Below are 144,179 nucleotides of genomic sequence, written 5' to 3'. Positions count from 1 at the left end.
GCATCATGTGCAATCTTTAAATCTTTCATTGATTTTGTGTTTACTTTACGTAGGTATTCCTGGAGTTTCTTTTTCCATGACTTGTGTGCCGCTCGCATCTGATTTACCTGAGCACTGACATTTTTCATGTCATTCCTCGCCTCATTAATTTTCTCCTCCAATTTCTTCTCCATACCCATTAAAAATACCACCAGAATGAAGTCCTCTTCCGTTTCCTCAGTATCGTGATCGTCCGAACTCATACTTGATTTCTGCGGTGTTGTATCCGCATCATTGCGTTCTGATACCGCCCTGTCTTCTCTGTTCGGATTTCTAATAAGCACCTCTGCACCGATATGTTGTTGTACGTTCACATGTATCACACGCGATCTGAAACTGCCTGTCCCCTCATGATAAGACATATCACTTTCGTCTCCCTGATTTTATTATTGCACGACATCGTTGTTGCTAACACCATTCAACAGCAACGCCTCCCTGCGTTCAAACTGTGCCTCCACCCTTTCATTGCGCTCTTCCTCCATGACGTACGCCTTATTTTCCCGCTCACAGTCAACTTGTCTTGCCCTACTTCACCTTGTAACTCAAATTCTCTATCAACAACAAACTTTAATTATCCGTGCAACACTTGGTCAACCGTATTATCTAACTAACAAGATGCACGCAGTACAATACAATGACTTTAAAAAAAATTTGCAAAGCAGTATGTAGTCCGAGACTAAGACAATAATACACTAGATTTAGAATCTACAAGCAACCAAATACAAAGCAAATCCAATGGTAAAGACTACAAAAATAATACGACAACGTCGTTAGCACCGACGGGAAGATGGTTACCAAATGACACTGAGGCCACTGACAAAGTGCACTATAAATAAAACAAATAACCACATAAACAACACAATCAGGGAAGTATCTACAACATATCGAAGAACCATATCTTTCTTTTTGTTATTTATTTCATCATAAGTTGCCCTATTTGGCGAGGACGCTAAATGACATCGTCACAGAAGTGCCAAGGACCTAGATCCTGGCAGCCGTTCGCCAACTGCATGATTCCTACTTTCTTTTGTATCAGGACTTCCAAGAAAATGGCAAGCTAATACTAATCAGGACACAGGGAGTGGTTGCGATCTAATTGGCTCTGAGCGCTATGGGACTCAACTGCTGTGGTCATCAGTCCCCTAGAACTTAGAACTACTTAAACCTAACTAACCTAAGGACATCACACACATCCATGCCCGAGGCAGGATTCGAACCTGCGACCGTAGCAGTCGCACGGTTCCGGACTGCGCGCCTAGAATCGCGAGACCACCGCGGCCGGCTGCGATCTAAATAACAATAGATTTATTCATTCTTAACATCGCAAGACAAAAAACGGCTAAAGAAAAGTCACACAAACATTTTTATTTGACAAACGCTTTCACTGATATGGGTTCTATGGTGGACAAAGTGATCTCCTGGGGTTCGACACTTCACACTAATCAGATCACTAATAGCTTTGTCTTACTTTATGGCACAAAAGCTACGCCACAATCAAGCATCTATATTCCACTATTCCATAAAGAAAAATATGGTTCCAAAGAACAAGGTGCAGAGTAGCATGTATTGGAGGCCTACGCTGTAGCAGCGAACACTTTGCCCTCCTGGTTGTAACACCGCTTGCTTCGGACGCAAAATTAAAAATATATAATAGTACCCAAAATACAATAAAAGTCCCAAAATCGAATATCCAAGTTTCATGTACCACTGGAATAGCATCACTCGATTAATACCAAGTATACAGAAAAGAAGTCCAGTATAAAGTGACTTAATGTCTTAAAAAGGGAAAGAAAAGAAGTAGAATCAATTAGTTTCAAATTAAAATAATAGTAGATCGCAAAGTAGTGTACTTATAGATCACGAAATAGAACGAGTGAACTCAGAAAATACTCCTTGTGAGTACTCTTTGAGGAAACTGCGTAATACAGAAGAAAAAAGTTACACATTATTAATATGCTGCTAGCGCTTGCTGGATCAGGTCATATCTCAACGTGTGCTCTTGCGCGTAGGCCCTACAAGATTGTATTTTGTGCATTTTGGGAAATTTGTGCTCTGCTAGGAATCATTAAACTTGAAATAGGTAGATCAGCAACCTTGAGTATATCATTACGTAAAGCCGAGAGAGGAAAAGGTCCAAACTTGGTTGTAATGGGTCTGAGCACTATAGGACTTAACTTCTGAGGTCATCAGTCCCCTAGAACTTAGAACTACTTAAACTTAACTAACCTAAGGACATTACACACATCCATGCCCGAGGCAGGATTCCAACCTGCGACCGTAGCGGTCGCGCGGTTCCAGACTGTAGTGCCTAGAACAGCTCGGCCACCACAGCCGGCGACCCGAACTTGTCTTTATTGATTATTGTACGGAGAAGACTGAACTTTGCCCCAAAGTAATAGACTGTTAGCAATTCACCGACATAGGAAGTGAACATTGGTATTGAATTATGAGAAGGTACTGAAGTTTCGTTAAAGTTGCAAAGGAAACCTGGATCTCGTTACTTACGTAACTAATTCCACCCAGCCTAGGGAAAAGTTACTTCCTTAATACAATGATAGGACGTGAATAGTACAGAATAAACCAGCTTAACGTGGATTTACTGTGTGACATTTCTTTCAACTCATTTAATATTGTGTGTTTATGACATATTTATTTGTGCGACGACATAGATTAATAATAGAGCTCAGCATGCATAAATATTCTTTGCCACGTTAGACAGTCATTGTACCGATTCGAACTGTTAAGCTCACATAAATTGAAAATTTTATGGGAGAAACTATTGCCATACATGGACTGTAGTCATAATTAATACAAGGATAGCAAATGGTGTGTAGCTACATGTAGCTGTGCTCGTACACATCGGGGAGAACATAATTATTTGAACTGGTCGGTATCATTGATACGCACTCGGAGAGAATATAGTGACCCAGGACAGTTTTTTTTGTTTAGTGTTCTTCATATGACACACACACACACACACACACACACACACACACACACACATATTGCTAATTGGTCTGAGCACGAATATCGTCAACAGACATTTCCAATACATCTTAAGATGAGCAGTTACATGGTTGGGCGGAACATCACAATGCGTTCCGCGACTGAAGTCACGACCGGCAGCAGTCTTGTTAATGGCGCGCGCCCGAAAAATTGAACTACGCGGTCTCGTGTTCAGCTAATTCGGAACGTGGTGCCCTACGAGGCTCTGAAACCCCGGTAGATTTCAGTGTGCAGGTGGACCCGTTTGCTGGTCTACCAAACCAATTTGACGCCGTTCCACAACTATGTGTGACGCAATATGTCAAATATGGCCGACTCAAAACAAATAAGTACAGCCACACATCGTTCGTTGTGTGGGTGATGCTAGAAGCAGTATCTCTGACGGTCCAGATGGTGACTGGTACAGGCTCTAAGTGGCACACTAGCAAAGGACACAAGTCTCACCAGTTAGGTAAAGACCTGCAGTTCTTTACTAGCGAAGTCCCAGTACAAGAGTGTCCACCTCTCTTTCTCTCAGCTTACCTCGCCAGCTTGGTAGCAAAGCGCATTTACATCTTAGACTACTCCCACTTTAGCACAAGCCAATCACGAGCTGAAGCGCCGCATTCGAAGATGGGAAACTGCCTCTTGCCCTGCATACACATATTTGACCAGTGAGAGACTTTAAGGTTAATTGGGAGGAAAAGAATATCAGCTTCACGGCCTCTTTCCCATGCACTTACACTGTGTCTGTTGCCGGATGGAACCACCGCCCTCCATAAAAAGACCGTATCTCCTCTGTTGCGTCGATTTCTAACTTTCCAAAGAATGACCATAAACTAGCTAAAAGCCTTGTGTCTTCACGAATATGTTTTGTAACAGAGTTTGGACGTCTAGGCGCCAGTGACCTGACCCACAGAACTTCGCAGAAAGCTCACAGTTGTCTCATCGGCTTCCTGCCTAACAAGGGCTAATCCTCTGCTTTATTGCCAGTCCTCATTGCTCTGTCCATAGCAGCGGCGACTCTTTGGCGCTAGCCAGCCTACCCGGACCGCCGACCGACCGGCGCCATCCAACGCGTCTGCACAAAGAGACCGCGGAACTCGGTTGTCCGCAAATGTTTTCACCCAGATTCCGTAGAAAAAACGCACCCCTCGTCCCTCAGCCGACGGATGCTTTTACTGCAGTCGTTTAAATCGGCATCATATTCCTCGAATGCAGGTAAATTTTACCACTATTCTTTCTCTGAGCATACAAGCAAGGACGTTAACTACTGCCCACCATTTCATCAGGATATATGAAGTCAGATCGTATCCAGGTATAACAACCAAGAAATAAAAGATCAATTTGCCTAAGAACATTACGCCGCATAATACTGTATTAAAAGTGAGAGTGGCCTGCAGTCTCTCTCATTGTCTCTAAGTTACAAGACTGAAAGACTTACTAGTGGCCAACTCCTTCTACTCCATTGACGAATTTTTTAATAGAAACAAATGATCTATTGTATATATTCATACTATTACTATTGTTATTTCAGCTTAGAAAAATTACATGTTCCACATGCACGAGGATCTCCTCAGCACGGATCTATGGAACAAAAAACTAATCTACTCTAGTCTAATCCAGTATCTGATTTTCGAAAATCTGTCTGAACGTGATGTCATTTAGCTAGAATCTTCCCATGTCTCTTGGTCTTATCCAAGAGATTAGTGAACAGAGTATTCGCTATTCCCATCTAAAATCTATTGCAGAACTCAGTCAGTCATTATCTTCTCTTATTCCTACTGCTTAGCTCATATCCTCGCGTAACCCTTTCTTCTGTTGCTTCCTCTACAAACACGTTAAAATCCCATAAGATTATTAAGATTTTCAACTTCCTGTACGCGCTGAATTACCCATTCAGTATCGTCACATATGAGTCGTGCCGGCTCACATCGATTAATAGATCGCTAGATCGCGGTAGCGGAGCACGATATTTGGTGGTTGTCTGCGTGAGGAACTTTGACCGACACGAAGGCGGACAGTTTGCTGGCTGAATTTGAAGGAGCACTTACGATGCGTGATGCCAGTTTACCTCCGCTGTCTGGAGCTGATAGTAAATGGACCTCATCCTTCGAATTCAGTGTTTTGGGTTTGCGATGGGACTCTGGAAATTTCCCTGTGCCATGCGGACGGAGGTTTTGAGTGCTGCTTCGCTACCGAGTCATCAAATATTTTGATGAGACTCTTTTTGTGGCTTCTGTGTTTTGTTTTGTTAAAGTCGTAGTGCTGCGACTAATTTCTCCTTTCCGGGACGTCTGTTGTGCTTGCTGTTCGTGAGTGTTTGTTTCGAAACAAGTGAAGTTTACCTTAATGGAAGCAACTTTGTTTCATTACGGACGTTGGTTACAAGTGTTTGTGAAATGTGTGGAAGTTGCGCAGTCTGTTACAGAGACAGTGGTGTTAGGTTAATAAGCACTGCCTGTTTAAATTGGTCATATTTCGAGCGGCTCACCGTGGACAATGTTGGGGGCTGAATTGTGTGTTGTTCTTCTGTTTAAATGCATTAAAGTCTAACTTAGATAGAATGTCTTTTCACAGTTCACATTTTAGATGTGCATTTGCAAGACATTTTAGTAGGGTAAGGTTAATTTAATGAGTGTCTTTTCACTATAACGATTTAAGTTAAGATTTGAAAAACATGTTGGCGGGATTGATAGGTGACCCACCCTGAGATTTTCTCTAGTAAATTCTTCTAATAAGAATTTACTTTCCCTCTGTATTTGTTATGGGGATCCTGGTAAACCGTATTTGACATCTGACATTCGATCGCTTAGCTATTTGAAATAGTGGAGTTTACATTAGTAAGAGCTGCCCGATTCGTTCTTTACGGCTTGTGTCCCACTATTAAACATATTGGAAATCCCGAGTTTGAATTTTCTTCCATTTAAAAATAGTGTGTAATGACTGTTTCTACTGAATAATTGGTACAAATGACTATTATGCCAATTAATTTTAGGGGCACGTAAGCCTTACTGGATTTCTTAGTTCTGTAATAGTGCTACGTCGTTGTTTTGTTGCTTATCAACGTATTCGCTGATTGGGTAGATGCTTGTTTTTATTTATTTATGTTTGGCTCTTAAATGGTAATATAAAGAAATATGTGTAGTTCTTTGTAAAGCAGTGCACTGTTAATAGTTTACTAAAGTTACCTCTTAATCTGCTGTAGTTCACGTTGTACAGAACCTGCCCCATCCACCAGCACACCCGTAGGTGGCTGTTTCACACCACCAGGTCTGTAAGCTGCCATCAGACATAAAGGCGTTCACAGCCCTGTAAAAGAACGAACGAGAGCGAGCTTCCTCTAGAAAATGCTCGGCATACCATGCAATCCTCAACATTTGTTCAAATGGCTCTGAGCACTATGCGACTTAACATCTGCGGTCATCAGTCTCCTAGAACTTAGAACTACTTAAACCTAACTAACCTAAGGACATCACACACATCCATGCCCGAGGCAGGATTCGAACCTGCGACCCGAGCGGTCGCGCGGCTCCAGACTGAAGCGCCTAGAACCGCTCGGCCACAGAGGCCGCCTGTTACACTACTGTCGATTTCAGTTTTTTCTTGTGGTTGCAACATTCATCGCCTACTTGCGCATCTGCTCTCCAAATGCAAAAGTGTACAGGCAATGAACACTACGCAAATGTAATGTTTAGAGCCGCAATCTGTTCTGTGACTGCACGATACGTGAGCTCGGGTCGTAGCGTACTGTCTGTTGTAAAACGTCGTAGTTCGCTACACTGCGACGGTGGCGCTTCGTGTAGTCCCCTGTTCGATATGTCGGAAGAATACAACGTCTCAAATTGGGTTTCCAATTAGAAGATATGAAAACTGACCTGTCCTATCCAATTATCACGGAGGTACGCTCTCACGTGCCATTGGATATTCAACGGCCATTGAGTAGCACCTCAGATCACGTGATCTGGGGTAGCACGTCGTAAATTACGATTGTGTGCCCATTTCTATTTGGCAGATTACAGCGCCATCTGTGGCAAAAGGAGGAAAATGCTTCAGACAAAAGTATTAGATTTTGCAGTAGAATAGTAATCTGAAATAAGAAAACGGGGGTTCCCATTCAATATTTCAAAGTTTCCCCCTTCCATCCACGCATGGGTCTAGTTGTTATTGTTGGATGTCCCCCTGCGAGACAAACCAATAGTAATTATATCTTTTTATATATGATGAGTAGTTTTCGAGATATTTCAATGTCTTTTCATTTAAAATTAACTCCCTTTATAATTTTCGTATAAATATCTGAAAAATGTGTTGAACTTGAAAGGAAAGACGTTGGGAGTCAGCTGTGGCTAAGTGATTTGAGCGAAGGGAGGTTCTCGTGCTAGTATTCATCGTTATACTGTACATACAGGAGATAGGCAAAATAACTTGAACAGTGGTAGTAATGGAATGGTTGTGTTTGATGGTCAACAGTGCAGGTAAGGCGTATGTTTTGTTGGAGTGTGCGTGTTCAGTACGGACTAGACATCAGTGGAGGCTGTTTACGACCAGTGCACACTTCGTACTTGCAATAGAGACCGAGGTCGACGTACCATGAGAGATCTAGCAGAGTTCTAAAGAAGGCAGATTAAGGAGCACCGATTAGCTGCAGCATCACTAACCGAGGCAGCCAACTTATTGAATGTTTCAAGAGCAACTGTGTCAACAGTCATGACAACCTTCACAAAAAACTGAAAGACATCATTGTGTAAACGTAATAGTGGGCGTAAATCAAATCTAAATGACAGAGATCGTCGTACGCTAATTCGAATTATATTAAAGCAACACAAAACTATGGCGACTAAAGTGACTGCAGAGCTTAATCACCATCTTCCAGACTCCACATCTATCGACACCGTCTGCCGAGAACTCCATAAAGCGAATATTCACGATCGAGCTGCTATACTGAAACCAATAGTGACGACAGGCAACGAAAAGAAACGTAAAACACGGTGACAGGAGCATAAATCCTGGACGGCTGATGAGTGTAAACACGTCATATGGTCCGGTGGGTCTACGTATTCTTTATTTCCAACACTGGGCAGGGTTTACGCCTGAAAAACGCCAGAAGAAGCCAACAGTCCTGACTGCTTGATTCCAGCAGGTAAACATGGAGGTGTAAGTGTGGTGGTGTAGGCAGCCATACATGGTATTCTGCTGGTCCCATCATTACTCTCAAAGACCGTGTTTCAGCCAACTATTATGTGAGCATTTTAGATGATCGGGTGTACCCCATATTTAAATGTTCCCCAACAATAATGCTATATTTCAAGATGATAATGCACTCATTCACACAGCCAGGACAGTACAATAATTGTATAAGGAGCATTCAACTGAACTGCAGCGTCTTTCCTGGCCAGCACAGTTTCTTGTGGGCGGTATTGGAGCACAGACTCTGGAGCTGATTTCCGCCTCCCTCGTCACTATTGGAGTTAGAAGAGGTTCTGATCGAAGAGTGGCATAACATTTCACTGAACGAATCAGAAGAGTCTTTGGAAATCTATTTCAAATAGATGTGCATGCACATGTTTAAGAGAGCAGCTTTCGTAAATGAATAAAACATTAAAAACTCTTGATATCTCGGAAAATCAGGTTCTGACCGCTTAGCCTTTCAGCTTTAGGAAGTGGTAAGTGATTCAGTTCGAAGTTTTTGGCAAATAATCATGTTGTTGTTGTTGTTGTCTTCAGTCCTGAGACTGGTTTGATGCAGCTCTCCATGCTACTCTATCCTGTGCAAGCTGCTTCATGTCCCAGTACCTACTGCAACCTACATCCTTCTGAATCTGCTTAGTGTACTCATCTCTCGGTCTCCCTCTACGATTTTTACCCTCCACGCTGCCCTCCAATGCTAAATTTGTGATCCCTTGATGCCTCAAAACATGTCCTACCAACCGATCCCTTCTTCTAGTCAAGTTGTGCCACAAACGTCTCTTCTCCCCAATCCTATTCAATACCTCCTCATTAGTTACGTGATCTATCCACCTTATCTTCAGTATTCTTCTGTAGCACCACATTTCGAAAGCTTCTATTCTCTTCTTGTCCAAACTAGTTATCGTCCATGTTTCACTTCCATACATGGCTACACTCCATACAAATACTTTCAGAAACGACTTCCTGATACATAAATCTATATTCGATGTTAACAAATTTCTCTTCTTCAGAAACGCTTTCCTTGCCATTGCCAGTCTACATTTTATATCCTCTCTACTTCGACCATCGTCAGTTATTTTACTTCCTAAATAGCAAAACTCCTTTACTACTTTAAGTGTCTCATTTCCTAATCTAATTCCCTCAGCGTCACCCGATTTAATTTGACTACATTCCATTATCCTCGTTTTGCTTTTGTTAATGTCCATCTTATATCCTCCTTTCAAGACACTGTCCATTCCGTTCAACTGCTCTTCCAAGTCCTTTGCCGTCTCTGACAGAATTACAATGTCATCGGCGAACCTCAAAGTTTTTACTTCGTCTCCATGAATTTTAATACCTACTCCAAATTTTTCTTTTGTTTCCTTTACTGCTTGCTCAATATACAGATTGAATAACATCGGGGAGAGGCTACAACCCTGTCTCACTCCTTTCCCAACCACTGCTTCCCTTTCATGCCCCTCGACTCTTATGACTGCCATCTGGTTTCTGTACAAATTATAAATAGCCTTTCGCTCCCTGTATTTTACCCCTGCCACCTTTAGAATTTGAAAAAGAGTATTCCAGTCAACATTGTCAAAAGCTTTCTCTAAGTCTACAAATGCTAGAAACGTAGGTTTGCCTTTTCTTAATCTTTCTTCTAAGATAAGTCGTAAGGTCAGTATTGCCTCACGTGTTCCAACATTTCGACGGAATCCAAACTGATCCTCCCCGAGGTCTGCATCTACCAGTTTTTCCATTCGTCTGTAAAGAATTCGCGTTAGTATTTTGCAGCCGTGGCTTATTAAACTGATAGTTCGGTAATTTTCACATCTGTCAGCACCTGCTTTCTTTGGGATTGGAATTATTATATTCTTCTTGAAGTCTGAGGGTATTTCGCCTGTCTCATACATCTTGCTCACCAGCTGGTAGAGTTTTGTCATGACTGGCTCTCCCAAGGCCGTCACTAGTTCTAATGGAATGTTGTCTACTCCCGGGGCCTTATTTCGACTCAGGTCTTTCAGTGCTCTGTCAAACTCTTCGCGCAGTATCGTATCTCCCATTTCGTCTTCATCTACATCCTCTTCTATTTCCATAATATTGTCCTCAAGTACATCGCCCTTGTATAAGCCTTCTATATACTCCTTCCACCTTTCTGCCTTCTTTGCTTAGAACTGGGCTGCCATCTGAGCTCTTGATATTCATACACGTGGTTCTCTTCTCTCCAAAGGTCTCTTTAATTTTCCTGTAGGCAGTATCTATCTTACCCCTAGTGAGATAAGCTTCTATATCCTTACATTTGTCGTCTAGCCATCCCTGTTTAGCCATTTTGCACTTGCTGTCGATCTCATTTTTGAGACGTTTGTATTCCTTTTTGCCTGCTTCATTTACTGCATTTTTATATTTTCTCCTTTCATCAATTAAATTCAATATTTCTTCTGTTACCCAAGGATTTCTAGCAGCCCTCGTCTTTGTACCTACTTGATCCTCTGCTGCCTTCACTACTACATCCCTCAAAGCTACCCATTCTTCTTCTACTGTATTTCTTTCCCCTATTCCTGTCAGTTGTTCCCTTATGCTCTCTCTGAAACTCTGTACAACCTCTGGTTCTTTCAGTTTATCCAGGTCCCATCTCCTTAATTTCTCACATTTTTGCAGTTTCTTCAGTTTTAATCTACAGGTCATAACCAATAGATTGTGGTCAGAGTCCACATCTGCCCCTGGAAATGTCTTACAACTTAAAACCTGGTTCCTAAATCTCTGTCTTACCATTATATAATCTATCTGGTACCTTTTAGTATCTCCAGGGTTCTTCCACGTATACAACCTTCTTTCATGATTCTTAAACCAAGTGTTAGCTATGATTAAGTTGTGCTCTGTGCAAAATTCTACTAGGCGGCTTCCTCTTTCATTTCTTAGCCCCAATCCATATTCACCTACTATGTTTCCTTCTCTCCCTTTTCCTACACTCGAATTCCAGTCACCCATTACTATTAAATTTTCGTCTCCCTTCACTATTTGAATAATTTCTTTTATTTCATCGTACATTTCTTCAATTTCTTCATCATCTGCAGAGCTAGTTGGCATATAAACTTGTACTACTGTAGTAGGTGTGGGCTTCGTATCTATCTTGGCCACAATAATGCGTTCACTATGCTGTTTGTAGTAGCTTACCCGCATTCCTATTTTCCTATTCATTATTAAACCTACTCCTGCATTACCCCTATTTGATTTTGTGTTTATAACCCTGTAGTCACCTGACCAGAAGTCTTGTTCCTCCTGCCACCGAACCTCACTAATTCCCACTATATCTAACTTTAACCTATCCATTTCCCTTTTTAAATTTTCTAACCTACCTGCTCGATTAAGGGATCTGACATTCCACGCTCTGATCCGTAGAATGCCAGTTTTCTTTGTCCTGATAACGACATCCTCCTGAGTAGTCCCCGCCCGGAGATCCGAATGGGGGACTATTTTACCTCCGGAATATTTTACCCAACAGGATGCCATCGTCATTTAATCATACAGTAAAGCTGCATGTCCTCGGGAAAAATTACGGCTGTAGTTTCCCCTTGTTTTCAGCCGTTCGCAGTACCAGCACAGCAAGGCCGTTTTGGTTAATGTTGCAAGGCCAGATCAGTCAATCATCCAGACCGTTGCCCCTGCAACTACTGAAAAGGCTGCTGCCCCTCTTCAGGAACCACACGTTTGTCTGGCCTCTCAACAGATACCCCTCCGTTGTGGTTGCACCTACGGTACGGCCATCTGTATCGCTGAGGCACGCAAGCCTCCCCACCAACGGCAAGGTCCATGGTTCATGGGGTGGTAAAAAATAATCATCAGTTTCTTGATTTCGTTGTTTCAAGATGCTTCGTCCGCCTTCCTTTGTGGATGCTGTATGAGACTTCATGTTGCCAGTTTTAACTGTGTCCATCATTAAGAACGTGACCTGCAAGAGTGGAATATATGAAATCACTTGTAATTGTGTCAAATTCTGAGTGTACAACTCGGGCAAGGCTTATCACTCCGCTTCAAGGAACACCACTGAGGTTGCAGAATTAGAAAAGGAGACCAGCTTCACAGGGCATGTGATATGAAGACCGACATTTTCAGGCACGATATGAAGTCCTACACAAAATCCACAAAGAGAGGAAGAAGAACTATTTTGAAATAACCGTAATTAGAGAATATACAGGTTCCGCCAAAACTCAGTACTGAACGGTCAGACACAGTTCCCTTACTCACCACTAGTCAAAGATACTGCAGGTAAACCCATCCAAACTACTTTGTACACGATCCCATCCATTTGTAAGTCCGATATTTTTCCTTTCCTGTATGATCACTTACACCATAATTTTGCTTCATATCATTACAATCGTTTCACTTTCCTGTATCTGCTTTATAATATTGTACTTTTTAAGACAACATTATCTTGTTTTGTCATGGCCTTGAAAAAATCATCAAAGTTTGCTGCATTTAGTTCAGCTGAATGTTCCTCTATGAACAACAGTTAAAATTTGTGACGTAGTTCATTAAAAGAGAGTGTCTTTAATTTATTCCAGCTAAACAGCTTCTACTTGACATGTTTATCGATATAATTCTTCTTTCTTTAGTTTATGTAGAATGTTAATAACTGATATCTTTGACAGCCAGCTGAGAGACTCTCTTGGGAGGACTCTATTACACAGTCTCGCGAATTCACAGCCACAATTGCATTTACCTTTGCATATAATAATGGCCTGACAGCGGAAAATCAGTCAGTCGAGTGATAAATACTTTAAAATATTACACACGAGTTTTTATTCATAGTATTCTACCACGAACCAAAGGAACAGTCAGTTAACTCACTCAATTAAACTGCGTGAGAATACAGTATCAGTAGCGCTACTACCTATCGAATCTTAAGGTTGCCTGTCTCTCTGGACCAAAGGTAACAGATGGTTTGGAGATGTCCCGTCAGCTAAGGAGTGAGATGAGCTTTTAGCGCCTCCAAGAAGGCTTGCATGTAGGCAATCTTCGGGATGAGATCACGGAGTGAGTACATACGAGTGGGGTGCAGCCCATTGACTCTCCAAGTATCGCGAAGTATTTATTCTAAGTAATAGTGTGTCATCTCTATAAGTAAATATATTTGATAAAGATGACCAAACTTAATTTAAAAAGTAAAGGCCAACCCGTATGAGAATGTAAATAACGTGTGCATTCCTGTGGTTAAGTGAGTTTTCAGATAGATGCAGAACGCATCTTTATGGATTGATTATATGATAAATTCAGTATTATATATAAAGTGTGTGATGAATACTATAAGGTATCAAATGTTGAGAGAATTTAATAGCAAACCATAGGTCAAACAATAGAAAAGTAAACAGAATCGTGGAGACGACCGGACAACTAACCAAATGCAGCGAATGTTTGCTTGAAAGTGCCAAAATTACAAGGTGCCTATATTACTTTCCATCCTCACGAAAGTGTTTCCTTACCGGAATACCAAGAAATAATTAATAATCAACAGCAATTGTCTGGCTGGCAAATGGATGCCAGTTTCCTCCAAAAAGTGCAGCTCAAACAGGAAAATTTAAAGTATGAACTCTTAGTCGATTCATGCTCTCGAACGAAGTTCCCTTACTAGTGTACATCTACAACTTCATGGATACTCTGCAAATCACACATAAGAGACTGGTAGAGGGTTCATCCAACCACCTTCACAATAATTAAACTATTATCTCAGTCTCGAACAGCTCATGGAGAAAGCGAACACCTGTATCTTTCCGTGAGAGCTCTGAATTCCCTTACTTTATAATGGTGAGCGTTTCTCCCTACGTAGATCGGCTGTCAACAAAGTATTTTAGCCTTCATTGCTGATGTGATCAGGATAGCAATACCACTTACATGTTGACCTACAAATGTAGTATTGCATAGTGTTGCATTTTTCGTCCTTTGAAAGCTATATAGTTTAATACTTATGTAGTTCGTGAACGTTTTACCAAGATGCAGAACGCACGCCCTGAAGAAATGGTGCAATTTGATGGAACGACGTTTATCCTTTCTTTTTCTTGTTACTTCCATCTGCTTTAAAATACACTCCTGGAAATTGAAATAAGAACACCATGAATTCATTGTCCCAGGAAGGGGAAACATTATTGACACATTCCTGGGGTCAGATACATCACATGATCACACTGACAGAACCACAGGCACATAGACACAGGCAACAGAGCATGCACAATGTCGGCACTAGTACAGTGTATATCCACCTTTCGCAGCAATGCAGGCTCCTATTCTCCCATGGAGACGATCGTAGAGATGCTGGATGTAGTCCTGTGGAACGGCTTGCCATGCCATTTCCACCTGGCGACTCAGTTGGACCAGCGTTAGTGCTGGACGTGCAGGCCGCGTGAGACGACGCTTCATCCAGTACCAAAAATGCTCAATGGGGGACACATCCGGAGATCATGCTGGCCAGGGTATTTGACTTACACCTTCTAGAGCACGTTGGGTGGCACGGGATACATGCGGACGTGCATTGTCCTGTTGGAACAGCAAGTTCCCTTGCCGGTCTAGGAATGGTAGAACGATGGGTTCGATGACGGTTTGGATGTACCGTGCACTATTCAGTGTCCCCTCGACGATCACCAGAGGTGTACGGCCAGTGTAGGAGATCGCTCCCCACACCATGATGCCTGGTGTTGGCTCTGTGTGCCTTGGTCGTATGCAGTCCTGATTGTGGCGCTCACCTGCACGGCGCCAAACACGCATACGACTATCATTGGCACCAAGGCAGAAGCGACTCTCATCGCTGAAGACGACACGTCTCCATTCGTCCCTCCATTCACGCCTGTCGCGACACCACTGGAGGCGGGCTGCACGATGTTGGGGCGTGAGCGGAAGACGGCCTAACGGTGTGCGGGACCGTAGCCCAGCTTCATGGAGACGGTTGCGAATGGTCCTCGCCGATACGCCAGGAACAACAGTGTCCCTAATTTGCTGGGAAGTGGCGGTGCGGTCCCCTACGGCACTGTGTAGGATCCTACGGTCTTGGCGTGCATCCGTGCGTCGCTGCGGTCCGGTCCCAGGTCGACGGGCACGTGCACCTTCCGCCGACCACTGGCGACAACAACGATGTACTGTGGAGACCTCACGCCCCACGTGTTGAGCAATTCGGCGGTACGTCCACCCGGCCTCCCGCATGCCCACTATACGCCCTCGCTCAAAGTCCGTCAACTGCACATACGGTTCACGTCCACGCTGTCGCGGCATGTTACCTGTGTTAAAGACTGCGATGGAGCTCCGTATGCCACGACAAACTGGCTGACACTGACGGCGGCGGTGCACAAATGCTGCGCAGCTAGCGCCATTCGACGGCCAACACCGCGGTTCCTGGTGTGTCCGCTGTGCCGTGCATGTGATCATTGCTTGTACAGCCCTCTCGCAGTGTCCGGTGTCAATGTGTTCTTTTTTCCATTTCCAGGAGTGTATGAGCAGCCGAAAAATTAATTAATTGGCTAGATCACATCTGAAGTAAACTAAACTTTAAAACTATATGACGTATCTGAAAACAAGTTGATAATCTATGAACCTATTCGCTCCTTGTGTATTGTTGATTCCTATCCTTCAGTTGAACTGTTTTTTCTTAATCGACACATCCAATCCTTCTGATCTTTCTGCACTGGACACATACCTGCTGATCAACAAATTCTCTGTAGATGTCTCTGAGCCGGCTACTGTGGCTGAGCGTTTCTAGTCGCTTCAGTCTGGAACCGCGTGATCCCTACGGTCGCAGGTTCGAATCCTGCCTCGGGCATGGATGTGTGTGATGTCCTTAGGTCAGTAAGGTTTTAGTAGTTCTAAGTTCTAGGGGATTGATGACCTCAGATGTTAAGTCTCATAGTGCTCAGAGCCATTTTTTTACGTCTCTGAAAAAAATTGCGGCTGTTGAACTCAGGAAGGTAAATGTCACATCGTCGTACAGTTCTTCAAATTACCCACATCTGCGTGTAATTACCCTCTGATGGATGAAATGAAATTATCTGAAAGGTAAAAACAGAAGGGTTCAATTTTTTTTCGTGGTGGAGGTTCCAGATTGTGAAACGACTGTATGACCATCTTCCCCTAATAGTCAACCCACCACACATACGTATTGTACCATGCATCTATGACAGTAAAATTGGGGTAAATCCAGCAACAGCCCAGATACTGCTTCATCATCACTTTTCCAAAAATAAGCGAACTAACTGATAGCACAACACCACAGTAACTGCATAGTAGCTAGAGAGTGTTTTGCAGCTTAGATAATGTGATACTGACAATGGCCAGACACAAAGCATTGGGAGGCTGAAGTCTTCCAACTTCTGCCATTTCAGAAGTAAGGAGTCAAGCAGTCAAGTGACATACACACTTGTTCGTTTTAAATGAGGTGCAGAATGTGGGTGAAGCAAGTGTCGCTAGTGAGGGTAATGGAGTACAGGAAACAAGTTTTGTAACAAGTGTCAACCTTCATTGTGAGTAAATAGCTTCCTTTCCTGATAAATAGTTGTAGGTAGCATTGGCGAATGACTGTAACTGCTCCATCATTCTATAAAGTAGGTTTTCAGAAATGGGAAGTTCTAATTGTCTCGTTGATTTCTTAATACATGATTTAATAAAACACCTACAAAAACTAAATATTATTTATCTTTCGTCACTTTGCTAGTAAAAGTGTACAAAGAAAATTGTTTTTCATTCCAATGTTTAGTTGCTCGCTAAGGTTGATAATAGAGGGAGGATGGAGGGTTACTAGTACCTGTTTGAACTCAGTGAGGTTGGGTACCAATGGCATTTAGTAATGTGCCCCATAGCTCCTGTCTCATTTTCTCTCTGAAAGTTACATAAAATGAACATTCCTCATGGATGTAGTCAGCTCTACATGTTGCTCCCTTCTCTCGATTCTGTATTGATATTATTGGCAGAGACCATAATCTGTTAAATAGTGAATAAGAGCAGGCTTTATTATTACATCTACAGCCAAAAGAAAGTTTCAACTTTTAACTATTTCCTAGAATCTGTAGAACTGAAAATAAAGAACTGGATTGATTAACACTGGTATTATAGGAAGTGTTCGCGCTCCAGTATGTCAGGCGGTGACAAAATGCGTCGGTTGAGTGAACAACGGCAATGGCAGAGGGGAAAGCTCACTGTTGACATCCGTCACTATCAAGGATCCACTGAATGCTGACATGGACGGCCCCACCGATTGTGAACCTCACCCTCACGGAGGTTCGTATATCAGCAGCGGACATATTCAGGTGCACTGCTGGTGGCTCCTCCACTTTGTCCAACTCCCGCCATTGGTCGGCTGGTTCAGTGCCTCGCCAGTCAGTCAGGCCGGCCGCAACATGTCGTCGCGGCGCTGTCGTCGCACTGACAAATGAGGGCGGCGGTGCGTCTGAAGCCAGCAGGTAGATGGCGCGCGCGCTGCAGCGCGGCGCGATGGAAGGACTGCCGCTGGAGAGGGACAGGACGAGGCGAGTCCGGGCGGGAGGATTTACGACCTCCTCGTCTTTACTAATGGCGGCCGGCGCGGGCCCATGTCTCACTTACAGCGGCCGCCCGCGGGGCCGCATTTCACGTCACCCTTCGCCACGTCGCTTAAAGTGAGATTCACTGAGACTCCCGTGGCAGCAGTTTCTCTTTTTAGTCCCTGCAGCGGTAGAATGCACCTGGCGCTTCCATTGAAATGAAGGATTCGCGGGCCCTGGACCAAAAAGTCCGCAGGTCCTTAATGCAACTTTGTTTCTCTGTAACCGCTGTCGACATTATACACTAAACACCTGGAAATAAATGCTGAGGTCAGAACACTTTACATTTTGATTCCTTTCCATGTAACTGTAAAGTAATTCGAAGTTCTAAACATATCTATCATCCCACAAAATAAAACTCTGGTAAAAGAAATATATTCCCCTTCGTCTGTGTAATACATTTGGTTGCAGACTTCTTATATGGATCAGTATTTTATTAAATAACCCTTACTGGTAAAAATTCAATTCCTGCTACATTTAACGTTCTCATTCTCCAAATAAAATTATGCGACCAGCTTTTAGAGAGATGATAGAATAGAGGCTTGCATGTATGTGTTTTGTCACTTTTATTTTTAATACCATTGTAGACATTTTGAATCACTCATGCAATTCTTCTCGTCTGTCGTAGGTCACGTTCGCAGCAATGGTCTGTCAAAGAGTTCCATTTACATAATTACGAATGCTGCACATTCACATGGAAATGCCTTATGTACATGCGGAACAAGCGTCTGTAATTGATAGAATCTAGTAGCGGACAGTGATGTACTTTGAAAACATTTCGGTCTTTCGCCTCTACCCAGCTCTGTAATAGAAGTTGAATATAATTTCTTTACCCATTTTGAAATGGTAGCATTCAGTTTATGTATGATATTCTTTTTCTGTAATTACAAAAATCATTGCGGATAAATAAGGTGTTCCAAATGTAAGAACATCTTCCAAGGAGCAGTATGGTGATACATCTAGGAACAAATACTCTACTGAAATTTAAAAGCGTTGCAGTCGAGAAAATCTAGTCAGTAATGAATTTAGTCGTATGTGTGTTACATTATTACTCTACTACACAACAATCAGTACGTGGAACCAAAATAAGAAGTAGTATTAACGAATACCAGTTACAATTCAAAAATTTTTGAAATGAAGCAACTGAAAACTAACACAAATTTCCAAGACAGGGGAACCGTTAAGACATTAAAGTAACTCTGTTAATTTTCAAATTTCACGTGTTCAATGGTAGAAGGCCTTCTTCCTTTTTATGAAACAAGGTGGTGCACAGCCGATGAAGTATAGCTTAGCCATCCATACCTTATAGAGCTGGTTTTAGAAATATAAATAATTTTGACCACCATTAACTTTAATAACTGTAGAATAATGAATATCCTTCAAAGAGTTTTAATGTATTATACGGAAATTAAGCTTTTAGAACTCGTAGTAGTGACAAACACTGCAGAAAACACAACCTCAGATCTCAAAAAACACAACCACGTGTCTCATAACAACAGAAACAGTAGAAAATTAAAACTGCTTATGGTGGTCTCTGGTGCACATTCCTTCATGCGATTCTAAAATCAGTCACCAGAGTGGCACACTACCAAGGAAGATCATGTTTTCCTTGGCATACTATCTCCCATGTACAATACCATCCCCTGCTTGTAACTGGACAACTACATTCCATTTTTTATGTGGGAAAATTGGAGCATACATTAAACAGAAATGTTTAAAGTTTTGTTGCATTTAGAGGATAATACAGACGTCCTTGTTTAATGCTGGTGTACTGTTCTTGGCCATAGAAGACTTCCACAGTTTCGTATTCGGTAAAAAGTTTGGCAAAAGCGGGGAAGCAAATCGTTTGGAGCCTCATGTAATAATGCAGACGGCTAGGTATCTATGAAATAAATTTGAAAGTCTTTTCTTTGGTGGTGAAAGCAAGTGAAAAACTTGTTTAGTTTCCTCCTTCGTCCAATTGTAATCTTCGTATGGGACCCTTGTAAATTTTAGTAATGAGACTTTTCTTGAAGAAATGTAACCATATCTTACCTTATAGGTATGTGATTATAAACATCTACTGTTACTAGCAGTGTAGCAAATGGAAATCTCAGTCAATTTTGTATTTACAATTTAATATTATGAACATGAATACCTCCATTCTATTACTAACACTATGATTAGCAATTTTTATTTTATCCGACTGACTTAAACCACTTTGAAGACCCCAATTTTATTTTTATTTGTGTATAAGCATGTTCCACCCCAACCGAGTATTCGTCAGTTGATGTTTATTTCTTTTTAAAATGTAATGGTAGAAAATATGTAAATCTGTAATCTGTCGCATCTGTTTATGTAACATCTCATTTTTTCTTGCCTTGTATTATATTTTATACTAAATAAATTACGTTATTACTCAGGAATACTTAACCTATATATCTGTAGGGAATAGGCTCCGATCGTAACTTCGAAACAACTGTAAACTGAAATACTGACATACTGTAACATGGGATATTTCTATACATAAACAAGAACCATGATTTGACTTGCATCTTACTAAGCTGATGATAGCCACACAGAAGTTGAAATCTAGATCTGCGATAAACAGATTATTAGCGACCGATCTCTGTAAATTTTCTCAACTTTAAATAAACGCAGTCACAAAGCACATTTGTTCCGTATGCGAACGAACGCGATAAAGATTAGAAGAGGTAAAAGAAACGATAGACTTGATATATCAGTGGTATTAACAGTTTTCTCTTGCTTTAGTGATGTTGTACATATGGCAAACAATTGTATGCGGCAAATAAACAATCAAAATTGACTAAATAAATAGAAGAATAATGGGAGAAGAGTGTGGAGCACACAGTTACGATATTGCGATGGCTCTATTGTTAAGAAGAATGAGGAAGACGGCACTTCTGTTCCTTCTCTAAATCCTCGAATGAGCGAAAAAATGGCCGTGTACCGCAAGTCTCCAGACAAACGGATGGTTCCAAGTGATTGGGAAAGAGCGCAGGTAGTTCCAGTTTTCAAGAAGGGTCGTCGAGCAGATGCGTAAAACTATAGGCCTGTATCTCTGACAGCGATCTGTTGTAGAATCTTATAACATGTTTTTTGCTCGCGTATCATGTCATTTGTGGCAACCCAGAATCTACTATATAGGAACGAACATGGATTCCGGAAACAGCGATCGTGTGAGACCCAACTCGCTTTATTTGTTCTTGAGACCCAGAAAATATTAGATACAGGCTCTCAGGTAGATGCCATTTTCCTTGACTTCCGGAAGGCGTTCGATACAGTCCCGCATTGTCGCCTGTTAAACAAAGTTAGAGCCTACGGAATATCAGACCAGGTGTGTGGCTGGATTGAAGAGTTTTTAGCAAACAGAACACAGCATGTTGTTCTCAATGGGGAGACGTCTACAGACGTTAAAGTAACCTCTGGTGTACCACAGGGGAGTGTTATGGGACCATTGCTTTTCACAATATGTATAAAAGACCTTTTCGCGGATGATGCTGTAGTATACAGAGAAGTTACAGCATTAGAAAACTGCAGAAAAATGCAGGAAGATCTGCATCGGATAGGCACTTGGTGCAGGGAACGGCAACTGACCCTTAACATAGACAAATGTAATGTATTGCGCATACATAGAAAGAAGGATCCTTTATTGTATGATTATATGATAGCGGAAAAAACACTGGGAGCAGTTACTTCTGTAAAATATCTGGGAGCATCCGTACGGAACGATTTGAAGTGGAATGATCGTATAAAATTAATTGTTGGTAAGACGGATGTCAGGCTGAGATTCATTGGAAGTGTCGTTAGAAAATGCAGTCCATCAACAAAGGAGGTGGCTTACGAAACACTCGTTCCACCTATACTTGAGTATTACTCATCAGTGTGGTATCCGTACCAGATCGGGTTGACAGAGAAGATAGAGAAGATCCAAAGAAGAGCGTCGCGTTTCGTCACAGGGTTATTTGGTAAGCGTGATAGCGTTGCGGAGATGTTTAGCAAACTCAAGTGGCAGACTCTGCAAGAGAGGAGCTCTGCATCGCGGTGTAGCTTGCTGTCCAGGTTTCGAGAGGGTGCGTTTCAGGATGAGGTACTGAATATATTGCTTCCCCCTACTTATACTTCCCGAGGAGATCACGAATGTAAAATTAGAGAGATTCGAGCGGGCACGGAGGCTTTCCGGCAGTCGTTCTTCCCGCGAACCATACGCTACTTGAACAGGAGGGGGAGGTAACGACAGTGGCACATAAAGTTCCCTCCACCACACACCGTTGGGTGGCTTGCGGAGTATAAATGTAGATGTAGATGGAGAATGATGCACAGGCACCGCGACAGCTACATCCGTTGAGAAATTTATGAAATGTATTTAAATTTGCCAGTAGGAACAATCATCAGCCGTAGAAGGAAATAACGACAATGAACGTTTGTACGGCACTAGTATCCGATCCCGGATACCGCGCTTTACGCGAGCGCTCACCTTAAGCGATTTGTCTATCAGTGCATGACACAGGGCCGGACACAGACTTCCATATGACATTCCTGCGTCACAAGCTCTACTTGTACACACATTATGTAACTTCCGTACAGGAGCTGCCTGATATCGGCGAAGAAATACGATATTGCAATGCCTTTGTTGTTAAGAAGAACGAAGGAGTGTTCCTTTGGACATACGCGCAACACAACCACTGCAATGCTCTGTTTATCTGCCGACACCAGGCAGCGACTTTCAGTTAAAATGTTCTCTCCTGTACGGGAATTACATAATGTCGAGTAAGAGTGGAGTTTGGCTCAGTCCGTGAGTCGTGCACGGATAGCAAAAGCAGTTAAGGCGCTGCCGGCGTAAACCAGGAAATCCTGGTTCGGATCCCGATCCGCCACAAATCTCCATTGCTGTCATTCCCTTATACTGGTGATAGTGGCTCGTATATGCAATTGCGAATACATTCCAGGTGGAAGAGATAGTGCTGGAAAAATTGGAGAGATCTGGTGCTTAATGGATAATTAGGGAGAGGAGATATTGAGCTACATTTGGTCGTTCGGTATTTAATGAGGACCTTGTGCCAGATGTTTATTGATTTCTAGGGCTTCCAGAAGAATAAGTTTTTGGCTAAGCAGGGGGTATGTGACTGTGGGTCGTAGCAGTGGATCTGTCTCAGTACATACTCTGCGAATTTGGAGTCGTTAATCTCACCCTCCTGCGGTGTCCATGTTCAGGGAATGTAGTCGCTATATCTCTGCCTGACTGACCAAAATAAAACTGATCACAGTCAGGACAAGTAATTTCATACACACTTCTATTGACTAGTAGTACACTGTCCAGTCACATTTGTATCACCAACTCTCAAAGGCCTGAACAACCAGCTTTAGCAGCGAGGACTAAAGCGAGACGTGCAGGAAGAGAGTCAGTAAAGTTCTGGGAGGTAGAGCCATGTCGAACACCCTAGGTTTCTCGGTTGAGAATCCATGCCTCAAACAGTCCGAGAGAGGTGGTCTCACAGATTCTCGGCTTAAATCCGTGGAGTTTGGTGGTCAGGGGTATACGATAAACTTTTCGAACAACCCACGTACAGTGCGAGCAGTGTGACACGTTGCATTGGCTTGCTGGTAGATGCCAACAGGCCGAGGAAAAACCAAATGCATGTAGAGGTGGACATGGTCCCTGGGGATCCACTGTGCCTTCGAGAATGACGAGATCATCCAAGGAATTCCACAAAACATTCCTCGGACCATAATGCTTGCAGGGAGTCTGCTTTCTGTCGTTTCACACCGTACACGTCAGCGGTCGTCTATCCGATGAAGCATAAAACGTAACTCATCTGAAAAGGTCATCTTTCGCCATTCAAGGGATGTCCAGTTACGGTGTTGGCGCGCAAAATCCAGCCTCCGTCACCGATGAACTTCACTCAGCAAGGCTGCATGAACCAGTTGCCAGATGTAGACGCACATGCTCAGGAATGTTCGCTGAACGATCTTTCAGAATTCACTGATGATAGTTTTTTCGGTTATTTGCTCAACAGTTGCACGTCTCGTTTCCTGTACACATCTTCCCAGGCGTCATTCACTCATGTCTTTTATGGCCCGTGGTGCACCACAGTTGTCTCAGCGGCGCCCTTTTTCCCATGCAAGGTATAGTTTAACACTGTGGCACATGAACAGGCTGCAAACTTAGCATTTTCGTAAATAATACCAACCTCGACCGGAAAGCCAATGGTCATAAATCGTTGTTTCCGCATTACGACAACGACAGCACTGTTTTCCACGGCCTCCACTCTACCGTTCACTGTTAGCGCTGCCATCTGCCGTCTGTGAGTGGCTAACATACGTTGATGTAGAACATAGGCGGTGGTCACATTGACGTGACTTTTACGTGTAAATGTGTTTGATACTAAATACGAGGGCTATTCGGGAAGTAAAGAACGATAGGTCGTGAAATGGAAACCACAGTGAAAGTCAAAACTGTTCTATCTGTAAACTTAGCTACACCTTTCAGCTACTTCTCTACACAGTCGCTGCTGAGACTTAGACATCTATCGAAGCGTTGTACAAACTCTTCAATTCCCTCGTTACAGAAGAAAGCCGCCAGTGCTTTTCGACAATTTTCTACACTGGTCTACAGCTCATTGTCTGTGTCAGAATATTGTCTTCATAGCCAGCGGTTCATTTGAGCGGCTCAGGAGTAGCCAATTACGGGCTATATTGTGGGTGATCAAACACTACCCATCGGAAAAGCTGCAGGAGCATCTTCATTGCCCCTGCAGAGTGCTGCCGAGAATTGTCGTGTAGAATGAACCGCATGACAATTATGTTATGTGGATTGCATAACTTCAGGCGAAATCTTTCGCCAGGCCCTGATACTTGGTGGGAGACGCTAATTTCTGCCATATTTACATTCACACTGTGAGCTCAGAACTGAAAGGAGTGACATGATGCGATCGACAGGTGTACTAGACACAATGCCCAACGCATCTGTGCGAAACTTCATCAGATTTTCACTGTATTTTCCTTCTGTATTTGCCTTTTTGCGACCGATCGTTCGTTACTTTCCGAGTAACCCTTGTATAAACTGGGCTTTGGTGTTTCTCACTGCACTTTTCATTTCTAATCAACAAACATAAGAAGCAAACAGCGAATGATGACCACTCATTTTATGTCATACATTAATGGCTTAGAGGACAGTTTTAGTAGGTTACTGAGGCTCTCTGCAAATGATACTGTGATCTGAGAGAAATTTAAGTCTGGTAAAAATTCTAGTAACGACCAGTTACCAAGGTACCTCACAGGATTTGTGAGATGCAACTGCTTAATTTATTTGATTGTGTTAATGCGTACAGAGATATGAGGAGGACTGACGACACATGCTCATAAAGCATAAAACAAGCTGCGATTCAAATAAAGGATTCTGGAAAACCACTGTTGATCTACAGAAGATACTCCACGCAAAATACTTCCGTGGTCCATTCTTAAATGACGCTCAAGGGTACTAGACCTATATTCTAGTTCTGAGTTCTATCTTAAGGTATTTGTGTACATCAATCTCTTATCAGCGAAACACTTCCAGACTGGTTAAAAATATGCTGAAGTTAAGCCTCTTTACAAGAAGGGGGATAAAGAGATAGCATAAAATATCCACCAGTTTCACTTTTGCTGGCCTTCTCAGAAATATTTGAAAAAATTGTGTTCAAGCGTCTCCTTAAGCATCTGACTGCAAATAATATATTGTTCTATCCACAGTTTGGATTTTTAAGGGTTCTGATATAGAGAAAGCTATTTACATCTACAGTCAGAATGTACTTAATTCGTTAGATAATAAATTAGAGGTTACTGGCATTTTCTGTGACCTGTCAAAAGCCCTTGACTGTGTAAACCACATAATTTTCTTAAGTAAATTAGAATATTATGGTGTCACCGGCAATGCCGTGAAATGATTTAAGTGTTATATATCTAACAGAAAACAAAGTGTGTCATTGTGAAATACCTGTGTAGTACGCAGTCAGTCTTCATCTGGCTAGGAATTAATTACATGTGGCGTTGATCAAGGTTCCATCTTAGGTCCATTGTTTCTTCTTGTTACATTTCCAAATGCTAAGTTTGTTTTGATTGCAGACGATACAAACATTGCAATAAGCAGCAAGTCAAGTACAGATTTAGAAATAGGTGCTAATCAAATTTTCACTGACATTAATAAATGGTTTAAATCTAATTCACTGTCATTAAACTTTGAGGAGATCCACTATATGCAGTTCAGAAACTTGTAAGAAATTTCCTTCCAGCATGTGTATAACATATGAAGACATACAGATCGAAGAGATTGACAGTGTTAAATTTCTGTGGATTACAACTCGATAATAAATTCAGTTGGGAAGGGCATACCACAGAATTGCTTAAACGCCTAAACAACTCTGTATTTGCAGTGTTAATGATTTCAGATGTAGGGGATATAACTATTAAAAATATTGCATACTTTGCTTACTTTCATTACAATACATTACTTGTGTCTTATGAGATCATATTCTGGGGCAACTCATCAAACCGAGCAAACGTTTTTAGGGTGCAAACGTGTGTGATAGGAATCATTTGTGGTGTAAATTCAAAAACATTATGTACAAACCTGTTCAAGGAACTTTGTGCTCTAACCCATGCTTCTCAGTATATTTATTCCTTAATAAAATTTGTTGCAAGTAATACAAAAAGGAATTTTAGAAAGACCAATTTACAGGTTTATTGAACCACCGGAAAAATATATTTGTTTCATTCCACCAGAAGTCGACAGCTACAGCCGTTTCGTAGGAGGTCTTCTTACATCTGCAAACTTTCTTCGTGCATATAGGAGAAAATATATCCCAGGGTGGAATGAGAGTGTGAACACCTACATGAACAGTTTAACAGAAGTAGAGACAGTGACATTGCAGATGCACTTCTTCATAACCAAGATAGTGAAAGTAAAGTACGCTGATGTCAGACGATAGAATACTTTATTCTTAAACATTTAAATGGAAGTCGTTGTCCTTGCTCCGTAAATTGAGTGGCTCCTTTAATAAATGTGATCAGATGCGTGTTATTTCACCCGGTCATATTGTTAACCATGTAGTTAAAACGTCCAGATCGTCCAGAAGTAAACAGCACACCGCCAGGATAAAAAAATTAAACAATCTAAAAGGTCAGCCTTTCAAAATTGTGCTCCCCATTCATACTAGATGAAATAGATGTAGCTTTAGCTGGGATCTGATAATACAGATACAGAATTCTTATCCCATCTTCCGCAAAAATGCCAAACACTAGCTGACTCTTTTCTTCTCTGTTATTTAGAAGATAGATTTAGAAGATAGGAACTAAAATCACAAAAATTGTGGAAATCTTGAAATCTACCATATCGTCGGCCCTCTCCCAGGAGTTTCGGCCAATTTCACTGTTTAGTTGCACGTATAAGCTCCTGGGAAAAATTAGTGGGTGTGATACTGAACACATTCCAATAACACAAGCGATATTTAGACCTCACCGAAGCAGCAACGACCATAAACTAGCTCTGATGTCTTTCATCGCTCATACGGCAGCATATGATACCGTCTGGAGGGTTCAAAATGGTTCAAATGGCTCTGAGCACTATGGGACTTAACATCTGTGGTCATCAGTCCCCTAGAACTTAGAACTACCTAAACCTAACTAACCTAAGGACAACACACACATCCATGCCCGAGGCAGGATTCGAACCTGCGACCGTAGCAGTCGCGCGGTTCCAGACTGAGCGCCTAGAACCGCTAGACCACCGCGGCCGGCGTCTGGAGGGAAGGGATGATGTAAACAGTACTGAAAACAGCTAAATGCCGAAAAACAGCATCTCCTACTAAAAAAAATGATAAGTAATCGATACCTTCAGGCGAAAAAAGAAGCTGAATAATAATAATAAACATAATGACCTCTCATGAAGCTCAGTTCTCGCAACTCTCAATATCATCCTTTATCTTTCTGACCTTCCAAAAAAAATCTTCAAGGAAATTTTGCTATACGGACTATACTGCAATGCCTCGTCGGTCTAAAGGGCTTGATCAGTCAGGGGTAACACTAATTCAAGACTTAGTGGCCCTCAACTCATATACAGGGTGGTCCATTGATCGTGACCGCGCCAAATATCTCACGAAAAAAGCGTCAAACGAAAAAACTACAAAGAACGAAACTTGTGTAGCTTGAAGGTGGAAACCATATGGCGCTACGGTTGGCCCGTTAGATGGCGCTGCCATAGGTCAAACGGATATCAACTGCATTTTTTAAATAGGGACCCCCATTTTTATTACATATTCGTGTAGTAAAGAAATATGAATATTTTAGTTAGAGCACTTTTTTCGCTTTGTGATAGATGGCGCTGTAATAGTCACAAACATATGACTCACAATTTTAGACGAACAGTTAGTAACAGGTAGGTATTTTAAATTAAAATACAGAACGTAGGTACGTTTGAACATTTTATTTCGGTTGTTCCAATTTGATACATGTAACTTCGTGAACTTATCATTTCAGAGAACGCATGCTGTTACAGCGTAATTACCTGTAAATACCACATTACTGCAATAAATGCCCAAAAAGATGTCCGATAACTTCAATGCATTTGGCAATACATGTAACGACATTCTTCTCAACAGCGACTAGTTCGCCCTCCGTAATGTTCTCACATGCATTGTCAATGCGCAGATGTATGCTGTCAGGCGTTGTCGGTGGATCACGATAGCAAATATCCTTCAACTTACCCCACAGAAGGAAATCCGGGGACGTCGGATCCGGTGAACGTGCGGGCAAGTGCTTCGACGACCAATCCACCTGTCATGAAATATGCTATTCAATACCACTTCAACCGCACGCGAACTATGTGCCGAACATCCATCGCCATTCTGTCATGCAGTGAAACATCCTGTAGTAACATCTGTAGAACATTACGTAAGAAATCAGCAAACGTTGCACCATTTAGATTGCCATCGATAAAATGAGGCCAATTTTCCTTCGTCCCATAGTGCCATACGATACATTAACCCGCCAAGGTCACTGATGTTGCACTTGTCGCAGCCATCGTGTATTTTCCGTTGCCCAATAGTGCATATTATGCCGATTTACTTTACGGCTGTTGGTGAATGACGCTTCGTCGATAAATAGAACGCGTGCAAAAATTCTGTCATCGTTCCTTAACCTCTCTTGTGGCCAATGGCAGAACTGTACACGACATTCAAAGTCGTCGCCATGCAATTCTGGTGCATAGAAATATGGTACCGGTGCAATCGATGTTCATGTAGCATTCTCAGCACCAATGTTTTTGAGGTTCCCATTTTCGCGCAATTTGTCTGCTATTGATGTGCGGATTAGCCGCAACTGCAGCTGAAACACCTATCTGGGCATCATCATTTGTTGGAGGTCGTGGTTGGCGTTTCACATGTGGCTGAATACTTCCTGTTTCCTTAAATAACATAACTATCCGGCGAACGGTCCGGACACTTGGGTGATGCCGTCCAGGATACCGAACAGCATACATAGCACACGCCCGTTGGGCATTTTGATCACAATAGCCGTACATCAACACGATATCGACCTTTTACGCAATTGGTAAACCGTCCATTTGAACACGGATAATGTATCACGAAGCAAATACCGTCCGCACTGGCGGTGCGTTACGTGATACTACGTACTTATACGTTTGTGACTATTACAGCGCCATCTATCACAAAACGAAAACAGTGGTCCAACTAAAACATTCAGATTTGTTTGCGTACTACACGAATATGTAATAAAAAATGGGGGTTCCTATTTAAGGAAAACGCATTTGATATCCGTTTGACCTATGGGAGTGCCATATAGCGGGCCAACCATACCGCCATCTGGTTTCCCCCTTCAAGCTAGATGAGTTTCGTTCTTGGTAGTTTTTACATTTGAACCTTATTTCGTGAGATATTTGGCCCGGTCACTATCAATGGACCACCCTGTATAAAAAATTAGAGACAGTAGTCCAGTATCAGTAAAAGCGTGGTTAATGTGCGTTTCACATTAACAAGAAACAACCTGACCCTGAGCTCAAGGTGCAGTTTGATGCCAATATTCTCCTTCATAACTCCTGCTACTGATTTCCCCCCTGTTAAGCAATATCCACCCACTACATGTTCGTAGAACTGAGCCTCTACTTAGAGATTACCACGATATTCGAGATAATAAATAACTACCCATCTTCGAAGTAATAGGCTTCGTTCGAGACATCTGCCACTAACGTAAGCCAAAGAGCGTAAGAAATCTCTGGAACAATAACTATCAGCACATCGTAAATTACAGTGAACGGGAATGGCTCAAGAAATATGACTGTGATACTGTTGGTATGGAACTGGACAGGAAACTGATTCAAATTTAGTAGGATCCGCACTGGAAGTAGTTGGTGGTCGTACTCTATAAATGGAATAGAGTGGAGTCTCCGAGTTGTGATTGTGGTGCACTGAAGGAAACTACCAGATGTACAGTATAAGAGGAGACTGCGTACTACGGTGTTATAAGGGCACGTGAAGTGATTTTATGAATTCTAGTGCCATAGTGGCGCAGTGGTGTAGAAACCTAGATATTAACATTTAGTCGATTTATTTTTGTATTATGAAGTGACTTTCATTACAGATTATAAATGTACTGCATGTCTGTACCATATGAATACGAAGATGATTACTCGATAAAAATGTAGATTATGTTGTTCGTTAGGTACCAAAATATTTTTAACGATGTCAGTTGTGATGCAATTCTCTTCAGACAATATTTATTAATTTTCTACAAGATGGGGATTCGCTAGTTGTATTTCTTTCTATCACGAAGGTCGTCTATAGTACGGGATACCGCTCCAGGTAGATCAATAGAGTTCTAAGAGAACTTGCTTGTAGATATGACATTTTTGTACATCTGTACAGGGCATAGTTCAAAAATAGTGACAGTCACGTCAGTATGCTGTTTTCTTTAATGTACCAGTTGTTTACATTCATCCCAACAGCATCAGTCTGCCTCATTTTTGAGTTTCCTTGGACAGCCAACACATAACTTCCGCCTAAGGTACTCAGTGTTCAACACGGTACCATATTCTCGAGAGTCTTATGCTGAGATCTAACGCAATCAGACGAACAATAAGAGATGAAACTGAGTCTGATATCGATAAAACTGTAAACGTAATGGGTTTCACGAGTAAACTGATTTACTGTACAGGTCGGAAGTAAGAATCGTATTTAATTTTTCGACCCAGAGTTAATGAGGCAAGAGAAATTGCATTTCTTTAATATCTTTAGAAACCGAACAGAAACAGTATTTGTGATTCCTAAACAATCATTGACCCCGCGAATTTATGAAAAAGCTGCCTTTGGAAGATTAGTGCAGAGAGCCATTAGTGAGCCAATGAGTGCAGCGGACAGTCTGCATGAGTTCAACATTATTAAGCACTAGCTGCAGTACCCTGCGTTGCCCGGGGTGTTTAACACCTGCCACACGAAGTGGCTGGCCCCTAGCTTTGTTGATACTAACAGAGAATGTAAGCCGATGGGAAACTGCAATCACTTTAAATCGAAAGCCATATTTACTCGTAAATCACCGGGTATCAACGGAATGCGAGGAATGAATACGTCTTCACGTGAGGCATACCACAAAATGACGGCGGCCTCTGTTACGTTCAGCAATGGATTCTTCAAAGACAGCTTCATTCCGTTGGTGATGTAATAAGGGCAACTTATCAACAAATAAGAGTTTGCAATAACCTTACTGTCTAATTCTCGCTTTCGCTCGTCCCGCGGTCTAGTGGCGTTTTTTCGTGTCCTAACACGGGATGGAGGGAAGACGGCGGCTTACAGGTCAGTCTGCAATTTCCGAGCTGCAAGCAGCAGTTGCAGAAAGACAAACTTCCGGTGAAAGCAGACTGATTGCAGTAGCACCAAGCACTGTCACGAGCAGATTTTAACACTCGATTGAATGCACGTAGCAGGGGACTCAAGGATACTTTTTTTTTTGCGACCAGGCTAGCTACTACGCTGAAGGCTAATTCTAGACATTAGAAGAAGCAAATGGTGCTACTGCTTTCACAACAGATATCAGTGTCTGAGGGCATGGACGAGCAGTAACAGAAGCAGCGAACCCTAGCAGCACTTTAAGTATACATTTTGAGAGCAACACTCCAACTGAGAGAGAAAGACGTGTCGGAACTTACCGTGGCTGGTGACGAGTAACCCTGAGTTGGAGTCTCCACGATATGACAGAACTTCCTCTCAATACAAAAACGTGCGTTTGTAAAGGATTGTGGCACACTATAGTTTTACCATCAATCCAACGACACTTTATAGGCCTCAGCCAGCTCTACGAGTGGCTCTGCAACTCCAGGGCGCTTCTGGCCAACCACATTTAGATTACTTCCCTCACCCTACTTGGTAGGTAGTGATGTATCTGGACTGTAAGGTAACAAACTCCAAGTTTGGTAGCAACAGCGTTCCCCTGAAAGCTATACGTCACTGCTCTTCCTCTTATGGCCAGCAAAAACAGTGTTTTACGTCACCTGGCGCCGCCCAGGGGACTTTCGTCAGTCTAATTGGGGACCGCTGCTGTAGCATTATAACCAATGTGTACCCTCTAACGTTGCGGTTGTCAGGGGTAAGTATCAAGTGCTCGCTCTGCTAAAATGTGTCTTCTACTGTGACAGCTTACAACAGCGTCTAGGAGGTGGACGGAATTAGTAGTTAATTTTCTAAGGTGATATTTCTTCTCTAGGACAACTGCCCAGAGAGTCTGCAATTCGCAGTCTTCTAGCGTTATATGCAATTCATAGGGCTCTAGTGTTACAGATGACCTAATGTAACTTAGAATCTACCACAGTCAGGAAGAACATTTTCGAGAAGAGCACACAGACGCTTTCATATTGGTCAATTACTGTAAATCTGTAGTAACCAAGTCCATATACGAGACAGATCACCCGCTAAAAGCGATTGGAGAGGCTTTAGATGTAGTACACATAGCGAAGAAAGGAAGAAATCATGATCTACTTGAAGAACTTGAACTATCCATTCACCGAGGAGCAGTTGATAATGTACTTAATACACAAACGTGATAGATTAACACATTCTTCGTTGGCGTTTGTACATCCTTTTTTAGTTCAGTAATGATACGATATATGTTAGCAGTTTGAATAGACAACTATTGGCATGCTGTTCCTTCCATTCCCGAGATACATCTCAGGAATTCAGGGAAACAGCTTATGGCGCACTGCAGTCAGCTGGAGCTGTTTACTCGTTTACCTCCTCTCGCTTGGGTGAATATAATGTCTCGGTTGGGAATGTTGTCGTAAGGTCATTTTATCGTCTGAGGAGCACTGAGATAACTGGTGGTAATATGAAGAAGAAAAACGGGTAATCAGGTGCTGCTGATTTTGATGTCTGAATAACTTTAGTTTCTTGTTTTATGTCATGGCTGTTTCGTTCTTTCTTAAGTACGTTTGTAGGAAGGGTTCAACACATACAGCCTGATAATAGGAACTCGACTCCCGAAAAGCGTATCTGTGTATAACATTCCACACATTTGTGTATTGCATGATAAATAACGATAGCGGTTATCATCACAGAGGTGCCTCCAATCCTTAAAATGGATGTCAACCGTATCAGAGGCTTTAATATAAAACACGACGTTCACCGTTCGCTAGGCGTCGGTAACATTCATAATTTATGGGACAGCAAGATGGACCCTCCGACCACAGTCCGCAGTTACAGGTAAGGATTTTACGACCTACAAGCCAGATAACATGCTGCAGTGTTCCACTGTTGCTTCTTAGTGGTCGTATTTTTCTCCGTCTCACTTGTTTCTACACCATAGTTGTCATGGCGTTACGGCGTTACTCGGCCGGCAGCTGAGAAGAGCTCGCTGCCGAGAGCTGCGGTTGTCCGCCAGCAGCGGAAGAGGGCCTCGTGGTGGATGACGCGAGGCAGTTCGGCGCTTGGCAAACAGGTGCCCACTCTGATTCCGGTCGACGTCCAAGAGGGAATAAACGAGCGCGGTACGCTGATGTGAGGTGAACGTGGAATGCCTGATGTTGCTGAATTCTAGTGCCTGGTGGTTTCTACGAAGGAAAAGAATGCCAGATATTTGATTGGTATTCTGGATATTCATTGATATTATCCACTTTATTTATTATTTTTAAATTATTGCAACTATTTCAAATCTGATGCTAGTAGTAACGTATTCCATCTGTTTCTCCCCTTTGCGTAAGGCAAGGTTGTCGAAAGAAAATACACTACTGGCCGTTAAAATTGCTACAACAAGAAGAAATGCAGACTATAAACGAGTATTCATTGGACAAATATATTATACTAGAATTGAAATGTGATTACATTTTCACGGAATTTGGGTGCATAGATCCTGAGAAATCAGTACCTAGAAAAACCTCCTCCGGCCGTAATAACGACCTTAATTTGCCTAGGCATTGAGTCAAACAGAGCTTGGCTGGCGTGTACAGGTACAGCTGGCCATGCAGCTTCAACACGATACCACAGTTCATCAAGAGTAGTGACTGGCGTATTGCGGCGAGCCAGTTGCTCGGCGACCATTGACCAGACGTTTTCAATTGGTGAGAGATCTGGAGAATGTGCTGGCCAGGGCAGCAGTCGAACATTTTCTGTATCCAGAAAGGCCCGTACAGAACGTGCAACACGCGGTCGTACATTATCCTGCTGAAATGTAGGGTTTCGCAGGGATAGAATGAAGGGTAGAGCCACGGGTCGTAACACTTCTGAAATGTAACGTCCACTGTTCAAAGCGCCGTCAATGCGAACAAGAGGTGACCGACACGTGTAACCATTGGCGCCCCATACCATCACACTGTGTGATACGCCAGTATGGCGATGACGAATACACGCTTCGAATGTGCGTTCACCGCGATGTCGCCAAACACGGATGCGACCATCATGATGCTATAAACAGTACCTGGATTCATCCGAAAAAAAGACGTTTTGCAATTCGTGCACCCCGGTTCGTCGTTGAGTACACCATCGCAGGCGCTCATGTCTGTGATGCAGCGTCAGGGGTAACCGCAGCCATGGTCTCCGAGCTGATAGTCCATGCTGCTGCAAACGTCGTCGAACTGTTCTTGCAGATGGTTGTTGTCTTGCAAACGTCCCAATCTGTTGACTCAGGGATCGAGACGTGGCTGCAAGATCCGTTACAGCCATGCGGGTAAGATGCCTGTAATCTGGACTGATAGTGATATAAGGCCGTTGGGATCCACTACGGCGTTCCGTAGTACCCTCCTGAACCCACCGATTCCATATTCTGCTAACAGTCATTGGATATCGACCAGCGCGAGTAGCAATGTCGCGATACGATAAACCACAATCGCGATAGGCTACAATGCGACCTTTATCAAAGTCAGAAATGTGATGGTACGCATTTCTCCTGCTTACACGAGGCATCACAACAACGTTTAATCAGGCAACGCCGGTCAACTGCTGTTTGTGCATGAGAAATCGATTGGAAACTTTCCTCACGTCAGCACGTTGTAGGTGTCGCGCACCGGCGTCTTGTGTGAATGCTCTGAAGAGCTAATCATTTGCATATCACAGCATCTTCTTCCTGTCAGTTAAATTTCACGTCTGTAGCACATCATCTTCATGGTGTAGCAATTTTAATGGCCAGTAGTGTAAATAAAAATTGTGAGAGCCTGTATTCTCTTTTCAACCCACCATCATCCGCACCTACTGCAACCCTGTCCTTGCTACAGTACATTTCAAAAAAATTTGTTAGTTTCTAAGTGACTAAACTGCTGAGGTCATCGTTCACTAGACTCATACACGACTTGAACTAACGTAAACAAACTTATGCTAAGAAAAACACGCACACCCATGCCCGAGGGAGGACTCGAATCTCCGGCGGGAGGGGCCGCGCAATCCGTGACATAGCCTCAAACCGAGCGGCCACTCCCCGCTACGTTCTTTTCTAAACATAAGAATATACTCATTGACAAACGTTTTCTGTGCTGCTGTCTTTGTTAACTTGTAAAATATCTCAACAAACCAGATACAATAGGACTGTGCCTGATAAACCACTACGTTATTCAAACTCATTTTGGTTGATGGAACCTTTACTTTTTCCTGTCTTAAGTGCATGTAAATCGATCATGGGTAATAGACTCCCTGACAAAGAAAAAGTGAAGCGCCCAGAAGGGGAAGAGGAACGAAATAAAACTTCGCGGATTGTGAGGGCAGGTGATGCTGTTTCAATGAATAAAGTACCCAAACAAATTTTGCAAAGAACTTGGAGGTATGAGCCCAGGTATCAGTGGCACCTTCCATCTCCTCTGTCCTGGATGAGTGAGTGCACTGCTTCGCTAGAGAATGATGTCATAAGGCCACTATATCCTCTGCTGAAGCAACCTGGCTCACAGCTGCTGGACACGTCCTTGATGTTTTGTACACTGACTCTCGAACGGAGTTGACATACCAGATGGCACTGCGCGAGTTGTAAGGCAGGAAACCCGGTCGCACGCCTCCTTGTTTTTCTCACCTATATTTTTAATTGTAATATTGAAGGAAGTCTGTATCAAAGCAGCTCATGATTTCAAGATTCATAATTACAGATACTGGACATACAACTTTGGACAGTATGATTCGTTTGCCTCTCTAACGTGGTGACAGCTTACTCTCGTAAGTCTCTAGTGTGTGGGAAGCACAGAGCTTGGTGGATTTGCAAGGGAGACGGGACAGGGAGAAAAATGCAACTCCAAATATGCAGGTCTTTGCGGAGAGCTCGATCTGGGCTGTGTGCGGGTGTGTGCAATGGGAATCTGGCGCCGAGGTTGCGAGGAGCTGTGACTGTGACCAGCTCAGCTTTATAACGGCGGGGAAGAGCCGCGTTCGGCTGTTTCTTGGAAACGCCTTTGCAAATAGTCATTGACTGCTTTTGCAAAGAACACCATGAGCGTAAATAATAGGCCTAGCCTCGTAATTCTTTTGATTGAAATTCCCAGCACCTCTGTAGGCTGGGGGAAAACAGTAGAAGGCCCGTTCGTAGAGGAGTCAGTGATGTCAAAAGGCCGGTAGTGAATCTCTTAATTTCCTTATTTAGAAATGGGATGGATTCCTAATGTTTGCTGGATTTGTTGGGAGACGCGTAGTTCTGACGGGATTTTTCTGCAACAGAGGATTCCACGTAATTGGAACTGCGGTCTCTATTGGTGGACTAACGTGCATTGGCAGGTATCTGTAAGGGCTCGCAAATGCGCGGGGTGAAGGGAGATTCGTCTTATGGAATTCTTAGAGAGAGGTTGAGCTTCGCACTGTGGAGTTCAGTAGTTAGACGATCTGGATTGTACTTTAACGCTGTTTCTTGTCGGAATACACTCCGGTTTTGAATATCGGTTTGATACGAGTTCCGGAATCCACTCCTGCTCAGAATTCCATCCTCAACTGCGCCGCGGTTTCTTGCGGCAGAGCCAGCAGCACTTCATCGGTGCTATTTCAGCACGTGGTGAACATAATTGACAGCACCGAAAATTAGGGAATCCATGAGTCCTTTATTAGGTTTTATATCATAAACGGACTTCTGTCTGTAAACCACAGTAGCTTTGTTGAGTGTGTCTGGTCTGTCTATAACTCACAGACGTCCAGTCACTGTAATTTATCATTACATTTAGAGAAGCTGCTCTAAATATAGCAGGACTGGAAGTGAGTCAGGACTTCGTTGCAAGGACCTAAGTATTTAGCTGTGGGATAACTCTGAGGGCCAGTGAACACACGGTCGTTATGTATTTCAACACTGTTTGCTCATTATTTAGATTTATATTGATTTAGGTACAATATGAATATCGAATTTCTATGTGAATAAATTAATGTCTAATTAGACAGTGATTTATTTAGCACCTATCACTAACATTGGAGCATAATCTGTTACATACTGCTTATGAGAGTGGTGGCTTTGGGTGCCTTCAGACAGCGTTGCTGGGTTTTATTGTATACATTGATTAGAGGACTTTGATTGAAAAGATGTGGGAGGCTTTAATGTAAATTTCTGGGCCAGACAGTGAACCACACACATATACGGTATACTGCATAACTTGACGAAACCTTGCAAGGATTCTGTGTCCTTTTCAGTCTATTGGTGCTTAGTCAGAATACCAAAAATAATTAATTAAAATTTTATTTCTTTGTTTTCGTCTTTATTTTCACATTCATGATTGGATATTAGACAGAAAATACTACAACGTGATACTCTGTAAATTGCTGGCACGAACTAATTCAATTCTAATATTTTTCTCCTAAGTTATTGTGAATGGTTGTGTGTATTTTGTTCCACATATGAGGTTTCTCTGTGTTGGAAACAGCGTTGTGTAGAATTTGGGATGGTATTACATTATAATGAGAGTGCATACGTTTAATTAGAATGATTAATGCCATCAGTGGTCACATAGTGTGTCTAATTTTTCGGGTATCTATGTTTAATAGTAATTAATGTTAAGATGGAGTACAGCCCATAACATATCAAGCCAGGTTAATGATGAGTCATTTAGCATAGTGGAAGAGGAGAAAGAAGTTAAAGTCTGTGAGACAGGAGTGATTCTGGTGACTCATTACGTGGAACTGTGGAATGTATGAAGAGCGATCAAGAGATCTACGATTATGTTAGCCGACAGACAGACAGTGAGGACAACAGAGCACATGAGGCACTAGTGAACACACCGGAAAGGTCACACCACAACATACTGAGCAGTTTGTAATAGTGGGAAACCGGCGAGAAGCAAAGGTTACTCAGAGAAGCTCTTTTGAAGCTTCACCTAAGGACCATGTCAATGAAAACGGTCAATTTGATCTACTTGAATTGTTGAAGGGAATGAGAAAGGACAGAAAGCTACTGGAGAGAAGGATGGATAAATTAAGAGAAGTGGAAAGGGAGATGAATGGAGATCGGTTTATGTGGGAAGAGACAAAAAGATGGGCAACCTGCCGTTGGAAACTACTACGGATGGAAATACTGTCGCCCAAGAAGCATAACAATTAGGAAAAGAAGCATGGGAAGCGAGCAAACGATCGAATGAGACCAGTTGTGAGGCGATTTTGAGAATAGGAACACGTATCAAAGAAGCGGAAACACGGGAGGAAAGAACCACAAAATATACCAGTAGGAAGCTGTAAGAGCCTATGAATCAGTTGGCGGTCAAAAATCAGAAGAATATTGAAAGTAAAATGTGGAAGCCTCGTCACGAGTCCAGATGTTACGAAAATCACACCACTGCCATAAACGGAAGTTCGGACGCTATTTTCTATCAAAAATAGTCAGGAGAGAATAGAAAGCCGCAATGAAGAGAGTGGGCCACGCCAGGATTTGACGTTGGCTCCAAAAATTATTCATATGTGTGTGAAATCCTATGGACTTAACTGCTAAGGTCATCAGTCCCTAAGCTTACACACTACTTAACCTAAATCATCCTGAGGACAAACACACACACCCATGCCCGAAGGAAAACTCGAACCTCCACCGGGACCACCCGCACAGTCCATGACTGCAGTGCCTAGACCGCATGGCTATTCCCGCGCGGCTGACGTTGGCTCCGGCGAGTCCGAGAATTGCTGGGAAATAGGATAAACCCAAGGTGTCAGTGAATTCAGTTTTGACTTCGGAGTCAGTGGGAGCCAGCAAGAAGTGCGTAGCCGCGAAAGCAAGTGGAGACTCGAAACAAATGTCAAAAAGAGCATGACAATCGTAGGGCACTTTGATCAAAAACACATTCTCCAAGTCACAAAATTCCTAAACTATAAAGATGAAGACAGTATTGTATATCTAAAGACTTGGACCGCAATTTGACACCTTTTTACGACTGAAGTGGCACTTAGAGGTAATGGTGATGGATAAGATGCGTGGGATTGCTAGTACGTATTGGACTTACAAAGAATTGAAGAGCGCTATCATGGCAAGGCCCACAACGGGAATAGAAAAGACATGATTAGTACTAATTATTATGAAGGGTCCAGAAATAAATTCCCAGTTAAATTTCTTGTAGCGGTGCTCAAGGTCAATCAGTAGTTGGACAAACCGTATTCGAGTGGTAAAATCGTTAGACACTGCTACACAAAGCTTCCATGAAGCTATTAACAACTGTTAGCCTTAAGGAGCATAGTAGATCTGAATAGTTTCCAGAATCAGTTGCACAAGTTGTAAAACACATTTAATGCACAGCACAACTGAGAAGACTGGCAGGATCACGAAAATAATTTTGGAGGTGCATGTCGGCAGAATGTGAATAATAATCACCACAGAAGTGGTCATGGTGGCCATGGATATCATTCCATGGGTGAATCGACAGGAAATGATGCTTAACGGAATCATGCGTCACTGGAAGGTGACTGGAGTGAGAGACGAAACAATTTCGGTTCACATAATCGTGGCTGGAATAACTAGAGAGCACAAAACAGCGGATATAACAACCATTCGGGTAAGCACAACGAATGTCACTATGGAGAAAACAAAGAAGGTGAGAGAAACGGAGATAATGAAGGTGGTGGTGGTGGTGGTTAGTGTTTAACGTCCTGTCGACAACGAGGTCATTAGAGACAGAGCGCAAGCTCGGGTTAGGGAAGGATTAGGAAGGAAATCGGCCGTGCCCTTTCAAAGGAACCATCCTGGCATTTGCCTGAAATGATTTAGGGAAATCACGGAAAACCTAAATCAGGATGGCTGGAGACGGCATTAAACCGTCGTCCTCCCGAATACGAGTCCAGTGCGCTAACCACTGTGCCACCTCGCTCGTTAGACAATGAAGGGACCAGTGACATCAGAGAACCAGTTCACATAGCGGATCGCAAGAGAGTCCAAGTTACTGACTGCAGGATAATGCAGAGGACACTAATGATACATCCACAACACCAATTGGGAGCAGCTTCCTTAAAGTAATAGAGGACCATGATGTTACTGAAAGGTTAGAAGACAACACTAAGGATTCAAAGGATTGCATATGCCATTATTTATGAATTAGTGGTCATGGTGGCAATGGATAAGTACGAATTCCACAATACTTTCTAAAATCTACTCCATGCCAGCATGACGTTAACTCTTCTTCCTTCAGTTCTGTTCCTCTCTGCTCTACACAGGCGCCTCTTGTGATTCTCTGCTTCTCTAAGAATAGGTTTATGTGGTAGATATGGTGAACAGCAACAGATTTCTTTGACTGTAATCTGTTACTAATGAACCCGACAATCTTTCGTAATTGCTAAATGTGTATGGGAATTGGATATACGAGCCGGCCGCTGTGGTCGAGCGGTTCTAGGCCCTTCAGTCCGGAACCGCAGATTCGAATCCTGTCTCGGGCTAGGATGTATGTGATGTCCTTAGGTTAGTTAGGTTTAAGTAGTTCTAACTCTAGGGGACTGATGACCGCAGATGTTAAGTCCCATAGTGGTTAGAACCATTTGAAACATTTTTGATTTGTATACACGTCCTAATATCCTTCTCTCCCTTCTTTCTATCCCCCTTCTCCTCTCCCCTACCTCTGTCCATCACTATCCCCCAGCTCCCTCTATATCTCTTACCCCACAATCTCTCTATCCATCTCTCTCATCTCTCTACCCATATCCTCCTTCCCCTTCTTTATATCAATTTCCTCCCCTGTTCTTTGTCCACCTCTTCCTTCTCCTCCTCTCTCCGACCTTCTTTTTTGTTACTGCAAACAAACCTTGATTGGGAACAGAGGTCAAAATGAATTAATAAAACGCTTCGAATCATTAATACACGGGGTGTGAGAGAAACTTACCCAACTGCTGTATTTGTGAGGATAGTAGCTTTAATGATAGTATTTCTCATGGTTTTAATCTACAATCCGGTAGGATTATAAGATTAGCTACAATCACAGCTTCCCTGTTTTCTGTTAAAAATGACTGCGAAAAAGAGAACACCTGAGTATGTTTCTTCTCGTGGCTTAATGCAAAGTGTTTGTTGTATGACACGTCTATATCTCCAGTGGCTTAGGCTGTGCGCTGTCTGTCTGTCAAGCAGTAGACAAGGGATTCATCCAACCTAATCTTTCCTTGAATTTGTGGAAAAGGAATCAAAACAATCTCAATAAGATCACTGATTCACTGAAATCGTGAATTTACTGAAATCGGAATTAATTTTTCCGGAGTCGTAACGGATCGCGCTTGGGAACTCCTTATTCGATTTTCCTCCAAATGCCGTCCACGTTCTTCGTCAGCATTATAGATTCGACGACCATGTAGTTGGCCTTCGTTCCACGAACGCCCACCGATGTTTCGACGTATCACTGGTGGCATTTTTTCCAACGAAGTAAACCACTAACTTAATCAATTAAATGTTTAGAACACACCAAATTACCACGAACTAACATCAGTTCAATTTTTGTAGCACACCAAAGATATGATCAACACTGGTGACAAATAAAGTATCGCTTTCAATTGTTTGCTTTTTAGCCAGTTATCGGTATTCAAGGCGAGCTATGTAGTTGTTATGTAAATGTGCGACAGCAGAACTGCCAGACTGAACGTAACAGTTTTTTTTTTTTGGTTATGAAAACATGCAGAACTACCAATCACCGTCACATTTCTTTCACTGAGATTGTCATACAAAAATACCATCAAGATTTCCGACTTTTCCGGTATGTTCTTCAAATATTTTCTTTCATACAGACCTTGTCCTGATAATTACGGACGCAACAAAAGAAAAAAAAAGCAGCCAAGCCGAATCGGTTGAGCCGTTCTCGGGTGATGATCTTTCATACATGTGGCAACTGATTTTTATTTGTATAGATTGTGAACAGGGCGAATGATGAACAGATGAGAAGAAAATGTACCACAGGATGAGGAAGATGAATCAAAATACGCAAAAGCATCTAAGGTAAGTCAACTAATAATGGACTCCTGTGACGATGGATGGAAGTACATTGTCCAAATGCTAATTAAGTGGAGGAACACATCCTTAGTTAGTTTGGAATTCTGTATAAGGAAGTTTGATGTATAGACTTTGTTGGAGGATGCAGGATGCGTGTGTGTGTGTGTGTGTGTGTGTGTGTGTGTGTGTGTGTGTGAGAGAGAGAGAGAGAGAGAGAGAGAAAGAGAGAGAGAGAGAGAGAGAGAGAGAGAGTGTAGTTTCTTCGTTCATTGGAGAATGGCAGTGAATCTAGAGGTAATTCAGAAAATGAATGGCAAAATAGAAAACGAATGACCAAAGACATATAAAAGTGTAGAAGCAGATAACATGGTTCGAACAAAGTACATTGTCCAAATGCTAATTAAGTGGAGGAACACATCCTTAGTTAGTTTGGAATTCTGTATAAGGAAGTTTGATGTATAGACTTTGTTGGAGGATGCAGGATGCGTGTGTGTGTGTGTGTGTGTGTGTGTGTGTGTGTGTGTGTGTGTGTGTGTGTGTGAGAGAGAGAGAGAGAGAGAGAGAGAGAGAGAGAGAGAGAGAAGAGAGAGAGAGAGAGAGAGAGTGTAGTTTCTTCGTTCATTGGAGAATGGCAGTGAATCTAGAGGTAATTCAGAAAATGAATGGCAAAATAGAAAACGAGTGACCAAAGACATATAAAAGTGTAGAAGCAGATAACATGGTTCGAACAAAGAGAAGGGATGGTGAACGGTAACCTTCTTAGAAGGGATGGTGAACGGTAACCTTCTTCTGGGTGGGATGACAAGTTGTAAAACTAGTAGAGTACTTGCATGATATAATAAATGTCAGTCATTAATTTTGCATGTCAGAGGTAAGACATTGGATGCTGGTATCTTCGGTGTACTAAGACATTAACGCAACAGGAAGAGCTGTTAATCCATTTTGTTTACAGATTTTGTTTTCTTCACATGACACATTTACGCTATTTTAGGTTTGGAGAACATGTCCTGATACAATATTACTCTTTCGTTGAAATACAAATAAGTGAATTCTGATTTCATGTATGTTAATTTTATAAAGAAATAATTCGTTAATTAATAAGACAACGTCTTGGAGACATCTTTCGTTGAAATATAAAAGGGTGAATTTCGGTATCATATTTTTCAATGTCATGAAGCAATGCTTTTTTTTTTAAAAATGGCAATACGGATATCATTTGTAAAGGTAATTTAGTGCCTTCAAAATGATTCCATTTGTAAAACAATGTTAACCAGTATACTGTAATTAGCTATTAATTATCTGCGTACTAAGCCTGGTATAAGGATTGTGTAGAACCACACAAAGTCGAGGAACAATGTCGCGCTGCGTCCTAGCGTCAATAGCTGTCAACGTGGGAGAAGCTGACGCAAGGAGAGAGCAGGCAGGAATCAGGACCATGTTGCTCAAGTAAGTTGCTAACGAAGTAAGCACCACAGCTGAAGGTGTGGCAGCGGTGATGGTCGCAGTTCGCCTCGCAACTTTCGCTGCAGCACACCATCGATGGATCCTGCGTGGCGTGAGGCAGGGACCCAATAGGCTGTCCCTAAAAGTGAAGGCTTACTGCCTACATGTGGCGCATGGGAACTAAGGCTATAGCAGTCGCTGACGCCAAACTGAGAGGGCGACGCCTGGGCGATCCTGATTGACTGAGCGAAGGTTGCAGGACAGGTTTGGCAGTCATCTTTGGCAGAGCATCTCTTCACCACTCCTTCACCATTTAACGTTTCTACTGCTGGAGACGATGTTCTAAGGGCCATGCTGTACCACACACAGCATTGTGCTACTCATGATGTATCATCAACAATTTTGCTTCTGTGGGAGAAATTCCGTGCTATCTGCCTACATGTTCGGGAAAGATTAGCTCACTACTTTTTATAGAACCCATGATCAGTATGGAGGGACAAGTCTCGCTACTCCATGGCCAGTACCAACTCAGTTAGGAAGACCATCAAAACAGTGCACTAACCAAGGACAACTGGTTTGATGATGACTACCAGCCAGTCACCTGCACATGAACATTGAAGTACAATCTTCTCTCGATCTGAGAAATATTAGCAACGTAGAAACTATCATTCTGGAGAAGGTAACTACTATGCTGTCGAGCAGTTGAGAGTAGTGGAGTCACAACAACCACTCTGTTCACCGCCACGCTGTAAATGTTCTCAATATGGTCACATTCAGACCGAAACTTCTAAACATTGCAAACAAGTATTTTATTGCGTTCAAGACTGTTTGTAATCTATTTTTAACGATTTTTAACCAGACCACTATTTTTCTCCACAGGAAATGTTTCCAAACGTTTTGCTGGTAGCAGATTCTCTACTAAATAACCGGGGCCATCTGCAGCATAAAATTTACCACAGAAAGGGCATGTACCGTAACGTAGCAAGCCAGTTTGCATTCCTTTCTCTTTTTCTCATCAATATTTTAAATTAAAGAATTAAAAGAGGTATATAGAAAATAAAGATTCAAGTTAAAGATACTGGACATACTACTTTACGATGCATGATTCCTTTTCCTCTCTAAGCTGGTGACGACTAGCTTACTCTTGTGAGTCCCTGATGGGTGGGACACGCAGAGCACGGCGAATCTATGAGGGAGACTGGACAGGCCGATGAATGCAGTCATGATAACGATATAAATCGATATCTTCAACGACGATTGTGTGGCCGACCCGCAACATAGATTGCTGGAGGAACTGAAAATCATCCTTATGGCGCGTGACAGGAAAATTGGGGTAATATTAAACAAAAATTATAAATGCAAATGGTAAAATAGAAATCAGCACAGAAGCTCAGAAACCAAAGAAGTACACATGGGTTTGGCGACTGTTATGGTAACGATACAAGTCGATGAGCCATAGCACAGCCTTGTGGAAGAAACGAAACTCATCCTTAACACGGGGCGGCGTCTGACGGAAAAATGGACATGACGTTAAGCAAAAATTATAAATGCAAACTATGTACTGAAAAGAAAAAAAACATATTACAAAAGGCTACATGATAATATTTCTGTATGTTATTATAACGCCTTCGTTTTAGTACTCTCTTTAACTTTGTTATTCCTACCCTTCCAAGGCTCACATTCTCAAGATCACTTTAAGTAAAGTCGAAAGTTTTCATGATAAATACACATCATTTCAATCTAGACTGTTGTATTAACTAAATTTTGCGTATGTGGGTATCATTTTGGCTATGGAAGTACCCCAGTATCAAACAGACATAATGTGGTCGAGCATTGTTCTGTTGAAAAATGGCATCACGATACTGTCACATCAGAGTTAGCACAAGAGGACACAGAACGTCCGTGACGTAGCGTCGTGCTTCCAGAGTTCTCTGTCACTGCCAGTCGCGTCCTGAAGCCATAGCAATGGCTCCCCACACCATGAAGCCAAGGGTAACACCGCCGTGCCTCTATAAATCATTGGAAGAATGAGACCTCTCATTCGGACTCGCCGACTACTCATGGTAGTGCAGTACCTGAGTTCAAGTACGCGACGCAAGCAGTCCAGTCACCACAGTTTGTGTTATGTTAACGACAACCTGTCGTGGACAGTAATTTCTTAGTCAGCCTGCTGCGAGTCTCCAACCAATGGGGCGCAAGGGGTCCATTATTTGGTGTCGGATAGCAGGTACGGATGTGAAGGTATTGCGATGTGTTTGGTGCACAACGCAGAGATCGTACTGTGTCGATGTCAGATGTGGACGACCTTGACCACGAGTGTGCCTACACTCACATACCCTTGCAGTCCAATCACTGTATATCCGAATGTCAATATAGCCCCATTCGAAAAACCGTCCAAGCGGATATCCGCAATGAGGCTCTTTTCAAACGCTATCAAGTTAAAGATAACGCTGTCTCACACGTGTGCGCGGCGTCTCCATGTCCTTCCCAGTTATCATTCAAATTCTGACGCTGTTCATGGCCTTTATATACAATACCAGACCCAGTAATAACACTAAACACGATTTACGCTAGTGAACTCTGGTGGTCGCTCTACATTTTAAAGAGAATTGTAACCGTAATAAATTACGTATCCGTCGGGCAGGAAGTTACTTTGACATCTGACGATTGTTGTTGTGGTCTTCAGTCCTGAGACTGGTTTGATGCAGCTCTCCATGCTACTCTATCCTGTACAAGCTTCTTCATCTCCCAGTGCCTACTGCAACCTACATCCTTCTGAATCTGCTTAGTGTATTCATATCTTGGTCTCCCTCTACGATTTCTACCCTCCACGCTGCCCTCAAATGCTGAACTTGTAATCCCCTGATGCCTCAGGATATGTCCTACCAACCGGTTCCCTCTTCTTATCAAGTTGTGGCACAAACTCTTCTTCTCCCCAATTCTATTCAATACCTCTTCATTAGTTATGTGATCTACCCATCTAATATTCAGCATTCTTTTGTAGCACCACATTTCGAAAGCTTCTATTCTCTTCTTGTCTAAAACTATTTATTGTCCACGTATAACTTCCATACATGGCTACACTCCATACAAATACTTTCAGAAACGACTTCCTGACATTTAAATCTATACTCGATATTAATAAATTTCTCTTGCTCAGAAACGCCTTCCTTGCCATTGCCAGACTACATTTTATGTCCTCTATACTTCAACCATCATCAGTTATTTTGCTCCCCAAATAGCAAAACTCCTTTACTACTTTAAGTGTCTCATTTCCTAATCTAATTCCCTGAGCATCACCCGACTTAATTCGATTACATTCCATTATCTTCGTTTTGCTTTTGTTGATGTTCATCTTATATCCTCCTTTCAAGACACTGTCCATTCCCTTCAGCTGCTCTTCCAAGTCCTTTGGTGTCTGTGACAGAATTACAATGTCATCGGCGAAACTTAAAGTTTTTATTTCTTCTCCATGGATTTTAATACCTACTCCGAATTTTTCTTCTGTTTCCTTTTCTGCTTGCTTAATATACAGATTGAATAACATCGGAGACAGGCTCACTCCCTTCCCAAACACTGCTTCCCTTTCGTGCCCCTCGACTCCTATAACTGCCATCTGGTTTCTGTACAAATTGTAAATAGCCTTTCGCTCCCTGTATTTTACCCCTGCCACCTTTAGAATTTGAAAGAGAGTATTCCAGTCAACATTGTCAAAAGCTTTCTCTAAGCGTACAAATGCTAGAACGTAGGTTTGCCTTTCGTTAATCTTTCTTCTAAGATAAGTCGTAAGGTCAGTATTGCCTCACGTCTTCCAACATTTCTACGGAATCCAAACTGAATTACGCTAGTGAACTCTGGTGATCGCTCTTCGTTTTACAGAGAATTGTAACCGTAATGAATTACGTACCCATCGGGTACGAAGTTACTTTGGCGTCTGACGATATTCTAGATGGTTAATTTTTTTCTGGCAGTATTTCTTCCAATTTTTGGTAACATTTCTGGGAAACAACTGCCTTGTAAACTAAATGAAATCGTTGAAAAACAAGTCTACATGGTGATGGTTATTTTATTAAAATGACTAGTTTAGGTCTAGTCTTAAGCTGTCTTCAGATCAGCACCGTCAAGTTGACGATGTCTACAATAGTCAGTAGATTTCCGTCGTTGAAATTTCTTCTCTCTGCAATGACTGAGGTCTACTGACTGTTCTAGAAATCATCAAGTTCAGCTGATGGTTCTGATTTGAAGATGGCCTAAGACTATGCCGAAACCGATCATTTTAATAAAACAACCACAGCTATCGAGATTGTTTCTTCTCTGATTATATATATTCCAGTCATCGATTAAAATTCCATTTTCATTTCCTACGGCTGTACTTGTTATAGGAGCGGGGATGGACGGAGTACCGTATTGATCCGTTATTAACTGTTAACCCATTCCAAATCATACAAAATTGCAAACTTATCTCTAACCCGCGAGACACAGTTTCAGTTCGGAAATTAATATATGAATATTGTAGCACGTTAGCAACCAATACATGAAAAATAATTAATGTAATATCATATAATGAGGAGTGATTTTGTTATATTTGAGCAGAACACAGCGCAGTTCTCATTATCTGACATATGTCACACAACTAATACTCAGGACCGCGCAGGCCACGACTCGACATAGGTCGAGTATTCTATTTACGTCGCATTAATGAGCTTCCAGCACAAAGCAGCCAGCAGGGAACAATGCCAATTACGGCGATTTGCTGTAAATCTTTAATGAACAGCAACTGGTGCGTGCAATTTATTTCCGTTTAACAATCACTGAATCAGCAAACAGATTACTACACAGTCGGAATTCACGCTCTGAATTTCCGCGGTGTAGTTCGTTGCGATGTTCGTAACGGTGTCAGGTGGCGGCGTATTGTGTGGACGGCGTCGCTGTGAGGTGCGGGCGCTTGTTCCGGCTAGCAGGTGTCTGGTGGCGAGTCGTCGAGGAAGCCTCTGAAGACGCCGCTAGCGGTCCCTCATCTGCCTCAGCAACGCGTAGAACGTGTAGGAGGCGTTTATCAGCTGTAACACAGACACATTAATTATTCGCAGCACCTGCACACCTGCGACATGTCGCTACTAATCGCTAAGTACAGTCCTCATAGGAGACGCGTTATGCTCTACGATCTTTCAGAGAGTTATTCGTTCAGTATCCACTTATACACCCAAATGTCAAAATACTGTGCTTCAATTGCATCACCATAACAAATCCTGAGCCACGCTCTGTGATTTTGTTATATTTGAGCATAACACAGCGAAATTGAGTTATTGTGATCGCTTCTCAGTTTTGGCTATTGGTTACTTGATACCAGTGTCTGAGTTTAATTTGTACACCACTGAAGATGATCACTATGTGATCGAAAATCGATTCTGATATCAACAAAACATCAATATTACGGCCAACGCTGATATTCCTTTTAATCCTGAGTTATCATTGTAACAGTTCACTAACTCTTTGTTAGTAACATTTTTTACTTGTAATTGTCTTTTCTGTTCTTAAATGGAACTACATTTTATGCTAATTGAAAGGGCTGTAGAAGACCTCTTCTGCGACGTGTGTGAAAACATATCAAATATTAAGAAAAAAGATGCACTGTAGACCACCGTCTGGTCGTATACAGAAGGGGCCGCATATAGGTCGCGCTATAGTAGATCCCTAAAAGCAATGACAAAATGCCTGATTTCAAAATATGCCCATAGGGTAGAAATTCGTCGGCCCGTGTGTTTAACTTAAATGTATAGGTCTATGGCTGTCGTAATTGATGTTGTTGCTTAGGTTAGTGGATGACTTAATGATGAGCTAGACACGAAACTAGTCATCAAATAATAAACAAAATGACTACTGTAACTTGGGTGGTTCCTTGCAGTTTACTGCGCAATTTGCTAAAAACGTTTAATTGAGGTTTTAAAGCTTATCATGGCACTTCAAGTGCTTATCCTTGCATTGTTTAATGTGCATCACACTTACATGTTAGGCAAAACAAACGGAAAATACAAAGACATGGTAGTTAATACACAATTTTATTTACTCTCCAAAACAAAACAATGTTCCACACGAAACTAAGGTACGTACGAGCCTGTGTAAGAGAACAACAGTGCTGATTTCTGTCACGTCCTTCACAGCGTATGTTCGTAATGGCCTCCCAGCTCTGATGGTTATGACAGATTCATGGATGCGCCGTCTTAGAGTAGTTTCATTATAGATGATGTCTCCCTAGACGAGCTCATTGATGTAGCCGAGAAATAAAAGTCTAGTGGATTTTAATCGGGGGATCTGCACGGTCATCACATATGGTTTCCCCTGCAAACCCATGTGTTGGGAAACTGACAATCTTAATACCTTCAAAACACTTTTGTCATTGTTTTCCATACATTCCTTCCTCGCCGTTTATGCGAAGAATTTCCTTATTGCATATTTGATGAGTATTTTCTACATTCTTGTGAAGCAGCACATCTCAGATGCTACGATTCTCTTCTGCTCCGGTTTACCCATAGTCCATGTTTTGCTACCATACAATTCTGTGCTCCAAATACACATTATCAGAAATTTCCTTCTCAAATTAAAGCCTATGTTCGATACCAGGAGACCCCTCTCGGTCACTAATACCAATTTTGCCACTGCTAATCTACTTTTTGTGTACTTTTTACTTCGTCGGTTATGGATAACCTTGCTGCCTAAGTAGCAGAATTCTTTCAAAATGGTTCAAATGGCTCTGAGCACTATGGGACTTAGCATCTGAGGTCATCACTCCCCTAAACTTAGAACCGCTTAAACCTAACTAACCTAAGGACATCACACACTTCCATGCCCGAGAGAGGAGTCGAAGCAGCGACCATAGCGGTCGCGAGGTTCCAGACTGAAGCGCCTAGAACCGCTCGGCCACACCGGCCGGCTGCAGAATTCTTTAATCTCATCTATTTCGCGAATATCAATCTTGATATTAAGTCTCTCGCTGTTCTCATTTCTGCTACCTCGCATTGCTTTCATCTATCTTCGATTTTTTTTTCAATCCACATTCTATAAGCATTAGACTGTTCATTGCATTCAGCATATCCTATAATTCTTCTTCACTTTCACTCAGGATAGCAATGTCATCAGCGAATCGTAACATTGATATTCTTTCGCTTTGAATTTTAATTCCGCTCATGGATCTCTCTTTCATTCCCATCATTGCTTCTTTGGTACGTAGTTTGACAGTAGGTGCGAAAGACTACGTCGTTGTCGTACATTTTTAATCCTAACACTTCCTCCTTGGTCTTCCACTCTTATTATTCAGTCTTGTATGTGGCTCATATTTTATATTACCCGTCACTCCTTATAGCTTACCCCTATTTTAATCAGAATTTCGAATATTTCACATCATTTTCCACGTCGACAAAATCAATGAACGTGTCTTGATTTTTCTTCAGTCTTGCTTCCACTATCAATCGTAACGTCAGAGCTATCTCTCTGGTGTCTTTATCTTTCTTAAAGTCAAATTGATCGTAATCTAACAGATGATCAGTTTTCTGTTTCATTCTTCTGTATATCGCCAGGAAATCTCTTACTGACCATGACGGAATGTAGCTGAAATCTACCGGGTCTCCCGGCCTTTTCCAAGTATAGGTCCTCCTGTTGTGATTATTCAACAGTGTATTCGCTATTACTACCAAACATTTATTGCAAAACAATACGTGAGCCTAAAACACGTTCCAAACTTCGGCAACTGATAGATGTAAGAGATGTAAGCTTACGCTCTTGCGCGTCTGTTCGACGATCCGTCTTGAAAACAACGATGAATTGTGCTTGTTTGTAATCTGCAGGAACTCTTTGCTCCTGGAGAGACCGATTGTATACTGCTGCTAGAAGAGAGACAATTTCTTTCGCATACTTCGCCTAGAATCGTATTGCTGCCCCGACTGTTCTAGCGGTCTTCTCTAGGATTTCCGGTGAACTTCTATCAAAAATGGCTTTGAGCACAATGATTTTCTTTCAAATTTCTGTGATTTTCCATTTTAGAGATGTCCATTCCTCATGTACTGAACTGCCTAATGAGCTATTTCTTATTGCAGTGTCTACAGACTCAGAGAAATTGATGCGTGTCTCTTCATTCCTTAGTACTTCCTATCCCACTTCTTTGTGTATTGATTCTTCCTCACTAATCTCTTAAACTTCAGCCTGCTCTTGATCACTACTAACTTGTAATCTGTGTGGGTACGCCTTACAATCCAGCATCTGACTTTGATATCTCTTACTGACCATGACTGTGGTCTTGACTGTGGTCATTAGTCCCCTTGAACTTAAATCTACTTAACCCTAACTAACCTAAGGACATCACACACATCCATGGCAGGATTCGAACCTGCGACCGTAGCGGTCACGCGGTTCCAGACTGAAGCGCCTTTTCAATTAGTGCAGGGCTTAACTTCAATCACCTAGATGAATGTATAGGCATGTAGTCGTCGTGACGGATGGTGTTGATTAGATTAGTCGAAGATTTGATAATGAGTTTAGACTCACAACTAGAACGGTCCTCTGCGGTTTATTGCATAATTTGGTATTCCATGCAGCTGCCGACGTCATGTCTTCCAGAATTTTGGAAACCTAAAATCTGCAAATATACGTTTTTACACTTCCACACACAGTTTTGCCCTTGTTTGTGGTAATGGATGCCACAGATAACATAAATAATGACTGATAAGTGATTGTTATTTCACAATAATCATATGCGTACGACAAATGATGCTTGCCAGCGTACGTACAAACCCTGACAGATTACTCCATTTGCTACTGACCTCCACATTCGTTATTGGAAGGCGTGTCACACCGTTTTACACGTCTCAATGTCATCTTCCCTGATCTCGGGAAAAGTAAACATTAATATCTTGTTTGTACCATGTGTGCGTAGATGTATTACCCAAACTCAAAACATATGACTTGTAAAGGCTATAATTGATAGTTTACAAACAAAATAAGTATTGATATAATGTTGTTTAGTACTACATCCTCAAATTTTGTATTTATCACTTCACTATGCCACTCGCCGCCCCCCCCCCCCCCCCCCCCCATGAACGATGGACCTTGTCGTTGGTGGGGAGGCTTGCCTCAGCGATACAGATAGCCTTACCGTAGGTACAAGCATAACGGAGGGGTATCTGTTGAGAGGCCAGACAAACGTGTGTTTCCTGAAGAGGGGCAGCAGCCTTTTCAGTAGTCGCAAGGGCACCAGTCTGGATGATTGACTGATCTGGCCTTGTAACAATAACCAAAACGGCCTTGCTGTGCTGGTTCTGCGAACGGCTGAAATCAAGGGGAAACTACGGCCGTAATTTTTCCCGAGGGCATGCAGCTTTACTGTGTGATTAAATGATGATGGTGTCCTCTTGGGTAAAATATTCCGGAAGTAAAATAGTCCCCCATTCGGATCTCCGGGCAGCGAATACTCAGGGGGATGTCATTATCAGTAGAAAGAAAACTGGCGTTCTACGGATCGGAGCGTGGAATGTCAGATCCCTTAATCGGGCAGGTAGGTTAGAAAATTTAAAAAGGGAAATGGATAGGTTAAACTTAGATATAGTGGGAATTAGTTAAGTTCGGTGGCAGGAGGAACAAGACTTCTGTTCAGGTGACTACAGGGTTGTAAACACAAAATCAAATAGGAGTAATGCAGGAGTAGGTTTAATAATGAATAGGAAAATAGGAATGCGTGTAAGCTACTACAAACAGCATAGTGAACGCATTATTGTGGCCAAGATAGATACGAAGTCCACACGTACTACAGTAGTACAAGTTTATGTGCCGACTAGCTCTGCAGATGACGAGGAAATTGAAGAAATGTATGATGAAATACAAGAAATTATTCAGATAGTGAAGGGAGACGAAAATTTAATAGTAATGGGTGACTGGAATTCGAGTGTAGGAAAAGGGAGAGAAGGAAACGTAGTAGGTGAATATTGATTGTGGCTAAGAAATGAAAGAGGAAGCCGCCTGGTAGAATTTTGAACAGAGCACAACTTAATCATAGCTAACACTTGGTTTCAGAATCATGAAAGGAGGTTGTATACATGGAGATACTAAAAGGTATCAGATAGATTATATAATGGTAAGACAGAGATTTAGGAACCAGGTTTTAAGTTGTAAGACATTTCCAGGGGCAGATGTGGACTCTGACCGCAATCTATTGGTTATGAACTGTAGATTAAAACTGAAGAAAAAGGTGGGAATTTAAGGAGATGGGACCTGGATAAACTGAAAGAACCAGAGGTTGTACAGAGTTTCAGGGAGAGCATAAGGGAACAATTGACAGGAATAGGGGAAAGAAATACAGTAGAAGAAGAATGGGTAGCTCTGAGGGATGAAGTAGTGAAGGCAGCAGACGATCAAGTAGGTAAAAAGACGAGGGCTAATAGAAATCTTTGGGTAACAAAATAAATATTCAATTTCATTGATGAAAGGAGAAAATATAAAAATGCAGTAAATGAAGCAGGCAAAAAGGAATACAGACGTCTCAAAAATGAGATCGACAGGAAGTGCGAAATGGCTAAGCAGGGATGGCTAGAGGACAAATGTAAGGATGTAGAGGCTTATCTCACTAGGGGTAAGATAGATACTGCCTACAGGAAAATTAAAGAGACCTTTGGAGAAAAGGGGACCACTTGTATGAATTTCAAGAGCTCAGATGGGAACCCAGTTCTAAACAAAGAAGGGAAAGCATAAAGGTGGAAGGAGTATATAGAGGGTCTATACAAGGGCGATGTACTAGAGGACAATATTATGGAAATGGAAGAGGATGTCGATGAAGACGAAATGGTACGATACTGCGTGAAGAGTTTGACAAAGCACTGAAAGACCTGAGTCGAAACAAGGCCCCCGGAGTAGACAACATTCCATTAGAACTACTGACGGCCTTGGGGGAGCCAGTCATGACAAAACTCTACCAGCTGGTGAGCAAGATGTATGAGACATGCGAAATACCCTCAGACTTCAAGAAGAATATAATAATTCCAATCCCAAAGAAAGCAGGTGTTGACAGATGTGAAAATTACCGAACTATCAGTTTAATAAGCCACAGCTGCAAAATACTAACACGAATTCTTTACAGACGAATGGAAAAACTAGTAGAAGCCGACATCGGATAAGATCAGTTTGGATTCCGTAGAAATACTGGAACACGTGAGGCAATACTGACCTTACGACTTATCCTAGAAGAAAGATTAAGGAAAGGCAAACCTAAGTTTCTAGCATTTTTAGACTTAGAGAAAGTTTTTCACAATGTTGACTGGAACACTCTCTTTCACATTCTGAAGGTGTCAGGGTAAAATACAGGGAGCGAAAGGCTATTTACAATTTGTACAGAAAGCAGATGGCAGTCATAAGAGTCGAGGGGCACGAAAGGGAAGCAGTGGTTGGGAAGGGAGTAAGACAGGGTTGCAGCCTCTCCCCGATGTTATTCAATCTGTATATTGAGCAAGCAGTAAAGGAAACAAAAGAAAAATTCGGAGTAGGTATTAAAATCCATGGAGAAGAAATAAAATCTTTAAGTTTCGCCGATGACATTGTAATTCTGTCAGAGACACCAAAGGACTTGAAAGAGCAGCTGAAGGGAATGGACAGTGTCTTGAAAGGAGGATATAAGATGAACATCAACAAAAGCAAAACGAGAATAATGGAATGTAGTCGAATTAAGTCGGGTGATGCTGAGGGAATTAGATTAGGAAATGAGACACTTAAAGTAGTAAAGGAGTTTTGCTATTCAGGAAGTAAAATAACTGATGATGGTCGAAGTAGAGAGGATATAAAATGTAGTCTGTCAATGGCAAGGAAAGCGTTTCTGAAGAAGAGAAATTTGTTAACATCGAGTATAGAGTTAAGTGTCAGGAAGTCATTTCTGAAAGTATTTGTATGGAGTGTAGCCATGTATGGAGGCGAAATATGGACGGTAAATATTTTGGACAAGAAGAGAATAGAAGCTTTCGAAATGTGGTGCTACAGAAGAACGCTGAAGATTAGATGGGTAGATCACATAAGTAATGAGGATGTCTTGAATAGGATTGGGGAGAAGATAAGTTTCTGGCACAACTTGACCAGAAGAAGGGATCGGTTGGTAGGACATGTTTTGAGGCATCAAGGGATCAGAAATTTAGCATTGGAGGGCAGCGTGGAGGGTAAAAATCGTAGAGGGAGACCAAGAGATGAATACACTAAGCAGATTCAGAAGGATGTAGGTTGCAGTAGGTACTGGGAGATGAAGAAGCTTGCACAGGATAGAGTACCATGGAGAGCTGCATCAAACCAGTCTCAGGACTGAGGACAACAACAACAACAACATGTCACTATGGCTCCATTATATTAGGAAATATTTTTTATAAAACTGGTACGCCTCGTTATATTTAAAGCGAATAATCTTGACATGTATGTCAGTAATGTTTTTCTTCATGGCCTATTTTATTGTTTTAATCTGTAGACATCGAATAGTCGTAATTGTGTTTTGCTGCAGAACTGAAGATGATCATTGTTGACTGAAACTGGCGGTCTGAAGACCTACAATATTTGTGATAATAGAAGTGAAATAAAGAAATTAATTCTACAAACAGAAGATTTGCACTTACATCATGAATATTGTAATTATATGCCCAAAGTTACTTTTACGTCTGAAAATTCTGTCCATTGAGAATGACACGATACTAGCAGACCTCTATGGGCCAGAAATGTACTTTTTGCCATTGCTAGTCTACTTTTTATGTCCTTCGTCCTTCGTCCATCATTGGTTATTTTGCTGCCTAGATAGCAGAATTCCGTAACTTCATACACTTCGTGACCATCAAGCCTGATGTTAAATCTCTCGCTGTACTCATTTCTGCTACTTGTCATTATTTTCTTCTTTCTTCGATTTACTCTCAATCCATACTCTGCACTCACTAGACTGATCACTCCATTCAGCATATCATGTAATTATTCTTCACTGCCACTCAGGACAGCAATGTCTTTAGCAAATAGTGTCATTAATATCCTTCCACCTTTCACTATAAGAATATGTGGGCCGGCCACATGCTGCTGCTGAAGTTTCGTTGGGAAGCCGTTACAAATCCTCGACTCAATCCCGATCTTTTCCCATTTGATTTCTACAACTTTGGAGTCCGGAAGAAAGATTGGTGGCGGTCGTTTTAGTACAATCATGGTTCTGTAAGCAAGCACAAACATGTTTCCATGAAGGCATTGGACGCCTTCTTTCACAGTGGGATAAATGTATTAACAGTTATGACGATTACTTTTCAAATAATAAACAGTCCGTCTTCTTTTTTTCCTTCAATTTGACAGCTTTTTCTGCCTCAGTGATCTTGTCGTGAACAGGTGCATCTCGTTTCTTAAATTTGGGTTTCAGCATGAAATAGTACAGATATATTCTACACGAGATAGATTTTACACATGATATTAGGAGTCCCCTTGGATAAAAGTTTGCATGGCTTGCTTAGAGAATAAGTATCAAGCCAGTTTTCTTCTTCTTCTTAATCGTTATCTTCTTTAATATCTTCTTATTGTTCATACACTTTTGCAGTCATGTTACGAAGACAATTTTGCTATCATTTTCTGAGTCCCTCCAATCATTTTGGATGAAATGGAGTGAGGAAAGTTCGTTAAAAATGTTCTGAACAGTAACAGAATAGATAGTGAATAGAGCAGCATTAAAAGTATGCTTGTTTGTTTCTTATTGTAATTTTTATGTATCGGTTAATTACACAGGTGGTGTTCCTGCGTAACGACAAATGCCGGCACGAAGATGAAGATCTCAAGAGCAGAGAAGGCTGTGAGGCGACATCAGCCAATAGTTCGCACCACGATACGAGCGGCCTCTGGCCGAAAAGAATATAAGCGCCGCTTCTGGCAGACTCGGCCGGAGAGTAGAAGACCGACACTACAAGAAACCACGGACTAGAAGAGAACACTAGAGCCGTCGTACTAACTGTTATACTGAGGCTTGTGCCTTTTAATAATAATAATTGCTTGTACGGACATTCTATATAGCGAATGACATTGATTATTGGTGTGTGGCCAATTGCTTGCGACCCAAAGTTAAGTATTCTCAATCTACTGTATTTTAATAAAAACTATTACTGCGATTTGCTTGAATTGCTGTTTAGCTGTCCGAGAAAGCACCGTATAAGAGACGAGTGGGCAGGACACCACAGGTAGAGCTATAATCATCATAATGCCATGAACAACTGATTTGTTTATTTTTATTGTGCAGTCTACTAAGCTTTCATTCCAAGCCACTAACATCACAGTATTGGAAAATAAACTATCGAGGACTATTTTAGAATGTTCTGGAAAAACCGGGGAAAGCTAATGAATTTATATCCATTGAGTAATTGTCTATAATGCAACTGAGTAATGTAAATTCCATTATGACGATTTTGAATAAATAACCATATATGTAAACCATACATAAAAAATTACTTCCTGCTATTAAAGTTGCAACACTGAATGCGTATATAACAAAAGTCAGATTTTCATAAAGTTGTTATTTCCTTACATGTACAAATTATTAGCGTATTCGAGCACCTGCATTAGGTGGTGGCAGTCTACCTTCTGTACATGGGGAAAGATTGCGCAGCGCGTTTCTCATACGGACATCGCATTTGGATCCTGTTTGTTTCTGAGAAGATAGTGTTATGCTTTGTATAAGAGACGATGAAAAATATTTAATATGAGGGCGTTGATGCAGCGTATATGCAACGTACCTCGCCTCCGATGTGTAGGCAAGGGATATATGAGGCATTTGTTTCTTTCCAACGCGCGTGCGGAAAATGCGGAAACGTAAACTATGGCGACGCTATTACCAAACGTTTCGAAAAAGGACCATCGTGTTGTTATTCTCTCCGTGGCGGACGGAGGACAAACACCTCTAGACGTCCATCGGAGAATGTAGAGTGGGTGTGGGACAGCACGTCTGGCGGGGACCACCGTTATGGAATGGAATGGTGCGTCAAGTTCCAGGCTGGTGACCGATGCGACACAAGATGACGTTGGATCTGGGAGGCCAGTCTCATCCAAGTGTGAGATACTCGAGTCCTATAGTCCTCTCCCCAAGCGATTATCACGCCTTCGGTCCCTTAAAACAGGCCTCGAGAGGTAGACGATTCCGGTCGGACGAGAATGCGCAGCAGGCTGTGACGGGCTTCTCCAAGCAGCAGAACACGTTGTTTTACCAAACGGGTATCTTCACCTGCTGCGTCGTTGTGCTGATTGTCTCAATGCTCAGTGTCGTTTTGCCTGACTCATATAACGTTTCCGGACTGTACGGCCTTCGATCAGAAACTTTTGAAGGAGAAACATCTGCCAGTAATTAACATAATTCGTCAGCACAATACCGTGACTTATCGAGACTGTTGCTTATTGTTCTGTTACTTCGCTAATCACGTTGTTCGGGATCCCACGACTGTCATGTGAATATGAATTCCTAGCGTTCGGGAGATCCATAGCGTAACTCGCGTGGGAACAACTGCCTCACATTACTAGCATCCGAGAGAACAGACATACTGTTCACTCGCCTATGCACGATCGTACAGCCACGTCGCACAGGAAATGGATTTCTAATACTTACGGTAATGTAACCGGGTGACGTCGTTGACAACCGCCTATATTTCGACAGGAGCACATCCTACCATTTTCAAGCCCTAACTGCAGCAAGTAGGCGCTGCGCAAGCGAATGTTATAACCTCAGTTTTCAGAAGAAATCTGGAAAGGTAACATTCTCAGACACTATAAACACTAGCGCCATCACAGACAAAAGATGATCGAAGTCAGAAGTTACCGATTTTGAAATTAGTAATCAACAGATGGGGAAGCACTAATTGTGTCCTTCTGTTTTCTGACAAGGGAGAGATCATGATTCCATGCAAAACTTAAACAAAAACCACAATCTCTATGAATAAGGTTACTCGCTAATCTAATTTCAACAGCTTCCTTAATAACGCTATAAAGTAGCTGGAAGCGCATGCCACAAGCTCTGTGTTGCTATATTCCAGTGGATAAACGGTGCCAAGACAATATTCTGCAATAGCCAATCTACTCGGCGGTTGTAAGCGAGAGGGCCGCTTATGCCAAGTATACCGGTCCTCCACGGTCCTGATGACGTGCTGAAACTGCAAGAATACTGTAGACACCCGCCTGACTCTAACAAAGATCATCTTTTACGGAATCTAAAAGGGCCCTCATCTTAAACGGTGGTCGAAAAACACGCTTCAAATCATATTTCCGCCAAATACGAGCAATCTCGTTTGAAATACTCCCTGTGTAAGGCAAAAGGCTGTATATCATCTCGGTATTATTATTTGCCCCGTGCACAGTTGGCCGACAGAACAACGCACATGTGGTCTGTCTTTCACTATAACCATTCTGACGGAAGGTGACAAACTCTCAGGGTCCATGATGACGTCGGCCCTGTGAACCAAATTTCGAAGTACTTGTTCGCTTTGAGCCGAATGGTGACAACTTCAGCCTGCAGAGCATTTCACAAAGTACCAACAACATTCCTCCCGACCAACACATTAGGTAAGGGAAGATACCTCAAACGTGAAGCAAATAGTATGATTAAGGAAGCTGTTGAAATAAAATTAGTAACTAACCTTATAAATAGGGATGGTGGTTTTTGTTTAAATTCTGCGAGGAATCCTGCTCTCTCTCTCTCTTTTCAAAACAAAAATAAATAAATAAATAAAATAGCCAGAGGGACACAGTTAATGTTACCTCACCCGTTAATTATTAATTTCACAACCGATAACTTCTGACGTCGATCATCTTTGGCGCTAGTGTTTCTAGTGCCCGTTGAGTGTTGTCTTCCCAGAGTTCCCCTGAAAACCGAGATTTTAAATTCCGTTGCACAGCGCCTGTTTGCTGCAGTTTTGTCTTGAAAATGGTAGACTGTGCTGCTGTTGAAACATGGACGGTCGTTGACGGCGTAAGAAAGCAGAATTCCCGTAAGTTCTTTGAACATTGTATACTGTAGGAGAAACTCTGGTCTCGGGAATTGAACTTATTTCCACACGGATAGTACGAGGACATTTGGAGTATCGCGGAAGCTCAGCACGGTGTTCTTATCGCTATTTCCCTTGACGTAACGGCAGAGACAGGCGAGCCGACAGTGGTGCATCCATTGTTAACTCTACGTACGGGAGCGGCACCATGTCGTCTGTATAGAAGAATCCCGATTCTGCGAACAGCATCAGATTGGACGTGCAGGTGTGTGGAGGCTTCGAGAAGCACCAACGTTAGCCGACTGCATTCCTCATCGATATGTGGGCCATTGGGCACACAACACAGTCACCTCGGTATTGCATAACCAGTAATTCAGACAGCAGGTGCTACATTCGTGAGATGTCAAGGAAAAAGGCTGTGAATATTCGAGATTTACGTGGTTTTATCTTCCAACACAAATACAAAGGACCCCACAATTCCGCTGCTGCTTGCCCTACCTGGATACAGAGGATGTTCGATAATTGCCACAGCAAGCACGTTTTCCAGATCCGTTTATCTCTAATCCACTGACACCATCTGCTGAAGGGTGGCGCGCCACCACTCAGCAGATACTGAGACTGCTGAACTCTAGCTCACAGTTGAAGCAGCAGTGTATTTGCCTGGAAAGGGCAAGGCATTTTTTGCAGCGAGAGGTGGCAGTCGTGTATAACGAATTTCGTACCGTCTATACACACAAATCCTCTAGAAATTTAATCAAGTACCGTTCCTACAGTCTTATATAGCAACATCAGTAACGTCAGTGTGGAGCAGTATAGGGGCTATAATACAGTGAAGGAAAAAAATATCATAACACCAAGAAGGACTTGTGCGACATAAGCGGAAGTTTGTAGGCCTGTTTCTAGATCTGAAAGATGATGTCTGCTCATATTTGGGGCAGTCGCATAAGAATGGCTTTAGTGGTGTCCCTGTCAAGATGCAAATCAGGTTTGCTTTCAGCACTCGCTGTAACGGTCGTGAGCGTTAGTTACGTCTAAGATTACACCTAGTGAGTTGATCGTAGTCACAAAGTCCCTTAAGGAGACAAACACGGCAAAATCAACACGTCACTGAGTTCGAATGAGTTCGCGTAGTAGGGCTACGAGCATACTGCGACACTGCAGATAGACTTGACAGGAATGTAGCTACTGGACATGATTGCTAGTAGCGGTGGTCATGAGACTGTGGTCTCAAGAAACTGGGCTCCGGATGACCAAGTGACACTACGAGAGGGAAGACCATCGCCTTCAGCATATGCCTCCGTCGCATCGTACTGCATCTTCAACAGCAATGTGAGCAGCAGTTGGCACCACAGTGACACAACCAACTGTTACAAATCGATTACTTCAAGGACAACTCGAGAGCCAGACGCCCTGTGGCGTGCTCTTCACTGACCCAAAACAACTGATATTTCAGTAATGTCAGGCGAGAGCTCATTGGAGTGCAGGGTGGAGGTATGTGTGTTTTTGAAGAAAGTTGGTTCCATGCCGGTACCAGTGATGCAGGTGTTTTGGTTATGAGGAGGCAAGTTCAGGGCCTACAACCCACCTGTGCTAGACACAATGAACCCACACTCTCAGGCATAGTCGGGGGTGCCATTCCCTATGACAGCAGGTGTACTCTCGGTTATCACACGCACGCTGCCTGCAAATCTGTACGTCAGTATGGTGATGCGGTCTGTTGTGCTGCTTTTCATGGATAGGGGGTGTTCTCCAATACGCTAATACTCGACACATACAGCTGTTGTAACCCAACTTGCTGTACAGAGTGTCTGAGTCGTGCACGGCTCGCGTTTATCCCTTTTATTGTTTGTCATCTTCTATTACGGTACTGCTGTTCGTTTCCTTATTCAATTTACTGTCATCACTAACTTCCGGCCTTACTTGCTCATGAGCGGCAGCGGCAGAGCGTATCGATAAGTGCACTGTCGTACCATCTCTGGAGCGACCGATAGTATTTCCGGGCCGTTGTGTGTCTGGGAGTCAGTTGGAGACGGACCAGCAGTGCAGCCGGGACGCTGGAGCAGTGAAGTCGTGGGACGGTTCGCCGCTGAGGCGCCGACAGCCTGTGCTCGCCGACCGCTGGCGACACACATGAACTGTCCGAACGAGGGAGATTGGAGCGGGACGACGGTTGGTTGGTCATTCGGTTGGTCGTCTCATCGGCCGACGTATATCTGGTCCTTTCACCGCTTACGGGTCTGGGAAGTTGGTCGGTTGGTATGGAGCACCGAGGAAGTCTCCGTGGCGCGTGTCTGGCCGTGTCCTGGCGGCGTCCACGTGCAGTGGGAGTGTAAGGGCAGTTCCCATTGCTACGAGGTCCGTGACTCACCAGTCGCGGACACGAAAGATATTTTATCCTATCCCCTGGTCCGTTGACTGTCTATCGGTTGGGATCTTGTTGGGTCGTCAATAGTTGACCCGACTGCCTGTCTCACCTAAGCGAGCGTTAGTGTTTCAATTCCAGGCCGACCTCCGAACATCTGAAAGTTCTTTGTTGTACTGTCCCCCTTTTTAAAATCTGTTCCTGGTTTTTTGGACTTACATTGGTTCTATCCGATTTTTTAAAAATCAGAGTTCTTATGCTGTCAAGGCCTTCAACTTAAATTAAAAAACTGTTTCACGTAAGGCCTTCATCATTTACAAAAATTAATGTTTTGGAGTTTTAAGTGTTAGGCCATTAGCCGATTTGAATTTAACTCGTTTACTTCAGCCTAGCTAAAGAACTGTTTTAAGATAAGACTTGCCTTTTAAACTTCTGATTATGCTTGCGTTTTAAGTTATTGGCCTTCAGTTGTATTAAAATTAAAGTGGCTTTCAGCCGGTAATTAAATCCCAAGGATTAAAGCGGTGTGCTTGAAAAAAATTGATATGTCGTTTGATCAAACAATAAAGTTGTATGTTCGAGTGTAACAGACAGCCCCTTATTTTGGCCACTTTCCACAATGTATACTATCTGTCCTGTCCTGTCCTGTCCTGTCCTGAGGGATTAGCAGGGCATATCACTGGCGAATCATCGTCGACATATTGCCTTGGCCTCATCGAACACCAAGTCTGTCACCAATTGAGCACATATGGATCATTATCGGACGACAACTCCAGTGTTGTCCACAATGAGCATGAACCGTCCATGTGCTGACCGAGTGCAACAGGCACGGAACTGACATCTGACTAACTGTCATCCGGTACCTGTACAACACAATGCACGCATTATTCCATGCCTGCATTCAACATACTGACGGTTACACTCGTTTTTAATGTACCAGTAAATAACATTTATAATGGCGTACCTCACTCTTACATTACCCCGTTATCATTCGATGTTAATCATTTAAACATAGTACCCAGACAAAAGTATTTCAGAAACTTCATTAATCTACGTTATATATTTTGTGGTTTTACGATTTTTTCGAGTTAGTGTATTTTCGATATCCTGTTTATTTTTTGATACTCTTGGGTTCCTCCCATGAACCATGGACCATGCCGTTGGTGGGGAGGCTTGCGTGCCTCAGCGATACATATAGCTGAGCCGTAGGTGCAACTGCAACGGAGGGGTGTTGGTCCACGCCATTAGTGGGGAGGCTTACGTGCCTCAGCAATACATATAGCCGTGCCGTAGGTGCAACCGCAACGGAGGGGTGTCTGTTGAGAGGCCAGACAAACGTGTGGTTCCTGAAGAGGGGCAGCAGCCTTTTCAGTAATTGCAGAGCAGCAGTCTGGATAATAGACTGATCTGGCCTGGTAACACTAACCAAAACGGCCTTGCTGTGCTGGTACTGCAAACGGCTGAAAGCAAGGGGAAAGTACAGCCGTAATTTTTCCCCTGGGCATGCAGATTACTGCATGGTTAAATTATGATGGAGTCCTCTTGGGTAAAATATTCCGGAGGTAAAATAGTCCCCCATTCGAATCTCCGGGCGGGGACTACTCAAGAGAATGTCCTTATCAGGAGAAAGAAAACTGACGTTCTACGGATCGGAGCGTGGAATGTCAGATCCCTTAAGGGGGGAGGCGGTTAGAAAATATAAAAAGGGAAATGGATAGGTTAAGGTAGATATAGCGGGGTTTAGTGAAGTTCGGTGGCAGGAGGAACATGACTTCTGGTCAGGTGAATACAAGGTTATAAATACAAAATAAAATAGGGATAATGCAGGAGTGGGTTTAATAATGAATAGGAAAATAGGAATGTGGGTAAGCTACTACAAACAGTATAGTGCACGCATTATTGTGGCCAAGATAGATACGAGGCCCACGCCTACCACAGTAGTACAAGTTTATATGCCAACTAGCTCTGCAGATGACAAAGAAATTGAAGAAATGTATGATGAAATAAAAGAAATTATTCAGATAGTGAAGGGTGACGAAAATTTAATAGTCATGGGTGACTGGAATTCGGTAGCAGGAAAAGTAGAGAAGGAAACGTAATAGGCGAATATGGAATGTGAGGAAGAAATGAAAGAGGAAGCTTCCTGGTAGATTTTTACACAGAGCATAACTTAATCATAGTTAACACTTGGTTCAAGAATCATAAAAGCAGGTTGTATACATGGAAGAAGCTTGGAGATTCTGGAAGGTCTCGAATAGATTATATAATGATAAGACAGAGATTTAGGAACCAGGTGTTAAATTGTAAGACATTTCCAGGGGCAGATGTGGTCTCTGACCACAATCTATTGTTTATGAACTGTAGATAAATACTGAAGAAACTGCAAAAAGGTGGGAATTTAAGAAGGTGGGACCTGGATAAACTGGAAGAAGCGGAGGTTGTAGAGAGCTTCAGGAAGATCATTAGGGAAAAATTGATAAGAATGGAGGAAAGAAATACAGTAGAAGAAGAATGGGTGGCTTTGAGAGATGAAATAGTGAAGTTAGCACAGGATCAAGTAGGTTAAAAGACCTGGGCTAATAGAAACGTCTCAAAAACGGGATGGACAGGAAGTGCAAAATGGCTAAGCAGGGATGGCTAGAGGGCAACTGTAAGGATGTAGAGGTGCATATCACTAGGGGTAAGATAGATACTGCCTACAGGAAAATTAAAGAGACCTTTGGAGGAAACAGAACCAGTTGCAAGAATATCAAGAGCTCAGATGGAAACCCAGTTCTAAGCAAAGAAGGGAAAGCAGAAAGCTGGAAGGAGTATACAGAGGGTCTATACGAGGGCGATGTTTTTGAGTACAATATTTTAGAAATGGAAGAGAATGTAGATGAAGATGAAATAGGAGATATGATACTGCGTGAAGAGTTTGACAGAGCAAAGTCGAAACAAGGTCCCGGGAGTAGACAACATTCCATTAGAACTACTGACAGCCTTGGGAGAGCCAGGTCTAACAAAACTCTACCATCTGGTGAGCAAGATGTGTGAGACAGGCGAAATACCCTCAAACTTCAAGAATAATATAATAAATCCAATCCCAAAGAAAGCAAAGAAAACACGCCATCCAAGCTCTGTTCGACTCAGTGACCAGGCGTATCAAGGCCGTTATTACGGCCAGAGGTGGTTGTTCTGAGATGTGAAAATTACCGAACTCAGTTTAATAAGCCACGGCTACAAAATACTAACACGAATTCTTTAGAGACGAATGGAAAAACTGGTAGAAGCCGACCTCGGGGAGGATCAGTTTGGATTCCGTAGAAATATTGAAACGCGCGAAGCAATACTGACCCTACGACGTATCTTAGAAAACAGATTAAGGAAAGGCAAACCTACGTTTCTAGCATTTGTATACTTAGAGAAAGCTTTTGATAATGTTGACTGGAATACTCTCTTTAAAATTCTGAAGGTGGCAGGGGAAAATACAGGTAGCGAAAGGATATTTACAATATGTACAGAAACCAGATGACAGTTATAAAAGTCGAGGGGCATGAAAGGGAAGCAGTGGTTGGGAAGGGAGTAAGACAAGGTTTTAGCCTCTCCCCGATGTTATTCAGCCTTTATATTGATCAAGCAGTAAAGGAAACAACAGAAAAATTTAGAGTAGGAATGCAAATCCATGGAGAAGAAATTGAACTTTGGGGTTCGCCGATGACAATGTAATTCTGTCAGAGACAACAAATGACCTGGAAGAGCTGTTGAACGGAATGGACAGTGTCTTGAACGAAGGATACTTGATTAACGTTAACAAAAGAAAAACGAGGATAATGGTCTGTAGTCGAATTAAATCGGGTGTTGCTGCGGGCATTAGGTTGGGTAATGAGACGCTTAAAGTAGTAAATGCGTTTTGCTATTTGGGGAGCAAAATAACTGATGATGGTCGAAGTAGAGAAGATGTAAAACGCAGACTGGCAATGGCAAGGAAAACGTTTCTGTGGTTGCCCTTAACGCTGCATCGCAGACAGGAGCGCCTGCGATGGTGTACTCAACGACGAACCTGGGTGCAAGAATGGCAAAACGTCATTTTTTCGAATGAATATAGGTTCTGTTTACAGCATCATGATGGTCGCATCCCTGCCTGGCGCCATCGCGGTGAACGTACTTTGGGAGCATGTATTCGTCATCGCCATACTGGCGTATCACCCGTCGTGATGGTATGGGGTGCCATTGGTTACACGTCTCGGTCACCTCTGTCTCGCATTGACGTCACTTTGAATAGTGGAAGTTACATTTCACATGTGTTACGACCCGTGGCCCTACTCTTCATTCGATCCCTACCAAACCCTACATTTCAGCAGGATAATGCACGACCGCATGTTTCAGGTCCTGTACGGACCTTTCTGGATACCGAAAATGTTCGATTGTTGCCCTGGCCAGCACATTCTGCAGATCTCTCACGAACTGAAAACTTCTGGTCAATGGTGGCCGAGGAACTGGCTCGTCACAATACGCCTGTCACTACTCTTGATGAGCTGTAGTATCGTGTTGAAGCTGCATGGGCAGCTGTACCTCTACACGCCATCCAAGCTCTGTTCGACTCAGTGACCAGGCGTATCAAGGCCGTTATTACGGCCAGAGGTGGTTGTTCTGAGTACTGATTTCTCAGGATCTATGCACCCAAATTTCGTGAAAATGTAATCACATGTCAGTTCTAGTGTAATATATTTGTCCAATGAATATCCGTTTATCATCTGCATTTCTTCTTGGTGTATCAATTTTAAAGGCCAGCAGTATATTTGCCATGTTTAAAATTTGGCATGCCGTAGTTTAGTGTCACTGGCTTCTGAAGAAGGCCCAATAATTTTGGCTGAAACCTGGGTAAAGTTTGGTTTCTATTTGCAACTGAGGCTGACGTGTTTCATTTTAAATTATCACATTGCTGACGGGGCTGCACAGTGTTAAAAATTCTTAGAAAGGTAAGACTTTATATCATTCTAATATTAGAAGCGTCTAACAATCATTTAAGTTCTTTTACTTATTTGTAAAAATTAGTACGTACAATTTATAATATAATTAACTGTAGATATTAAAAATGATAAGAAATAACTCATTAAAGTGCTGAACACGATCTGCAGGGTTCAGATTAAGTTTTAAAAAGAATGAAATAAAGAATAAATAGTTAGGAATCTTGTTCATACAGAGATCAGTATTTCAGAACAAATTTCTATATTTCGCGACTATGACCCCAAACTTGTAAGTCCTCAGAGTACCGGTTTCGGTGAGCAGAGATCACCTTCAGTTTTGCAGAAACAAACATGGTAAAAACAAAAATACAAATTGTGGATTGTCTACAGCTTAAAATCACAAAATAGGTTGTAATGAAAAGTATTACTGACATACATGTGAGAGTTATGCGCTTTAAATATGAATAAGATGACGAAGCAGACCGGTTATTAAAACATGTCCTAATATAATGGAGCTATGGTAGCATAGTCAAATGATAAACACAAAATCATCAAATATACATAAAATATGGCATATGTAACAGTCATCTTGCTAACAGTGGTACTGTCGGAAAAAAGACATAAAATGTTTTTGTCGGTATCTGGCCAGCTGTCGCTAGTGTAGACGTACACATTCTTTGATTATATAGTGTATGATAGAAAATAAAAAGAAGAATACAATCAGTAAAGTCTTCAGTGGGCTTACCCTGAGCATAAGCCATTACAGTACTAAAATGCAGTAAATTAAAACAAGACAAAAGTTGGATTGTTAAAAAGGAATCAAATAATGGAAATTCTAGGATGGAAAGTATTGTTAAAAAGGAAATAGTTAAGGGACAATAATTCTGATAAGCTCTTGTGGCGAATTTTAGATGAAAAGTTAATGACCTAAATAAGAAAAGCTTACTAAATACGCAAAATAATATAAATAATTGTGAAGCAAATAACGAAAGAAATCAAATGAATAAAAATAGACTGTCGTATATAACCAGCACCCTCTAAAGGCGTTACCGCCAGAATGTCGTATAGGCGAGATGTGGTTAGAGGACCGTATCTGCCAGAGGACACCTCGTACCTTGTGATACACCGTTCCAAGAAACGAATAATAAGACACCGTACCAGACCATTAACAAAATTATCTAGTTATCGATATATATTATACAACCAGAGATCGGGACAAGAAAACACGAGAATTATACACTCAACGTAAGAAAATAACGAAATATCTAAAGCACTCTATACTAGGTAAAGACATAGACAAAATACATAGAAGAGAGATGCTCAGTGCCTGTGGAACGAAGCAAAGTAGGCGTCAGGTACCAACTCGTTCATCCCATTGAGCACATTTGTTGGTGCCTCTTTTTCCGTTTTTTAAATGTCAAGGTCTTCGAACAAATTTTCACTCTGTGGAGAATACACATGTTATTGTTAATGCTGCCTATAGAATGACCAGTTTTTTGACAAATACAATCCCTAGACAGTTTTGTACGTGCCCGTGAATGCCTTTTAAACCATACGCCAGGAAAGCTGACAGTTAGGCATTATAATATTTATCACAGTTATTACAATCAATTCTGTACGATCCAAAGCCATCAGTTTTTCATATGCCCTTTTCAGTTTATGTTTTACTTGCAGTATTAGGGTATTGTCAACTTGAAAGCCACATCTACCATTATGTTTTCCGAAACATTTTTGTATTTTATGTCACATTTAGCTGCGAAATTTCATAGGAATGGTTTTCCCTCGTTGTTTTTAAGTTCTATTTTCTGGGTGGTGTTTTCAGCTGTAGTTAATCCACTCCTTGTAGTTCTGTTTTTCCCACGTTTTTATGCAGATCCGAAGATGGCCATTGCTGGCCGAAAACGGTAGTCTCAGGACAAACAAGTTTGTGGTCATAGACATAAAATAAAGGAATTTATTCATCACTTTCTGATCCACTGTTCCACTCGCGACCATGTAGCAGATTGTGAAATCAATATTTCAGTTTTAAAAATAACATATTGTGACTATAAGCAAACATGTTTGTTAGGTAAATGTTATACAACAAAAAGAAGACAATAACCAACTAAATTTTATTTATTCGAATACATAACTTTTCCCAAACAGCTTTAAAATAAAAGTTTCACCTGATTTTCTCTGCTAGTTGATACGACTACATGTGATACTACTCAGGCTACTTACAGTATCATCGGCCCATTGTTTTCATTATAATCTATCTTAACAGTTACGTCCCGTGGTCGCAAGTTGAAAGTTCCATTGGGACCAAACTGATGAGGTTATCGTTCCCTACCTTTACACATTACTTAATCTAACTTAAACTAACTTACGCTAAGGACAACACACACACCCATGACCGAGGAAGGACTAGCACCTCCGACAGGGGGATCAGCGCGAATCGCGGCAAGGCGCCTCAGAACGCACGGCTACCCCGCGCGGCTGTACATTTTGCAAGTAGAGGCAAGGGAGCAGATGCAGCCGTGCAAGTTACGCTTTACTTTGGTGAGTGGGTACCGTCAATAATGTGCAGGCGCAGGAGTGAAGCAGGCACATGGGACAGCCGCGCACATGTCCGTGGTTCTCTCCGCTTATTTGTTTCTTTGACTGTAACTGATACTTGAAGGAATGTTTCTGACACTCGTTTCCGTTAGCACCATGTCTCATTCGGTTACTGAGAAATAAGTAGCACTTGTTCAAGATTATGGTTCCTTTCCTTTAATTCTGCTCATTATAAAGACAAAATTAAGAGGAATGATTGTCTACAGTTCCTGACAAAAAAGTGTAATAGGTAAAGAACGAAGTCCAATGTATGATAGACAGCGTAGTTCACTCGGTAGCTTTGGAGAGTTGTACATGCGTAGTCAATGGAACACTTGTTAGAATGTTGCTACGGTTTTCCTTTTTTATCTTAATTTCATTTTTTCGGTCAGTTTGAATGCCTACATCATATGAACATAAAATTCATCAAATATAAGCAAATTAACGTATATATAATGTTATTTTATGAAAAATGCACATATTCTTGTTTCTACTTATTTATAGCATGCAAAATTCCAGACTTCATTGCAAAGACAGATTTTTAATTATCGAAATTTTACAAAGGATTGTTAATAAATTTATGATTTTTTAAAAAAATTTAAACAATCTTTATTAACAATCTTTCAAACAATACCGGTAATTAAAAATTTATATTTGTAAGTAAAACGAATTGTCCTTGTGATACGTAATTAGAAACCAGGACACGTGCCTTTTTCATAAAAATCATGACTAAATATGTATTGATCTGCATTTGTTTTATAAATTTTATATAGTACGATACACGTACTCGAATTGAACGAAAAAAATACAGCAGTGAAAAAAATCTGTAGTTATTTCTGATGTGATATAGATGAAAGTTTCGCGTGTTAGCGACGTTTCCAAATACTCTCCTCTTTGTTTGCTATCATTTACTAAAAACTCATTTAGATGCCTTGAACTGTTTACGAAATGTGATTTCTTACATGCATCAAATGGAAACTCGTAGCGACCCCTATTTTTCGTTCCGAAATACTGTCATTTCGTGTAATGACGTACGTAATCCCTAGATATCGCAACAATTACGTCCATTAACGGAAATATAGTTCTTGAAACTGATATATATGGCTATCTATAATAGAAGAATCAAAATTTTTCATCAAGTAGTTTGCGTAACACCGTTTGAGAAAGATTGTAGTGTAGCTGACGTGCGCCCGTCTTCGTTTTGCCAGAGTAGCGCGTCAACACGGGCAAAGTATCTCGTTGTGAGTGCGATGAATGAAGCGCACAGGCTGAGAAAGAGGCATGCGCCTACACGCGTGCCTCTACTTAGAATGGGGGCAAGCAGCCACACGGGACTAGCCGCAAGCCACACGTGTGTACCGCGCCTCACTGCTAGCCTTCCCTACAGCAACGTTGGTTGCACGGGTCAGCCTGCTCGCCAGGCGGAGTGAATGCACTTTCAACTCAAGCGGCTCCTGTAGTGATAGGCAGCATAACGGGAACGAAGTGTACAAACCACTATGTAAGTTGCACTTCGTGATTTAATGGGCAGCTGCACATGCAGCTCTAGTTACTCTCAACTGATCTGTGGAGGAATATCGATCTGTTCCCCGAAGGAACGGCCTCTGTCGGTGACGAGTCCGACATGGGATCAGCAGTCCAGTGACAACACGTCACGACACAGCAGTGTTGAAACCGGGAAGAAAACAGCAGTGTTGACCCATTTAGACTTACACGGTAGCATCGACAGCTTGATCTCGTATTTTAAGGACGAAAAGATGTGCACTTGCAACGTATCAATCCCAGCAACCGATCCCGGGAGAAAATTTGGGTCTTAATTCTGATAGTCTCAGTTGCGACGGGCTGTATTAATAGCTTTTAAACTTTGTCATCGCTAGTTTTTGATCACTCTCTCCGTCTAACTGCTCCTGCCTTATGCACGAGCGCGAAGTACCGTACAATCGAGGATTATGTTCATACTGTCGGGGAACGGACAACGACTAATTAGGTATCTGCAGGAGCGGTACGGAATGACTACCAACCGAAACCAGAGCTCCTGAAAGGCGTGACATGAAAGCATCGTTACTCGTGGTTATTCGACTAACTTCTCTACAAGGCAAACAAAAGCCTATGGAGTTTTCTTTGTGTTATTATTTATGCATATCAGTTTTGTTGCAGCAGTCACAGTCACAAGTGAATACGTGCTACATCTAGAGCAGCATAGTGGAATATCGTTCGACGCTACTTTACTTGAGGATGACGTCATGATAACGAGGCTTTCCTTTCACCACATTCATTTTCGTGGACTATCTTCATTATTACGACAAGGCACGAATGTAACAAGGATAAAGAAGGTTATGATGAATTATGGTGTGAGGATGAAGTATCGTCGGATACCATTAAGTCCTTGTCCGTAACAGAGGAGTATATGAAATGAGTTTCCGCCTTTGAAAGAAATGGAATGAGGGAAAATCTTTTTGAGGGCCGTCAAGAGGAACTTTAAATTCACTGAATCACTGAGGAGAAGATACTGTAATTTCTTTATTGACGACACCACCAGGTAGATACTGTCAGCCAATGGACGTATGTGGCTTCCGCATATTCAAGGGTTCTGTCCGCACGTGTAACAACTCGGCACAGCTTATGGGCGACGTACCAACATTCTTCAAATGCAGTCTCTTCTTTACTGGCAGTTGTGTGTACCAGTATTTCCGCCATCGTACATCACGCTTAGTATCGAAACGGTTCCGCCAGTTTTCGACTAGATATGTTAGAGAATGCTGTGAAGTACTGTTCTGTCATAGGTAACGTGCTTTGGCGACAGAGTCCAAGTGTGAGCTTTCTAATCCGCAGCTGTTGCCAGGGGTCCCTTTACCATGATCATTTTTATGTGACGATTCACAAATGCAGAGCAAATCAATGGAACAAATGCGAGTGTTATCAAAGATGTTGCGTATCACTGTTTAATTAATAACATCGCTGTCGTGAAACGTTTTCTTTGCATTAAACAAGTTGAACTGTAAGAGTTAAATATATCTGTAGGAGTTGCGCTGTTGTTCAAAGTGATTGGCATGCTTGAATTGTAAATCGAAAATTAGTTCCTTGGTTTAACAATAATTCTTTACATTCATTTGTTTTTATGACAAACTCCCCTCCCCACGACTTCAAAATCCCGTGAATATGAGGGGACCACTGCGCATTATTTCTCACTGTGGCGTCAGGTGGCTGCAGTGGGACGGAGTGGGGGACCAAAAACCGGTACCTGGAAAGGTCAAATTCTGTACATTCAGAAAGCTATAACTACGTGTTATCAGAATTTTGACTCAAATTTTATAAAATGCTGGGACTGATATCTAGCAAGAGTGCCCTTTCTCTTTAAAATATGAGGTACAGCTGATGATGTTTCCTTGTTAGCCTCTGAACCAGTCTGGCACAGGCTATTGCTGTTTGTACGGCCATCACATGAGAGTTCATTATTTGTGTTAATGGATAAATGAGTGTTTGAACACAGACATTTGCAGCTCTTTCAATAGTTGCACTTTTGTGCATGCATTTCGGATACTTTTTGTTGGTATAAACACAGACACAATAGCGGCATCTCTTCAGCTGTTGTCGACGTACGGAAGTGGCAGAAAACCACATATGATGATGCCGAAATGAAGTTACAACAACGTCACTTTCCACAATAAACGAAGACAGACGTTCTTGCTGAAATGCTCACGTTGGTCTCTTGATATTGCTGTGGTGTCTCATATAAGGAAACCACTTGTCTGACGCTATGGATATTAAGATATCTTGTAAGTTTGAGGCAATAGCTCCTGAACGAATAAAGTCATCTGCAAATAAGTTTGTAAGTCAGTGCAATTAAAAGATATGGCCATTTTTCCCACACAGTTGTTGCTCATCGGAGACTGTTGATGTGCTGTTTACATACAACTCTCAGATCGTTAATTCTATTAGCATTTTCTTTTACGCAAGACCCTTCATTGCAGCCCAAATAGTCCACGCCAAAGTGCCAGAATGCAGAAACGTAAGAAAAAAACTTGATAAGTACGGAGGGGAGGCGGAAAGTGCAATGGTAGCACACACTGTTCGCGAAAGGTACTTTTCTGCGTTATAGTCGACTTCTGGTACACAGTCTGCATTGTTGTGAATAATTAGCTAGCTTATGGTTCCCGTGCATTTGGCAGATACGAAAGTACAAGATACTTACCGAGACAAAGGTGAGCCTGTTGACAGGGTAGAGTTTGCCGGCGGTCAGCAGCAGCGGTCGCTGCGCCCTGCACATCACGATCCGCAGGGCTCTGGTAAAGCGCTGACTTGCGCCTACCCAGCCACTGCTGTAGGCCGCCCGCGAAACATACAGGCCCTGCGGGAGGTGTAAAAATGCAGGCGAATCGAAACATGCCAGCTCCACACTGTACTATTGTGTCTTCTCCTTCTCTGTTTCGTTTATGCACATATTTTGCAAGGCACACATAGTATTTTCAGGCCGTTTCTTACAACAAGCTATTTATTTTCTTTAAAACTGGTATTACAATGCGCACAGAAAATAAGGTTGCATATAATGAAAATAATAATTTCTGACGATCGTATTATCTCCACTCGGACTGGCAAAGAAATCAAGTATGTCAAAGAGAAGCTACATAAGAGAGCCTTCAAATTTTATACGACAATCTTCATATAACGGAAAAATTACATCATAATATCAGCAATAACTCATTACAAAAGAAATATGTGATTGATTTATAGTTATGTGTCCTCCTTTAAGCATGTCGGAGAAATCAGAGTATCATCTGTACCACTCAAAAAATCTTACACATTAACACTGAATCTATAGAATAAACGAGTGATATCAGTAGAGCCAAACTTCGGCATTACAGTACAGCAGCTTTGCTTCAAGCGTTATAGGCCCCGAGAAAATCTGTAGGACGCCACTCAAAAATTAGTTAAGTCCGAAAGAAAGAGCTAAAAATCATCAGAAAAGTTCATACTGCTATCAGTTTAAGTGGCATATGGATTAAAATAAGAACTACAGACTTATGTAGAGCAACAAGCAACTTGACTGATGGAGTATGTTGAAGAACATTGATTGTTTATTGTTATATCTGCAAACTGGACAACACTAGATGAACTAAAAACCTACTTATTATAATAAATTCAAAACAGGTAAAAATTACTTGGATAGAAGAAATTAAGCGGCATTTGAGAGAAATTAAAGCCGCAAAAGTTATCTAAGAGAATACAAAGCTATTTGGATCCTAGCCACCGATTACAAATTTTCAGAGAAAGGTAAAAATACCACTGAAACCAGTGGACAGGGGAAGGAAGCTGTCAGACCTACCCAACAAGTTCAAACGCGCGCTATAATTGGGCATAATGAGGAAAGCATAATAACAATAATAATGAGATCTAAAAGCATTTATATAGCATTTGTAGACTTCAAAAAAGGATTCGATTCATTTGACAGGGACACATTATTCAATAACTTAAAAGAGTTTGGACCTGACAACAAATCAGTGGCAATCATTAAAGACACACTGGCAAATACAAAATGGAAAAAAAAATTTTTTTAGGTGTAACTTCCAAGGCTTTTGAGATCAAAGCTGGCGTAAGTCAGGGAGATGGACTGTCTCCACTGTTGTTCAATTGTTTGCTAGAAAAATTAATCAGGGACTGGAGAAAATAACAGAAGAAGAACGAATTAGAAGAATCACAACTGGAAGAAAAGTGGATTGTCTGGCTTTTGCAGATGATCTGGCAATCTTTTCTGAATTTATAATAGATGCAACAATGCAGTTAAACCTCCTACAAGACATAGCTTCAAAAGCCGAACTACATATATCTTTTTTTAAAAAAACAAATAGTGTGCGTAGAATATGTGAAGGAGGCACCAAAGTATATGGAAACTGTTTATAGCAAAATGAAAAAGGCTACAAAATTTAAAAAGCTAGGTGAAATAATACAACCAAATGCTTTAGACAAAGAAGCTAACATAGCAAGGGCAAGAAAAATGGAGGTGGCTTTTCAACCAACAAAAAACCTGTATAACAAGAAATCTACTTCCATAAAAGAAACCTTCGACACTACAGCACGGTTAGAATGCCTCTGTGCATCAGAATGCCTTTCGTTAAATACAGCCAAACAGTCAGATGAAATAGTAAAGAATGAAAGAAAAACAATCAGGAGATTAGTGGGACCAAAATACGAGAATGGTAAATGGAAATTATGAAGTAATAAAGAAGTTTATGAAAAAAATATAATGAACACCAGACATGATGAGGAAGAGTTGCATTCTATGGACATCTAAAAAGGGTGTATGAAAACAGGCTAACAAAAAGAATTATTTGCGAGAAACTCCAAAACATCAATGACGTGGATAAAATAAGTTAAAGTATATCTGAGTGAAATGAAAATAATAGAGGAATAAATAGGAGAAAGAGAAAGGTTCAGAGCAAAAGTAAAATGTTTCAAGGGCTTCCAGGAGAAAACAAAGAAAGAAACAGGTGCAGTATAGACAGAAGGAGGAAGAGAAAAATATAGGGAATGAAAGAAAGAAGAAAAGAAAGAATATATAAGTTTTTTCATGTTGTCCTTAGTAGACCAAACTAATAAATAATAATAATAATAAGTTACAAACACCTCTATAAAATTTATACGTTTATAGAAAGTTTTTCATAACATTCACTGGAAAATGCCATTTCAAATTTTCAACCTATCTTGGATTAATTATAAGAATCAGAGGATTATCTGAAAATTGCACAGGATACAGACTTCTGCCATAAAAGTTGAAGTATGATGAGGCAACAGTACTAACTGAGAACAGACGAGGACAGGGTCGTGACTGATTCGCTCTGTTATAGGAAACCAAGAAGGATTTTGGGAAAGAATAGGAATTCAGGGAGAAAAAAAGATGATTTGTAACTCACTTTGAAATTCTCTCAGAGTCGGCAAAGGATTTGGTAGATCAGTTGAATCGAAAGAACAATGTACTGAAGACAAATTATAAGGAGAACATAAAAAATAATAAGGAATCATAATCAGCTGATGTCAGCTTGTGCAGGGAAATTAGATTTGGAAATAAGTCGTCGAAAGTAGTAGACGAGTTTTCCCATTTGAGCAGCATGATAACTGACGACGGCAGACCTAAGGAGGACGTTAAATGCAGGCTGGCAATAACAAGAGTAGCAGGGAAATAGCGTAACATCGAATATCAATTTAACTGTTGCAAAACAATTCTGTAAGTATTAAAGCATAGAATAACACAGGAGCGAAACGTAAGCAATTAAATCACCAGCAACAATAGAAAAGAAGCTTTTGATATGGGGTGTTACAGACGGTGGCTGACGATTAGATGGGTATATCGGACAATGATATAAATAAACTGAATCACATCTGTGATGAAAAAGGATTATGACACAGCTTGACAAAGAGAAGGGATACGTTGACAGAATGCTTCTTGGGGATTGACACAGGGTTGAGTATGGTAACAAAGGTTGGATGAATATTGGTTTCTGTAGGTTTGAAGAGATAAAAAGGCTCACACACGACAGACTAGGATGGAGAACTCCACGAAATTAATCTTCAACCACTGACGAACGAATTAGAATAGTTGACGTTAATCATTAACATTGTGATAAATATATTTTTCAGAATATAACATTTATGTCTAATGTACGTAATGATACGCAGAATAGTATGGTGAAAGTACCGAAGGTATCTAATTTCGGATAGAACATCCACGAAAGAGAAAATCTTAATTGATAGATATCAGAAGAAATAATAAAGAATAGACGAGAGGGAAGAAAATATAAAAAACACAAGTCTGACAGAAACTGAGGGAGTATGACAGGAATACTGATTCGCTTTCGGACAGAAGAAGACATTTGGGATCGCCGAAAAGGAAGCAACCCGAATGATAACAGGGAAAGCTTTAGTCTACTCTTTAGATCAGCATGGTTTCTGCATAAAATGTAGGTTACTATAATTTGTTCCTCAGACGCATGCCTCAAATGGAAAAGGAGCAAAACGTAGAGATTTAGTTATGCATACGTAGAGCCAAGGTAACCAAAGTATCAAATCCTTTATTGCGTGTATGGAATGATAATAAGTGTGCTTGGGTATTTCAGTGACTAAAACACCGAGGAAATGAAGAGACTATCAAAGGATCATGTAGATTACCTGGTTATGACCGAGGTTTACGTTCAAGCTTACAAATGCGTCTCAGGCAACTTCGAATTATCAGGATGTTTCTCAAATCGTTCTGGGTTGAAATTACTGCTGGTAACGCGTCGTGCTGTGCCGTAAACAATGATTTCCCAATACCAAATAGTTTTGATCCTACACCGAGCTGCTCAGGCATTCTAGTTGAAGATTGAAATTTAAACTTGAAAAATAAAAAATACATTCCACTTAGAAATAGAGTATCCGTAGTCGAGAAGTGTTATCTAAGGCTGTTATCATTCGAAACACTTAGCACTGAGTAGATGACGTACATCATGTATTGTCAAAAGGTGCAGCAGATACACGAACCGTTCTTCAGGAGATTTTCAGATGCATCACCGACATAATATTTATTCAAGATACTAGACGAGCTTTCATTACCAGTCTTAGGACTGGTCCAGTGTGGCCCGTCACGATTTCCTCTTCTGCGCAAATCCCTTTATCTCAAAGAAACAGTTCCCCCAACACCTGCTATCCTCTATTCTATATATTCTCTGTGTTTTCCTTCAGTTTTCGACCGTCGCAGCTCACTGTAATACCGTGTAAGTTACTACCAGGTGGCTTAAAACACTGCAAATCATACAGTCTCTTTTTCTGGTTAGCGTTTACCACATATTGCAGATAACGACCTCATTTCTTACCTTTTCCAATCTCCTTCTGAAACAGAACATCTGCAAACCGACTTTCTTTTTGCGCTATTCTTGCCAGATTCGTTTCCGTACAACGCTATCCTCTAGACGTACCATCTCTGGAATTTCTTTTGTAAGTTACGACCTGTACTTAACAATAATAAGACTTTTTAGTGCTTGTACAAAGAAAAACAACAAGCAGTTTGTAGCTAAAGGGATACAAGTAATTTGTGCAACTCTTACAAATACTATACTGTCAGAGGAACAGTTTTTTTCTCTTGATGCTCAAGAGTGCAGGGGCCATGTGAAAGTGTAACAGACTCGTACCATACCAAACCTATATCGTTTTAAGCTTTGTACATCTCGAGCAAAATGTCTGTAACAGAAATAAGTTTTTATCCTTTTTTCAGTTTTGAAAATATATTTTAACACTAAGCTAACTGAAGTTTTTCCCGTCAGTTATGAATTGCAAACTTACTTCTGCTGCATCGCCTAAATTACACAGGAAAATACTGGCACAATGCGCTGGGTTTCAAATTAGAGATCCGTACGGTTTAGTAGTGTGATATTGAAACATGTCTCATTATTGCATTATTATAGCTCTTCATATGTTCCTACTTTAATAGTGGGCAGGTGCAAACGTTCTCCTATGTCCATCTCCAACTTCGCTCTAATTTCGTCTATGACTAGCTACGATTAGTAAGACAATCTTACCTCCTCCATTATCTCGTGTCCGCACCAGCAGTAGATGAAAATCTGGAACGCAGGTGTCGGCAGGTACATTGTACATTTCAGCACACCATTTCCTTCAGCATTCTGAAAAGACATCTACAATAAGTTTTACGATAAACTTACTAACTATCGGACTATATCTCATTTAGACGAGTAAATGCTGCCCACGTAGACATTCAACAAAGAAATAAGTTGCTTGATCGACTTCGAAACAACATGCTGATGAACAGCAAACAAAAAAAGTAGCAATTTCAAATCTTGGAAAGAAAAATATGTTAAATGCGATCAGTGGTGTTTCTGTCGTACATTCAAACCGAGTCTAATTACTGCAACTAATGTTTGTTTACATACATTTAACTTTGCATGAGTGACTCAAACAATTAGTTATCACCTAAAAGACATCACGCTATCATCGTGTAATACCACCTGTAGCTTCAGTATAGGTAAAATCTACAAGATATTTTGGGTATTCTCGTCCAGCTAAAGCCACCCATTGATATTAGACGTCCTATACATAATATCTTACAAAATCGTTGATTGCTACGCACTGTTTTAAAAGGCCCCAAACTTTTACTATGAGATTTGCATCGCGCGATATAGTGGGTTATTCTAAACGCGGTAGAGAATCATACAAACAACGTAAACGCCCAGTCCTGTGAACACTGATACTGTCGGTCTGATAATGGCGAAGGTCTTCTGCCCTCATCCCTCTGCTCCAGGTGGCGCGAAACATTCTTTATATCGTTACACAAAGTAATCTTAACCGAATTACGGTCGCTAAAGGAAACATAAGCTAAATTTTTTGTCGATGGTTATAGAAATACTAGATATAATTCGGCAGACGAATGCATTAGTTTTTAGTCAAGCTAAACACAAGTCGATTCTCTAAATCAAAAGCCTTCTCCAACTATTAGCTGTACAACCAAACACATTGCTGCCACCAAACGATAACGGACATGCTTAAGCAAATATATAAGAAATTAACCTCGAAACTCATGGCTGCCAAAACCTCTTCCACCTGTTCCCCATACCTAGCGATATGTCTGCCTGGGCTCTAGACTTCTCAGTGGTTGCTCATTAGCATATATAAATCTGTAGTCTGGAGGACATTCAATTTGAGGTAATGTTTTAGTGAAGTGCTGTGGTAACAAGGTGACTGTCTTCCACCCCCGTAAAGCGTTCCCATTTACACCTTATGAGTGGTGGAATTCTCATGAACCCAACAAAGCTCGGTTTAACTGAATTCATCCCGCCTGATAAATATAAGCCGACCCCATGCCCGTATGCACACAGTATGCAAATCGCGTAACGGGCCCTGGAAATGCCTAGTGAGCTCCCACTGATGAGGAATAATACGCTAAATACACGTAAAAGTACTCCCCAAACCTAAATGAAAGTAGCATATGTTATTGCTAAGAAAAGCCAATACCTGTTGGCTCAAAATTGTATGCTACAAATAATTTACTTCGTAGTGAATGAATGTATGTCTTTTCCTTCTTGAAACTGTCTTAGATTTATGAAGTTTTTCTTTGGGTTTACGGACAACTCATACAAATAGGTCATATAAATAATCTTATAAAATGATTTTTTTTCAACAAAGAAGAAAACACAGAAGAGAAATGCGGGAAAGTAAATGGCATCTATCCTCTCTTCTGTGATAAGCTTCAACAAAATATGCATTGTTCAAGGTCTCTGTTATTTTTTGCTTGGTTGAAAAAATATGGGGGGCGGCAAATTTGGGATTCACGCCGGGTGGTAGATATCCACGCTATGCCACTGTTGTCATGTCATTCCCAGACAACCAACATTATTATCTAGCATGGTATAAAAATTCAATCTCTAATCATCTATGGTACTTCCAACGTTTGGAATTGGTGACATAGTCCAATATATCTCTCCAGACCCGAGCAAATGTGTCTTATTTGTGAGTATTCTAAAATATAACGCCAAAAATTCCTGCCACGTGGTCTTCGAGGTGTGTACTTACCTACTAGTTCAAGTAATAGCTGCATGTACAGCGCGCTTCCGTTATGATGTTAGAAACTGTCAGGTATCTTGAAGCGGGGTAAACATATCAATTTGAGGTAAGGAGCCAACGGAAGTGGCCGAGCAGTTCTAGGCGCTTCAGTCGGGAACCGCGAGTCTGCTACGGTCGCAGGTTCGAATCCTGCCTCGGACATGCATGTGTGTGATGTCCTTAGGTTAGTTAGGTTTAAGTAGTTTTAAGTTCTAGGGGACTGATGACCTCAGCAGTTAAGTCCCACAGTGCTCAGAGCCATTTGAACCACTTTGAGGTATGGAACCCAGGTCTGTAAACGATCGAGTCGAACGTTATAAGCGAAAATCGTTCCGACAGCTCTGACAGTGGACTACAAGAACCGTTGCTATTGTTACCAAGATTGTAGGGTAGGAAACTGTCAGAAGTAGAACAGACCAAAGAAAGAAAAAAATGAGCATTCAACAAGGGCTCTAATGTCCATTCCTTATGTCCTATGAGCACTTGTTCGTCCCTCTTACTGAAAAAGTGCTCTTACATCTTAAGGTTTGCATTTTGGAGCTGACATTCACATTTGTTTTCCTTGTTTTGGTCGATAATACCACCTCTAACAGTTGCATACTCCACATTCTTGGCAACAGCAGTGGCGATACATGTATTCCACTGCTATGAGGGCCGGGATTCCTTACCTCAGACCAACACATTTATCCTTCTACATCATCCTTGAGAGCTTGTAACACCGTATATTAAAGGTTCAGCATCAAAATAAAATACTTAAATTAAACACCACCCCTGCTGGCCTAAATTTTGCGCTAAGCCAATTACGGCACAGCAACACTATCCACAAAACAGATCCACCTCACCAACAAGAAATGCCCACGTAAACGGTAATTCAGTTTCTGACATACTAATAAAAATTTCTAAAACTGAATTTGGAAAGGCACATAAACAACATCTGTATCTATTTGGAAACTCACCCTCAATATGCGCGTAACTTTGACATACATGAACTCAACAAATCCCTCAGTTTTCTGTAGATTAAAAAAACTGCTGTATTTCATGGGATGTATTTAGAATTCGCTAAAACTATAGGTTCTCACACGAAACAATTTCTCCTATGATTCTTCAATGAAATAATTAAAACCGGAAAACCACCTAAGATGTTTAAAAAAGCTGAAGTATCGCAGTCTTAAAATCACACGAAGAAGGAACTGATTCTTGAAGTTTTCCCACAGTGCTGAATATTCTATGAGGTTTCGGGTTTGCAGCCGGATCATGTTGACTTCTTGGTACAGTATTTCGGCTGGAAAGAACTCAAAGTGAACAAACTGCAATCCAGAAATCTCACAGAATAAAGAAGGAACAGACGTTGCTGATCGCTTAATCGGCTCTCCACTTAGCATGACTTAAATATAATTAGAGAGGCTGACTCTCGCACGCATCCAAGAAGTCAGTGGCCAAATAATCCCAGGCGAACAAAGTGGTTTTAGAAAAAATCGGAGTTACTGCGATCACGTGCTAACGCTTTTTGGTTGAAAGTGAATTTCAGAAAAGATGGAATTTGGTTGCAGATTTCGTGGATCTGATACCAACTTACGGAACAGTATGGAGAGAAGGCTTGACATTCAAGTTTGTTGGTGTTATTCTACCTCGGAAGTTATCAACAAGATGCTTTCTTATCTACATTTTTCAGTTTTTTGAATGCAAAAGTTAGCAGATGGAGAAACCTGCCCTAGGGAACAGTTCTGGCTCTCATTAAATTTTATTCGTGTATCTCCACGACATGCCAGCTACTAACACTGAAGTGTTAGAACTAAGTTGTAAAGCATTGTAAGTACTCTTTGAAATGACTGCACAGCACTGAATAACTGTTTTTGTAGGTGAGACTCCAACTAAACCCAAATAAAACAGATGTCACACTGATTCATATCCATAATAAAGGGACACATTGAAGTTGAAAGTATTACTTGACGGAGTGTACGTTTGCCAAAACTGTCGTTAAAGGAGTGCTGAGTGCTGCTGACAAGGGATTTCAAATTGATTCCGTCTTTCTGGTTTTCCAGGAGGCTTTTGACACTGTGCCACACAAGCAGCTTGTAGTGAAGTTGCGAGCTTTTGGAATATCGTCTCAGTTCTGTAACTGGATTCGTGATTTCCTGTCAGAGATGTCACAGTTCGTAGTAACTGATGCAAAGTGATCTAGTGAAACAGGATTTTTGGCGTTCACCGCGGTGGTGTTCCCTATCTATATAATCCATTTAGGAGACAATCTGAGCGCCATGTTAGGTTGTTTGCCGATGGTGCTTGCGTTCATCGCCTTGTAAAGCCACAAATTGCAAAAGATTTACAAAATATATCTGTATGTTGTGAAAATTGGCAATTGACCCTAAATAATGAAAACTGTGAGAACATCGACATGAGTGCTAAAAGGAATCCATAAAACTTAGGTTACGCGATAAATGAGTCAAATTACAAAATTCAGCTGAACACCTAGAAATTACAATTGGAAAGAACTTAAATTGGGAAGAACACACTGAAAATGTTTTCGGAAAGGAAAAACAAAGACTGCGTTTTATTGCCAGGACACTCAAAAAATATAACAGATCTGCTAAGAAGACTGGCTACACTACGCTTTTCCGTTCGTTTTTAGAATAGTGCTGCGCGGTGTGGAATCCTCACCAAATTGGATTAACGGTGTACATGGAGAAAATTCAGAGAAGGACAGCACGTTTTGCAATTTCGCGAAATAGGGGAGAGAGTGTCACTGACATGATACAGGTTGTGGGGTGGACATCATTGAAACAAAGACATTTTCATGGCGGGGAAACTTCTCACGAAATTTTAAGCATCAACTTTCTCCCCCGAAAGCGAAAACATTTAGTTGATGCTGACCTACATAGGGAGAAACGATGATTATAATAAAATAAGGGATTCAGAGCTCTTACGGAAAGAAATAGGTGTTCGTTTTTTCCTCGCGCTGATAGAGATTGGATAATAGAGAATTATTGTGGAAGTGTTTCGATGAACCCTCTGCCAGGCAGTTATTGTAATTTCCGAAGTATCCATGTAGATGTAAATGTAGATGCAGATGTAGGAATATAGCAGTCTCCTCCGGTCCAGCTCAGTAATTTAAAAGGCACTGCACAGAAAAAAAACTTGGCTCAAGAGTAAATCTAATCCGCAGAATAGATGGGAACAAGTAGGAAGCAAATATACATACACTGCACAATGTCGTATTTGTGTACTCATCTGCTGAGCATTGTGATCCCCCACGGGAAAACATCACACTTACCGTTAAAATAGATCTCGTCTTAATGAGGGCAATTATGAACATTAATGGTACTGACATATCTACACTAAACCGGTGGCTTCATGTTCTGTCCACAATTGCTCCTTCCGATCTCATAATAAAACTGGCATGGTGCAAATTCTTAAGAAGAAAGTGTGGAATGAGAACTAATTTCTAATTAGTGTTTCCTGAATCCATCGGCAATACACCTGATAGCAAGTAAGCCACCTTGGGTTCATCCACGGCTCACATCTACGGCTCGAAGTGACAGAGAGATGGAAATAAATAAACGTCCACCTCAAACGGCGTACCTAATTCAAAACCCACAGAGTAAAGTTGCAGTGATTGATATATCAGGTCACGAAAGGTTGAGGTTTAACCGTATCCGAAAAGGTCAAGCGATATTTGGCCACGTCTTGAAGCGTTGGGATTTTTGTGACGTTGCTGCGTGTGAATAAACAGCAAGATATATTGTGCAGAACAGCCCGCACCATGCTTTCAGGGGATGTCTGGAAGACACAAACGGAGTGACACCGAGAGGATTGAAATTATTGTAAAATTGATCATTAACTAGTTAATTCACTTTTATGTATCTAGTATGTTATCTAACGTCATATGGTACTAAGTAATATAAAGTAAAATAAAGCCATATAACTGCAGCGTATTAAGACGTTTGTAATACAATATGACGGATTTGTCATGCAGTATCAGCCTTGAACATACATACAATGATATAGGATTTGAATCGAATGATAAATGTAAAACGACGTAGTTTAGTAATTAAAAGACTATATAAGAAGTAACACGTTTTCTGAAAACTGTCTTGAGAAGCTAGCTCGGCAGCCCACACGCAATGGAAATATCTTGGACCTTGTAGCTACGAATAGGCCAGACCTTATCGACAGTGCCAGTACAGAAACGAGGATTAGTGATCATGATGTCGTTGTAGCAACTATGGTTACGAAAGTTCATAAATCAGTCGAGAAGGATCGGAGAGTGTTTGTTCTAGAAATAGCAGATACGCAGTTGTCAGCATGTCATTTAGACAGTGAACTGATATCATTTAGTTCCAGTAAGATGAACGTAGAGGAATTATGGGCTAAGTTTAAGTAGATTGTAAATCGTTGTCTGGAAAGTTACGTGCCTAGTAAGCGGATAAGGGATGTAAAAGAACCACCATGGTTTAACAAAGCAGAGGCTGTTGCACTAACGGTACAAAAGACAACGCACAAAGAACGACAAGAACAGGTTAGTGGGGCTTCGTGCGCCTGTGAAAATATCTATGCGCGAAGCATTAAAAAAATACCACCGTCATATCTTAGCAGAAGATGTGGGAGAGAATCGGAGAAAATTCTGGTTGTATGTAAAATCGCTAAGTCTCTTGTTGTCCAGTCTGACGTGGCAGTTGAAGATGACAAGACGAAAGCGGAAGTCTTAAATTTCACGTTCAAGAAATCGTTCACAAAGGAGAGTCGTGCATACATACCGTCATTTGATCATCAGACAGACCCCCGTAGGGACGACATACTAATAAGCATTCCTGGTGCAGAGAAACAGCCGAAAGCTTTTAAAGCAAACAAATCACCAGGTCCGGATGGAAGCCTAATTCTGTTTTACACAATTTACGGCATTGACCCCTCATATAGCTTGTATTTATCGTAAATCTCCCGCCCAGCACAAATTTCCAAGCGACTGGAAAAAAGGACAGGTGACTTTTTGAAGGGTAAAAGAACGGATACACAAAATTACAGACCAATATTCTGAAGATTGAGAAGCTGAAATCCACGAAGCAGCTTGATTTTAGAAAGCATCACTTGTGCGAAACTCAGTTCGTCCTTTTCTCACTTGGTATACTGAGAACTAAGGATGAAGGGTAACTGACAGATTCCATATTTCTAGATTTTCTGAAAATACTTGGTGTCTCATTGCACGCTGTTAACGAAGGTACGAGCATCTGGAATAATTTTAGAGCTATGTGAGTGGTTTGAAGGCTTCTTAAATAATAGAATACAGTATGCTGTCCAAGGTGGCGAGTGTTCAGCAGAAACAAGGGTATCGTCAGCAGTGCCCCAGGAAAGTGTGATAGTACCGATGTTGTTCTCTATATACATAAATGATTTGGCGGACAGGGTGGGCAGCCGTCTGCGGTTGTTTGCTGTCGATGTCATTGTGTATAATAAGATGTCGAAGTTAGTGAGTGCAGGAAGGTACAAGACCACTTACACAAAATTCATAGTTGGTGTGATGAATAGCAACTAGCCCTAAATGTGGAAAATAGCAAATTAATATGGATGACTAGGAATATCAAACCTCCGATGTACGGATACAGTATTACTAGTTTCCTGTTTGACACAGTCAAGGCGTATACAAATCAGGACGTAACGTTGCAAAGAGATATGAGATGAAACGAGCATTTGGAAACTATAGTGGGGAAGACGAATGGTCGATTTCGGTTTAGTGGGAGAATTTTAGGAGAGCGTGGTTCATTACTGGTGGATTCGATCAACACGTAAGCGTTACGGAGATGCTTCGGGAACTCAACCCTGGAGGGAAGGCGACGTTCATTTTGAGGAACACTATTTTAAAAATTTAGAGAACGGGAATTTGAAGCTGACGGCCGAACGATTCTACGGCCGACAGAACACAGGCTCATACAAAGGCGTATAGATAGACGTTTTTCCCTCACCCTATTTGCCATTAGAACAGGGAAGCGAATGACAAGCAGTGGTACAGCATACCGTCTGTCTCGCACCGTAAAGTGGCCATCGGCGTATCTATGTAATTGTAGATGTAAAGAAAATGAAACAAACCTCATACAGACACATAACTGCCTGCAATATGCTTTCAACGATTGCACTTTCGGTTCTCTTACACACGTTCATTCTTGCTAACAACGCGAAAACTAATGGTCATTCGGCACTGGCACGTTTTCTGTGGTTGGATACTCGATTACAGTATGCTGTTTCTCAAGCACGGACAGAGTTGCAGCACACACTGCCATGTTACATACTATTATTCGGAATCTTCTAGCGACACAGCGTTGCAGCTTGATTCAGAGGGCGGAAAAGTCGGCCGAGTATATACATGGAAGAAATACTTCATCCGATATTAAGAACAGAATAAAAAATTCAGAGGCATTACTTTTCAGCGCACCTTCATAATGAGGTCCGTTACACAGCGAAAGATTACGACAGAATGTATACTATAGGCTATTGCTTATATGTATTAAACTGAACAAGTCAACAGTCGATACTTGAATATTTATTTACTACGTCTGTCTGTTGATTATGTGGCACAGTTTAACTGTCTCATGTAAGTTCACTTCAGGCACTTTCCAAATTTCTTTCGAAAGTGAAATGACTACTTTGCTTTCCTTCTAGGTCTAACTGTTGTGCAATTTTTCATCACTTTTATCTTTGCTAGTTTAATATAAATTAAATCCTGTTTTGGTATCACAGTTTTCCACTAATGTCTTTTCCCCAATGTGTTGTAAGAATTGTCAGATGTACCCTCACAGCACATATATGATCCACGTCTTTTTAAACAGATCTTTATAAAGAAGCTCATCACAGTTTCTATACTTATTGATCATTCCTGAAGACTGAAATGGGGTCCATAGTTAGTTTTTTTATGTAAAATCAGCTCACAGCTAACATCTGGATACGCACGGAATCATGAAGTCTTCAAACACTTGCTGTTATATGGTCACCATATGACTCTAAACGTATGAAATGCTGAGCATATTCGTTTTCTGAAAGCTCTCCGAGTTGCTACCAGTGAAAAATAAAAACTTTTGTAACGTATTATGTTCCTTACTATTGTAAAAGGAGTTTACTTTCTATTAAATAGCTTCATAAAGCAACAACAGAGATAAAATTAATTACAGGATGCAGGTTACACAATTCGTGACAGATCTTCTTACAATATAACCACCAGTTTCCCGAGAAGCCTATCAGCAACCTGTGTTAGTTTGTACTTTATGGGAGTTTCTCTTGACCAGGACAGCAGCCGTACCCCAGGTCACCATTGCATTCCCGGATGATTAGTGAGTGTTTATGGTGTTGAAATATGAAAGAACACAGTCGTATGTGGAATGGCGTGTTGCCAGCATACGAAAATATCTCGGAGTGCGCATTCCCAATAATTCTACGATACGAAAATTAGAAAAGAGTTTTCTAACAACTGGCGTAGCCTTTTCTATGGGCTCATATAACTGTGGTTAGTATCTCTCGGATCCGTGTAGACTAAAGCCTTTACTCATTAACACATTAAAGGCTTCAATTTTTTCGTCATTATTGACTTACTATGATCTACGCGTTCCTCCTCCACAGGTATGTATAGGATGAAAGTAGATGCTAGCAAGGCAACCTATTACCATTAATTGGGCATAACTGTATGGAAATAAAGATACTAAAATATTCAGCAGTGGAAAGATTCGCATGACATTTACTTGGGTAAAGCAATAGTTGAGAAAACTGGAGGAGATAGTAATGACAACAATATCCCTTAAGATACTGGATGTGGTATACGCAGTGTCCAGTCACAGTGATATGACTGCCGCCCTTCCCCCCCTCGTATACAGGGTACCCGTAGCTGTCTTCTGGAAATCGTACAGGCGATATGTGACTGGAAGCTGATAGCGCTTTTGCTGCATACTCTCACTTTTTTTATATTTTACTCTGTTTTTCATGTGTGCTACTCTCTTCGTTTCATTTGATTCCTTACTTAATAGTGTTGGAGTCATGGCAGCGTTATCACTGACTGTGCACTGTGATGGGAAAGCCTTACAAAGGTGGCCTGGAAGAGCGCCACGCACGCCGCGACGACGCTGCAGAGGAACTGGATGAACGCCACGGGGCCCATCACCGTCTCCAGGAACAGCACCAGCCTGCGGACAGTACGTGCAGGTCCATGATGAGTCCCGTTGTGACAGGTTATTCTCTTTGCATTAACCTAATAAATAGTAGTGAGTGTGGCTGAGAAGCCACCAAGACGTTTCTTTATGTATAATGTAACGAAAGGTACTTATTGCCGACAATATTATGACAAAATACAGAAGACAAATGCGTGTATGGAAGTAGGTGTACAAACTAATCAAACAACTTGTGTGCTGTTATTTACTTCTGTCCAGTTTAAAAGTAATTATTACATCCTAAACGATATGATTTTGTAAATTACTTATACCAATAACAAGGACAGGGAAAAATAGTATTAACGGCCTAGTATGAAAACAATCCCTACGGAGATGATTTTTGCATGGGCAGTACACCGATGTGGTCATCGATTTACCATTTGTACCACAATGTTGTTGTTGTCCTCAGTCCTGAGACTGGTTTGATGCAGCTCTCCATGGTACTCTATCCTGTGCAAGCTTCTTCATCTCCCAGTACCTACTGCAACCTATATCCTTCTGAATCTGCTTAGTGTCATCTCTCGGTCTCCCTCTACGATTTTTACCCTCCACGCTGCCCTCCAATGCTAAATTTCTGATCCCTTGATGCCTCAGGACATGTCCTACCAACCGATCCCTTACTCTAGTCAAGTTGTGCCACAAACTTCTCCCCAATCCTATTCAATACCTCCTCAATAGTTACGTGATCTATCCACCTTATCTTCAGTATTCTTCTGTAGCACCACATTTCGAAAGCTTCTATTCTCTTCTTGTCCAAACTAGTTATCGTCCATGTTTCACTTCCATACATGGCTACACTCCAAACAAATACTTTCAGAAACGACTTCCTGATACATAAATCTGTATTCGATGTTAACAAATTTCTCTTCTTCAGAAACGCTTTCCTTGCCATTGCCAGTCTTCATTTTATATCCTCTCTACTTCGACCATCATCAGTTATTTTACTTCCTAAATAGCAAAACTCCTTCACTACTTTAAATGTCTCATTTTCTAATCTAATTCCCTCAGCATCACCCGATTTAATTTGACTACATTCCATTATCCTCGTTTTGCTTTTGTTGATGTTCATCTTATATCCTCCTTTCAAGACACTGTCCATTCCGTTCAACTGCTCTTCCAAGTCCTTTCCCATCTCTGACAGAATTACAATGTCATCGGTGAACCTCAAAGTTTTTACTTCTTCTCCTGAATTTTAATACCTACTCCAAATTTTTCTTTTGTTTCCTTTACTGCTTGCTCAATATAAAGATTGAATAACATCGGGGAGAGGCTACAACCCTGTCTCACTCCTTTCCCAACCACTGCTTCCCTTTCATGCCCCTCGACTCTTATGACTGCCATCTGGTTTCTGAACAAATTGTAAATAGCCTTTCGCTCCCTGTATTTTACCCCTGCCACCTTTAGAATTTGAAAAAGAGTATTCCAGTCAACATTGTCAAAAGCTTTCTCTAAGTCTACAAATGCTAGAAACGTAGGTTTGCCTTTTCTTAATCTTTCTTCTAAGATAAGTCGTAAGGTCAGTATTGCCTCACGTATTCCAACATTTCGACGGAATCCAAACTGATCCTCCCCGAGGTCCGCATCTACCAGTTTTTCCATTCGTCTGTAAAGAATTCGCGTTAGTATTTTGCAGCTGTGACTTATTAAACTGATAGTTCGGTAATTTTCACATCTGTCAGCACCTGCTTTCTTTGGGATTGGAATTATTATATTCTTACAGAAGTCTGAGGGTATTTCGCCTGTCTCATACATCTTGCTCACCACACTGGTAGAGTTTTGTCATGACTGGCTCCCCCAAGGCCGTCAGTAGTTCTAATGGAATGTTGTCTACTTCGGGGGCCTTGTTTCGACTCAGGTCTTTCAGTGTTCTGTCAAACACTTCACGCAGTATCTTATCTCCCATTTCGTCTTCATCTACATCCTCTTCCATTTCCATAATATTGTCCTCAAGTACATCGCTCTTGTATAAACCTTCTATATACTCCTTCCACCTTTCTGCCTTCCCTTCTTTGCTTAGAACTGGGTTGCCATCTGAGCTCTTGATATTCATACATGTGGTTCTCTTCTCTCCAAAGGTCTCTTTAATTTTCCTGTAGTCAGTATCTATCTTACCCCTAGTGAGATAAGTTTCTACATCCTTACATTTGTCATCTAGCCATCCCTGCTTAGCCATTTTGCACTTGCTGTTGATCTCATTTTTGAGACGTTTGTATTCCTTTTCGCCTGCTTCGTTTACTGCATTCTTATATTTTCTCCTTTCATCAGTTGAATTCAATATTTCTTCTGTTACCCAATGATTTCTAGCAGCCCTCGTCTTTTTACCTACTTTATCCTCTGCTGCCTTCACTACTTCATCCATCAGAGCTACCCATTCTTCTTCTACTGTATTTCTTTCCCCTATTCCTGTCAATTGTTCTCTTATGCTCTCCCTGAAACCCTGTACAACCTTTGGTTCTTTAAGTTTATCCAGGTCCCATCTTCTTAATTTCCCACATTTTTGCAATTTCTTCAGTTTTAATCTACAGTTCATAACCAATAGATTGTGGTCAGAGTCCACATCTGCCCCTGGAAATGTCTTACAACTTAAAACCTGGTTCCTCAATCTCTGTCTTACCATTATATAATCTATCTGATACCTTTTAGTATCTCCAGGGTTCTTCCATGTATACAACCTTCTTTCATGATTCTTAAACCAAGTGTTAGCTATGATTAAGTTGTGCTCTGTGCAAAATTCTACTAGGCGGCTTCCTCTTTCGTTTCTTAGACCCAATCCATATTCACCTACTATGTTTCCTTCTCTCCCTTTTCCTACACTCTAATTCCAGTCATCCATTACTGTTAAATTTTCGTCTCCCTTCACTATCTGAATAATTTCTTTTATTTCATCGTACATTTCTTCAATTTCTTCGTCATCTATAGAGCTAGTTGGCATATAAACTTGTACTACTGTAGTAGGTGTGGGCTTCGTATCTATCTTGGCCACAATAATGCGTTCACTATGCTGTTTGTAGTAGCTTACCCGCGTTCCTATTTTCCTATTCATTATTAAACCTACTCCTGCATTACCCCTATTTGATTTTGTGTCTATAACCCTGTAGTCACCTGAACAGAAGTCTTGTCCCTCCTGCCACCGAACTTCACTAATTCCCACCATATCTAACTTTAACTTATCCATTTCCCTTTTTAAATTTTCTAACCTACCTGCCTGATAAGGGATCTGACATTCCACGCTCCGATCCGTAGGACGCCAGTTTTCTTTCTCCTGATAACGACATCCTCTTGAGTAGTCCCCGCCCGGAGATCCGAATGGGGGACTATTTTACCTCCGGAATATTTTACCCAAGAGGACGTCATCATCATTTAATCATATAGTAAAGCTGCATGTCCTCGGGAAAAATTACGGCTGTAGTTTCCCCTTGCTTTCAGCCGTTCGCAGTACCAGCACAGCAAGGCCGTTTTGGTTAATGTTGCAAGGCCAGATCAGTCAATCATCCAGACTGTTGCCCCTGAAACTACTGAAAAGGCTTCTGCCCCTCTTCAGGAACCACACGTTTGTCTGGCCTCTCAACAGATACCCCTCCGTTGTGGTTGCACCTACGGTACGGCCATCTGTATCGCTGAGGCACGCAAGCCTCGCCACCAACGGCAAGGTCCGTGGTTCATAGGGGGGTGTACCACAAGTTGCAAAGAATTTTTGTGTATAGCTAGAACTGTTTCGGCCCACGTGAACACTGTAATGCTTACCGCCTTTTTTTAATGTTAGATACTTCTAATCACAGCGAATTGCTTAAATCTTGGTAGGAACAGTCGCAGATATACAAATGAGAAAGTTACTGGCTACACTGTCACAATTTTTAAAGAATTCAGTGTGAAACTTGTCCTAATTGCACTAGTGAAAATTAATATCACAGTTACCAACAGAATTAGGAAAATGTGAGACCTATACCGCTTTTGAAAACATTGCAAGAGCGAGATCATTCACCATTATGGTTGTAGTACTTGGGTCACGTACGTAGTTTATAATAATATTATAGTTACACTTCGTGTGTGTGACAGTGCGTGTTTGTGTGTGTGTGTGTGTGTGTGTGTGTGTGTGTGTGTGTGTGTGTGTGTGTGTGTGTGTATGTGTGTGTGTGTGTGTGTGTGTGTGTGTGTGTTGTTCTGCTGCGTCATGACGGCTTCTCTCTGTTGTTCGGGTTAATGCATTGAATTCTTTGCTACGGAATAACTGTAGAATGGTTTTGATACCAGCGTCGGCACTATCTGTTTTATAATTCAGCTTCGAAAGACGGCAGTTTCCACAGACATTTGTGTTTGGGGCTTGCGATAGACCAAGGTGTACGGGTTTCCGCAACACGCTATTTCTGTTACACAATCCTTAGATTAATGTGTACCATTGCGATAATGACGAAGGAATCCTTTTACTATCATGTTCATTTATAACTTCATGTAACTGTGTAGTGCCTAACACCTACGACACGAGTGTTTCGTTTATGAAAACACTGACACTGTTCAATAACGTGAGGTAATGCATCAGATAGTATTCATTTTTCCGTGATAGCTTGAAAGTTTATAGGAGGTACCATGCGCCGGAAATGATAATTATAAATTATACGGAAAACTGAAGACAACTATTACTCCTAATGAGAAAATCCTTGCCCATTATTTGTGATTACATATGGCAGGAACAACTTGAAGATAACGTTCGTAAAAAGGTTTGATGTTCGTCAACCTAGTGTCTAACACGTCGGTGGAAAGAAGTGTTTGAGTAAAACCAGAACTATTGATTTACTTTTGTAATATCCTCTATGGCAGGAAGCCTTTCGCTTAGTTAAACTTAGTATCAGAAACATAAGATCGCGACTTCCCCGTTGAAATGATGTCAATTCTGTGATTTTTCTGCTTTTACTTGAGGGATTCCAGCGAGTTATGAGGTGACAGATTAACATAGTAATCCAAAGGCGTATCTTTCCTTCTAGTGGAGCACAATAGCTCTTACGACTGCAGTGTCTCCAACAAAACGGTTATAAATGCCATACATTGATTTAATGGGCTTTAGGATGCAATAACTCTCCAATACAGCCTAAAGAAGTATCAAACTCTGAAAGAACCGTTTGGATCGATAAAAAAAATATGGAATTTCTTGACTAACTGAAACTGTCTGAAGGGAAGTATTTAACTGAAACAATTCCAAGGAAGCAATATCTTAGAAGAACGTAAGTGTATCGATTCTAAGAGGTATTCTGGTTCTTTTAGATACCCAATGTGACCATCGTTCAAATGGCTCTGAGCAGTATGGGATTTGACTGCTGAGGTCATCAGTCCCCCTAAAACTTAGAACTACTTAAACCTAACAAACCTAAGGACATCACACATTCTTGTCCGAGGCAGTATTCGAACCTGCGACCGTATCGGTCGCGCGGTTCGAGACTGTAGCGCCTAGAACCGCTCGGCCACTCCGGCCGGCAATGTGACCATGCACTAATTCTTTTAGATACCCAATGTCACCATGAACTATTTTAAATTCTAGTTATTCTATTTTGTTCGACAACTGTATTCAGGCTCTTATTCGTACCGCAAAATCTCCTGGTGATTTTTTATACAGTTCCGCAGCTGCAAGTACAAATCGTTCTCTTCCTCATATGTAATTATCTGCCTAACAGGTGCTGTATCTCCCTGGAGGGTATTCCAGTACGGCGGTTGCTCTTCATAACGAGTCGTCTGTTTTCCGAGTCTGGACAGACGGTGGCTCAGTATCTTCAGCTGGGCGGCGGCGTGGAGCATGGCAGTGGCGAAGAACACGTCTAGGCCGACGCTGATGAAATTCCAGTAGAAGATGGCGTGACACTGCACAAAATAGGCTGCCGAGTATCCGATCAGATCGTCGGAGCGGAGACCCTTCAACTGGGAGAAGGGCAGCTTCCTGTCATTGGGGTCGGTCGCAACCCCAGTGATAACGGGCATCAAGAACCAGGTGGGTGCCAGGACGTTGAGGTATCCGAGGGAGCCGCAGGTGAAGAGGATGGCCTGGCGGTGGTAAGAGCAGAAGATGGCGGACACGGCGTCGTCCCGCTCGCAGTTGCCCCTCTGCAGGTCGATGACCTCTTGCAGGTCGCGCACCAGGCGACTGTAGGTGTCCGCGTTGGCGAAGAAGTGCAGCATCTTGAGGACGCCGCCGACGAGGGTCATGGTGACCATCATGGTGAGCGTGATCTCGTAGATGTCGCCCTCCGAGTTGTAGATGTGGTACAGCGTCATGTCGATGGCGACCACCTGGCTGAGGAAGGCGACGGCCGTGTAGGCGGTGAACAGGCGCGCCCAGCCCGTCTGCCGCTCTGGCGGCCACAGGCCCGACCAGCGCAGGATGCTGATGTTGGTCGCCAGCACGTTCGCTGGCGGCATCTTCCTGTTCGTCTGCGCCATAACAGCACCCACTCTCTGCTGTAAGAAGGAAAACAAGATGGTCATGCAGCAACATGGCTATCGATTTGGAGCTTGGGTACATACAAGCCATATTTACACCACCGGCCATTAAAATTGCTACACCACGAAGATGATGCGTTACAGACACGAAATTTAATCGACAGGAAGAAGATGCTGTGATATGCAAACGATTAGCTTTTCAGAGTATTCACACAAGGTTGGCACCGGTGACGACACCTACAACGTGCTGACGTGAGGAAAGTTTACAACCGATTTCTCATACACAAACAGCAGTTGGCCGGCGTTGTCTGGTGAACCGTTGTGATGCCTCGTATAAGGAGGAGTAATGCGTACCATCACGTTTCGGTCTTTGATAAAAGTCGGATAGTAGCCTATCGTGATTACGGTTTATCGCATCTCGTCATTGCTGCTCGCGTTGGTCAAGGTCCAATGACTGTTAGCAGAATATGGAATCGGTGGGATCAGGAGGGTAATACGGAACGCCGTACTGGATCCCAACGGCCTCGTATCACTAGCAGTCGAGATGACACGCGTCTTATCCGCATGGCTGCAAAGGATCGTGCAGCCACGCTCGATCCATGAGTCAACAGATGGGGACGTTTGAAAGACAATAACCATCTGCACGAACAGTTCGACGACGTTTGCCGCAGCATGGACTATCAGCTCGGAGACCACGGCTGCGGTTAACATTGACGCTGCATTACAGACAGGAGAGCCTGCGATGGTATACTCAACGACGAACCTGGGTGCACGAATAACAAAATGTCATTTTTTGGGATGAATTCAGGTTCTACATACTGCATCATGATGGTCGCAGCCGTGTTTGGCGACATTGCTGTGAACGCACATTGGAAGCGTGTATTCGTCATCGCCATACTGGCGTATCACCTGGCCTGAAGGTACGGGGTGCCATTGCTTACTCTTCTCGGTCACTTCTTGTTCGCATTGACGGCACTTTGAACAGTGGACGTTACATTTTAGATGTATGTCATTGATTACACGTCTGGGTCACCTCGTGTTCGTATTGACGACACTTTGAATAGTGGACGTTTCACTTCAGATGTGTTACGACCCGTGGCTCTACCCTTCATTCGATCCCTCCGAAACCCTACGTTTCAGCAGGATAATGCACGACCGCATGTTGCAGGTCCTGTACGGGCCTTTCTGGATACACTAAATGTTCGATTGGTGCCCTGGCCAGCACATTCTCCAGATCTCTCACCAACTGAAAACTCCTGGCCACGATGACTGAGCAACTGACTCGTCACAATACGCCAGTCACTACTCTTGATGAACTGTGGTATCGTTTTGAAGCTGCATGGGCAGCTGTACCTGTACACGCCATCAAAGCTCTGTTTGACTTTTGCCCAGGCGTATCAAAGCCGTTATTACGACCAGAGGTGGTTGTTCTGGGTACTGATTTCTCAGGATCTATGCACCCAAATTGTACACAGACAAGTCGAGTTAAAAACTGAAAATGAGGAACATCAACGGTTCAAACGCAAACATTTTACACTGGTTTTGACCGTACTCAGTTACATCTATTACACAGGGTGGTCAGAAACAGTCTGAAAAACTTGTAAGGGTGTTGCAGCGTAGGTCATGATGAGATATTACTGTTAAGGAAAAGAAATCGGTATGTTGTGCCAGATATGACAGTCCTGTTCAGCTTACTACAAGCACTCCAAGCAGACACAACGCAAGAATTCAAAAATTTCTGCTAAATTTTGTGAAAATATATCAACTATTGCTCTTCTGTACATTATTTCCCTTCCCAGTGTACATTCAAGAACTAAGAGTCCCGGTTGAAAGATTAATAAATAACTAGATTCGTTATAAACGGGGCTCCGTTCTCACAGTATGTAGATAAATCCAATTTGTTGACAGTAGTAAATGAAAAATTAACGTCAACTACTTAACGTGTATATTAAAAAATAGCAATACTGAAGCATACATGTATTCGCTCATTCATTAATGCAGTTTTCACAAGTATTTTTGGTCAGACAGTTGTTTCAGATAATTTGCACTTTGATACCTTGCACGATGTTGAAGGATCTGCAGCATGACAAAACCTACAGCAAGCGATGTATGGACAGGAGTCTACTACTACTACTACTACAAAAAAAACAATCGTTAGGCTGAGACAGTTAAATTAATTCTGGAGAGGAATTTTAGAATATTGCACATTTCTTTTAAACAGCAACATTAGCATGGAACACGCCACCATATTTACTGTGATTACAAATAACAATAGTTATTTTGAGACAGTTAAATTAGTGCCAGAGGTGTATCACAGAATGTTACGCATTTGTTTTAGACAGTAACAATCGGACGGCAAGCATCACTATCTCTGTTATGTTGAAGAGCCGAGGAAACTGGTACACTAACCTAATATCGTGTAGGGCCTCCGCGACCATGCAGAAGTACCGCAAAACGACGTGGTATGGACTCGACTAATTTTTAAAGTGGTGCTGGAGGGAATTGACACCAATAATACTGCAGGGCTGTCCAGAAATCCGTAAGAGTAAGAAGGAAGGGTGGATATCTCTTCTGAACAGCATTTGGAAAGACATCCCAGATATGCCCAGTAACGTTCATGTCTTGGGAGATTAGTGGCCAGCGGAAGTGTTAAGCTCAGAAGAGTTTTCCTGGTGTCACTCTGTAGCTATTCTGGACGTGTGGAGTGTCGCAATGTCCTGTCAGAGTCATATCTAAACGTATCAGGGGCCCCATATCACTCCAACTGCACAAGCCCCACACCATTAAAGAGCCTCCGCCAGCTTGAACAGTCCACTGCTGACATTCAGGGTCCATGGGTTTATGAGGTTGTTTCCACACCCGTACCCGTCCATCCGCTCGATACAATTTGAAACGAGACTCCTCTGACCAGTCAACATGTTCCCAGTTATCAACAGTCCAATGTCGGTGTTGACGGGCCCAGTCGAGGCGTAAAGCTTTGTGTCGTGCAGTCATAAAGGGTACACGAGCAGGCCTTAGGCTGCGAAAACAAATATCGGTGATGTTTCGTGGAAAGGTTTCGCACAAAGACATTTGTTGAGGTTTCAGCATTGAAATCTGCACGAATTTGCAGAAGGTTTGCACTTCTGTCACGTTGAACGATCCTCTTCAGTCGTCGTTGGTCCCGTTCTTGCAGGATCTTCTTCCGGCCGCTGTGATGTCGGCGATTTGACGTTTTACCGGATTCCTGATATTCACGGTACACTCGTGAAATGGTTCAAAAAATGGTTCAAATGGCTCTGAGCACTATGGGACTTAACATCTGTGGTCATCAGTCCCCTAGAACTTAGAACTACTTAAACGTAACTGACCTAAGGACATCACACACATCCATGCCCGAGGCAGGATTCGAGCCTGCGACCGTAGCAATCGCGCGGTTCCGGACTGAGCGCCTAGAACCGCTAGACCACCGCGGCCGGCGTGAAACGGTCGTACAGGAAAAACCCCACTTCATCGCTACCTTGGAGATGCTGTGTTCACCGCGCGGGATTAGCCGAGCGGTCTGAAGCGCTGCAGTCATGGACTGTGCGGCTGATCCCGGCGGAGGTTCGAGTCCTCCCTCGCGCATGGGTGTGTGTGTTTGTCCTTAGGATAATTTAGGTTAAGTAGTGTGTAAGCTTAGGAAATTAGGGAATGATAACCTTAGCAATTAAGTCCCATAAGATTAAAAAAAGAAAAAGAAAAAAAAAGAAGAAGATGCTGTGTTCCATTGCTCGTGCGCCGACTGTAGAACCACGCCTATACCAATTTCTTTTGTGCTTCAATGAATAACAACATCCGAAATGGGGACAGGGTGCATGTATACACATAAAGGAGGTACTAATACAATGACAGTGACTAACCTGCGAGTAAGGAACACCAGCGTCAATTTCAGTTGCTGTTATACTGTAGTTATTTAACAGTTAGTCGCCAGTATCTTCTCGTCTGAGCTGGTAGAGTTCTGAATGGCTCTGCTGATCGTACGTGGGACACTACGCCACAATATCGACGAATCTCTCTTACAATGCTCTCCAGACAAAGGCATTGTCATTGGTCGCATTCATGTAGAATGAGATCCTTCGGTAACATAAATCATGTAGTAATACCCCCTACATTAAAAACTGCAGCAACTGGTTCGCTTCTGTCGCTGAGCAAACATATTACTTCACTCAAAGCGTTTTAGGGTCCTGACAAGTCGAGGCTGAAAGCCAGGATTCTAGGTGAAAATTTAAACAGTATTTTTGTGGATGAAGGTAATTCTCTTTGGGTAGAGATGCCAGAATGTATTCTCCCTCAGTCGCCATCATGACGAGAACTGTAATTAGAGTGATCTGTTACGAAATCGATTCAGTGTTTCGTAAATGAGATACAAGTTGTGGCCTTCCATTAATGATAAATTCCGTCCAGGGGCAGTGTGCGACAGTTGTAAAGGCGAAATGACAGCTCTATTTCGCTTGTCACTAAATAATTCGAGCTCCAGTCCGGTTACATCGTCTAACGTAATGAAGTTCCGTCTGCTCCCATCTACTTATGCACCGACTTTATCAGCGGAGCGTAAAATCGGAGGTAATTGTTTTTTATTTAACCCAAATAATATGTTTTGTTCTAAGTTTTGAATTTTACAGAGCAGGTGAAAAGTCTTTGTCTCGCTATTGCTTGCTCACATCGCTTCTTTCCCCTAATTTACTAACTGATTTCACTTACTGGTGATGCTTCAATTAATTTTGATGTCCAATGACAATAATTTCGCTCTGTATTGCACTTGCGCATCGAGCTGGGAGCAGTCTACATAAAACACTATATCGCCTCAAGATGACTACAAGTTACGCTGCGAAATATTGTGTTAGTTAAACGACTGCACCAGGCTGGTTCGCCACAAAGTCTTAAGATCACACAACAACTATTTCCCCATAACTTTTTTCTTTTATCTCTTTTATAATCTACTCTCAGCCACCATAAAAACAAACATATAAAAATGGAAAGCGACTGAATGCACAACGACTATTGCGGACACAATTATCTTTTTATGGGGAAATATAGGTGAAAGTATTTAATCTCACGCTAGATTAAACAAAGAATGCACGTGAAACTCAATCGATGCCATACGTCACTTAACATTTATCATCCCTCCACAGTTTCACCGCGCGTAATCAGAAACTTTAAAACTAGTACTATCCTGTGCAGAGTCAACCATTTAATTTTCCTTTCAGCTCTGCATTTAACTGCATTCTATGTTAATCGATATCGTAGTTGCATAATATAACATTTACCCCTAGAATTATTCTTTTAAACGTAATAAGAAATTGTCCCAACGTTTTACGGACAGATCTTTTCAAAACCCTTCCAGAATAATATGCATCATAGAATTAATCTTAAATCTTAGCTCATACTTTGCATGTAACTAGATGTTTTATTCTAACAGGCAATTAAAATTTTAAAGATATCTGATGACATCCAAGCAGGAAACTTTGTGCGAACAATAATTACAAGTAACCAACACATATTACGCTAGAAATCTACCCAAAACACTGCAAGTATTACATTTAAACGATCGTTCGCTATTTCCCCTCAAACGCTAAGAACGGACCAATTTATTCCTCTCTCTTACAAATAAAGAAATTAATTATGTTTTACCGACCTCCGTCCACCAAGAGTTGTGTTGCCAATATGTACTCGCCTCATTCATTACAGTTTGCCTCACTGTTATCACATACATCTTAAGTTCACAAAATTATCCCTTACCCGAAACAGAAATTACTCCCCAACTTCTTAAAAACTACACATGAAAATACCCTTCCTTACACACAGTTCTGTTCCACGTTACGTTCTCATTCACATCTCTGTCAACGTTGCCTCTTACAACGTTTATCTTACCAGTGATACCATCTTTTGAACCTCACTTTTTTTCTTCTTTTTCACTTGCTCTAATTCGAGCACTCGTCCCTCTTTCACCAACTTACTCTTACGTCTGTCTACAGGTAAAATTTGTGACTACTGCTGGGACACTATATTTTGTTTCGAGAGATACACACTTTCTTTCTTCATTAGCCTCAGTCACTTAACTTACAGGATTAACATTTTTAATTTCACATCTAAAAATTGCTCCCTCAAAATATCATTTATAACATCCCTTCCATTCTCCTACGTATTTATGATACACGTTACAACATCAAACCAACTCCCAATTTCGTTACCACCATCAAACAATTAATTAAACACTTCCTCCGCCCAGTTTCGCCTATACTACCTTTAAGACCTATTGCTACTTTATATTTCTGCTCACCATTTGCAATCAAAATAGAATATTTATTTTATAGCTCACTGTATTATTCTGTGCTAACATCATCTCCTAAACCAATATTTTCCCCATTACCCAATTCTACATTCTCCTGATTCACCTGCAGATCTTCAGTAGGCTTCAAATCACACTCAAAATCCATCGTTTTATCATCTTCGTAAGCACAAAATATGCTGCACCCTTCCTCTGAAGTAACGGTATAAGTAGGTGCAAAACTCTGTAAGTAGGCTGTTTAGGTTTTTTTATTGGTAACGCCGCCGCCACGTAGCGCTCTGTATAAAAATCACTGGCTGTGCCGTGTGCAGTCTGTGGCTGGTTTGCATTGTTGTCTGCCAAAAGATTCAAACTACGGAAGGCACTAACTACTGATAGGTATAGTTAGCAAATGAAAGATTTTAATAGAGAACAAAAGTGTATTTACCTTAATAGTCAAAATATATATGGTAGTTCATGACATCCAGTCTTACAAATTACAAAACTCCGCCATCTCTCTCCCCACGTCCACCACTGCTGGCGGCTCACCTCCAACTGTGCAACGCTACGCGCTGTTAGCATCCAGCTGCCGCTGCCCAACACTACAATGACGAGTATTACAACAATGCCAACCAGCCACCGACTGCACACGGTACAGCCAGTGATCTTCATACAGAGCGCTACGTGGCGGTGGCGTTACCAATAAAAAAACTTAAACAGCCTACTTACATAGCCCCCATGCTCCCCACAAAAATTTTTTACAAATTGTTATGGGCAGTGGCCAATACAGATTTGAAAAATTTTTTCATAATTACAATAACAAAGAAATGAAATGCACACACTTATTGATACAATGTTGGTCAAAAGCTAAAATTTTCTCACAGTCCATATAGACAGTCCTGATCATTCATCACAGTAAAAATGCAGCGTTTTTTTTCAAAGTCTGAGCAATAAACGAAATTGCACTTGGAAGTAGTGAATTTCTAAGCAGTCTTGAAGAAGTAGTGTTGTCCTTCCAACGAAAGGCAGTGCTGAGTCTTGACACGCAGACGGGTAATGGGCCACAGCAGAGTCAGTCGACGTTGAAGACTATCGGTAGGTAGCTCATCACAGAGCAGACCCACTGTAGTCCTGGTAGAGATTACGGTATTGGTGGGCCACCAGAGGTGCAGACCCATTGCAGTCCTTGTAGAAATAATGGTATCGGTGGGTCGTCAAAGGTGTAGACCCACTGCAGTCCTTGTAGAGATGGCCAGCAGCCATCTGTTTGACTGTGCAGGCGCTCAATCACCATTGAAGAGTCTTGCGGATAACATAGCAAGTCCATAACCACCACTTGTGCACTCAGAAAAATTGTTTTTGAAATGTCCTTAGAACCAGCAATGCTGTTATCCAGTCCCTTACTGAGTTATTAACACACGTGCAAACACTATCAGTCCCGACTTCTCACATATTGTCCACATACTATGACCAACAGAAACGTGTGCAGTGAAATGTAATTTACAAGTTACTTCATTTGATGAACTGGTGTCAATTACAATTTTATAACATAAGAATGCAATAACAAACGCACAAAATATATCATTAAAGAACATAATAGTACAGATAACATTTGTAGTAATACAGGCTTTACAAAAGAATCGAAATAACAAATACATCAGTGTTACAAAAATTATGACATAAGTACATACATAAAAGATCAGAATAACTTTTGAAACATCAACTTCACACATGAGCATTAGAACAAAACAGAATAAATAATGTGTAAACATCTTTACAAGGTACATAACATGTTATTAATGCAAATTATATTTGAGGATAACAGTATTCCTCATCATAGTTAATGTAGCTTAGTATTAGAAAAATTCTGCAATATAAGCCTTATCAGATAAACATATAAAGACAGGAAGAACATAAATACACAAGGGTACACAAACACATAGTGGGATAACACAAGGAAAGGGCAGGGTTTGTTTTACTGCAGTATTTTGCAAAGAAAACTTTCTTTACTTCTCGGAGATCTCCCTTGGTTCTTCATTATTTCCAAAAAGTCCTATCTATACCTGCTTTCTGTACTTTTCTCATATAACCTCTCAGTGCATTTCTTCAAATCCATCGCTACTCATTCTCTTATATAGGCTACCCCCTCTTAAGCTAACTTAAATCTACTGAGCTCAGATGCTTAACTAAGGGACGAGGCAATGTAGCAGCACAAAACAATTAATACAAACAGCAATGAAAAAAAAGGTGCAGGTAAGCAAAGCAAGCAGCAATAAATGTAATAACTTATATCTAAACATGACAAAACCACAAGCAGAAAAAATAGTACACTGAAGACAACAACACAGATAAGGGAAATGTATATTCACATCTTAATGTCTATGTAATTAAAATGGTGCACCACTACTTATTCAATGAAATAAATTAGCAAGTACTTGAAAAGTAAATTTTGTATGAAGTTCCTGTTACTAGTCCCTTCTTATTGTTCTTTCCTTTCCAAGTGCTCCTTTTGTTTTTGAAGAATGTATATCATAAAATTATTATTTAACAGATCTGTTGACAGAAAGTTTTCACATTAGCAAATGCATTTACTTTGGTGGCCCACCAATAGTAATCTCTACCAGGACTACAGTGGGTCTGCTCTGTGATGACCGACCTACCGATAGACTTCAATGTCGACTGACTCTGTTGTGGTCCATTACCTGCCTGCATGTCAAGAGTCAGCACTGTCTTTCGTTGGAAGGACAACACTACTTCTTCAAGACTGCATGGAAATCCACTACTTCCATGTGCATTTTCTTTTACTACTCAGACTTTGAGAAAAACACTGCAATTTTACTTTGATGAATGATCAGTACTGTCTTTATGGACTGTGAGAAAATTTTAGCTTTTGACCAACATTGTATCGATAAGTGTGTGCATTTCATTTCTTTGTCATTGTAATTATGAAAAAAAATTTCAAATCTGTATTGGCCACTGCCCAAAACAATTTATAAATTTTTTTGTGGGGAGCATGGGGGCTATGTAAGTAGGCTGTTTAGGTTTTTTTTATTGGTAACGCGGCCGCCACGTAGCGCTCTGTATAAAAATTACTGGCTGTGCCGTGTGCAGTCTGTGGCTGGTTTGCATTGTTGTCTGCCATGGTAGTGTTGGGCAGCGGCAGCTGGATGCTAACAGCGCGTAGCGTTGCGCAGTTGGACGTGAGCCGCCAGCAGTGGTGGACGTGGGGAGAGAGATGGCGGAATTTTGAAATTTGTAAGACTGGATGTCATGAACTACCATATATATTATGACTATTAAGGTAAATACATTGTTTGTTCTCTATTAAAATCTTTCATTTGCTAACTATATCTATCAGTAGTTAGTGCCTTCCGTAGTTTGAATCTTTTATTTAGCTGGCAGTAGTGGCGCTCGCTGTATTGCAGTAGTTCGAGTAACCAAGATTTTTCTGAGGTAAGTTATATGTGAAACGTATAGGTTAATGCTAGTCAGGGCCATTCTTTCGTAGGGATTTTTGGAAGTCAGATTGAGTTGCGCTAAAAATATTGTGTGTCAGTTTAAGCACAGTCATGTATAAATTGTTCTAAGGGGACGTTTCTACTCCTACAATTAACCAAACATCTTAAAACTTCGCCTGCCGTACACAAAACCTCTTGTATTTCCGCCGAATCACTACAGTCTTTGTCACAATTAATTCCATTCACCTCCGACGATATTTCATAAGATTCATTACTTAAAACATCCATTTCGCCAGTCGATACGCAACAGAAATCACCACCAACAACTCTCTCAATCTCTGCCAATACACCATACAAACTGCCGCTATTGCATCGCTCCACATTAAAACTCACAGTGCACTAGAATTCCGCCAAAGTTGACGGACCGTTAATCCTTTACATTTTCTCTACTCTCAGATTTCTCTGACACTTTTTATTCAGATTTACCATACAACACCTTACGTCCCTATTCAACCTTCCACATCCACTCGTAATTCATCTTTTCATCAAGAGGCAACAGTTCACTTCCATCAACAGAAATAAATGCACACATTCCTTCCTCCAAGATATCTAAATCAGTAGCTTCATCTTTCACAACTTCAGCACCTCAAACATTATCTTTGTTTCCTTTTAACAATAAATCATCCATTTCCACCGACACATTATAAAACTCACCAGTTCGCGAAACTATTGCTACGCCGCCTGCACAGTTACCTCCACATAGTTACGTCGATGCACCATAAAATTGATCTCCAACAGACGACACCACAGCTTCGCCATCTTCACAGATAGCTTCATCTACCTCCGCAGATAAAATATCGTCTACATTACTCTCATGTACATTAGTGTAATTGTTGCTACTGACTAGTGCCTCATTAGAATTCGTCTTACAGTCCACGTCCACCAAATTTAGGCCCACTTTAGTCTGTATGCTGATCATAAAACTTACCATCAAACACCCATCCGTTTCGTAAAACCATATTTCCAGCCCCATATCCTCATTACCGAATTTCTCAACACAATTTTATCATATATATTGTTAGTCCCGTAGCTGAGTGGTCAAACGTCAATCCTAAGGGCCCGGGTTCGATTCCCGGCTGGATCGGAGATTTTCTCCGCCTCGAGACTGTTGTGTTGTCCTAATCTTCATCATTTCATCCCCATCGACGCCCAAGTCGCCGAGGTGGCGTCAAATCGAAAGACTTGCACCCGACGAACGGTCTACCCGACGAGAAACCCTAGTCTCACGACATATTATTGATCATATTTATTGCGCCCACTTTCTGATTTCGCTGCTGGAAACTATTCCCCACCTTGCTTTGATTTTTACAACTTCCTTATCCAACTTTTGTAGCTCCTTTGCCGAATTTTGGACACAAACAGTGTTTTTAAGATATCGTGTCTCAATTAACGAGGGTTTATTTAACCATTTCCGAACCTAAGATCCAGCATTGTCTTCCATTCAGGCGTTACATTTCGTGGAGACACTGAACCTCAGATCCACATTCCTCTTTTATTTCCGTTGTGAGAGTTCCCAGCTCCACACGTCTTTTGAAAATTTTCATTAACATTAACGTTATTTCGGTGATTAATGTAATTCTCATTCTGGTACCCATTTCCCAGTCTACTGATCCCATTATGTGGCTCGTATTTCAAATCCTGGTCACGTTTCTCAGTAAAATCTAAGAACTTGTCAATCGAGTCTGTCAAACTTTGGACAAGAACCCACTGTAAAAATTCCGATAATCGTATGTTGACCGTCGTAACCTAAGTAAACACTCCCAGAGAATGATTTATAAGCGTCAAATTAGCTAGTTCAAGCACACAAAAAACCCACGTCAACCCATTTCCGTGTTTGAAACATGGTACAATTAGGAACTCGCTCTGAAGTAGCATTTGTCTCGATTCACTGCATAATTTGTTCAGGAAACAATTCTAAACTACTTTATAGTTAACACTTAATAAAATATTTCGGGCGATTATGCCGTGGTCGAATGGGCTACACCTTAAAACCCGACGTTTCGTCCCCATCTGCGGAGATGATTTTCAGGGGGGATCGTAGCTTTTTTGAATGTCCGATTCACACCTTGCCTCCCTACTGACTACTGCAATATTCCGATTCCGTGAGCTTCCTCGCAGTGATGCGACGTCACACGTTTTGAATAGGCGAGCGCAAAGGGCCATTGTAGTCCGCCGTCGTCCGCTGTTGCTATCACCCCATGGTGGACGACTGATACATATCGTCTTCAGCACCAGACCCCAAATGTTATTCAATTTCACGTCCTATTCCTTCCTGTTAAGATTCCTGCTGTGCAGTATTCAGCTGGACTGTACTGGTACACACATTACCTCGTCGAAAGGCGACATATTAAGGAAAGTAAAAGTGAGTCCTGGTTAACAGCAGCGTTACGTTTGGTAAATAATGGCGAAGAGAAGGCGTAAAGGGTGTACTGCATGTCGTCGCATGATCGTTGCTGCCTTTGATGTACCACAGCCCGTAAGTAGATACTTCGACACAAGTGAAAATTTGAAGAGCCTAAATCAGTATCTCCCACCCCTGTTCACCGCCAGCTGCCATTGACCGTGCTGTAGTGGGGTGTCTTGGGTTCCACAGCGATACAGTACGCCGTACCGTAGAAGCAAACACAATGGAGTGGTATCTGGAGAGAGGCCAAATAACACGTGGTTACTGAAGATGGGCCTTTTCATGAGTTGCAGGTTTAACTGTCTGGATTACTGACTGATCTGGCCGTGTAACACCAACCAACATGACAATGCTGTGCTGGGACAGTGAACGACTGAAAGCAAGGGGCAACTGTAGCCATTACTTTTCACAGCGACATGCAACTCTAATGAATGATTAAATGATTATATAATCATCTTGGATAAAATATACTGCAGATAATGAACTGTAAATTAAAACTAAAGAAATTGCAACAAGGTAGGAAATTAAGGAGATAGGACACGGCTAAGCTGAAAGAACCACAGGCTGTTGAGAGTTTCAAAGGAAGCATTAAGCAACATTGACTGAAACAGAGGAAAAGAATACAGTAGCGGACGAATGGTCAGCTTTGAAAGATGAGATAGTTAAGGCAGCAGAGAAACAAGACAAGACCAGCTAGATATATTTGTAAGAGCCAGCCATGACTAAACTACCCCACCTGACGTGCAAGATATATGATTCAGGAGAAATACCCCCAAACTCCAAGAAGAATCTAATAATTCTAATTCTAAAGAACGCTCATGATGAGTGAATATTAATAAATAATTAGTGATTCAAAAATACTGAAATATATTATGTACTGTAGAATGGAAAAAATGACATGAGCCAATCTCTGGGAAGATCACTGTGGTTTCCAGAGGAAAGAAGAAACTCGTGAGACAATATCGGCCCTACGAATTACCATGGCAGACAGGCTAATGAAAAGCACACCTATTTCATCGCATTTGAGTATTAAAGGATAACTTTTAATCATGATGACTGTAATACACTTTAAGAAATTCTGAAGATAGCAGGGGTAACATACAGGGAGCAAAAGGTTACATACAGCTTGTACAGAAAGCAGATGGCAGTTATAGGAGTCCCAGGGTATGAAACTAAGGCAGTGGCTGAGAAGTGAGCGAGACAGTAATGTAGCCTATCTCCAGTGTTAATCAAACTGTAAGCTTAGCATGCAGCAAAGGAAGCCAAAGAAATATATGGGAATGAAGTAAAACGTTGGAGATTTGTCGACGACAATGTAATTCTGTCAGAGACAGTGAAAGATTTTGCAGGAGCAGATGAAGGTAATGCTCAATGTCTTGAAGAGATAATATAAGATGAACATTAACAAAAGTAAAACATGGGTAGTGAAATGTAATCGAATAAAATTAGGCGATGCTAAGGGAAATGGATTAGGAAAGGTGAAGCTAAATGTAGTAGAGCAGTTTTGCTACTTCGGCAGTAAAATAGCTGATGATGGTCGAAGTACAGAGCACATAAAATCTACACCACCAATTGCAATAAAAGCTATAAAAGTGATTCGCTTGGAAAATGATATGTATCTTTCTACATTATCAGTTATGACACTAACCTTCTCTTTCTCCAAGCTGAATACATCCAAGTGCGTAACAAGAAAGTGAGCATCATACCCATTCAAATTATGAAAGAAGATGGGTATACATTAGATGACAGGGGCTTCTAGATTTTAAATCCAATAGAAGCCCATAAATACGACATTCAGCTGCCCGCTTCTAAAATACATCATTCTCCTGTGAGTTAGTCACTGTAATGTGTTTGCTACAAAGAGCATAAGTACCCCTTCCAATTTTGTTGAGATCAGAAAGTACCCCTCTCGTAAAGTGATACGTGTCGTTCCTTGACAGTGACTTAAGAGGCATTAGAATAACCTTCACAGTGCACAACAGGCACTAGTAGGCACACAAAGTCGCTAGCCAGGAGTGACCTTCAAAAGAAGAATTCATCCTTCTCAACTAGTTTCTGGACATTAACAAATACTTTTTAAGAGCAAATATTGCAGGAGAGGCATGAAACCAGACCCCTCTCCAAACATTAACTGAAACTAGAACACGGGTACACGTCGATATAGAGTCCACAGCTCAGTGCCTTACCAGACCCTCTTCCCTTTATATTGGAAAAATGCTTCAATATAATGCTCTCGGTAAAATTTCTACACCACTCTGCAATTGGCATGCCCCACAGTATTACACCATCTTTCCCCTAGATTTTATTATGGTTTCCTCTACAGCATCATTACTGCCTTCTTTCTTCAGTCCGGAACCGCCCTGCTGCTACGTCGCTGGTTCGAATGCTGCCTCGGGGATGGATGTGCGCGATGTCCTTAGGTTAGTTAGGTTTAAGTAGTTCTAAGTCTAGGGGAATAATGACCTTAGATGTTAAGTCCCATAGTGCTTAGAGCCATTTGAACCATTTGAACTGCATTCTTTGGAAGGGCTGGAGTGCTTCAGCATGCAATAAAGAACTGCTTTGCACCTTATGGTGGGATAACACTCGGTGTTGATTTCATGTAGCACCCTTACCAATACTGCTCAGCACTCACAAAGGAAGACAGCCATATCATGATATCCCCTACTGGTGTCACGAACGAGGAACTGCAAGATCCTATCTCTGAAAGCACTGGCAACCACAGAGTGGTTTAATGTGGCTACATGTTTTACATAGTACTGGATAACAATGCAGGCCGTGAGGCTGCTACAGCTAGGTTGGGGACAGTAGCCAGTTGGATCTGAACGAGTTGATGATGGTGACATAGACGTCAATGGCCACATCAACGACGTGTCCAGCAGCGGTCCTGTTCTTGATCACAGAAGTTGAGGGGCAGAAAGATCACTTCTGGACATATCTTGGTAATGTGGAAATACCTGAGTGTCAAGTAATTCTGGGATGCACACACATCACAAAGGTCTATGAGTATTACGTAAAATTATACACACATATATGCAAGTATATATAGACAGATACTCACTTAAAAATTCAACATTACCTGTCTGCACGCATACTCACAAAATCTTACATTCTGAGAGCCTCGACAGAGGTGTAATGGGTGGAGATGATAGAGGCAGTATTTCATATAGGTTTAGCAGTCGTAGAAACCATTCAACAGCCCAGATCTCATGAATGGTTCAAATGGCTCTAAGCACTAAGGGACTTAACATCTGAGATCATCAGCCCCCTAGACTTAGAACTACTTAAACCTAATTAACCTAAGGACATCACACACATCCATGCCCGAGGCATCATTCAAACTTGCGACCGTAGCAGCAGCGTGGTTCCGGACTGAAGCGCCTAGAACAGCTCGGTCACAGCGGCCGGTATTGCATAAATATTTCTTTATTTCAGACAACTGGTTTCGACAAACTTGGTTGTCATCTTCAGGTCTTAAACAAAGACAAATTTATGCGATCTATGCTGCTAAATATCTTTAGGAAGTAAAACAGACACCGCCTTCAGCCTTCTCAAAACGTGAAAATTCAGTCATAGAAAGTCTGCAACATCATCATTATCATCACCATATAATTGACTTTCTAGAACACACAAACAGGGATGTTTGCTAAGTATACAATAACAGCACTGTCCATTTCATACATACATGTAGGATGCATAAACCCATCATTGAGAAAGTGTGCCTAACGTAATAATACCGGGACATATGCCTACATGTCATCCGTCTGATTCTGTGAGTGATGATGGTGAATTATGATCCGTGGATTCTGAAAAAGAAGATTCCACCAAAATAGAGAAATAAAAAAATTCAGACATTCACGCATGCGCATATGTATGGAGAGAAATGTCAGTTACCAAGGTAAATTACATTAGATCCCCTACTCAACAAAAAAGTATCAATGAAACCTAAATACAACATAACCATCAATAAGTAAAGAAAAAATTGACTCTCTCTCTCTCTCTCTCTCTCTCTCTCTCTCTCTCTCTCTCTCTCACACACACACACACACACACACACACACACACACACACACACATACGCACACACACACAACACACACACACACAACACACACACACACAAAACACACTCATCACTCACACTAAACAAGTGCTACTTGCGTGCAGTACGCTTTATGTTAACTCTACATATAATGTATCACTGAGAAGGGATAATAGCATCATAGAAGTGGGGACTTGCTCTGTCACTTGCTCTATCAACGTTAGCATGTGCATATACTTTCATGGTTGATGCTGATCAGACTCAAATCAGTAGGAAATGTTCAGTGCTGATCATGTATAAGCAATGTTCATGATGGCACGATGTGGCCGTATCCACTTCCACACTCACATGTACTCACAGAAATTATTTTGCCATGATCTGGTAAGTTGCTGCTTCCAGAAATGAAAATCACATTCTTTCTGAGTGTGCCACTAATCTTGGTGCGACAAAGTGCTGTGATACAAACGTACGACCGTGCAGGAAGGATTCTGGTAAAAATACAGTGATGTCAAGATATTTTTCTATTGCGGGCAAACGAGTTACTGATCATGGTGTATGCAGGTGCTGTCACACGATCGTAGGACGAGGACGGAGATATTGAGTAGCAGACAGGAACAAAAAAAATTTCACATTTAAGCTTACGGCCAATGTCCTTTTTCAACAACAGACACACATACGCGCTCAAACATACTCTCACGCAAACGAAACTCACGCACACGACTGCAGTTCCAAAGACAGACTCTGCAAGGCAACAGCGATCCTGAGAAATACACTGTCAAGCAGGTCTGTTCTGCAGGTTATTCTTCTTATCAGCCAAGGCTACTGCAGGCACAACCACACCATATGTGCAGGAAACATGGAAGGTAGAAAAAAAAGTTTACCTTGTGGGCAAGAGGTGCTTTCAGGTGACTGTTGGACGGCTGGCATTTCACCTTATACGAAGAGGCTCGCAAGAGTCCCTGGATGCAAGTAGCGGTCGACAACTGGTACTTATATAATCGTATAAAAGAAGTGTCCGAAGTTATTTCTCCTATTCTTCATGAGGAGTACAAACAGAGTATGTTAAATACTTACTAAATTCTGTAAGTGTGGAGTTTGAAAATATGAAGTAAATAGATACAAAGTCTTCCCTTTAAAAAAATAAAAATTTTATTTATTGGTAGACCACATCAGTAATAGTTTTACATTTCGGGCTGCAATTGCAAACTCATGTTGTCCATATATTTAACTTCGCTGCTTGAAGGTGCAACAGCATTGTGTTTCCAGATTCTGAATGGATGCTACACTCCTGGAAATTGAAATAAGAACACCGTGAATTCATTGTCCCAGGAAGGGGAAACTTTATTGACACATTCCTGGGGTCAGATACATCACATGATCACACTGACAGAACCACAGGCACATAGACACAGGCAACAGAGCATGCACAATGTCGGCACTAGTACAGTGTATATCCACTTTTCGCAGCAATGCAGGCTGCTTTTCTCCCATGGACACGATCGTAGAGATGCGGGATATAGTTCTGTGGAACGGCTTGCCATGGCATTTCCACCTGGCGCCTCAGTTGGACCAGCGTTCGTGCTGGACGTGCAGACCGCGTGAGACGACGCTTCATCCAGTCCCAAACATGCTCAATGGGGGACAGATCCGGAGATCTTGCTGGCCAAGGTAGTTGACTTACACCTTCTAGAGCACGTTGGGTGGCACGGGATACATGCGGACGTGCATTGTCCTGTTGGAACAGCAAGTTCCCTTGCCGGTCTAGGAATGGTAGAACGATGGGTTCGATGACGGTTTGGATATACCGTGCACTATTCAGTGTCCCCTCGACGATCACCAGAGGTGTACGGCCAGTGTAGGAGATCGCTCCCCACACCATGATGCCGGGTGTTGGCCCTGTGTGCCTTGGTCGTATGAAGTCGTGATTGTGGCGCTCACCTGCACGGCGCCAAACACGCATACGACCATCATTGGCACCAAGGCAGAAGCGACTCTCATCGCTGAAGACGACACGTCTCCATTCGTCCCTCCATTCACGCCTGTCGCGACACCACTGGAGGCGGGCTGCACGATGTTGGGGCGTGAGCGGAAGACGGCCTAACAGTGTCCGGGACCGTAGCCCAGCTTCATGGAGACGGTTGCGAATGGTCCTCGCCGATACCCCAGGAGCAACAGTGTTCCTAATTTGCTGGGAAGTGGCGGTGCGGTCCCCTACGGCACTGCGTAGGGTCCTACGGTCATGGCGTGCATCCGTGCGTCGCTGCGGTCCGGTCCCAGGTCGACGGGCACGTGCACCTTCCGCCGACCACTGGCGACAACATCGATGTACTGTGGAGACCTTACGCCCCACGTGTTGAGCAATTCGGCGGTACGTCCACCCGGCCTCCGGTATGCCCACTATACGCCCTCGCTCAAAGTCCGTCAACTGCACATACGGTTCATGTCCACGCTGTCGCGGCATGCTACCAGTGTTAAAGACTGCGATGGAGCTCCGTATGCCACGGCAAACTGGCTGACACTGACGGCGGCGGTGCACAAATGCTACGCAGCTAGTGTCATTCGACGGCCAAGACCGCGGTTCCTTGTGTGTCCGCTGTGCCGTGCGTGTGATCATTGCTTGTACAGCCCTCTCGCAGTGTCCGGAGCAAGTATGGTGGGTCTGACACACCGGTGTCAATGTGTTCTTTTTTCCATTTCCAGGAGTGTATTTTATAAAGTGCTTGAGACCAGGAGATATTCTCACAACCTTTAAACTATTCTGTCTCTATGATTATAAGTTAGGAGTGATGACATCATATTTTCTTACACCACTCCATCAGCGTGCCAGCTTTTCATTTGGTAAAATGATGTCAACCACACCGCCATTTTGTGAGTTTTAACACACAACACCACAGTGTGGGTAGAGAGACAATTCTGGAATACCTCATCAATACTTATTCAACCTCAGAGAAGTGAAGAATACAACATCCTAAACACAAATCGTCCAAACTCATCGCAAAACCCTTCTAATTCTCCGATGATGTTCACACTTTGAGGCATCATTTTAAAATGTTCCACATGTTGCATAATACCTCTGAATTCATAGTACATTTCACAACTCCTGTTAGGGGAGAGTAGTTTTGCAAGATGGTCATGTAGAAATAATGTATATGCTACAGTGCCTGCAGTAGAGTTGTGTGATGATTCAAATTCAGTACTTACGTACACATTTCCAGTCTCACGACGAAGAAATCCAAGAAAAATATTGCTTTGTCTTTCAACATTTCCCTGTCAAACTGGATTTTATGATTTATACTATTTAAATAACAAAATAATTCCTCTAAAGCTTTTCTGCCATATGACCAAGACACAAATGTGTCATCCATGTATCGATATCATTTACATGGTTTCTTATTATCTTTTTCCAGAGCTAATTGTTCGAATTTTACCATGTAAAAATTGGCGATCGAAGGACTTGTAAGGTGGTGTGGTCTCCTGTCCTTCATTTCTTGCATATTCCGTCTTCACGATCGTACTCTGCACATCAAGCCTCTTCATTCGAGCCCAAACTCTATAAGGTAGAGTCAATTTTGTATGAATTCATGTAAGAGATATGCAAATCTAATAAGTAAGTCGCAAGTGCACACCGAGATTGAAAAAGTCGACGCTGGCGTACACAACATGACAGCCACAGGAATTTTCGTTCTACAGAGGAAACCAGCCCACTGGGAAGACCGTCCCTTCAGAGGGTTGGGTCAATAACATACCTACTTCGGCCAAAGTGACTGCCCAAATAGAAGGCAGCTTTTGCGGGAGTGAAGTGACAGTGACCCCCGTGTTCAACTTAAAGCGAATTCCGCTACATTGTGTGGGAGCGCCCAGAAGACGCATTTGTTCACAGACCAACTGCATAGTTATGGAATTCTCACAGGAAGACAGTATACGCGTAACGCAGATGCTGCAAATTTGCGCATTGATTGACTCATTCTCCCATTTAAAAGAGGAACGCTGATTGGTGGAATATTTCTGATGCAAAGAGTCAGTGGAGCAAGGGAAGGCAGAGAATGATATAACCTTGCAACTTTTCCAGGAAAAGGGGCCATTCTGTTGTCGCTCTTGGAGCAGAAACACATAACGAGAGCAAGTGCACTCGTACATGTACACAAAGAACGAGGAACAAAGTCTCTCCTCAGTACTTCACTGAGAGAGCAACTTTGTCGTTAGCAAATTGGAAAGACACTCTACGAGGTGCATTCAGGTTCTAAGGCCTCCGATTTTTTTTCTCCGGACTGGAAAGAGATAGAAACATGCGCATTGTTTTAAAATGAGGCCGCGTTCATTGTCAATACGTCCCAGAGATGGCAGCACCATACGGCAGGTGGAATTTTACAGCCAGCGACGAGAATGAGAACTGTTTTAAATACTTAAAATGGCGACGTTTTCCTTACTTGAACAGTGTGCAATCATTCGTTTTCTGAATTTGCGTTGTGAGAAACCAATTGAAATTCATCGACAGTTGAAGGAGACATGTTGTGATGGAGTTGTGGATGTGTCGAAAGTGCGTTGGTGGGTGCGACAGTTTAATGAAGGCAGAACATTGTGTGACAACAAATCGAAACAACCTCGGGCTCGCACAAGCCCGTCTGACGACATGATCGAGAAAGTGGAGAGAACTGTTTTGGGGGATCGCCGAATGACTGTTGAACAGATCGCCTCGAGAGTTGGCATTTCTGTGGGTTCTGTGCACACAGTCCTGCATGACGACCTGAAAATGCGACAAGTGTCATCCATGTGGGTGCCACGAATGCTGACGGACGACCACATGGCTGCCCGTGTGGCATGTTGCCAAGCAATGTTGACGCGCTACAACAGCATGCATGGGACTTTCTTTTCGTCGGTTGTGTCAATGGATGAGACGTGGATGCCATTTTTCAATCTAGAAACAAAGCTCCAGTCAGCTCAAAGGAAGTACACAGATTCACCGCCACCAAAAAAATTTCGGGTAACCGCCAGTGCTGAAAAAATGATGGTGTCCATGTTCTGGGACAGCGAGGGCGTAATCCTTACCCATTGCGTTCCAAAGGGCACTACGGTAACAGGTGCATCCTACGAAAATGTTTTGAAGAACAAATTCCTTCCTGCACTGCAACAAAAACGTCCGGGAAGGGCTGTGCGTGTGCTGTTTCACCAAGACAACGCACCCATCGAGCTAACGTTACGCAACAGTTTCTTCGTGATAACAAGTTTGAAGTGGTTCCTCATGTTCCCTACTCACCTCACCTGGCTCCTAGTGACTTTTGGCTTTTTCCAACAATGAAAGACACTTTCTGTGGCCGCACATTCACCAGCAGTGCTGCTATTGCCTCAGCGATTTTCCAGTGGTCGAAACAGACTCCTAAAGAAGCCTTCGCCTCTGCCATGGAATCATGGCGTCAGCGTTGTGAAAAATGTGTACGTCTGCAGGGCGATTAAGGCGAGAAGTAACGCCAGTTTCATCGATTTCGGCTGAGTAGTTAATTATTAAAAAAATCGGAGGCCTTATAACTTGAATGCATCTCGTATATTGAGTCGCTCGCGATTAAGCATTGTTCACTGTGTTAGCCGTCACACTTATTACGCGGTGTGAACACGGACAGAGTACTAGGTAAATGCCTGTGAGCGAGTATTAAGTGACATTGCGGTGGACTGGTTATCTGGCCAGTGTATCACGCCAATAGTTAGACTAGGGGCGTATAGGAGTCCTTGACTTCATCAAGACGTAGGGAGATTCTCGAAGGTCAATCCAGATAGAAAGAGATAATTGTGTTATTTGTCAGCAGCAAGCAACACATGCAGCAGTCGTTGCAGCTCACGGTATTGTACACTACAGCGTATGCGAGCCCCATCCATAACATTACATTTCTTACACGACAGCCTTGGCTGTACCTATAAAAGTTATTCAAGTTGTGTAGGAGCGGTTCTCAGCCATTCTACCGAGTAAATAACATTTTCAAAGAAAAGAGAGAAAAGAACCATTCCATACTTTGTAAAATAATAGCATTCCTATCCATAAGAGGCAATCTACTGTTCCGAAAATAACCTGGCAATTTATTTTTTTATATATAAGAAAAAGTTTCAATTCATTTCTCAGAATTTTTCGTAATAAATAACATTTTTCATTCATTTAATATTTTTCTTACACTACCTAGCAATACTCCTGTACCCAAGTATCACACTAGTTACGTATGAATATACAGAATATTTTTGTGTCTTTTCCTTACAGCGGACGACTCCAGAAGATATTTGTTGCTGAATGTTTTTCTAGCAGTTCTTGTTGGTACATTAGGAGCGTCTGTCTGACTTCTGTAGTAGCGTGAGGTGGAAATTGTTTCTTGCAGGAGCCAAAGCGTACTTGTTGGATCAATCCAATGTGCAACTTGACAGAATAAATCCCACACACTCACAGACTCAATGGGTTCCCCATGTCCACACCCTCAGCCTGCTCATGAAACTCATCCTCCTATTGGAACTGACTAGAGGAGAGACAGTGTCTGGGAGAGCAGTAAAATCTGCTGGGAAAACATCCGCTATGTAAACCATTACTTTGTTAAGCAGAATCATCGTAAATAAAGACGCTGTGTCAAAACTGACAAGAATATCCTTAGCCGTACAACCCGGAAGAATTCTCGGCAGCAGCCATCAGAAATTGGGGTGAAAGACTTCAGACATAAGACGTCATCCTTTACTGCCAATGCCCGTGAAATAGAGGGCTGTTCAAACGGTTCAAATGGCTCTGAGCACTATGGGACTTAACATCTGAGGTCATCAGTCCCCTAGAACATAGAACTACCTAAACCTAACTAACCTAAGGACATCACACACATCCATACCCGAGGCAGGATTCTAACCTGCGACCGGAGCGGTCACGCTGTTCCAGACTGTAGCGCCTAGAATCGCACGGCCACTCCGGCCGGAATAGACGGCGGAGTGGCACACTGAGGTTCAAGGACACTTTTGCTCTTGGTGTGGTCAATTTCCCGTTAAGAAAAGAAGAATCAGCAATGATCAGTGGCAGCAGGATGCAGACGGCATTGGAAACCACAGCATCAGTGACACAGAATATGTTTCAACAGAATTTGAGGGTTGTGATAGAAGAAGTGTCATGATGATCTGCCCATTGACCAAATATTCCAGGATGGCCCCCCTGTTCGGATCTCTGGGAAGGGACTGTCAAGAGAGGCGACCTTGAGATAAAGAATGAATAAGCAAAGAAAGGATAACGTTTCACGATTTGGGGTGTGGGATGTCAGAAATTTGAACATGATAATGAAGCTAGATAACCTGAAAACAGATAAGTTCAGGCTCATTCTAAATATAATGGGCTCCAGTGAAGTGAGGGTGGAAAGAAGACAAGGATCTCTGGTCAGACGAGTATAGGGTAACATCAACAGCAGAAGGAAATGGTACAATGGGAGAAGGGGAGATGAGTGGGAAGATAGGGCAGTGAGTGGTTTATTGTGAGCAATTCAGTGATCTACATCTACATCTGTACTCTGCAAACACCGTGGGCTGCATGGCAGAGGGTACATCCCATTGTACCAGTTATTAGAGTTACATTCCGTTCCATTCACGGATGTAGCTCGGGAAGAATCATTATTTGAATGCCTCTGTGCGTGCAGTAATTACTCTAATCTTATTCTCACGATCACTATGTGAGCGATGCATAGGGGAGTAATCATTTAAAGCCGGTTCTTGAAACTTTGTTAATAGATTTTATCGTGATAGTTTACGTTTGTCTTTAACTGTCTGCCATTCCAGTTCCTTCACTGTCTCTGTGGCACTCTCCCATGGATAAAACAAACCTGTGACCATTCGTGCTGCTCTTCTCTGTATACATTCAAAATCCCCTGTTAGTCCTATCTGGTATGGATCCCACACACTTGAACAGTATTCTAGGATGGGTCGTACGAGTGATGTGTAAGCAATACCTTTTGTAGTCTGATTGCACTTTCCTAGTATTCTATAAATAAACAGAAGTCTACAACCGGGTTCACCAACAACAGAACTTATGTGGCTTCAAATGGCTCTGAGCACTATGGGACTTAACATCTATGGTCATCAGTCCCCTAGAACTTAGAACTACTTAAACCTAAGTAACCTAAGGACGTCACACAACACCCAGCCATCACGAGGCAGAGAAAATCCCTGACCCCGCCGGGAATCGAACCCGGGAACCCGGGCGTTGGAAGCGAGAACGCTACCGCACGACCACGAGATGCGGGCACTTATGTGATCATTCCATTTCATATCCCTACAAACTGTTACACCCAGGTATTTTTATGAGTTGTCCGATTCTAACAGTGACTCAGTGATATCGTTGTTACAGGATGCTGCGCTACTTCGTTTTGTGAAGTGCAAAATTTTACATTTCTGAACATTTAGAGCAAGTTACCAATCTCTCCTCCATGTTGAAATCTTATCAAGATCTGACTGAATACTTATGCAGCTTCTGCCAGACAGTATTTCATTATAGACAATTTCATCATCTGGAAAAAGCTGATTTTATTATCAATATTGTCTTCAAGGTCATTAAAATACAACATGAAGAGCAAGGGCTCCAACAAATTTCACTGGGGCTAACTGAAGGTAATACTACATCTGACAATGTCTCTCCATCCAAGATAAAATGATGTGTCATCCCTACAGAAAAGTCCTCAATTCAGTCACAAATTTCACTTGATACCCCAGATGATTGTACTTTTGACAAAAACGTAGGTGCAGTATTGAGGTTGGAAAGCTAGAAACACTGCATCTACCTGATTGCCTTGATCCAAAGCTTTTAGGATGTGAGAAAAGTGCGAGTGGGGTTTCACATGAACGATGTTTTCGGAAACCATGGTGGCTGGCATCGACTAGGTCAATCTCTTCAAGATACCTCATTATGCTGCAGCTCAGAATATGTTCTAAGGTTCTACAACAAATCGATGTGGAAGACATTTGACAGTAGTTTTGTGGATCACTTTACTACCCTTCTTGAAGACAGGAGTGACCTGTGCCTTTTTCCAAGAACTGGGGACGGTGTTTTGTTCCTAGGATCTAGGACACATTGCAGTGAGAAAAGGGCCTAACTTAGCCGCAAATTCAGTATAGAATCTGACTGAGATTTCATCGGAGGCCTGAAACTTTGTTCAATTTTAACGACTTCCGCTGTTTCTTAACACCACTGACAATGATATTTATTTTGGGGCAATTCTCCTGGGTTTCCCTTTGTACCGGAGTTTTCTAAAACTGTGTTAAGAATTTCAGCTTTTGCTTTGCTGCCCTCAATTTCAGTTCCTGTCTGTTTCATCAGGGACTTGACGCTAACTTTGGTGCCTCTACCTTCGTTTACATACGACCAGAATTTCTTTGGATTTTGTGGAATGTCATTTGGCAATATTCTGCTCTGGTAGTCATTGAAGGCATCACGAATTGCTCTCTTGACAGCCAAACGCGTTTCATTTAGCTATCTATAGCTCTACGCTTTGTTTTAAACGTATTTTACAGTAATCTCTGTTTCTTTAGATGTTTATTTACAGTGACTGTATACCGGGGACGTTTCTTCGTATTATGAACTGTTCTACTGGATATATAACTACCCAGTGTGTGGTCAACTTTTCTTTTGAACTTGTATTGTTCTCAGCACAATTTCACTAGCAACAATAGTTCAAGTATACATGTAGACACAACAAGCAGAAGATGAAGAGAGTGAAAGTAAATGAGGATACAGAAAGGGTAATTTAGTACATAAAGAGAGATGAAAGTCTGTTAGTCGTGGAGGATTGAAATATAGTTTTCTGGAAAGGAGTAGAAGAAATGATTGTGGGACAATATGGTCTTAGTAGTAGGAACAAGAGAGGATAAGGATTTATTAAGTTCTGTCACAAATTTTAGCTAGATGAAAGGATAATCTGTCCACCATAGGAAGAGGTATACTTCAAAAATACAGGAGGTATCGGAAGATTTGTTAGAGTGTATCATGGTCTGTAGAGAGTCTGAAACTAGATATTGGATTGTAACGTGAAGAGAGGAGCAGATATACACTCAGATTACAATTTTGTAATGGTGAAGAGTAGGGTGAAGCTTAAGATGTCAGAAATAACCAGTGCACGAAGAAAAGGAATATGCGTTCACTAAGGAAAATAGAGATAAGCGGAAGTTCCCTGAGGCTATGGATACTCTGATAATGAAATGACCGGCAGGCAGTTCAGCTGAAGAGGAACTGACATCTCTAAAAATGGCAGTCACAGAAGTTCGAAAGAAAAAAGGCAAAAAGAAGAGAATTGCTGAGAAATTGTGGAAACAGAAGAATACTTCACTTGATCAACGAAAGAAGGAAGTACAAAATGTTCGGGGAAAATCACGAATATAGAGGTAAAAGTAACTCTGAATTAAATAAATAGGCAGTGTAGGACAGACTCAGCATACATAAAAGTTAAAACAACATTCGGTGAAATTAAAAGCTATATTAGTAACACTAAGAATACAGTGAAAATTCCACTGGTAAATGCAGCGAAGAGAATAGATGGGTAGAAAGAGCACACTGAAGACTTCAATTAGAGAGAGGACTTGCCTGATGACGTGATAGGAGACGGAGTAGGTGTCAGCAGGGAAGAAATGTGGGATCCAATATTACAATCAGAATGTGATAGAGTTTTGGACGACTTGAGATCAAATAAGGTAGAGGGGACAGGTAACATTCCATCAGAATAACTGGGGGAAGTGGAGGAAAACTAAAGCTGTTTCACTGTCTAAGAAAGAAGACAGAAGTAATATAACTAAGTACAGGGGAACACTTTTCTGATGTCCTTAGGTTCGTTAGGTTTAAGTAGTTCTAAGTTCTAGGGGACTCATGACCTCAGATGTTAAGTCCCATAGTGCTCAGAGCCATTTGAACCATGTGAACCACTTTTCTGAATGCTTCTAATGAAATCTACAGCAAAGTAATTGATGAAAGGCTTCGAAACATCACTGATTCAATTTTATGATAACAAGTAGATTTTCGTAAAGTTGGTCTTGTGGCGAAAATGTTTCCACTCTGAACAAAAATTTTACAAAAATGCAAGAATTTAATTTGGTGACACACATAGCATTTAACGATTTTCGGAAGGCATTTGACGGTGTCCACAAAAAATAGCAAAACGTCAATAATGGTATGGCAAAGTTTATACAAAAACACATAAAGAAGAATAGATACTGGCAAGGTGCTGACACCAAAAAGAAAATAAACCAGGGAGTAAGGCATGGCTGTTGTATGTCAACAACATTGTTCAATGTCCACATCGAAGACATTGTCAGAGGAAGGATGATGAACCGATTATCTCAAGCAATAAGAACTGAGTGAGGTAAATTTCTAAATACAATCCTTTGCCCGACGATCAGGTAATCATATCTACATGTATATCTACATCGTACTCCGCAAGCAATGTAATGGTGGGTGGCGAAGGGTACTTTTTGTAGCACAATCTGATACCTCAAACCCTGTTCCACTCGCGTGGAAAGAATGACTGAAGGTAAGCCATACAGGAGACTGAAGAGAAATTGCAGATAGTGGTACACAGATTAGACAATATTGGGCTTCAATCACAATCTAAAAATATCAACAATAAACAAATTTAATAGCGTACCCTATAAGGAATAAGTTAGTCATCATTAACATAATAACAGGACAGGTATCCCATTTCCAGTATCTCATATGTGACATAACCTCTGAAGAAGAGAAAGATATAAACAACAAAACTAACAGCTTTCAACTGATATGTGAGAGGATAAGATCATTGAAGAGTAGAACTAGAAGAGAAACCCAAATGAAATTTAAGAAAGTCGTGGCACTGCCCGCAGTATTAAGTGGAGAAAAAGTTTGTCATTAACATCAAAAGACCTAAGTCAACTTGAAACATCAGAAATAAATTTTTATTAGATCATTGAAAAACTACACAAGACAAGATATGATAAGAAATGAAGTAATAAGAAATGATCTAGGGGTACAGCCACTAAATGAAAAGGTAATCAAACGGAAGCGCGCATTGAATAGAGCATGTATTGTGTGTGATAATTCCTCGACAAGCAATGGAACACATCCTATTGGATTGTGGATAAGCCTAGGAAGAGGTGGTGAGCCCGAGACACGATATAAGGCTGAGGCCGAAGCAGGTTATAAAGTCTAATGCTGGATTGGCAGCAGATACAGAACATTGGGGAAATCGTCAACAGAACAATTACCCGTGAAGGAATGTAGGTTGTATGAGACTGCCAATATACCATCAGACTTTCGGGAAAACATCATCCACACAATTCCGAAGATACAAGGAGCCGACAAGTGCTAGGATTATCACACAGTCAACTTCATAGCTCACGCATCTAAACTGATGACAAGACAGAAGAATGGAAAAGAAAACTGAGGATCTGTTAAAAGACGACGAATTTTTCCTTAGAAAAAGAAAAGGCACCGGAGAGGGAATTCTGACTTTGCAGCTGATAATTAAGGCAAGACTGAAGAAAAATCAAGGCACATTCATATGACTTGTCGACCTAGAAAAAGTGTTCTGATAAAGGAAAACGGAGCAAGATATTCGAAATTCTGAGAAATATAGGGATAAGGTATCGGGAACGATGGGTAAAATACAATACCTACAAAACCCAAGAGGTAACAATAAGAGTGGGAAACCAAGAACTAAGAACTCGGATTAAAAATGGTGTAAGACAGTTATAGTCTTTCGCACCTAGTGTTCAGTCAACACACCGATGAAGTAATAACGGTAATAAATGAAAGGTTCAAAAGTGCGGTTGAAAATCAAGGTGAAAGGATGTCAGTGATAAGATAGGCTGCTGACATAGCTGTCTTCTGTGAAGGCGAAGACAAATCACAGGGTGCATTGAACGGAATGAGCAGTCTAATGAATACAGAATACTGTTTGAGTACAGATTATGGAGTGAGCTTAAATAGAAGGATGACGAAAGTAATAAGAAGCAGCAGAACTGATAATTGCGTGAAATTTAACATCAGAATTGAAATGACGATGTAGATAAGTTTAAGGAATTCTGCTACCTAGTCAGTAAGTAACTCATGACAGACGGTGCAAGAAGATCATAAAAATTAGATTAGAACTGGTAAATTGGACATTCCTAGCCAAGAAAAGTCTACCTACACTCCTGGAAATTGAAATAAGAACACCGTGAATTCATTGTCCCAGGAAGGGGAAACTTTATTGACACATTCCTGGGGTCAGATACATCACATGATCACACTGACAGAACCACAGGCACATAGACACAGGCAACAGAGCATGCACAATGTCGGCACTAGTACAGTGTATATCCACCTTTCGCAGCAATGCAGGCTGCTATTCTCCCATGGAGACGATCGTAGAGATGCTGGATGTAGTCCTGTGGAACGGCTTGCCATGCCATTTCCACCTGGCGCCTCAGTTGGACCAGCGTTCGTGCTGGACGTGCAGACCGCGTGAGACGACGCTTCATCCAGTCCCAAACATGCTCAATGGGGGACAGATCCGGAGATCTTGCTGGCCAGGGTAGTTGACTTACACCTTCTAGAGCACGTTGGGTGGCACGGGATACATGCGAACGTGCATTGTTCTGTTGGAACAGCAAGTTACCTTGCCGGTCTAGGAATGGTAGAACGATGGGTTCGATGACGGTTTGGATGTACCGTGCACTATTCAGTGTCCCCTCGACGATCACCAGAGGTGTACGGCCAGTGTAGGAGATCGCTCCCCACACCCTGATGCCGGGTGTTGGCCCTGTGTGCCTCGGTCGTATGCAGTCCTGATTGTGGCGCTCACCTGCACGGCGCCAAACACGCATACGACCATCATTGGCACCAAGGCAGAAGCGACTCTCATCGCTGAAGACGACACGTCTCCATTCGTCCCTCCATTCACGCCTGTCGCGACACCACTGGAGGCGGGCTGCACGATGTTGGGGCGTGAGCGGAAGACGGCCTAACGGTGTGCGGGACCGTAGCCCAGCTTCATGGAGACGGTTGCGAATGGTTCTCGCCGATACCCCAGGAGCAACAGTGTCCCTAATTTGCTGGGAAGTGGCGGTGCGGTCCCCTACGGCACTGCGTAGGATCCTACGGTCTTGGCGTGCATCCGTGCGTCGCTGCGGTCCAGTCCCAGGTCGACGGGCACGTGCACCTTCCGCTGACCACTGGCGACAACATCGATGTACTGTGGAGACCTCACGCCCCACGTGTTGAGCATTTCTGCGGTACGTCCACCCGGCCTCCCGCATGCCCACTATACGCCCTCGCTCAAAGTCCGTCCACTGTACATACGGTTCACGTCCACGCTCTCGCGGCGTGCTACCAGTGTTAAAGACTGCGATGGAGCTCCGTATCCCACGGCAAACTGGCTGACACTGACGGCGGCGGTGCACAAATGCTGCGCAGCTAGCGCCATTCGACGGCCAAGACCGCGGTTCCTGGTGTGTCCGCTGTGCCGTGCGTGTGATCATTGCTTGTACAGCCTTCTCGCAGTGTCCGGAGCAAGTATGGTGGGTCTGACACACCGGTGTCAATGTGTTCTTTTTTCCATTTCCAGGAGTGTAGTATCAAACATAGGCCTTAATCTGCGGAAAATATTTATGATTATGTACATAAGGAGCACATTAATTGTATGCTAGCGAAACATGGGGATTAAAAAAGCGGAACAGAAGAGAATTGCAGCATTTAAGATATAGCTCTACAGAAGATTGTTGAAAATTAGGTGGAGTGATAAGGAAAGAAATGAGAATGTTCTCCAGTGACTCGTCGCGGAAAGGGATATATGAAAACACTACCATGAAGATGAAACAGTGAGCCATGGTGGCTCGTTTCGATTAGGTCAATCGCTGTTTGCATATCTTTGGTTTCCTGCCGCATCGTTTGGCTAGGTGGTGCTCCGGGGGAAGGAGGAAAGTTAAGGGAGAGAGATTTGGCGTAGCGGGAGTCAGGCAAATGCACCAACCTTGGCTGGAACTTTTAAGAGAAAGTGTGCACTGTTGGATGCGCTTCGCGTCGGTGGAGCGCTACTGGATGTATGCTCTGGCAGTATTTCGTAGCGGTCACTATCCTGGTGGTTATCCCGTATTTGGGTTGCACAATGACCTACGGGCAGAACTGAGTTTTGGTGCCTCCCGTTTCTCCACTATAGCCATATTAGTTCAGAATGAATTCTGGAATTGAAGGTAATACCGTTCCGAACTCTGGATTCAAGTATTGTAATTGCTTCCTTCTGCATTGGTATTGCGAGTGTTGCAGACAGCTGGCTTGAGATTGTATTTTAAAGGACAGCCTTCACCTGCTTTAGCTCTGGCTGTGTGGAATGTGACGTTTAAGTACGCATGTGAGCAGTTTGTTTTTAATTCACGCATTTATTGATATTGAAAACTGATGGAAATCTTGGTTTATTCTAGTATTGCCCCCACGCGGACTGCTGACTTTAAGCTGCAGTTACATCACTGGACGGTATATATGACCTGCTGTTTACTCATGGGCTCACTGCTGGAACTGTGGTAAACGGTAAACTACTGACGCCTAATTTGTCTTAACTTACGGAATTTTATGTGTTGCGTACTGCACAGCATTGCAGGCCTTTAGGCCTAGCTAATATTTTACTGCAAATTAGATATTTAAGATTTCTGTAAATTTCCTGTGCTGTATAGTCAGCACATTAATTGCATTTTACCGTTTTTGTAAGCTTTTTCATGTTATTGAGGTTTCAAGGTTGTAAGGGCCCGGTATTTTGAACGATCGTTTAAATTTGTGTCAGTCCCAAGTCCCAGTCTGCTGCAAGGATTCGCTAGACGGAAATTTAATATTCATACAGTGGTTAAAATTTGGGCTACCCTATCTGTTCATTCATTCAACAATTCTAGATTTTAAATGGGACGCTTCTGAGCACAGTAGTGGTTTATTCCATTTCGTTCCATTACTGTTCTAAGATTCACCTCCATGGTTGGTTTGAAAGTTACCGGGACTATGATTAGTTCCCATGTGCTACAATTGTTCAAAGATCTAAGCAATTTGCTTCCCCACCTTTACATTCACATGCAGGTCCGTTGCAGCTATGACCATTAAAATGGGCTTGAAATCTTTATTGAATCTTGAATATTCTCACATACCTAGAAGACGAGCCTACGATGAATCATTGAATCCTTTTATTTTCATACGCCCTGTCGAAATTTTTTGCATACAGCCCTGTGAAACTATTGAACAACAGTCTCCATAATTACTCGATTATGCATGTTTCCCAAAGCTCTGAAATGGTGAATATTATTTCGTCCATGTGAGCCATATTCCCTGTGGTAGCTGATGCTGTAAGCAGACATAATCGTTCTATGATTTCGTTAGGATAACCGTAATATATATACACTCCAGCGGTAGATTGTTCAGTCTTTTAAGCTGCGCTTCAGTGCCTTTGCTATATGCAACTGCTAACGTGGGTTTAGTTATATTCTTGTATCTGTCACACAACGACGCTTCAACTCGACCTTTTGAAGTGTTAGCCTTCCTGTGTGAGTTAGTAACATATAATACTTCACCATACAGTGACACCTCTTGCAGGAACAACTTTTCAATGTTTCAAGTTTTTGTGAAAACTAGTTCCAATAAAATAAAAGTGCTTTCTGATTCCTTATTCACAACTTGTATTCCTTTCATGTTTACACATATTGGGCGATTATCTGAAATATATCTTTTCTTCTTGTTGATATTGTATGTCCGGCATGACTCAGTAATACTGCGATGGTTAATGAACTCATTAATAGCATATACTCTCTCTTCTTCCCCTTCCTCTTTTTCTTCTAGTCTGCCTCCATCCTCACTGCATGACAGCGTTTTCAGGCTTTCATTTACTGTTTTAAACATTTCAATGAGAGACTGATGCCATTATAACTGCCCTAATTTTAACAGTAGAAATTTTCATCGAATGGTCTTCCACACTTCAATAACTTGACTCTTTGCTGCTTTATTAAGGATTTTTGACATAGCCACAACTTATATATACTCTGAGACTACTGGTGGTGTTCGGAGACAAGTGCCTTAGCTATCACCTTGTTTCTCTCTCTCTCTCTCTCTCTCTCTCTCTCTCTCTCTCTCTCTCTCTCTCTCTCTCTTTTGTTGAGTTATCAGTCTTCCGACTGGTTTGACTGGATTGATGCGGACCACCACGAATTCCTCTCCTGTGCCAACCACTTCATCTCAGAGTAGCATTTGCAACTTACTTCCTCCATTGTTTACTGGATATATTCCTAGCTCTGTCGTTCACTACAGTTTTTGCCCTCTACAGCTCCCTCGTAACATGGCAGTCATTCCCTGATGTCTTAACGGATGTCCTGTCATCTTGTTCTTGTCAGTGTTTTCCACATATTCCTTTCCTCTCCGATTCTGGGCAGTACCTCCTCACTTCTTGCCTTATAAATTCACCTAATTTTCAACATTCTGCTGTAGAACCACATCTCAAATGCTTCGAATCTCTTCTGTTTCTGCTTTCCCAAAGTCCATGTTTCACAACCATACAATGCGGTGCTCCAAACGTACATTCTCAGGAATTTCTCCCTTAAATGCAGGTCTATATTTGATACGAGTAGACTTCTCTTGGCCAGAAATACCCTGTTTGCCAGTGCTAGTCTACTTTTGAGGTCCTCCTACCTCCATCTGTCATCGGTTCTTTTGCTGCCTAGGGAGCAGAATTCCTTAACTTAATTTACTTAGGGCCATCAATCCTGATATTAAGTTTCTCGCTGTTCTCATTTGTGTTACTTCTCATTACTTTAATGTTTCTTTGGTTTACACTCAATTCATATTCGGTACTCATCAGACTGATCATTCCATTCAGCAGAACTTATAATTCTTCTTCGCTTTCACGCTGGATAGCAATGTCATGAGCGAATTGTTCCGTCTATATCCTTTTTGAAATTTAATTTCAATTCTGAACCTAGCTTTTATTTCCATCATTGTGTCTTCTATGTAGAGATTGAACTGTAGGGGCGAAAGACTGCATCCCTATCTTACATCCTTTATAATTTGAGCGCCTCTTTCTTGGTTGTCCACTATTATTATTCCCTCTTGGCTCTTGTACGTATCGTATATTACCCGTCTCTCCTTTTCTCGGAACTTTAAACATTTTGCACCTTTTTACATTGTCGAACGCTTCTTCCAGGTCGACAAATCATGTGAACGTTTCTTGACTTTTCTTTAGTGTAGCTTCCAATATCAACCACAACGTCAGAAACTTCCTGGCAGATTAATACTGTGTGCCCAACCGAGACTCGAACTCGGGACCTTTGCCTTTCGCGGGCAAGTGCTCTACCAGCTGAGCTACCGAAGCACGACTCACGTCCAGTACTCACAGCTTTACTTCTGCCAGTACCTCGTCTCCTACCTTCCAAACTTTGCAGAAGCTCTTCTGCGAACCTTGCAGAACTAGCACTCCTGAAAGAAAGGATATTGCGGAGACATGGCTTAGCCACAGCCTGGGGGATGTTTCCAGAATGAGATTTTCACTCTGCAGCGGAGTGTGCGCTGATATGAAACTTCATGGCAGATTAAAACTGTGTGCCCGACCGAGACTCGAACTCGGGACCTTTGCCTTTCGCGGGCAAGTGCTCTACCAGCTGAGCTACCGAAGCACGACTCACGACCAGTACTCACAGCTTTACTTCTGCCAGTACCTCGTCTCCTACCTTCCAAACTTTACAGAAGCTCTTCTGCGAAACTTGCAGAACTAGCACTCCTGAAAGAAAGGATATTGCGGAGACATGGCTTAGCCACAGCCTGGGGGATGTTTCCAGAATGAGATTTTCACTCTGCAGCGGAGTGTGCGCTGATATGAAACTTCCTGGCAGATTAAAACTGTGTGCCCGACCGAGACTCGAACTCGGGACCTTTGCCATTCTGGCACAATGTCAGAATTACCTGTCTGGATCCTTTACCTTTCCTTGATACATCCATGTATATGAATTTTGTTTTGACTTCTTCTATTTTCTCATTGATCTATAGTTCACATTGCTGGATTTCAGCGTTCAACCACTCCACCACCTCACCATTTCTAGCTACCACCTCAATAAGACTTCTCAGTTTCGTTAATTTACCGTTTATTTCCTCGATTTTTTTCTGTCAGTGGAAGGACATACAGGGTGTTTCCGTAAGAACGTGCAAAAATGTATCAGGACATAGAGAACGCTCCACTAAACAATTTGAGATAGGGAACCTGGGGTCGGAGAAGCCATCTTAAGGAGATATGGAAGTAACATGTTTACCGCTTTGTCTAGCGTTACCATTTCCCACCTTATTTATAACTAACATGCGTACAAGTTTACACATACTGTGGTGTTTATTTACATTTACTTTATTTCCTGATAGGAAACGGGCAGTTCGAACCTTATTACTAGGAAATATCTCCTGGTCACTGGATTGGAAGGAGAGGTCCTTTTCCTTGGTCTGCGGGGTGACCTGACCTGAAACCCCTTGATTATTTCCTATGGGAATATCTAGAGCCACTTGTGTATGAGACCCCAATCGATATGGGGCTGAAACTAGTCGCCTGAATTGTAGCTGCCCTTGATGTGATTCGAAACACACAAGGGATATTGGTCAGGGGACGCCAGAATCTTGTTCAATGATGTCCTGCTTGCATTGTGGTTGATGGTCGTAAGTTTCAGCACATTTTGTAAGGTAAACAACAAATGGCATGTTCATTGCTTCATTGATTATGTTTGCAGTTAACTGTAACTAAGTAAACTAAAAAGCACACAGCAATGTGATTTTATTCTTTTCATCTCCTTATAGTGTCTTCTCCCGTCCCAGGTTTACTATCTTGAATTGTTTAGTGGTGCATCGTCTATGTACTGTTAAATTTCTGGACGCTCTTAAGGAAACACCTTGCATGTGCTTTGCACCCTGAGAACGAGTGTGTAACAAATGTGAAAATTTGTACGTAGTTATAGTATACTGATACAGTTACAACACTGCCTTTTTAATGTAGAATCTCATCAAATTTCGTCTGGTGTTTAGGCTATCATTAATTTTTTTTATCGTGTTTATAACCAGAAAGCCATGTAGTGAGTTATACCAGCAATCCCCCATGTAGTGAGCTATTCCAGCGATAGCTGCATACTGTAACGAATTAATTGAATGACATGTCATTTTCTACATGTGGTTCGTAAATAGGCTTCTATTTCAGACTGTCATGTTTGGAAACAATAATAATTTTCACATTATGTCGGCCAACTACTTTGGGTTCCTTGAGTATGTCTGACTCAAAATATATTGACTTGAATATGACACCCAAAGTAGCAATATTACTAAATCTGATCTTAATTTTCCACAGTGGCATCACCAAATATGAATATTCTGTTTGGGTACATTTTCTCACATGGGGAAATGTGACTCATTGACACATAGTTCACATTGCTGGATTCTAGTGTTCAACTACTCCAACACCTCATCATTTCTAGGTATCACCTCAAACAAATTGTCAGTTACATTAATTTAGCGTTGATTTCTTCGATTTTGCTGTGACTATATAGACATTTGTGTGTTATTCCCTCAATGCCGTGCAAAATCTTCCGCAACAGCCGATACTTTGTCTGAAACAGGGTATTTGAGAATTTAGCCTTTTTATCAAAGCAGACTTCCTTAGGATGCGTTAACTATGTCAGAACAAGATTAGGCATGTCACAAAACAAAGGTTCAATAATTAAAACAGATAATGTAGAAGCCGACCTTGGGGAAGATCAGTTTGGCTTCCGTAGAAATGTTGGAACACGTGAGGCAATACTGACCCTACGTCTTATCTTAGAAGAAAGATTAAGGAAAGGCAAACCTACGTTCCTAGCATTTGTAGACTTAGAGAAAGCTTTTGACAATGTTGACTGGAAAACTCTCCTTCAAATTCTGAAGGTGGCAGGGGTAAAATACAGGGAGCGAAAGGCTATTTACAATTTGTACAGAAACCAGATGGCAGTTATAAGAGTCGAGGGGCATGAAAGGGAAGCAGTGGTTGGGAAGGGAGTGAGACAGGGTTGTTGTCTCTCCCCGATGTTATTCAATCTGTATATTGAGCAAGCAGTAAAGGAAACAAAAGAAGCATTTGGAGTAGGTATTAAAATCCATGGAGAAGAAATAAAAACTTTGAGGTTCGCCGATGACATCGTAATTCTGTCAGAGACAGCAAAGGACTTGGAAGAGCAGTTGAACGGAATGGATAGTGTCTTGAAAGGAGGATATAAAATGAACATCAACAAAAGCAAAACGAGTATAATGGAATGTAGTCGAATTAAGTCGGGTGATGCTGAAGGAATTAGATTAGGAAATGAGACACTTAAAGTAGTAAAGGAGTTTTGCTATTAGGGGAGCAAAATAACTGATGATGGTCGAAGTAGAGAGGATATAAAATGTAGACTGACAATGGCAAGGAAAGCGTTTCTGAAAAAGAGAAATTTGTTAACATCGAGTATAGATTTAAGTGTCAGGAAGTCATTTCTGAAAGTATTTGTATGGAGTGTAGCCATGTATGGAAGTGAAACATGGACGATAAATAGTTTGGACAAGAAGAGAATAGAAGCTTTCGAAATGTGGTGCTACAGAAGAATTCTGAAGATTAAATGGGTAGATCACATAACTGATGAGGAAGTATTGAATAGGATTGGGGAGCAGAGAAGTTTGTGGCACAACTTTACCAGAAGAAGGGATCGGTTGATAGGACATGTTCTGAGGCATCAAGGGATCACCAATTTAGTATTGGAGGGCACCGTAGAGTGTAAAAATCGTAGAGGGAGACCAAGAGATGAGTACAGTAATCAGATTCAGAAGGATGTAGGTTACAGTAGGTACTGGGAGATGAAGAAGCTTGCACAGGATAGAGCAGCATGGAGAGCTGCATCAAACCAGTCTCAGGACTGAAAACCACAACAACAACAACAATAATGTAGGACAGTAATGATCGTTTCTTCTTCTTCTGGTATTTAGCATCATCATTGTAGGACCAGTCGCTTACTGCAAGACCCTTGTCTTGTCCACACCGTCACGGAGGTAACAGTTCATTTACATTAGAATGTGGGACTCCGTACGGAAATAAATAACACACTTTTGGCACTTAAATTTCTTATTTATAAACACTTAGATGTAGCTGAATATATAAACAAAATTATATAATATTGCTGTTCTGCGCCTACGTCTGTAAAAATTTATTCATGTATTTGCAACTCCATTGATGCAGACCATGAATCGTAGACTAGAGTAATGGTTTCTTGTGATGGATGGAGAGTTTGCCGAGTTAACTCTAGCAAACTACTTCGGAAAGTCCCATAAGATCGAAGGACATATGATTGCCGCCTGAGTTAACACTCTAGCTCATACTGTATTACATGGCTGACATAAATTGAGCCGAAAGAGGGTGAACTCATTATTGTTTTCAAACAGGACAGTCCGAAGTAAAATCATATTTTCAGAGCACATGCTGAATTTGACAAGGCATTCAAGTATCCTGTAGATATATGTGAGCCGTGTAACGGCTCAGCATTTTGTTTTACCCGCGAGATTATTTTAGTTGTTTTTGCCGCAGCAATAGGGAGCGTGATCGCTGAGCGCTGTTGGCGCTAGTGCGCGAAGCAAGAGTCTTGGGAGGACGGCTCGGCCGCTATATGGCCACAGGACGGAAGCGGTGGGGAGTCAAGTGGTGCCTGCCGATTAAGGACTGCGATGAGTGTAGCTGTTTGTGAGCATATGGGGAGACGGAATGCTCGCTTGGTTAGCGTGGTTCTCCATGACCAGCTGTTGTTTGTTGGGCCTAGCATACGAGTGTAACAGGTAACTGCATTGATATGGTTCTCGTCACCTGGATAAGGCCGAAATTTTCATATACTTTTATTATATTTGATGATCATTACTTTATTATGAGTTTCGTATTTGTAGCCAACATTTTGTGATTTGAAGTGCTTCAGAGAATATCAAAAGGTTCAAATGTCTCTGAGCACTATGGTCATCAGTCCCCTAGAACTTAGAACTACGTAAACCTAACTAACTTAAGGACATCACACAGACTGAAGCGCTTAGAACCGCACGGCCACAGCAGCCGGCCAGAGAAAATCATCACGGTCCAGAGGTCTACTGTGAATAATTCTTAATTTGTTTCATAGTGTATGGCATGGTATCCACTATCATCGATCATTTTATGAAAGTTCTGGCCAAATTACTATTATACTAGACTTTGTTAAAATTTGTGCGTTTAAATCGCAAATTTCCTAATGCAACTAATATTGCTTGGGATAAACCGATATGTTTCTTGATATTGCCATATTTGTGTTTTAAATTGTGTTTCTTCTCGAGAGTGACTGAATTGATTGTGGAATACGGGGGGGGGGGGGGGGGGGGGGCGGTGGTCTATTTAAATGAAAATTTGCTACATAACACAACCGTCGTGAAATCGAAAACTTGACAGTGCTCACTCGTCACCAGTCGTTAATGTTATTTCTGTCTTGTAGCTTACTTAACTGATATAAAATAATTTAGAAACTTTGTGTATTTGTCACGAAAGGTGAATTGATGTCACATGACAATGATATTTGGGTAGGGTTTACGTAAGCTTAAGTGAAATCAGGAGGTAAAAAAAGAAACTGGTTATCACTGTAACTTTTTTTTAGCAGGCAGTGGGCAATTTGTTGCGCTCTTGCCAAATTGGATTTTTTTAAGGTTTGATTTACATGTAGTACAAATCACAGGTTCAATATTTTTCTGATGTAATTGTTCATATTTGTACTTGTTGCACTATTGTACGATATATTACCTTTTACTAGCAGTACCTTTATATAAAGTTTCAGAGTGGGGCTGCACGTTCTTCAAGAGAATATTTTTTTAAAAAAATCTTATTGCTAAAATTTCCTTTTAAGCTGTTAATTGTATTAACTTGGATGTATAACCAATTATTGTTCAATAATAAATTTGTGTCAACAAGGCTTGGACCAAATAAATGTGCCTACACCTTCCCCATCCTGGCTCTGCTACCATCTGTGCATCACAATATGTACTCTCTGCTGTTAGATATTTTAATCTTTCCAGGGAAGTCCCTTACTAACATTGCATGATCATTCGGGATCACTGTTGATGGGTGAACGTTCCTGTGGAACAAGGCTGAAATCTACAGTGGCACTTCACATAGTCAACACCATTCATCCATGGATAATATTACCTTCATGTCACTGGATCGAGGGTTTTCAAATACTACCAACAAGTGGAACTCCTGATTCTATAACGTACAGACTGTGACACACTTACAGCCACTGGTGTTTAAATGGTAGGTTCGAATGAACAGCATTATTCCTGTGTCATGTGGGTATTGCTAGAACGACTTTACTCTGCCTGCAAGAAAAAGCTTTTATTAGTTGCATATCGGCTTTCTTTCCGCCTACATTTCTATTCATTACCATCGACATTAATACTTACACTGCTTTGCAGCAGGGAGTGTTGCTAAACGTCTTCACATTTTTACCCTTTGATGGTTCTCTCACGAGTGGCTGAACTATTTATTATTGCTGTAAATACGGACTGTTCGCAAATGTGCTGACCTCTGTTGCCGGTTCATCATAATCATCAGTGTGAATAAACAGCGTGATATGTGGGAGTTTTGTCGGTCCAGGGAATGTGGAAAGGCAAACACAATAAGAGGGAAATCCTGTTTCGAGTTCCAGTCTGCCACAAAATTTCATATGTCACAGATGGGTAGTTTAATTGTACCCAATAACGCTAAAAGAATATGCAGTTCAGTGAATATATTTCAAAACGTATTACAACTGGACGCCACTTTGAAGTACTTCATGTCCCCATCCTACACAAGTAATCCCACTGCCGAAATGGAACTGACAGCTTCACGTGTAATCCGGACAACGTGTTTCTGGCGAATCTTCCACCTTGGTGAGAAGAAGGCTAGGTTAAAAGAGGACTAAAATATCCGAGGTCCGAGGGCAATTTTATACCGCAACCTTTCGGTTTCGAGGCGAGCTCATTACGGCTAAACCACCAGATCATGTTCTGGATCTTCCCTATGGAATGGTTACTGATTTAATCAAAATGTTTGCCAGTATTAAAATTATATAAAAGTTCTGTCAAGAAATTAAAATTTTAAAAGAAAATGGTTCATTGTAATCGTAGCCTTCCCACGCTTTCCTCAAAATCTTACGATCGACAAGATACACATTACGTTTAGTGGCCTTATCTCTTGATTTTAATACGACAGATTATTGTTTATGTTTCACCTTGACGAAGTTTTCAGTTTTTCATCGATCAAATCATGTTGTTTATCTTGCTTTACACAATGCTTCTGACACTATTTCGCATACATACACTGATGAGCCAGAACCTTGTCACATCCTGTTTAATAGCAGCACGTTTTGAATTCAATGAAACGCCGCTTCTGAATGCAACGAAAAACGTATGATGTGACTACGAGACATGTTTTCATTGAGCTACGGTTCAATATTGATGGTCTCGTGCCCAGCGGAAATTCAACTGACGTCGTTGGGTCAACTTGGGAACATGTAGATGTCATCTGCTACAGTGCCCCATCTTCAACAATGTGTGAAGAATGGCGTGCTCCGAAACGCTTGTGCGTGCTGCGCCACTGCACTCTGGTGTCAGCTGTGCTGTATACCGTCACGTACCTTACTGTAAACAACAGGAAAACCTTCAAGTTCCGTGATGAGGTGTGACTGTCCAATGCCTTGTCGTCTACTCGTGGTTTCACTATCCTTGAATGACTTTCCGTATGACAGCAGCACGCTAACATCCGGGGGAACTCGCCTTTTCAAGCTGCTCGTTCATAAGTGCCGTGTCATAACTATCTACCTTTTGTCAGACTCCCTTATTTTAATGGACTTTACGATTTTCTGGCCATATCGTCGCTAAAATGAGTCCACATTCCTACCTGATCCGCTTACACTGATAGGTCAGAAGCAGTCTGAACAACTTGGAAGTTTGTTGCAGGTTAGATTGCGCTGAGAAATAATTGTTGAGAAAAAAATCGGTACAGTGCGCCCTGCCTTAGGTTATTAGCACTGAAGTTAGCCAAACAGTGCGTTGAGCGCGCAAACTGAAGCGGCCTGCCACATACAATTACATGTAATAGCGCACGAGATGGTTTATCATTTGGTTGTGCTTCAATCGTTACTACCGTCCCACGTCCCATTTTTGTAAGACTCTCTTGTTTAGTTAAAGGAAATCAAACCAAGAACACCTTTGGTGACACCTTTCCTTGTGAGCCGCTAGAACGTGGACGCATAACGATCTGATCTCCTAACGTCAATGCTAATTAATTCGCAAACGACGCTACGTATCGAATTTTTTCCCCAACAGTTATTTCCGTACTCTGTAACAGCGTTATAATATTTTCATACTGTTTCTAAGCGCCCTGTATAAGCGTATCATATATGATTGTAGAGTCTTTCTGGCGACGATACGGCCCGCAAATGGGGAAGTCCACTGTCATAGGGGACTTCTAAAGAAGGTAGAGAGTTAGGACATGGTGCTCAGGAGCGAGCACTTGGAAAAGGCGAAGCCTTTCTGGTGTTCGTGTGCTGCTGTCACACGGAAAGTCATTCAAAGGGCGGTGAAACAACGAGTAGGTGGCTAGGTGTTGGGCGATCCCTCTCCATCGCAGAACGTGGTGGTCAGAGGCTTACGCTCTGTTTGCAACGGGTGTATCAGGCACAGCTGTTTCGGAACACACCGTTAGGCGCACATTGTTGTTCAAGTACCTCGCACATTGTTGTTGGAGTACCTGGAGCATTGTAGGAGACGACGTCTTCGTGTTCCCATGTTGACCCAATGATGTCGCCTCTTACAATTCCAGTGGGCTCAAGATCATCGAGACGCATCCGTAAATTAATGGAAACTTGCCGACTAGACTTTTCAGACTGTCACCCTGTCACCTGCTCGTAACGCCGTCAGCCGACACCAAGTCTCGCCGTAGGTAATATTCGTTGTGTTTTGGTTCACCACAGCGTAAGTAAGTATCCAATTCCCAGCAGGTACAGATTTTAGGTACTTGCACTTCATGCATTTCAGCAGCTGAATAGTGATGAAGAGAAATGTATACATGGCATTCTCATACATTTGTTGATTCAAAACGTTTGATTAATTTCATTGTTCGCAATGCGAGATCAAATGCGTATCTTGTGTTTACATTTAATCTGCAGACCTCGCACTTCATCGCACTCCGTACACAAGGATGTGCATACAGAAAATATCGTATTAATCAGTGTTTGACCCTGGGCTTAATACTAGTAATGTTGGAGCTACAGCTGCTATTAAATGTGTAGTGACAACAAGTAGTTTCGTTAGTAAATTCCGCGATCTAGGTTCGTAGTCTATTAACTACCATTTCGCGAAAGAATTATCGCAGCCCGTAAACATCTCTTTCGAAAAAACCCTTTCACCTGCTAACTTCATGTAAAAGTAAGTTCGCACACATGTCTTATTTGACGACTCCACTGTTGAATGTTGAAGGGACGTTGAATCCGAAGTTCTCTTCTTAATTTATTGATACCCTACCACATGCCTCTTTAACTAGCTAAACTTGATTCGTTTTTAATTGTGTATTTAATGTTAATTTCCTCCCGTTTATCGTCGTTTTACGCGTGGCTCTTTAACCTGTTGTCGTGTTCTGTATGAGAAGTCCCGAAACAAGCTGGTGGGGAGGCAGAGTTAAAATTTATTTTTAGAACCGTAGTTTCGACAACGGATCAAATTCTATCTTGTAATTTATTTTGATTTTTCTGAAAAAACTCATGGTATTATTTTCCTTTAGCATCATTTCAAAAAGGAGTTGCTGGAAGAAGTACTTTCAGTATTTTCCAAAGGAATTACTGAAGGATCTCTTCGCAAGCTCAGTAGACGAAGAATATAGGATGCCAAATTACGGAATATCACATACCACGTCTCACTGCAACTCAGCAACACATTTTTCACTGCACATGTGTCCAATACATTCATTTTGATTTCATCGTGAAGATAAGCAGGTACGAATGAGCCTTAAGTATCGAATCTCATCGAACGAAATTCTCCTACTTTTTTCGCTGGTAGTAGACCTGCCTGGTAGATACTGATCTGGAAACTTATGCTAGTATCTGTAATGGTTTCGAAATAATCGATGATACCTCTGAAGTAATTTTAGTGGAGGAATAAAATTATATACTCTAAGTCGCATATTTGCCTATGACACACAGTTCACAGGGACGAGTCACGGGTGGAAGCTTCTCCTAAACAATCATAGATAACCACTGTACCAGATTTTGAGAAAGTTTTGTTGTCTTCAGAACAAAAGCGAATTTGTGGAGAGTCATCATATGTGTCGACAGCGGGGTTTAGAGCAAGGAAATGCTCGGTTTTATACTTATTAAGTAATCAGTCATCGTGTAAGAATTCGTCATACGGATGTATAACTGCGACAATTCTCTACGAACACGACTGGTGGGGATAGAATACATGTGTGAACCGGCCGCTTTACTCCCACGCAAAATCACACAGCCATCTTAAAATGAAGACTGATCGTTACTAACATTTCAGCATTTATCTTCATACGCAATTATTTATTATTTCCCCAGTTTTATGGAAAAATATCCCTTATGTTGTTAATGTATGCCGTCTGACTGTCGGTAGGACTGTATCCTAATTTTCACATGTATAAATATGATCTAAGCTATAATTATTATTATTATCATCATCATCATCATTTAAGACTGATTATGCCTTTCAGCGTTTAGTCTGGAGCATAGCCCCCTTATAAAATTCCTCCATGATCCCCTATTCAGTGCTAACATTGGTGCCTCTTCAGATGTTAAACCTATTACTTCAAAATCATTCTTAGCCGAATCCAGGTACCTTTTCCTTGGTCTACCCCGACTCCTCCTACCCTCTACTGCTGAATCCATGAGTCTCTTGGGTAACCTTGCTTCTCCCATGCGTGTAACATGACCCCACAATCTAAGCCTGTTCGCCCTGAGTGCTACATCTACAGAGTTCATTCCCAGTTTTTCTTTGATTTCCTCATTGTGGACACCCTCCTGCCATTTTTCCCATCTACTAGTACGTGCAATCATCCTAGCTACTTTCATATCCGTATCCTCAACCTTGTTGATAAGGTAACCTGTTGATAAGGTAACTATGTTGCCATCCTGTGAGAATATGCATCCTAAGTACTTGAAACCGTCCACCTGCTCTAACTTTTTTCCTCCTTTTCGTTTATATTTCTTTCCCACTGACATTACTTTCGTTTTGCAGATGCTAGTCTTCATACCATAGTCCTTACATTTCTGATCTAGCTCTGAAATATTACTTTGCAAACTTTCAATTGAATCTGCCATCACAACTAAGTCATCCGCATATGCAAGACTGCTTATTTTGTGTTCACATATCCTGATCTTACCCACCCAGTCTATTGTTTTCAACATATGATCCATAAATAATATGAACAACAGTGGAGACAGGTTGCAGCATTGTCTTACCCCTGAAACTACTCTAAACCATGAATTCAATTTACCGTCAACTCTAACTGCTGCCTGACTATTCATGTAAAGACCTTTAATTGTTTGCAAAAGTTTGCCTCCTATTCCATAATTTCGTAGAACAGGCAATAACTTCCTCCTAGGAACCCGGTCATATGCCTTTTCTAGATCTATAAAGCATAGATACAGTTACCTCTTCCACTCATAACATTTCTCCATTATTTGCCGTAAGCTAAAGATCTGGTCCTGACAACCTCTAAGAGGCCTAAACCCACACTGCTTTTCATCCAATTGGTCCTCAACTAATACTCGCACTTTCCTTTCAACAATACCTGAGAAGATTTTACCCACAACGCTGATGGAAGAGATACCTCTGTAGTTGTTACAATCTTTTCTGTTTCCATGTTTAAAGATTGGTGTGATTACTGCTTTTGTCCAGTCTGATGGAACCTGTCCCGACTCCCAGGCCATTTCAATTATCCTGTGTAATTATTATATAATAATTAATGTATATAATTATATAATATATATTATATATAATTATATAATAATTAATAATTATTATATAACATTAACATTTTAATTTGTGTGGAAGATATTGCGATGGTTCAGTATTTAACTGCATAAAATATTCTTAAGAGTGAGGGGATCTTTTGTTTCAAATAAGAGAATGTGGTGTACTGTGTCAGCAGGGGGAAGCGCGTGTGTATTCAACACACTAAGTGATATTTTTCATCATAATTATGCAAACGGATGTTATTGCTGTATTAAACCCGAAAATTATTCAAAGATTGCGATCGTGGATTTAAGCTATGCGGAAGGTGGAAGATCAATGTACAAGAATTCGTGAGAAGAACTGTGAACTATTTTAATTAGATGCTGAAGTATCTCGGACTTCAGGAGGCTGTATTAAGGAGATCCTAAGATTTTAAGCAATCGATTTTTGTGTACATAACAAAGTTACGTTTAAAATGACAGAAGGTGAACCTATGGTTAGGTCACTTGCTCAAATTACGTGTTATATGTGTGTGACCTAAAATAAATGTGCACACACCGCTAAACTTAAAATGAGCGTGTGCTGTTTACTATATTAACCGCGTTTTACACTAACTGGACAACAGACAACAAAATATCGTAGCACCCTTTCGTCAGTCCTGGGACATTCAACGTGTCGCAAACGGTGAATTCCCAGCGCAGATATTAAGCACCCTGTGTTATAATTTGACGTTTATTGACATTGAACTTTGGAGGAACGGCTTCACCAGGGTCATCCAGTTTGTTAAGGTGCAATGGCAGTCGCAGATTTTATTACAGCCTCAGCGAGGCAGATGTTGACAA

The 144,179-nt window shown here is 41.7% G+C and overlaps 1 protein-coding gene across 1 annotated transcript; it reads right to left on the bottom strand.

Moving 5' to 3' along the window:
* Positions 1–49,008: 49,008 nt before the first annotated feature.
* LOC126281739 (odorant receptor Or2-like) lies at positions 49,009–97,092 on the bottom strand. The gene is made up of 5 exons (XM_049980927.1): positions 96,245–97,092; positions 90,546–90,645; positions 80,455–80,556; positions 75,102–75,257; positions 49,009–49,093 (listed from the first exon to the last, which is right to left on the bottom strand). Exons 1-5 carry the CDS (start codon positions 97,090–97,092, stop codon positions 49,037–49,039), a joined length of 1,263 nt encoding a protein of 420 aa, XP_049836884.1. The 3' UTR covers positions 49,009–49,036.
* Positions 97,093–144,179: the final 47,087 nt, after the last annotated feature.

The sequence above is a fragment of the Schistocerca gregaria genome, chromosome 7 (genome assembly GCF_023897955.1).
Source record: "Schistocerca gregaria isolate iqSchGreg1 chromosome 7, iqSchGreg1.2, whole genome shotgun sequence".
Classification (NCBI taxonomy): Eukaryota; Metazoa; Arthropoda; class Insecta; order Orthoptera; family Acrididae; genus Schistocerca; species Schistocerca gregaria.
The sequence above is the reverse complement of the archived record's forward strand: the minus strand, read 5'-3'. Positions and strand labels throughout refer to the sequence as shown.

Excerpts from the sequence above, each read along its gene's own strand:
- LOC126281739 (XM_049980927.1), bottom strand. The coding sequence starts at position 97,092 with ATGGCGCAGACGAACAGGAAGATGCCGCCAGCGAACGTGCTGGCGACC. Across the intron at positions 90,646-96,244 it reads AATCACCAGGAGATTTTGCG|GCTGGTGCTGTTCCTGGAGA; the intron begins GTACGAATAAGA and ends TACTGTCCGCAG. Across the intron at positions 49,094-75,101 it reads ACAGGCTCACCTTTGTCTCG|CTGATAAACGCCTCCTACAC; the intron begins GTAAGTATCTTG and ends TCTGTGTTACAG.